The sequence below is a fragment of the Caloenas nicobarica genome, chromosome 11, assembly GCF_036013445.1.
Source record: "Caloenas nicobarica isolate bCalNic1 chromosome 11, bCalNic1.hap1, whole genome shotgun sequence".
In the NCBI taxonomy this organism is placed as follows: Eukaryota; Metazoa; Chordata; class Aves; order Columbiformes; family Columbidae; genus Caloenas; species Caloenas nicobarica.
This window is the reverse complement of record NC_088255.1, coordinates 14,552,881-14,696,486: the sequence shown is the minus strand read 5'-3', so window position 1 is coordinate 14,696,486 and position 143,606 is coordinate 14,552,881. Positions and strand designations below refer to the sequence as shown.

At 44.1% G+C, this 143,606-nt stretch overlaps 2 protein-coding genes across 4 annotated transcripts; both read left to right on the top strand.

The window, feature by feature from the left end:
• Positions 1–56,900: 56,900 nt before the first annotated feature.
• KBTBD8 (kelch repeat and BTB domain containing 8) lies at positions 56,901–91,721 on the top strand. Of its 2 annotated transcripts, none has more exons than XM_065642546.1 (4): positions 56,901–56,938; positions 83,349–83,559; positions 84,210–85,324; positions 88,068–91,721. In XM_065642546.1, exons 2-4 carry the CDS (start codon positions 83,411–83,413, stop codon positions 88,529–88,531), a joined length of 1,728 nt encoding a protein of 575 aa, XP_065498618.1. In that variant the 5' UTR covers positions 56,901–56,938; positions 83,349–83,410; the 3' UTR covers positions 88,532–91,721. The 2 variants fall into 2 exon arrangements, with proteins under 2 accessions (XP_065498618.1, XP_065498616.1); XM_065642544.1 differs by lacking the exon at positions 56,901–56,938 and adding an exon at positions 80,920–81,014.
• Positions 91,722–101,488: 9,767 nt separating this feature from the next.
• Positions 101,489–137,122, top strand: LOC135993103 (monocarboxylate transporter 2-like). 2 transcript variants are annotated; one of them, XM_065642719.1, is made up of 4 exons: positions 101,489–101,705; positions 128,378–128,521; positions 133,291–134,166; positions 136,809–137,122. In XM_065642719.1, the coding sequence occupies exons 1-4, from the start codon at positions 101,489–101,491 to the stop codon at positions 137,099–137,101; spliced, it is 1,530 nt and encodes a 509-aa protein (XP_065498791.1). In that variant the 3' UTR covers positions 137,102–137,122. The 2 variants fall into 2 exon arrangements, with proteins under 2 accessions (XP_065498791.1, XP_065498792.1); XM_065642720.1 differs by lacking the exon at positions 101,489–101,705 and adding an exon at positions 111,689–111,905.
• The last annotated feature ends 6,484 nt before the right edge of the window (positions 137,123–143,606 follow it).

Sequence of the window (143,606 nt, the reverse complement as noted above, 5' to 3'; positions counted from 1 at the left end):
GGAATTTGGATTCAAATGTGAAAATTCTCTGCCACACAATAAAAGTGGCATTTCCATGCCCTTTAGCACATCAGTCTTTTCTTGTGAATAGAACCCTGAGTTCTTTGGCTTTTGCCATATGGAACAATTGATCCCTTCAGTTCACTTGCCAACAGTAATCAGTTTCTTCTAGCCATAAATTTTAAACGTCCTTTTTTTTTTTTTTTTTCTTTTCCCTTTTTTGGGGGGACATGGAGGGGAATAATAATAAAAAGAGACAGCCATAAAGTAGGCAGCTGTTACTAGTCAGATCTTGGTCTGGGAAAGAAGCAAAGCAAACATCAGCCTGACTTTTACCTGTTGCTGCCTGCTGATATTTAGCTATCGGGACAGGTTGCTCTATGATGGGTCCTGCTGACAGTGTTCCTGCTTTCTCCATAATGACTGGCTGAGTAGTGTCTTGCTGTATTTAAGCTAAATGGATAAGGAATTTAAAGTACCCGTTGGCTTTAGTAGTTGATGGATGAGGTCAGGTAATATAGTCCAAGTGGTCAAAGCCATAGAGAGGCAATAGTCTTGTTGCGATGGGGTTTTCGGATCCTTCACTTTTCTATTTGGTGGCATTATTTGTTTACCTGTTCTTTTCCTTGCATTGACAGACTGTTTGCTCATTTTACCCAGACTTTCCTCTTCTGCGTGTTGCAGTATCTATTTCTAAAGAAGGACCTCATTGCTCCTTGCTCTGGTCGATTGCAGTGAGCTGCTGGTTTTGTGTTGAGTGGCACTGGGGATGGTCTCCAGAGCACTGCAGCATCCTAACGTCAACCCCAGCCTGTAAACTCTCTTTTCCTCTCCCCACTGCCGTCCTGAGGACCACATGTGTGTTTTGCTTTTCTCCTGTCAGCAGCTGAGGCAAAAGTGGGTGGGAAATGCCAAGGAAAACAATTCCCCCTTCTCTTCCAAAGACTAATGCCACAGAGCTTACTTTATAGGACCTGCTTTCTCCTAAACCTAGAATGTGTCTCAAGGATGGATTTATTTGAAATGTATTTGTCCTGGAGGGAGATTTTCTATCCATATGGCCCAGTACAGTAAGAGTTGTTTCACACTTCTCTTGTGGTTTACAGTAAACTGTGAACACATGCCTCTTCTGCACTTGGAAAGGGTAGGGAGGCTTTGAAATTGCTGATAAAATTCTTCTGCAAGGGAACTAGATCTTTCTCTGTTTCCTTCCTCCACCTGCTCATCGCTCCACACTGCTGGTATCAGAGGAGGTGAGTGGGGGCCTTGGTCGTGAGCTGATTAGAGGAAACAGCAGATTTAGGGTCTGATCCCTTAGAATTACAAAAGAAAATCTCCTGCCACCACGGGAGGGAGGAACATCCTACCTGGGGCTGACCTGCACCTCTGCAGCTGCTGCTGCTGCTCTGGTGACAACCAGGAGGCATTACATGGGTGTCTGATGGGGCCTGGGTGTGCTGGGTGACTTGTAGAGCAACCAGAAAACCATCCTGCAGAAAAAGTTTCTCCTTCTCCTACAGTTGCAGATCTGCAGACATTCACGTTCTCTCCAGCAGGATTTTGATTCCTACAAAGTTCTTCCAAAACTGATGTCATCTGGGCAGAGACCTGCCAGATTTTCTGACCTTTTTGACACACTCCCAATATCCACATCCCCTGGGGACTCTATGAGATGACGTGTGCTGTGAACAAAAGCCGCGGGGCTGCTGGCCCTTGAGCAGGGCGCTCGGCTCACAGGCTGCTCCGGGGACTCAGCCCCAAAATCTGCACTCCAGCTCCCCCCAGCCTGGCTAGATCCCTCCCACTGAAAGCACTTCATTTTCCTAATAACACTCTACAATTCCCTTTTGATTTTTGGGAGGGCTTAGGTCCCTTTCCACCATCCCCACCGACTATTGGAAAGAAACAGGTGTATTTTAAACACCCTAGATTTGGCAGAGTCAGCCTTTTCCAGTGGTGTCCCTGCCCATTGGATTTGTACATCACATGCCAACATCCAACTGCAGCACAGCTTCAGTACCACCTTGTTTCCATCAGTTAAGCATGGGACATTAAACTTTTTTTTTTTTAATGTTAGATAAACCAGGACCACCAAAGAGGGCTCTAGTCATGACACATCAAATGTTTTCTCTTGAGGGAATATCCATTTCAGTGCCTTGTGTACCCATGAGTCTTGTCTTCCACTTTAAATACTGTGCTGGTGGTGTTTGTAGTAATGTTACATGTCCCCCAAAGTCCCTCTTGGAGGACAACATGCATCACCAGCCGCACTTCGAAGAGGTGGATGGTTCATGAAAACAAGTGTGAAGCAGCTGGACCAGCTAGTATGAGGGGAGAGTCTGAAAAGCATTACTGAAGGCTCAACGCACCTTTGAGGCATTGCAGTTGTCAAAAACAGTTTGGTATTTGTGTGGTAATTTCATGCACAAAAGCAGAATCTGAAACCCTGATTCAGAATTGTTTTTCAGATCTTGGCATGTTGCAGCCACTCTGAGCAATGGCTTTCCACCTTCAGATGCACAAAAAGCATGTTTTTGACATGAGATGGGCTTTTATTTTTGTCCACACCAGGCATCTGCCTGTGTGTGAGGCTGCGGGGGCTGCCTTGTGACCACGTCTGTGCAGGGTCTGGTTTGAGAAGAAACCCCCTCAGATGGATCTCCAAAACATTGCTGACACCCAGAGAAGATTAACAAACTCCAGGGAAAGCCAGAAATAATATATACAGCCCCCATTCACATTCTTGTTATGATCAGTTATAAAAAATAAATACACATAACTGTCAGTCTACTGCAACTGAACACAGTTGTATTATCTGCTCCACTTTCTGATTTATTTGTTAAAGTATAGCAGAGCACTTACGCTCTATACAGCTAATAGCTGCTCTTTCACAAGCAGCAGAAATGCTTACGCATTCCAGTAGTTAAATGGTGCAATATCCAGGTGGATATTTAATGGCCCATGACAAATCTGGAATGACACAGCAGACACCATAAATATCTTCACTTGGACAGATAGAACAAAACCTTTTTATGAAAGCTGTTCCCAATTTTTTTTCCACGTGCTGGCCGTATTTTTAAAATACCCTTTAAAAACAGCCCAGGGAATCGTCCCTGTCCTCCCTGCAGCCCAGTCCTTTCAATGCTCTTCAAGATGTGGACCCCGTGGTACTGCAAACAACAGAGCTCTTTCTTATCAGATACTTCTTGGCATTTCTTTAATGTTCACAGAAAAATTTGCAGAAGTTCATTCATGCAAATATGCCCAATTTGTTGAGTGAAACTCTACAGGCCCATGCACATTTATGGGCTTTCTTGCATAATCCTGGAGGGTTTTTCAAGCACGTGCTTCTGCTTATAGGTAGGTGCTGTCTTGGTTAGGGCAAGCTGTTGCAGGATGTCAAGGCTGGCAGTCACTTGTGGCACCATGGTGGGTGCTCCCATGCCACCAGTGTCCTTCAGCAAGTAGGTGTTGCCCTGCAGACACAAAGCAGACCTGAGCAGTGCCCACGTGGGTGTGCCTGAGCATCTTCTTTGAATCTTGTCATCATCGAAGCTGGTGAGGGGCCTGGAGCCCAAGTCTTATGAGGAGCTGCTGAAGAAACTGGGTCTGTTCAGCCTGGAGAAAAGGAGGCTGAGGGGAGACCTTATCACTGTCTGCAACTACCTGAAAGGAGGTTGTAGCATGAAGGGTGTTGGTCTCTTCTCCCAAGTAACAAGTGATAGAACAAGAAAAAATGGCCTCAAGTTGTGCCAGGGGAGGTTTAGATTGGATATTAGGAAAAAATTATTCATGGAAAGGGTTGTCAGGCATTGGAACAGGCTGCCCAGGGAAGTGGTGGAGTCACCGTCCCTGGAGGGGTTTGAAAGACATTTAGACGAGGTTCTTAGGGACATGGTTTAGTACTAGAGTTAGGTTATGGTTGGACTCAATGATCCTGAGGGTCTCTTCCAACTGAAATGATTCTATGATGCTATGATCATGTTACATATAATATGCTGCAAAGGGGCAGGTGAATCATTGAAGAGGAGGACACATTTATTTTTAAAATAAGGTTTCAGAAGCTCTTGTGTATGGAGACTGAAGTTGGTGGTTCTTTAATTTTTCTACTAAAGCTTTTTAAAAATCCTCATTCTTCACTTTGTTACCCTTCAGATTTGAGTGTATTTTAGGTCAGCATTGAAAGGAAATTTCAAAAACAAAAAAAGTTTTTAAAAAAGGAGTCTAAGTAACCCAAAAGTGAAGTAGACTATTTTATTTTGAATAAAGAAAAATCACATTCTGTGTTGAAGACTTTATCTGAAGTTTTTCAAAGGGCAGGGAGGAGAGGAGAGTGTTTTCCTGAAAAATGCCTTTTGGTTTAAGACTAATACGAATTTTAAAGTTATTTTATTTAGTTACTCATTGACTTAAAAACTCTTAATTTTCTTGACTCCATTGCTAAAACAGTGGTGTAGCATCCTCAATTTGATATTTAGCTTCTGGAGATGTTATTTCTAAGCGCACAGTAACCCCCCAACACTGGTACAAATAGACAACAGTTGTGTCATTATCATACTCCATCGTTCTGAAAATTCTGATCTTAAAAAGGCAGAAAAATGAGTGAAGGGCAGCTCAGGGTGGGGGGCTGGAATTGGCAGATGCTGCTGGCCACGGTCACCAGGGCAGTGCTGTTATGGTCCCAGGGACCCTGCTAAAGGGGCAGAGGTTTGTCCCTTGAATGCATCTTGAGTTCTGGGCTCCCAAGGGACAAATGAAGGTTTTGACGTTGCTTCACATAGGATTTGATCCCTTGTGGAGTGCATCGCAGACCCCATATGGAACTGTTCCCAGACAAGCTATAAAGATTCAGAAGAATGTATCTAATGCTACTGTCTTTGTTTATAGGCCTTTTCTTGTGTACTTTTTTCCAAAACATTTAGAAAGCAGTAGGATTTCATTACTGATACGTGTGTGCATTGGAGGCAGCTACTGAGTCTAGTGGAAACATCATCATCTCTTAAAGAGTGCTTTGGACAATAAGGTATTAACTAATCCATTGGGTTTAACAACACAGGCTGGTACGAGGTACCTCAGAGACATTTTTTAAGATAGGCAAGTCTAAAATGCAGCACGCTCAGCTTAATGGACTATACACAACTATACTCCTGCCCACACATCAGCTCTCTAAAAATGCTCTTTATTCTTTTAAATACATCCTTTATTCATAAACAGTGAACTTGTCGATTTGTCATGGTCTCTAAATCTCCTTCTCATTCCTCCAGTTAAATCTTTATCATAGGGTAACAAAACTGACTTTTATCTGTTCTTAACCACTTAAACTTTCTGGTATTTTGCAGTCATTTTTACTGATGCTTCTGTGTTTATTTCTGTTTAATCTCCAGTGTCAAAGCACTAGAAATCTCTCTTCGTCTTGAGTTATGGGATACTTGTCTCTACCACAAATTAATAAATGATGTAATCACAGCTGCGTCTTGAACTAGCCTGCATGACAATACCTTTGCAGCACTCTCCCGACATGACTGCATTGCAATTGCCCTGTGAAAAAGCCCATGGTCAGGCCAAGCATCAACAAGAGTGTCGCAGATGCACATGTGGACATGTCCGATTGCTCCACCCAGCAAGGGTCTAGTGATTGCTCCAAGGGGGACGTGCTCTGAGTTCCCAGTGGGGTGCTGGGTTTGTCCTGGACGTGAGTCTGTCTGATGGCAGATCTCTGTTTGGAGTGATGGGGAAAATGTCCCGGCCACCACTCAGCCTCCTCAGCAGCAATGCTTTCCTTCTTATGGCTTTGAACTTGCAAACTTCTCTCTCCTCTGGCAAACTTTAATGTTTCACTCTATTGCATGGGAATGTTAATGTTTCTTTGTGAAACAGTAAGGATTCTTTTTTTTTTTTCCTCAGTGTAGACAAAACAACCCTGTTTTCCATGAGCTCATTCCACGAAACACGAGACATATTTCAAGAGATGTTTTCCCCCAAAATCTAGACTGAAGCAGATGCTCACTTGGAAAAATTAAGCCCCAATAGTTGAATTTTGGCAACAGCGACTGAAAAGTCAGTGTCTTGTCATGGAAAGCATCTGACAACTACAACCATTGAAAAGCACTATGTAAAATAAACCTGGAGAAATCATTTCGCATGCAGAGGAGGCTGTGCAAACGGATGAATGGGGAAGGATATCTTCAGGCATGTGGTTTTCACCCTGCTTTTGGACTGTACATAGTCTCCCACCAGCCAACAGGGCCGGGGGCCACCGGGGCAGCCCGGCTGCAATGGATCCACACTCTCATTATCTGGGGAAGCGTTAGAGGAGATGACAATGACACACAGCCGCGGCCTTGGCTTGGCCGGCATCCCGTTTCCTCTATCTCTGCCGTGGTTAGCAGCCGGTCACTTCTCATCTCCCTTACAAACATAATTTCCTGGAAAACCGTCCAGAAGTGCAGATGTGAAGTTGTCCGTACGCGGGGCCTGCTGCACGGGCAGGCCGGGCCCCGGCAGAGGCTGCTCCGGCTGGGACAGCCCCTCTGAAATGTGGTTTGATACCGACCTTCCCTACTTGGGTACGCCCAGGCCCCTCTGGACCAGCGCAAAGGCAACAAGGAGAGTGCTCAGGCCTAATTTAAGAGATTTTTGCTTGTTTGTCTGTTTTGTTCTCCCGCCTTTACTGATGACTTCTTTTGCTCATCTTTCTGTGTTCCTTCTCTCCCCTTTCCCCATATGCAACAGTGAAGCCCCTTCCCAGGGTACGTTTGCCTGGCTGGGAAGACTTGGATTTCCATTACTAATGTCAGTCACGTGTTTGTTACGTCTCATACACAATTTGTATTTCCAAAGTGTTAAATTGCATTTATTATACAGGACATCAAGAGAAAAGTGGCTAAGCAGTTGATGGATAATTGTCATTTCTTATATTTTCCCCTTTTTCCTTATGTAGAAGAGGTTTGTTTGGTGAAAAGACCTCTGCATTTTTATCCAGTTTTCCTCCTGCTGTGACAGAGCTGTGTTCTCATTACTCATTCAATTTTTATCTTTTATGGCAATGAATTGAGGGGGTTTTTGGCCATGAACTCATTTATTCTGCCTTTGCCCTGATTAGCTCACATTCGCTTTTCCTTCACTTCCTGCAAGAACATCTTTTCCTACAAAAACTTCATGCATTTATCTTTAAGGCATTTATTTGTAAACCACCACTATGCCTTTGTACTTAATCCAAAGGCAAAAGCCCCGGTATCTCCAGGAGATGTTTGCAGTCCGACCACAAAATGGAGTCCTGTATGTGGTGGGAGTTTGCATGTAGGTTAGGGCTGTTTCCCTGGGTCAGACCAAAGTTTAGCCCTGCCTTGTTTTTGAGACCGTGGAGTAGATGCCAAGAGAAAAAGTCTAAGGACAAGGCAAGAGCGCTCTGATACCACTTTCAGCATCATTCTGATTCATGGCAATCAATGGCTTGGGGACTTCCCACGCTAGAGGTTGTGTTGCCTCTTGGTTTTTAATGTCTGTGTCTCTAATCCCCGTTTAAATACTGTGTTTAGTAACATTTGTCTATGTGGTGGCTGACAAAGCCTTCTGTAAGTGGCTTTTTTATTTTTGTTAGCAAAATATTTTTGGGTTCCATAAAACGTTTCCCTTAAAAAAACAAACAGAATAAATCTTGGTCATCTATCAAATTTAGCACTGTAAAAATCATAGCAATTCCCAAGCCAAACCCATTGTCTCGGCTTCAGCTCAGACTCTTTGACAGCTTCCCTGAGCAATGGGGCTTTCCTGGGGTGCAGGGATCTCCGGGGGGAATGGTGCATGTCCTGAGACTGTAACTTCTCCATGCAGGAGTGAGTTTACATCTGCAAAACCTACCCAGGAGTGGAATCAGTCCAATGGCATCTTGCTGGAATTTTTCCGAGAGAATGGATTTTTCCTGTACTGAAGGTACTGTCGTTATTTGTCATATTTTTTGTGTTTCTTGGGTGACGGTTGTGTGCACTGCACTGCCTAGGAGCTGATTGCTCCAGGGCTTACCCGCATCCCTGTACAGACCATTGCTGCATCCTGATGCTCGTAGCTCCTCTTTGTGCTGTAGAGAGAAAAGAGCCAGCCTGAGGGGGATGGTGTCTGCCCCTCTAAACCTTTTCTGGTGCATGCATGTCCCAGACTGCTCTTAACAGCAGCTTTTCATGCTGGTGTTTTTTCTGTTGTGTGCTTTTTCTTTTTTTCTTTTTTTTTTTTTCTTCCAGGCTGGGATTAATTTTTGCTTGATGCATCAGGTTGTATTTCTCCCCTAAGCAAAATGTTACCGTCTTGTTTTAAGTCTTGCCTCTGCACCTTTTTTTCTCCCTTGAAGCAATTTTGTTTCCAGGGTGAATTTTTGGAGTGGCTCCTCTGCTGATTTCGCTTCTCTACTATAATAATAACATTGAATAAACCTGACCTTTGCCGCAGCCAAAATCTCCACACACCTCCTCTACCTTTCCTTGTGGCTCTGCATACTTGGCATCGCGTTTCCCATGGTTATAGGCCTGTGGTCTCCTTCTGAGTGACTGGCTGGGCCTGTTCCATAGCTGGAAACCGGGTCCCAGCCCCTAGGGCTGCCCGTGGAGGTCTGCATCCCTTCCTGGCTGGGAAATAGGGTCCAAGAGGGATGCAGCTCTACTCGTCCGGCTGAGCCTGATGAGATTTGGGGCTACTCAGGCATCCTTTGTGTCCGTCCATCTGTCCGCAGCTGGGAAAATGGCTCTGCCAGGGGCTTGGCTGTGTTGGGGAGCCAGAAAAGCTCCACTCCAAGCGCTTGGGCAAGAGCCTGGTTTTAGAAAGTTGCCTGGGTGCCTTGGCAGTGGAGGTTGTTTTCCAACCCGAAGCAAGCCATCAGGGCAACAGATGATGTTTACTTCATGTGACATAATACTCAAGTCAAATATTATTTGATGGTGCTTTCTTTCATGTCCTGACAACTCTGAAAGTGCCTCTGTATGACAAAAAGCTGTCGAACAACTTTTTGCAGCTTTTTCTTGTTTTATGTGCAGAGTGAATATTTGTCTTTTCTTTGGCCAAGTCAGACTGATCCCAGAAGAGCTACATCAGGTCAGACTGAAGCCATTTGCCTTCAGTTTTACCAACGAAAGTTTATCATGTCCCACAAAAGAGATTGAAAAAAAAGGCTCCAGGGGGTTTCGGACTGAATTTAAGGTCAGCTAGAGCACTTGGTGAAGTGGGAGGGATTAATAAAAATGTCAGCAAGGGGTGAGAGGAAAAAAAGCTCAGATTATGACCCAAAAAAGTGTCAGTGCTTCCCAGCTGTGTTTGGGTATTTGGGCTCAGGCCCCTGCTCCTACCGACATCCTTTGCTGGGCATCGCTGCCCTCATGCCTGGTGGGGACTATGTAAATGTGGAGATGAGCACTGCTGACATCTTGTAACTGGGAAGGGTCACTCACTCCTTTGGTGTGCTCACCTTTGTGACAGCTGATGACCAGTGAGGATTTCAGAGACTGCACAAGCCTCTCCTCTCCTATGTCATCCTCAAGCAAATAGGAGTCTGTCCGGTGGGTTGCTGCCAGCCTTTCTGTCTCTGTGAAATAATATGGTAAAGATTTTGTGGATCTGTCTGATCCTCACCAAGCTCCAAATGAGAGATGTGGTAACTATCACTGAGCATTGTCGTTGGGACCAGCCCCAAACAGTGTCCTCACATTCAGGTAGGAGAACATCGAGGTGGTGATGTCCAGAGACACCATCACTTTCTTGCAGCACTGGCTGGTTTATTAACCTCCTGTAAGCCAAATGTCCACAAGGAAATGGCACATTTTTGGGACGTGACCTGGCATCTCGCAGTATCACAAGTTGACCGAATTTTAAGAGCCTTTCCCTGCTAAAGCTTTGTGGATCCAATAAACTAAGTACCCTGACAGTGTAGTAACCATGATGTAATGGACATACCATTTCATTTTTACAGTGTGCTTAGATGTATTTTATCGTCAAGTTCACTGCAGAAAGTAAATTCTATCTATCTTGATGAAAATGTTCCTTTGGAGAAGTTATCTCAGATGACTGAAGCTGACAGAAGGAAATGCGGCTGTTCTTTGCCTACAACAGGCTTTCTCTTTTGTAGTCAATAAGTCTCCTGTGAATAACGTAGAAATATCCAAAGATTTTGTTAAAACTTTTGCTGATGAGAGAAAGCATTACTGGTGGCATGCATTTTAGCAGCACTCAGAGGACCTGGCTGAGCTCAGGCTCTCTGCCCTGCATCAGATGCGTTCCAAACCTTGGCTGGTTTTGGAGAGGTAAAATCTCTGTGAGAAAGGCAGTGCCCCACATGCCATTTGGTCTTTAGCAGAGGAGTCAGCAGATCTGAAATAATTTGGAGAGGTTGGTGTTTGCCCTGTGTTTTGAGACTGCGGGGGTAACACATATCAAGAAAGACTAGAGGGCACACCTTGGACTGATGGTTGTGTTCAGGATGTTTATGGGCTGTGCTAAGTGTTGCAAAGCATTTGGAGCAAAGTTGTGTTGGACATGATTTAGAGGTGAAGAGTTGATAACTCCTGCATGAAGAGTGAAGCTTTTCCCCTTCCCCACAGCTGTCTGCAATACTGGTGGGAGAAGTCAAAAATACTGGTGATGGTTGAATGCTGCAAAAGTGTCATGAATATTCATTGAGATTTTTACATGAATTTGCCTGAATTGTGATCACACACCCTTTGTATCTGCTTTTCACTGGTATTCAGTCGATGAGGTTTTACTGGCAGCAGTATGCAGGCATTGAAGCCAGCATGTCATTGGCATGAGCATTTGTAGAAATCGAACTTTACATTCCCATGTAGGAAAAAAAAAAGGGCAGAAGAAAAACCAAAAAAAAGCTATGGGAAATATTCAGAGCATTGTTTAATAGCAACTGGCGGGAAAATTGGGCTCTTGGAGTTGCAGTTAATTTCATTATGGGCTTGGAAGCTGAGGTGCCAAGTACAAAAAGGTCAATAGCCACCAAGGCCAAGTAATACTCAGTTCAGTCCTTGCAAAGCAGCATCACTTGGCTCGTTAGGGTGGGTTGTCACTATGTTTTAATTACCCTCATAAAAGTTTTCTCTGGACATCCTAAGCACAATCCTCTGAGCAACTTATCAGAATTAAAAATGTCCAGGAGCATTACATGTGTGCAAAGATTAAATCAGTCTTAAAGTTGCAAAGAATTATCTGTGTGCTCTTGAGTCCCATCAAGTCCTCCCTGTTTTCTTCAGTAGTGACTGTGTGTGGTAGTACAGGAAAATAAACTCCAGCCCATTAAAGTAGCCTTTGCTAAGAGTATTGGACCAATAGAGCCTACTTTATCATAATAAAGTCGCACTTACAGCCGATACAGATCCAAAGTCACTAAAGCTGGTGTGTTTGGAAGCAAGATGTTTGGTCTGTTTTATGAGTTTTATTGTTTTAAGATGATTGATGTTGCAAAAGGCTTTATCATGCTGTCAGCAATAAATTGAGAAAGGACACAACACGTCCAGAGTCATGGAGCTGGTGGCTCAGCCTGGGTCTCCTGACTTGCAGCTGCACGGCTCCTCTGCTCGGCCACCCTGTCTTCTCCAAAGTACCGGACTATCGTCAAATGTTCTGCCGTGTCCCAGCTCAGCAGCGAGCCGAATGCCCGCAGGAAGGAGAGGGATGTCAATCAGCAACTCTGGTGGGCTCTGCTTTAAGAGCTTCAAACCTTGTGGGATTTTCAAACTGAGTATTTTCAAACCCAGACAGTATCCCAGGCTCCACTTGGGGCTTCTGCAGACACATTGTAGCCGATTCGACTTAGCGTTTAGATTGGAGACAGACGGAGCAGTTTAATCCAGAAAAGATGGAGACAGAAACTTTTTAAGAAGATAGAAGGTTGGAAATCTCTCACGGCTCCTCCCTTCCATCACTCTCAACAGGGTACAAATCACCTTCCCCGTACAGATGCACAGGAGGAGCTGGTGCCTGGTGAGCCCGTTCTCTGGGAGCTGGGCTTAGCAGAGCCAGGCCTGCTCCACTGGCACAAACCCCAGTGTCCAGCCATCAGTGAGGGGCATCTCTTGCTTTACTTGCTCCCCGCCTGCTTTTATAGGACAGCAGTTTTTTGCCACTTTTGGCTGTGAGACAAGCTTTGTCTGAACAAGCAGGAGGGAGTCTTTTTTGGCAGCTCCCTGTCTCCTCTCGTTTCCCCTGGTGTTTTGGCTCTTTCTCCCCTCTCTGTTTATTCCCTTAGGAGCCCAGACACTCGCAGAGCTGTTGAGACTCCAGTGAGGGTGCAGCAGTTGCAAACATGCAATCACATTTCACTTTGCTGAGAGAGAAAAAGAGCAGATATCGGGTGCAGGGGGGGCTGCCCTGGGGACAGCATTATTGGTACAGATGCAGAGCTGGACCCACGTTGGCACCATGTGGCCTCCAAGTCAGCCAGGACAGGCCAGGTTGGTAGGATGAAGCTCAGCAACAAATTGCAGTTGTCTTTGGAAATCTGCAGGGTTGGCGTTGGAGCAAATCTGCCCTGCAAGGGAGCCAAGGTGAAAACTGCCACCAGGAAAACCAGAAATCATTTATAAAATGCCTTTAATCCCCGTGTTGTCTTTGAGTGCCTTTCTTTTTAGGAAATGGGATTTTCGATGCTCAAAGAACAAGATGGGGTCTGGACGCTAACAGATTTGGCTAATTCTCACCCAGAATAACTAGAAATTGGAGGTGTAGTGGTGTATTACTGCCTCTTCCCTGACATACCAGGAGACAAAGATGTTTGTTTTGCCACTATTCGCCCTCAGCTCTTGAGACAGTTTTTTGGCTGACACAAGCCGTCCCCAGGAGCAAGAGCTGTTTGTTAGCTTACCCCGGTCCAGGAACTGCCTTTCCCACCTTCTTTTGGAGCTTTTGAAATATTTACTTTTCTCCTTAACTGTGATTATCCCTAAACCATTGCAGTGGAACTCTCAAATTTCTCAAGAGCTCTCCCAGCAATAGGGTTCTCGCCACCCCTGACTGATCTTTCCCTGCTCTCAGGACAGGTGTCTGGTGTCTGCAAGACAAGAGAGATGCTGGTGGGCTGAGCCCTGCCTTCGGAAACCTTCCTCTCCTGCAAGCCTGGGATGAATAATGACAGCTAAAAACTTCTGGTTTTGTAAAAGAAGCTTTTTTTGGCTTTTGAAAGAGATTTTATTAGCTCCTTTGTGGTGGTAGGAGACTGGATTCAGACGCCTTTTCCAGTTCTTCATCCTTAAATCCAGAGGTTGTAATTTAAACATTGATTTTATCCAGTGAGGCTGGTGTCCTCTGTTAAAACGAAGCCCAAATTTGGTAACAACAGTAGCCTTTTCTCACCTTGGCATTGCCCGTTTTGGGAACGGGGCTGATGTGGCTGTCCCTGATTTATCCCCACTGTGAGTGCCCACCAGCAGCGCTGCCATGATGAGGCCAGCAGCGTCCACAGAGGATCGCGAGGCTCTCGGTGATGCCCCACCTCTCAGCAGGACAGATCCGAACCCAAAGCCTCCACACCAGGCGCGCAGGAGCCCATTTACAGCTCCAGTGGCTCTGCCATCCATTAATTCATCACAGGGCATGGCTTTTATCCTTGGTTACATCTGTTGGAGCTGCTGACTTGCCTGGCACAGGGACCTCCATGGTCCTTCACAGGGAACGTTTGTTTCGGGGCTGACTCGGCTTGGATGTCTGACCCCACATCTGGCATGACAAGCGATGGCAGGGAGGGCCAGCTCCCCTTCCCCGTGCTTTTCCCAAGTGAGGCAAAAAAAAAGGAAAAAGAGGCTTTCAGCGTGGTCCAGCTCCTTGTGGGATGGCCAGTGGGGAGGTTTGTCTTCTTGAAAAACCACCTACGAGCGTTTCCTATGCGCTGCATGGGTCTGGGCTGGAGACTCCGTGCTTTGAAGAGCAGGACCACACAGAAAGTCCAGCCGTCCGACGAGGGATGCTGCTAATTGTGTGTGTCTGCTCGGGTGTCTGGCTACTGCTTGGCAGGGGTCACCGGCACAGGCTGAGCAAGGTGGGCTGCAAAAACACAGCCCAGGCATCTGCGGGACATGGCAAGGGCAAGCGGGCTGTTTGCGGTGACTCGTGCTGTAAATTGCTGTATAAATAGCCGAGGAATTACCTTTCTGTGTCTCTCAGGAAGATGCGCTTAACTAAACAGCAGCACGGAGGGATTGCTTTGTTTGTTGATACAGTTGGTCTCCATGCAGTACACAGGCTCTGCCAGGTTGGAAACCCTATCAATATTTTGGTGACAGAGTTACTAAGTTACTGTCGAACCTTGACTAGAAAGCGAGCAGATTACCTCCCTGAATGCAGCTGGTTTGCTTAACTTGCAGCTCATCATTTTGGGCCGGTTTTTAGATTTTATGGCAACATTGTGCAACGTTGTTATCTAGTCCTACTTAGCTCTAGAGATGGTTGAAATCAGGGCGCTCTTCCCTTTCTCCTCAAGATGCTGAGCTGATAACGCTCCTCCCTACAATGCCCATGGCAGAAAGTGCAACTGGGATGCTGGAGGAGCTTTTTCTTTAGGAAACCCATCTCTGGTCTGACCCAGCTCCTCATCCTGGCTATGGTCACCCCACTGGGGTGGCTTTGCACAAGGCGGGTGAGCCGGGCTTGGCCAAGGGTTGTTTTGTTTGTTCTCCTCTCTGTGCTTTGACTCGGAGCCTTGGCAATCCCTGCAAAAATGCCTCAGGGCTAGAAAAGTCTGAAAATGTGTTTGTTTCAAATACTTGGCTGTGCTTTTTTTAGGCAAGGTTCCCAGCACAGGTGTGAACTTTTTTAGGTGCTAGTTATAATGCAAACAGTGAAGGAAGCGCTTCCATATTCTGCCTGGATTTCATAATGCTCCAGCTCACTTTGGGTTTTTTTTGACTTGTGGCCCTTGGCAGTGTTAGCTTTATTCGTTATTTATTCACTTATTACTTAAAAAACACTCTCCCTTCACTGCCTCCTTCACAGTCACAAACCACGTTTGGATGCAGACAGGGAGTGAGGAGAAGCCATGGTCCCTTGGTGGCTTTGTCCCCATGTGGGGACGCTCCTTCCCGTGGAGCTCTCTTGCTCCAGACCTATTTGGCCAGGTCCAGCCTTTGCAGGACTCGGGTGACTAATAAAAGAGAGAAAGGTTTGGATTTTTTTTCAGCCCCGCTAAGGAGTGATAATTCACTGAAGTCCCAAACCGGTGTTTTGCCTGAATCAACACTGGGTGCATGGGGTGGATTTTTCTCTTTTAAGGACAGGGCAAAATTGTACCTTGTTTGCTTTATCTTTTTTTCCCTTCCCTCAGTTTGATGGAGCAATTGAAGAGCTTGTTGAAATAGGGCTTTAAAAGTCAGACAAGCATTTTCTTGACATGCAAGGGGTCTGTGGTGTTACTGTCAAAACATGACTCAAGGGACGTGGTGCTCTGAGTTAACTTCATGTTTCTTTAGAAAATAATAGCTTAAAAAAAAGAGTTTTGGCAGCAGAGCAAATGGACATAAACAAGCAGAAAATGTGAAGGTTTGTAATCTTTAAAGGATCAAGTCTGCTGGGGTTGCTGCAGGTGAGGAGACCAAAGAGGATGGGAGGGTTTCAGGGAAGCTTGTGGTGCTTTTGAGAAAGTGCCTGTGTGATATACAGACTGGTGATAAAAGGACATATAAGGTGCTCAGGGGGTAAGGTTCTCTTGCTTCTTGTATCTCATTTATTAATGAGAATATTTTCATAATTAAACAAACAGTCTGGTGAGAGCAGCAGCATGCCGCAGGTTTTTCCCAACCATAATTAGTATTAGAATCTCCTTTGCTCTGTTTTTCCCTTGGTTCACAGTCGTAAAAGCAGCCGAGCGAACACTGTGGCCTGGGGAAATCAGCAGCTGAGTGCAGCTTGCTTTACCCCACAGCTCCAGTTATTCAGGCACCATTTCAGCTAAGCGCTTGGCCTCGTGAGCAGCTTTGCTGCCTGGAGGAAGTTTTTCTGGTTCAATGGGAATATTCCCCCACCTCAAGCCTGGCAGCAGGTCTGAGTGCTCTCCTGATTAGAGGTTCGGTTACACAAGACTGTATTTTTTGCCACGGAAATTAATGAGGTTAAAGCAAACCAGCAAAGACAATCAAGCTACAGCAAAGAATGCCCTTCCGCTATTTTTAAATGTGAGAGCATAAAATCCAAAAGCTCCATGTTAACTCAAAATGCTAATATGTATTTCTCTTTATTTTTGTACCAATGAGGTCTAAGACAAGAGCCTGGTTCTGCTGCTATGAGCAGAACTGTCCCTTTAAAAGGACTGTATGAAAAAGGTCATTTTCTTGGCAGAATTTCCATCCTCATTTTGTCCTGATTCATTTAGTCCAATCTGAAATACGGGGAAAAATCCCCAAACCTTCACTGCTTGCAAAATATCCTGTGTCCACTGAATCCCACATCTCTAGCTGTTTGTTTTGTCTGCTTCACTTGCTTTTCAAAGGAGACCTGGTTTTCTAAGGCACTGCCCAAAGACCCCAGTAGATATTTTGATTTGACAAGAAAAAAAATCTCAAATTTTAATATAATAAATGAAGGTGGGTATTTGGGGATGCTACAGCCCTTGGTGTATCACAGGCTCTGGTGTAATGGGAAAAGAGGATTAAATTAGCGATAGTGCCAGCCCTTGCCCTGCAACCCTCCTACCCTAAAACTCCTCCTAACTGCTCCAGGATTTGCAGATGACAGAGAGTCTCACTGCCCAGTACCATGGGGTGGGAAGGTGAGGAGAGGGATCTGGTAATCTGCTGGAAAGGAGATTTCCTGGAAAATCTCTAATGCAATCACTGTGTCAATACAATGCAAGGCAGGGATTGTGATGGGAACAATGCCCTTTGCTGAATTAGTCAGGGGGAGAAATGCAACACAGTGGCTGCTGTGGCATCCCCCTTTATCCCCTTCATCCTCACCCTGGTGCAGAGCATCTGGTGGGAGGAAAGTATATGGCCAGGGTTTGGTTCAACATGCTACAGGCTCCTTTAAATCCTCAAAGGTGGATCGTACCTTGCTTTCTGCAGCAGTGTGCAGGGTCTGCCGATGCCTTCCACTGTCTTGCTTTGATCCATCCTCAAAGCTGCTGGGAATATTAGCCCATTTTACGGATATAAGAAACTGAGGCAGCAGCAGAAAAATGGCTTAGGTGGGGAAAGTCAGGCCCTGACGTGCAGCCCCCCCAGCTCACTGCCTTCTGCTGATCTTTGGGGATAAGCTATAGGACTTCGTCCTTCTAAAAATATTTGGAGCTCTTATTAAAGGCTCCCTTGAAACAGAACCAATTATAGCTCTTAGCATCATTTCCTTGCTCAAGCGTGACCCAGAAGTTGTAAGTACTCACATTTGCTATCTGTACTTCATTTCAACTTCAATAATAATTCCTGCTTTTAATTTGATGCTGATTGATCATGAAACTGCATATAAGCCATATGGCACCATGTTTACAGTTTTACACCATTCCCATTTTCCAGCAGTGGTATCGAACAATTTACGTAGCTCCAGACATGCTTAAGGGACAGCCAAAACATGGCATTTGTTTTGATTATCTTATTAATGCTTTATTCAATCATGAGAAATCATAGCAAATGCATAGCAGACCAAATGTGTACAAACACAACCACCCAAACTCGCACGAGGGCCAGCAGGCAGATCAGGAGGAGGAGCGTTTGGTAGGGTTTTACACATCTGCTTGCCAAAAAAACAAATGTTATCTTTGTCAACAAGGCCTGAGAAACTCTTACTGAAGGCAAAAGACCTAGTTTGCTTTGACTTGCCCTTTTCTGAGTTTTTCTGAACATGGGCACAGCTGGTAAGCGATGGGTTGTGCAGGTTGGTGTCCTGGTGGGCTGGGGTCCAGCTTGGGGGCATGGGAGGAGCGTGGGGATGGGATGAGCGAGGAGAAGTCCCCAGGTTCTGCCTCTCCAGCCTCCAGCCAGCTGTAGCTCAGGGTCCTCCTGACCCAGAGGCTGTGGCATCGTGTCAAATGGAGGTGCCGGGTGCCACTTGGGCTCTGGCTGCGAGTGGGGACCTGTGTAGCATCCCCCAAGCACAAGGGATGCTGAGCAGGATCACCCTGGGAGCTGCTGCATGGACCAGGCTGTGATTCCTGCTCAGCACAGAGCAGTGCTGCTGGCTGCCCATTGCCTGAGCCCTAATTGCAACGTGTGGTTTGGCAATGTTTTATCCAAACCAGGCTGTAATCTCAAAACAAGGAGGATGTGTTTTGACTGGCTGCACTCAAAATCAGGAATTCCAATTTTCCTCAAAATCTGACAAAGGAGAGAGTCATTTCCCACTGAAGAGATGGAGCACTCCTATAGCTATGGGCTGGATGTGCAACTGGCCACTTTTAAATTGAAGCTTGTCCTTTTTCCTCCCAGTGTGCTTGTAAATGTAGAAGCCACAGGTGCTTAATACGCATGGCCTAAATCATTCAAGTTTGAAACGTAAAATAAAACGGCAAAGAGGTAGACAAATCATGACAAATACCAATATTCCATTGTAATCTCATTCCTGGCAGTGTCTGGAGCCTTTCATGATAGCCATACATCTGAGAAAACCAATTAATATTTAAAAGATTAATTTCTTAAAGGTAAACTTCACATTCAAAATGAAAACCAGGTTAAGGGGAGAAATCTGGGCTGGATGCCTTACTCAGACTGGGGTCGAGGCATATGAATATGGTTTCAGTCTGAAGTTTGCAAAGATGTTTTAGGGATGTTTTAGTTCAGTAAAGCATTTGACACAGTTTCCCACAGCATCCTTGCTGCTAAACTGAGGAAGTGTGGACGGGATGATCGGGTAGTGAGGTGGACTGGGAACTGATTGAAAGAAAGAAGCCAGAGAGTCGTGGTCGATGGGGCGGAGTCTGTTTGGAGGTCTGTATCTAGTGGAGTCCCTCAAGGGTCGGTACTGGGACCAGTATTATTCAATATACTCATTGATGACTTGGATGAGGGAATTGAGTGTACTATCAGCAAGTTTGCTGATGACACCAAGCTGGGAGGAGTGGCTGACACGCCAGAGGGCTGTGCTGCCATCCAGTGAGATCTGGACAGGCTGGAGAGTTGGGCGGGGAAAAATTTAATGAAATATAACAAGGACAAGTGTAGAGTCTTGCATCTGGGTAGGAACAACCGTAGGTTCCAGTATAAGTTGGGGAATGACCTATTAGAGAGCAGTGTAGGGGAAAGGGACCTGGGGGTCCTGGTGGACAGCAGGATGACCATGAGCCAGCACTGGGCCCTTGTGGCCAAGAAGGCCAATGGCATCCTGGGGTGGATTAGAAGGGGGGTGGTCAGTAGGTCGAGACAGGTTCTCCTTCCCCTCTACTCTGCCCTGGTGAGACCTCATCTGGAATATTGTGTCCAGTTCTGGGCCCCTCAGTTCAAGAAGGATAGGGAACTGCTTGAGAGAGTCCAGCCCAGAGCAACGAAGATGACTAAGGGAGTGGAGCATCTCCTGTGCAAGGAAAGGCTGAGGGAGCTGGGTCTCTTTAGCTTGGAGAAGAGGAGACTGAGGGGTGACCTCATCAATGTTTATAAATATATAAAGGGTGGGTGTCATGAGGATGGAGCCAGGCTCTTCTCGGTGACAACCAATGGTAAGACAGGGGGTAACAGATGCAAACTAGAACACAAGCGGTTCCACTTAAACTTGAGAAGAAACTTCTTCTCAGTGAGGGTGACGGAACACTGGAACAGGCTGCCCAGGGAGGTTGTGGATTCTCCTTCTCTGGAGACATTCAAAACCCGCCTGGACGCCTTCCTGTGTAACCTCATCTGGGTGTTCCTGCTCCAGCGGGGGGATTGGACTGGATGAGCTTTTGAGGTCTCTTCCAATCCCTGACATTCTGTGATTCTGTGATTCTGTGATATAGTGCTCAGTTCCTATTCATTTCAAAAGCTGTTGATCATTCACATCCTACACGTGGTGTTTTCCCTTTTGGACAGATGCTGCTTAAGTTAGCTAATGATACAAAGACAATTTTATTTCAAAAAGTGCTCCAGGTAGAAGAAAAGCAGACTATCTTGGATTTTAATAGCTGGAATACCAGTTGTTTATTTAATTAAATATTCAGTCAAAAATCTACTAAACTTTATAGAAAATAAACCCTATCATACTTTTCCCAGTAAAAACCCATACTGCTCTGCCAAGGACAATGATTAACTCAATAGTGAATTTGCACTTACTGGCATAAAGTGGGAGCCAAAAATTACATGAGACTATCACTAGTAAAGGTGAACAAATCTTCTACAAATATTGGAAGTGTCTTCTGCCACACTGGGAGATTAATAGTTATCAATTGTTTTGCCCCGAAGAATGATTTTCTCCCTGATACTGAATTTCTACCTGATGACAAACATAAACCGGAATATATATGAATTAAATATTTCACATTATTGTGTGCACTGTTTCCTTTTAAGGTCTCACAGTTAAAAGACAGAAAGTGAAAATAAAATATTGGTTTTTCCAGAAGTGCCTTTGCGGGATTTCACTCAGGGCAACTTCCAGTTCTGCAGTAGTGGGAAAGATTTGGCCTGTGGGACACAATGAGTTCTAGTCTTTCTGGGAGGTTTCCAAGTCAAGAAAACTCCTGAAAGAGTAAGACCTTCTGCGTTGAATGACCCATGATGCCTGGAGAGGGCGATGCTGTGGGGAGACCTGCAAGTATAGAGCTGAGCATATGGACGACAACTGACAGTTAGGATTTATCTGCAACAAGTAACTGCACTTGTAATAAAGCCCATTCTCCTGGTTGGTCATCTGTCACCACAGTCACATCTAGGTTTTGCTGAAGGTGGCATTTCCCTGTAACTGTTTGCTTCATGCACGGGTAATTATTTGCAATGCCAGGAGTAACTCCTCTCTCTCGCAGCAGTGTGGACAGGAGACCTCTCCCTCCCTGCCCTCTGCTGTTTTCCTTTAAGACAAAGCAAAAGCTCAAGCAGGGAATTCAGAGAATGTTTTTTCTTCCAACTAAGGAAATCTCAGGGGCTTCTTCTAAAACACTGACGAGTGCCCCAGGCCTGGCCGCAATGTGCAGCATTTCGCACCGGCTCAGCTCCGTCACTGGAAAATGCACCATAACCTCTTGGGCAGCAGCTGGGGAGCAGCTGGGTGTGGGGTCAGCACCCACAACCCTCTGTGCTGGAGCGAGAGGCAAAGCCAAAGCAGAAAGCAAAGGAGGGTTTCTGTATAGGTGGTTTGGGGTTTTTTTGGATGCACATAGAAGGTGAATTTTATTCTTGCATGTCCTTTTTCCTGCAAGGATGCTTACAGGCAGAGGTGTTGCTCCTCTGCCCTGTATCCATGAACAAAATGTGTTTGGGCAGATACGTGGCCACATGGTCGCTGTTGCAATGAGGTAAGGTGTTGCTTTGCTTGGGGGCAATGGTTTGGCATGTGATGGAGGACAGGCCTTGGCACTGGGCTGTTGGGCTGATGCTCTTTCCCATCCCCTTATCACTCAGCCTGGTCCTTGGAGGCAAGTGTGATATTTTCTGCTGGATTTTACCCAAACGTTGCCTGCCTTTTGCACCAACGCGCAGCTCTGAGTTGCGTGTTATTTTGGTTTTTCTGTACAGTGACCAGGAATGAGTGTGGTGTCTCCTGACTGTCACCACATCTGTGGGTCTCTCCCTGGGTGGCCCTGCAGCTCCTGCTGCAGCTTCGTTCCTGGGGCAGCCTGGAGAAATACAGACAGTAGGAGGAAAAACGGTTCAGGGGCTGGTTCAGAACCCCTGACCCTGTCTGTTTAATTTACTTATGGAAAAATAAATTTCTTCTCTTTCTGCAAGAAAATCTAGTGTTTCTATATGAACTTTGAATTGATTTCATGAGTACCAAAGCTGAAGTCCCCCAACATGTAGTGGATTCTTAGTGCAGTGTAAATCTGCTCTTGACTTAAGCCACCTGAAAGCCAGAAGAATTTAGCTTCTATATAGACTTTTTTTTTTCTGCCGTATTTGAGAAGTACAGAAATCAATTTTACTTATTTTTAAAGGATAAATGGTTAAAATCAGAATTGATTGACGTATTTGCTTTCTGGTAGGTGCAAGGAGTCTTTTGAGGTCTCTTAGGCAAACTTCAAAAACACCTAAAAGTTGCATGATCGAAGCTTTGTTTTCAATTATTCATTTGTTTTCAATATCTGAAGGTCATACAACAGGCTGGGGTGGGGAATGCAGCTGTCATTAAAAATTTACTTACTTTTTGTACTTCAATTAAACTTACAGATAATAGCAGATAAAAACAACCATGCAATTCCTTTCTTGATGAAGGTACTGATTTATTGACGCTGAACTTTGATTCAGTGTACTTACACCAGGGATGAGTTTGTCTGCATAGGTTTGCTTCCATTTTAGGAAGAAAAAAATTGACAGCTGTAAAAACAGCAGGATGTGATACTGTCCTTGATGAGGATTTTTCTTGGCAGCATGGTACACACGTCTTGCAAGACTGCGATGTGCTCCATGCCCTCCAAAGACATGGTCAGCTAATGCAGATATGTTGAATTAGGGATGCAGTCCCCTCCACTCACTCTACAGTCAATGAAAAAGGGAGGAGAGCTGGATTTGGGATAAGGATGGAAGAGCTGGACCTTTCCCACATTTCACAGCATCTGTGAATTTTGCTACATTAAAAGCAAGGTCTTTCTGGAGAAATCACCTCCCACTTAGTTTGCTGGACCTGCAGGTTGGTGTTTCAACAGTTCATTGGGGTGTCAGTAGGAACAAAGTTATCCAAAGGGTAAGTGCTTTTGGAAACCCAGCCATGTATTATAACTTTGGCATTTGAACAATACTTCTTCTTATAAGGAAGAGGAGATGCTGCAGTGAATCAATAAATCCTGCACACATCTTGGACAGATTGACTTATGGTACCTAGAACAACTGCAGAAGTAATTGGAATATGCAGCAATGATGCAACATTTTGCTATATGTGATCTAAAAAAGAAATGGGACCAAGCCTCATACACCAGCTTCTCCTGTCTAGATTTATAATGTATGTACTCAGCTATAGCTGCTTCATACATTCTTTGACAGAGAAAATTGGGTGGCTACACCAAAGCAAACTCTGTAGCAATGACTCATCCATAATCATTGGCTATTAAACCTGAATTATACTCAATATATTTACAAAGGTCTGTGGACATACTAAAACTCTTTCTAATGTGGACAAATAGAAAAAAAAACCACAAAAAACCCCAACAACAACAAAAACTCAAACCAAACCAAACCAAACCCCAACAAACCACACACTAAAAAAACCCCCCAAAACGAAACACTAAAGATTGCATTTGGAAGCTACTATAAACGAAGAAGATGGCATGGTTTATGAAGAAGGATCGAGAGGAGAAAACAGTGTATAGAAATGAAAGAAGGAATTCATTTTTATATTGATGTCTCAAGGGTCAGGATTTCCCAGAAAAACCCAGCAATTTTAGATGGAAATGAATCAGACTAAAGATAGTTGCACTCTTATCCCTAAGGCTCTCTTCTCCTATGTGGTTCTCCATCTCTTGATGTGGATTGCTTGTTTTGTCTCTCTCAAAACTACACCTAAGCTTATTAGTAATATTAAGGATTGATCTTGAACATTGGATCCAAGGGATCATTTTACTGTGAGATTTCTTGCTAGTGAGCTTAGCTTCTGCACAGCAGTTACCTCCCAACTACAGCCTCTGGTCTGAGAGGGAATTCATCACCCATGAGAGGTAAAAAAATCAGAAACACTTGATAATTTGGTAAGTGATTCCCTGCAAAGTGGGTGTCTATTTTGGTTAAGAATGCAAGAACTGATGCAAAATCTGCTTGGGAATGGTCACAGGACATGCTTAATTTTTACCCTTTATTTTTGCTATGAAGAGAACTGCCTCTAATATCCCACAGGCTTTGATGGGAATTTTAGTAAAACCATTAGTATCAGTATAGATAAGAGTATGCCATTACGTTTGCTTTTTTGGAGAGCAGTTTGCTGACACTATAGCAAAATATCCTGTGCAACATGTTACCGTTGGAGGCCTGAAGACAGACAGGTTATGGTAGAAACTATGCAGATAACAAGGTCCCGTGAGTTCGGTGGGTTATGTCATTTTTACTGGATTAAAACTTCATCCCCTTTTTTAATGCTACTCCAATGCGCTCTTTAGAAGCTTTGAATTTCATGAAACATCAAAGAAGTTATCTTCACGGTGCTTTCAGAAAGACTGATGGTACAGGCTTGCTGTCATCACATTGTCATCTTGTCCAAAGTGGCTGAATTGCAATAAATTAAAGCTCTGGTTTGACCAAGGAAAGGCTTGTATGTACGCTTCTAAGGACAAACTCCTGCTATAAGCCTGTAAAATGACTAAGATGGATGAGGAGGGCTTAGGTTTGAACCAATCTTTAGGTCTTCCTCACGCCTTTAAGTCTGACTGATATGACTACGTGCAATGAATAGGAACTTTGGGTCTAAATTATGAAAACAGCTGCAGCAGAGGATGGCTCTTAAATCTCCTCTGGATGTCTGCATGTACGTGTGTGTGTATCAATCAGCTTTGTCTTCCTGCTCAGCATCCAGCTGGTTGTCCTTCTAGGCCAACCTTAAAGAATTGTTTTTGGCAAGTTTGAGTGGAATTTGATTAGTAGCTTCAGCCAAGGTATTGTATAAGGTCAATTTTGTAAAGATTTAAAGTGTTTGCTAATAAGTTTTTAACCAAAAATTTCACTATATTATTTGTTATTTTTCAAAATTTCCTTCATTTAAATATATTTCATATATGATAGTGCTCAAACTAAATATGCTCATCCCAAACTGTCATGTAAAGAATACCAGAGTGAGTGTTATTATAGCCATAGTGAAAACCTTAAACTGGCAAGAACAAGGGTTTAAGAAACATGAACACTGATCAAAGAAGAGATCCAAACCACAGCTGAGATGAAGCCTGGGAGGAGCCAGTTTTGGGATCACTCCTTAGCAGGACACCTGAACGTCCTTATTGAGTTGAACAATGTCTGGGAAAGACTGCTGGGATTGCTATTTGGTTTCCAATGGAGTTTTTCTGTACCCAGCGTTTTCCTTGCATATCATGGCCTCACAAGCTCATAAGGTCCATACAACACACTACACTAAAGGACATTGGTCAAAGAGTTGTAGCCGAGCGGAGAATAATGCAGCTTCATGCAATATTTGATGAGGAAAGAGAAAAGATGCTCAACTCAGTTATTAATATTGACATAAGCAAAAGAAGTTTAAGGATTCTCCCTGTGCAGTTAGAATTTTTCCATGGGTTTACTGAAACTAGAATAACTTCTGGACTGTACTATTTCTTTTCTTTCTGATGACAAGCATTGTAAAACAGGGAATATTTTGGTTTCCACAGAATGTTTAATTTACCATTTAGACAGGATGTTAAGAACAGCATTCTTTCTTGAATATTCATAGAAGCAGTCTGACATCTACATGCTTACCAGTTTAGATAAAAAGAAGAGCAATTTTGGTTTTCCTCCACTAGATTTTAGTGAGGTGAAAAGTTAAAAACTGCCTTTAAGGAGAGGACAATTATAGGAGAGGGCAGCCTAGAAACATAAGTGCTAGCAGTTAATTGAAAGGATACAATTACATTTTTAAAAACCTTTTATCTTATTGCAATGTTAATATTAGTGTAATTTTTTTTCCTCTTTCTGGGAGGCAATGTCACACTAAGCTGATATCGTTATGATTAGATAAATGTTACTCTTGCATGTATACCGCCTCAGTGGCTTGTGTGTGTACATTTTTAATGATTGAGTTCTCGTTCCTATTAGAAAATATCCTTTTACGCTTCAGCTGATGTAATAGGATGCAGTAAAAAAATATCCTATGCTTGGGAAATACAATTAGAAGTATTTGGAAAGCTGGAAATTATCAGAATGAGCAGATCTAAATGGGTAATGTGGCTGGTGCAAGGGAAGACCCTTTCCCATAGAAAAATGGAAAAAAATTCTGATGGAAAAACATTCAGACACACATCTTTTTTCCAATTAGTGAACTGTAAATTTCCCAGAATTTCTGAGTGGTATCAGATCTAAACTGTTGGCCCTGATGGTACAAGATAGCACTAGGAGGGGATCATTAGCAAACCAAGCAGCAAAATCTCTTCTCCCAGTCCTTCCCCACCTATTCCCTGCCCATGCATTCAAAATAACTCCGTTCTCATGTGAAAGAGAGCAGGAATCTGGGCAGCTGATACTGAGTTTCGTAGTCTTTTTTTGCTGCTATTGTGGTTGTCTAGTTACTGTTTCAACAGGAAGGTGTTTAATCAAGGCAAGGCAAAAGGCAGCGAAACAAGCTGGTGATTTCCAGAAGGAGAAAATGTCAGGCTGATTAGAGTGTTTCTTTCTCAGGATGGAGTAGACAATACAAAGCATGTGATAACACGCTCAAGATACGCCTCAGATCCCCACCAGCAGCCCTGTGAATGAATGGCACATTTCCTATCGCGGCTTTTGCAGTCCGAGGCTGATAAGAAACGTCTAGTGCAGCAAAGCGTGTTTGTGCGAGATCCTTGAATATACCTTTGGAAAACCTCAATCTTCTCTCAGGCAAGAAAAACATAAGAAGTTCAACGAGAGGAAGCAGCTCCCTCTGAATTTTTAGCTTGTAAATTTGCTGGTTGATTTAATTTTATTTTTCATATTAAATAGTTATATTCTCCAGTTCACATGACAGCGGGAGGACAGGAAGAAAGAGGATCTTTCCCTTAAGTTCTGATCTGGACAAGTGAAATGTTTACTCTCCAAGTGGATACAGTGTCTTTTTTGTGCTTTAAAATTTGATTGACGCTGGCAAAAGGGACATATTATGCACATAGCACATGTAGCCCTTCATATCCTGCTTGATGTGTGAGCTGAAGTCGTTAATCTCACCCATTTCCTATGCTTAGCACTGTGTGCCAAGATGTTCAGAAATAGCTACGGATTTGGGATGCCTTAGCTATTGGGTGTCCAGCTAGAGAAACTTCTAAAGGTCTTGGTTTTCAGAAAGCTTTGAATAGCCGTCCTCTGAAAATTTGGCTTGTAGAACATCTGTTGGCAAGAGATTGGACTCAGTCTTTGGAGGTCTTCATGGAGTAGATACTTCAGAGTTGCAGGTTGGGCTTGGTCAAGCATCACTGGCAACCTAAGATAGTCTTTCAGAGTCATGCTGCCATGAAGGCAGCAGGGCTGGACTGCAGCTGTCACCTGCTGTGTTGTGCTGCTTTAGTTTTCCTCAGACTTGCATTTGGCTGGCAAGAGCAAAGTGCAGATTTTCACCTTGGCATAAAACTTGTGGCCTTTAAACATAAAACAAGAAAAAAGAAGTACCTCCCTGAGGTATCCCAATATTATTTTCAGTAGAATTCAAAACAGATATGCCAAAGGTGTGATTGATCTTCATTCTGTAAGTTTTAGAGACAGAGGAGTGGAGCCTCTGCTGTGTATTAAATTTGCAAACATCAAGTTTAATAGAAATGTCAAATTCATCTTTCTCTAACTGGTGTCCCCCAACACCAGTTCTGTTCCTATCCTATCCTGTCCTACCCTATCCTGTCCTGTCCTGTCCTGTCCCGTCCCGTCCTGTCCTGTCCCATCCTGTCGCTGTTCTCATCTCTACAGCCTCACAGCAGCTTCTAGAAGTGCTGGTTGGACACATTTCATAGATGAACTCTAAGGTCAAAACACCAGAGAATAAATAATACAGGGAACAGAACCAACATGTACCAGCCTGTCTTAGTGGTACAAAGCTGAATAATACCTGGGTAAAGAGGGCAAAACTAGGTATTTACAAATCGGCCACTCAAGAACCCAGCGACCTCTGAAATGCTGGAGTCCTGCCAAAGTCCAGCAATGGCAAAGAACATGATGAACCACGTATGTTTGAGAGTGAAGACGTGGAGAGAGATATAAATTACAACCCGGATGTTGCAATGTCCTAGAGCTAACACCTCTGTTATCTGCAGTGGTGTGTATATAGCATACAGCTACACACACTTAATCTGAGGAATAAATATGTCAAGGGCAAGCCAGTTTTCATCTCTCTGCTTCCAAATCTTCTTTCATTCTTTTAAAAATAATATAATACAAAATAATAAAATCTGCTCTTCAGGACGTCTGCAGCCAGTTTGGCAGGTTCAAAAGATAATCCTTCACACCTTTTGGTTTTAAATAAATCACCTTTTGTGTAGAGAAGAAAAGCAGCCTAGACTCTTTTTTCTTCCTTTGAGGAACCAAGCCTGTGCAATACCTCCCAGCTATGTAAATGCTGTGATCATCAAGCAAACACATTTTTCAGTTGGGCAGGTGTCTAACATATTTTCTTCAGTCTCGGGGACAACAGGAATAGGGTCTGTCCATTCTGTATGATTTGAAATAGCCTGTCTATTAATCCTTTGCAAACTCTTTGTGAAGACAGAGAAAGGATGCTTGCTCATGCAAATAGCACTGTTGGTTTTGCTTGCAGTGGTATGCAGTCACCCCAATGATCTCACATAACATGAAGGCCTTGAATTTTCCCTTTCCGTATTCTGTTTCCAGACTTTCCACTGCCCTCCTCCTCCTGAAAGCTGTCTCACAGGTAGGGTTACTCATGAAAGTGAGGGGTGCTTGTTACCTCTGGTCTTCGCAGGGCTCACAGGCTGGAGACGCGCTGTCGGTAGCAACTGCTCCTGTGAATATTGAACGCCTGCAACATGAGCCAGGTCCTGAGCCCGCCTGGAGAGCCTGGAGTCCTCTCCTTCCAATGGTGATGGATGAGGGGAGCAATCTGAAATGTCAGAAGATGCAGGGGTCTTACATGCATTTCTCAGGAAATAATATCTGGGTTTGTTTGTTGTGGTTTTGTTTGTTTGTTTAATCTCCATCCCTGTCTTCAGTGGGAAAAAGCAAGATGCTTCTATATTCAGAACTGGGAAGATGCATGGCATGATGCTGGTAATAGTTACGAATAAGGTTCTTGGTAGGAAGAACTATGAAATCGGGAGGAGGCTCTGCCTTGGTCCGGCTGAGGATTCTGAAAGATGATTTCATGACCTCCCCTGTGCCAAGACCAGCCGAAAGAACAAGTCATGATTACGCTTTATGCAGACCATATGCCACCGATTTTTTTCTCTGAAACACAGCCAAAATCTTTCACTGAAGATGAAGGTGTTTGGATAACACTTTTTTCCAATACTGATACTTAATGTCTAGAGCAAAAAAATGGATACTTTTTAAAGCAACTTCTCCAAAGTTTTATTAAACACCTGCTCTTACTCCCTGCTTGATCTTTGGCTCACCTCTGCATCGAATAACCATGTATTCTGCTTTTAAATGCAATATTGGATATTTCTTTAAAATGTAGTTGTGCACCAAATGAAAAAAGTCTCTTCCTCTTAAAAAATGGGATATTTATTCCTCTGCTCTTGTGTGAACACGTGGCTGCTTCTTTCACTGTCTCACTTCTGGCCAGCTGCAGTTCACTTTCTCTGCTGAAATGGAGTGGACAAGTGGCTTTTTAGTGAGACTTTTTAAACGGTGGTTTGCAAGCCCACTGCTAAAAGCTCATCTTGCTCCCACTGCCGCGTGTGTCCTGTGGAGCCCTGTGTCCTCTTTCACGGTTTAGCTGCGGCTGTATGGCTGCTAATCTCATCTTCTCGCCCGCCTAGGGGGCTAAACCATTTGACCCATGACATTCAGCTGATCTGAAACCTTCATCAATCCTTCTGAAAAGCTTTACTGGAATCAGGGCTTCTAAGTGACCCTTTGCATAGTTCCTAAAAGGAAAAAAAAATCCACAGAAAAACCCCAACAACCTACTCAAAAAACCTCCAGCCCTGTGCTGTTTTCTGTTGTTTTAGCAGAAACCAAACATAACTCATAAAAACACAGGCAAGAAAAATAGAGCACACGGGTTGCCAGAAAAACAAATCGTAACAGAACATAGTGGGGCCTCTTGCAGGGAGGAGGCAAGGAAGAAACACCTGTGATTTCCATCGAAAATCCCCTGATATCTACATTCCCCTGTTCTGCTCCAGTAAAAGCTCTCATGTGCTCTATCTCTGACCCCTGGGCAAGGTCTCAATTTGATGAAGTCCCTCCTTGTTGGGCCGCTTGGACGCAGCCCCACGCACCGGACCAGTGAATCACAGCGCACAGCTGAGGAGCACAGAGCGTGCCTGCCAATTGTCCTCATGTCATTGCTATGGTTATCTTAAAAGTGCTCTGCAGATGTTTGCCTGCTTAAAAAACAAAAGAAATGAAAAAAGAAGCAAAGAGAGAGGAAGATAAAAACAAAGCTTTAAATTTCTCCCTCCCCTTCTCGCCCCCCGATTGTTATACCACAACTGCTAAAAAACCTTGGATGGAGGCAGAGCTGCTGTTGCTGATTGGGTTTTGGACCGTGATGGTCCCTAGAGGCTCTGATGGAGACACGATGCCCAGATGGCCCTGCTGTGCCCGCAGGGACATGCCAAGCACAGTCAGTGACAAGTGATCGGGGAGCAGGGGTGGTGGCCGGGACATGTGCACAGCCCTTAGACGGGCTTGTTTCTGCTTGGGCCCTTCCCAGAGCAGAGGAACATCCACAGGAGTTCTGTTCAGCCCTGTGACATCCCCACCACACTACCTGATAAATGTTTTTGCATAGAATTTTCCTAAAACTAATTTTATTACTGTGCGAACTTAGGGCATTGAAATCAGGCAACTGAAATAGGTACCTCTGCACTCCATCATGGGCACAAACCCTCCTGAAAGCTCTTCAAAAATCAGACTTCAGGGTTAGGAAGTGTAACTGCACCAGAACAGCTCCTCGCTGGACAAATAGCTAACACAGCTGCATGGCTTCCAGGACCCCTCTTAGGACTGTTGTGTGTTACAGACATGCCTGTTGCAGTAATCACAGCACTGAGCTATAGGACACAACTGAAATATCCAGTTTTCAGCACTGAGTCACGTAACCCCACCTGCAGGTTCTTTTGCAAACGCCGTCTCTTAGTTGTCTGGTAATGTCCCATGTTCATGGCGATCCTTCCCCAAGCACTCTTTGACCAAAACGCACGGGAAGAGTGGAACTTGGAGAAGAGACCTGAGACTTGACGTGGACATGAAAGTGGAGCTTGAGCATTTGTTGTGGTTGTTTTACTATTTTTTCAGACTTGGCATTTATAGGAGGCAGGAAGATAAATGTTGGGAGAGATAAATCCTGTGGATGTATTTTAATTTGGATGAACGGGCGAATGTATCAAACAGGCCCTTAAGGAACTGCTTTGCATTACAACTACTGCAGCACTTGCACAGGTACGTCCAAGTGCTGTGCAGGGACATTACAAGAGTGTCTGACTTTCCTGGAATGAACAGGAAATTTTTTTCTACCATCTTACATGAGCCCTAAATCACACTAGGAAGGAGTGTGCATGTCCTCAGCAGCAGCACCAGCCCACCAGGCTTGGGGGTGTTACAGCAGGACATGATTCACTGCAGGGTGAAGAGCCTCTCCCTAAACCACACAGAAAGAGACACGTCCTGGGGAGAACGCTCTCTTTGTTATTTCAAGGGTGGTAGGTTCAAGTGCACAGTGTTTTCAAGAACATTTTGTAAAGCTGGGGTGGCTAAATGTAGTTTCAAAATAATAGAATTTCCTTCGCAAAATGGGGTGAAAAATCCTTATTAGGAAAGCAGAGTCCAACTCAGAGTTGATTAGAAAATAGTCTTGCTATAAAAGGCATCATTGCCTCTGTCTGGAACATGAGCCCATGCACATAAAGAGCTCAATTCAGCAATACACATGATGCTTCACTGACCTGGGGTCTCCAAATTGTTTGTCCTGCTGTAGGACAGGAAGAAAAGCACGGCTTGAAAATATTTGACAAGCGCTTTCTTTGGATCTGCCTGACTTACCTTCTGAAGGGCAAAAGAGGGAGCTCATGCTACAACAAGAAGAAAACCTATGCAATAGATAAAGACTCTTCTCAGGACAAGGAAGATCCCAAGTGCTCTTGCACTTGAAACTTCTCTGGCCTGGTCAGAGCTACCTGAGCATGGCCACACCTGGGGGCAGGGGGTTCCATTGAAACAAATTTCTGTCAGCAAAAAAAGGCTATGTGAAAAATTGCTAATTTTATTACAAGTTCTCGATTTGGAGTAGTCTTTGAAGTTTATAAACTCACTGAAGATGCTCACTGGTATTTTTATTTCCTCCTTTCATTCTCTTATCCTTCTACCCCTATGTGAAAAACACCAACAAACACCATGGATGGAAAGAAATGGACTTCAGGCAAGAGGAGAAATCAGGAAACATTTTGGAAAGTGCTTCAGTAAACATTGGCTAAAGCACTGAGGAAGTGGGTTTCTTTGTGTCTTGGAGTGGAGGAAGTCTCTCTGCTACACTCTATTAAATTATTTCGCATTTTTTGCACATGCCATGTCTTTCTCCCATTTTAATTGGAGATGTGGCTTTGCAAAAAGGTGCCAGGCAGGTGCTGAGCTGATCTTTTGGCCTGACGTTTGAATGTGCAGTGCCTGGCCATGCTCCATGCCAGGCATCACACAGCCTCAGCTCTGGCATGGTGATGTGCTGGGGAACCTCTTCTGGGTGGCATTGCAACCGTGGTACTTGGCCCATTTCCAGACCCACTCCTGATTTATTTTTGGGGTTTTGCTCAGTGTTGCAGGGTGTGACATCTTCAGGCTGTGTTCAAGACAGACCATATTAAAAATGAGCCTGTGCAGATTTAAGAATTCGAAAAAAGACTTGAATCAACACCAAAAAATGCATATCCTGGTTGTATTCTCGGTAAATGATGTCTGTAAGAGGGCTGGCTCTGTGGCCAGTGCAATACTTGTGCTGCCTTGGAGTCAGACACCGCAGCCTGTCTTGGAACCTTACAGAGACGTGGTGCTGCCAGAGCTCCCCAGCTTGTGCTTCTGCATTCAAGCTAATGTTACCACTAGCTAGTTATTTTGGTTTGGTTCTCCATCTGAGGAGATCACCGTCCAAAGCGGTATAAAGGGTTCCTTTCTTCTGGGTAACATCTGAAATCACAGCCTGGGCTTTGGTAACAGGATACTGGTGGCTTCAGTTCTTCCGATAAGGGGGAATGCTTCTTTTCCTTGTTGCTATTAATCCTGGGAGTGGAGATCAGTTGCAGTGCAGGTGTCTGATTTTCATTAAAATTGCAAATCGTACTGGATACTTCATCAGATAACAAAGACATCATTGAAACCATGTGTCTTCCTTCAGCAGCAGAACAGGGACAAGACAAAGAATTTCCCAGTGTGTGTCCACTTGTGCATATTTACTGCAGAGAGTGAGTCTTAATACTTTGGTCATGGCTGAATAAATAGCTTCTAAGAAATGCCAACCCTATCAAACTTGCTGCAGCTTTAGAACAGCTTTTGAGTTGAATAGAAGAACTACAACATTAGCCCTTTGGGCAAAATACAGGCTGTTCTCAAAGGAAATTAATTAACTGTAGCATCTCTTTCGTCCCGATTCAGTAGATCTTCTCTTTTTATCAAAGCACTTAAGTGTTTTCTTAGCTTTAAGCATGAGCTTAAGTGCTTTGATGAACACAGATGGACTTTCACACATGCTGCTGTCCTCTCCATGGGAAAGAGAATGAGTTAGAGAGAGGTCCAACCAGTCATTCTGTTTGGAAAGCATATGCAAAAAGCTCATCTGGAGTAGGAAAAAGTGAGGGCTGACGTCATATACATGATGCTTGGAAAGGAAGTTTCTCCTAGAACGTCCTCTTGGTAGCTAAACAAAGTGATTTTGAAGCAAAGAAATACACAGACATTGCCTTTTCCTCAGTCAACATCTTCTAACAGACGTTACCGTGATTATATGTTTCAATTACATCTTGTACAAAATCTAGGATTAAGAATGTATGTAGGATATGTTCACCTTAATCCTTTAAATATTCCAGAAACCATGATCAATGAGAAAGGTGCTGAGCTGTGCCTACTCATAGATGTACATTTCTGTCTAAACTCTGAGACAGGGCGTTTTCAGATGTGATCTGTGTGGCTGGTGTTTGCAGAGCTTTTGAAGATGATGCATTTAAAATGCCACATGTTAAATGGGCACTGAGCATAAGAGGAAGCCTGAATGATCTGATCTTGGCAATTGGTAGGGTTAGACGCAACCACAACATAATGCTTACCAATTGGGGGTGAAACAAACTCTGTTCCTGGTGCAGGGGAGCACGGATTGCCCATGTTAAAAATGTCTTATTTGGAGGTTCTTTACCAACTCTGCTCTGCTCCACAGTAAATGTTGCAGGAGGAAATTCTCAGGGAGTTTAGACAGGTCATAGCTTGGGAAGGAAAATCTTGACTTTTACAATGAGACAGTAATGACAAGCTCATCGTGCTTTGCACAGACAGTGAGCAACTCAACTTTTGAAGTATAATTTGTTGTCCTGGTGTCCTTGAGTAAAACCTGCTCAGCCTTAGCTGTCTCCAACACAAGTCCCATCTCATCTGTGAGGCAACTTGCTTTGCTGTGAGTGAAGGACACGATACGGATGGTGTTTGCCCCTGTGGCTCTGGCCATGGGGACGAAGTCATTTGGGGGTACTCAGCTGTGATATGCCGAGTCAGCTGTGCCTCGGGATGCCCTGGGTGCGCACTCTGAATGCTGGGAAAATGGGCAAATTCAGATAAACTGTGCAACTCTGAGAAAGAGCTGAACTTCTTACCCCCAAAATGCTGTGAAAAGCCTATGAAAGACTGAAACATTTTGTTTTCCAAGGAGTAGGCATTATTTAAATATTACAGAAATATGCAAGGAATTTATCGGGACTCAGGCACACAACATAGATGTACAAACTGATTACTCTGACAGCTTCCCGTGCAATAAGCACTTCACAATTACTGTTCACTTTCATGCCTTGCTAAATGGGAGGTAATTTGAAGATATTTTCATTCCTCTCAGAGCATCACTTGGGATATCTGTAGAATCACTCAGCGTCACGATTCTGAGAAATCTGCCAGGATTATGTTCTGAAGTTTGCTTTGGATAATAAAGGACTCAAAAGGTCATAGATTATCCCAGGACATATCAAAACATGCATTAAAAATTTCCATGTTCTTGAACTTGCAGTAAACGTCAGCCACATTCACTCAGTTTTGTTCAAGTTTAAACTCGAGGGACCTTATCTCTGCTTGTCAGTGTGTCAGTGCCTTGAGAAGGGAGGTGGAAACTTCTCACTGGACTCTGCCTGTGTCCAGTTGGAGGGGAAATGGATGTCAGAACAGGCGTGGGGAGCCTTTAGACTACAAAGAAAGGGAAATCACTGGCCCAAAATAGGACTTCGTAGAGTTACAGTGCTAATTACTGCAGAGGAGCAGCTATTTGGGCATCATTTACAACCTGCTCTTGTGGCAGTGGAGATCAGGCAGGAAATTGCTTCATGTGTGGATAAGTCAGATGTGAGATGAGCCCCAGTACAGGAAAGCAGGTGGATTTCAAGGACGGCAGCCATCCAAAAGCTGAGCTTTGGGAAGCAGCTGCTCTCATCACTGTACGTGAATCATGGTTTGATCCAGCTCTGCTTTGCCTATTGCCTAAAGGGATGAATGTTGCAGTGGGGCCATCACCATCCTCACCTTTTGCTTTAACAGAAAAGGATTTCCAGCCTCTTCAGCACGCAGCAGATCACTGAAGGACATTGCTGGTTTCCTTGCTGCCACCTCCTCTTATGAGCTCTTATATTGACAATAGCCTCTTTTCACCAGTAAGGTGAGGGTGATGCACGGTGACATGCTGCAGTGTGAAGGCACTCCTGTTGTACCTACTAAGTGTGCGTCAGAGGATGCTGGCATAGAAACAGATGTTGCAGCACGTTGTGTGCTGACCACTCATTTAATTGCATCTGTACACCCTGCCCACCCCTCCAGTTCAGACATGTTGTCAGACAATCATTTCTAATCACAGAAGAATGGTGTAGAGAGGATGACGAAATCATCGCCGGGCAGGAGGTTACAACAGCGACGAGATCAGTCAAAGTCCCTTGGCCAAAAATATCTAATAAAGAGAAGTGGGCCAGAACACCAACACCGGTGACCCTGAGGTTGCTTTGTTTTTATATCAGCTTAAATAATCTTATCTGGCAACTCCACTCTAAACAAAAGCAGGGTTTTCATGGCCATCTTCAATGCTTTTGCCTGCACTACAGTGGCAAGCCATGTTTCAGAGGGTCAGTAATGGAAAACAGATGTTTTAATGTGTACAACAAGAAGCAAAAAAGCAAATACAGCAAGCACGAAGTCTGACATGAAAAGGGGGATATCTCTGAATTGTTGTAATAAAAGACCCACATTCATGAAACACAGGATTAGATAAACTGCTCTTTTTTAATTGTTGTGCACAGCTGGTTTTATGGCTATAAAATCTCAGTCCTTGTAACATATCTGAATCAGAACTTTATTTTAGCATAGCCTGCTCCTAGTTCATACAGGGATAAACTACTGCACAAGTAGTGTTGCAGGAAAGTGCTATGCTGCCAAAAAAACAATACAAGATTAATTATTTGCCCAGTACACTGCTGCCAGGCTATGAAAAAAGCTTCTATGTATTCTTTTAATTAAGAAGAATAACATGCACTGAGGAACGAAGAGACCTACTTTGAAATCGGAGAGATTCCAATATTTCAAAATCAGTTTTCATTCCAGGTTGGATTTCTAAAACATATCTATTCAGAAAGCTTTTTTAGCAGTGTCAAAATACTATACAATTGATAATATGTATTTTCTGCAATAGAAATTATTACCATGAAAAAGAATCCAAGTGAATAATGTTTCTTTTCCTTTAAACATCAGTACATCCTCCTGAAGCGCATTATGTTGGACATGCTTCATTTTTGAAAAGAAATCCAATTTTTGTTTTGTTTTTACACCAGCGGTAGCAATATATAGATGAGTTTCAGATTTATTTCTCATCAAAGGCATGTGATATGAAACACAAAAATAAGTGATTTCCTAAAATTGTTTTTTCATGGGATGCGTATAAACATGGAGAACTACAGCCAGGCGGTTAAAAGAAATATTGGAATCGCTCTATTTGAAATGATAAAGATCATCTTGTTCTTTTTCAGCCTGTCTCCCTGCTATTCTTGGACAAAGAATAAACGGTCTCAAAGTAAATGTTGCATTGAAATCCATTGAGAAAAAATTAAACTTTTATATTATTTACTGGGAAAAATTATGATTCTGTGAGCTGCCGTTAAGAGACAGATTTTCAACATTATTCACCCATTGAAAATAGCTCCTATTGTTCCCAAGTTCAAAAGCCTCTCTGGTTATTGCAACTTTGTCCTAAATATGTAGCTGAACAGTTGGGCTCAGACTCTTAAAACGCAGTTGCAAAAACATGTGACTTGCCCATGCAGTTACCGCGTGGTGCATGCAGGGATGCTGCTCACACCCTCCAGTGATGCTGAAGATGCTGGATTTGTACTTGCATTTAACAGGACCATGGTTTGGGCTGCAGCAAGAGCCCAGAGAGGTTATATGAACCTTCGTCACCAAAAACTGGACCTTGGCGTATTACCATACTTCTGATGAGTGTGTCAAAAGAAATGTAGCTGCTTTGTCAGATCAGCCAGTAGTAGATATAGTTTTTGCTTCGAGGCTAACCAGGAGACTAAAGGTCTCCTTTAGGTTGAATGAGGCTCTGTAGCTTGGCCACTGGGTCTTTCTTCTAGGTCTTGTTGGAGGGGTCCTTCCCCCAGACCACATTTATCTCCATGCTCTGCATTGCTGTAGGTCAGGCAACAGGGTTTTGTCATGGGGAAGCTGCTGTGGGATTGCAGCCTTTGTTGAGACAGCACAGGCTGTGATTGCCCAAGAGGCTGTGTCACCAAACAGGGCTGGGGTGCTGGAAGAGCCCCCAATCCATGTTGAAGGACACCTGGGAGGCAGCGAGTGCTACAGATGTGGCCAGACCCCAGTAAAATTTCACACATGATTTCTCTGAGAAACTGAAGCAAGATAAACAAGATTTGGTATGAATTTAAACATAACACTGGTTATATTATTTGGGAACAAAACAGTTGCATAATCCTGTGCAAAACAGCACAGCTGTTCATGCTGGACAGGCGTGCCAAGGGCTGAGTCCTTCCCCGCCAGAGGTACGCTCCCGCAATTAGGTTCCTTTTCCTCTGTCCTGCACAGCGACACTGGCTCCCTGTCCTGGGGGTCCCAGGCAAACCTGTGAGCCCCCTCCTCTTTGTTTTCAGAAGTCATCTACAAATAGATGCTTTAAAGACATGAAATAGATCCGCTCTGCTGCAGAGTCCCTTCTCGTTGAACTGAACCAGAGAGACCGGGTCTGTGCTGTCTCTTGCCTCCCTTCTCGCTCGCAGCCTGCGATAAATGCGCACAGCATGAAAATCCGATTTGCTGTGAGATTAGGAAAGCATAATCTCATTAACAATGACAAGCTCCACTGGCCCGTTCTGCTGCCCACTACATATCCCTGCACAGCAAGTGGGGGCCTTGATTAACAGCTTGCTGCAAAGATAATGATCCTGCCAGCTCTGCTGGTGTTGCAGGGAGATGCACCCTGGCTGGAGCCTCAGGAGCTGGACATCAGCACAATCCCACAGGGAGCAATGGGAGCAGATCATGCTGGATCCAGACCAGTGAGTTCCTATCAATGGCAGATGTCTCTGAAGGACCCATCACTGGTTGACCCCCATCCTGGGAGATGCTTATGATTTCCTCCGAATGGACCTGAGTTCACATTCTCCAAAGCTGCTCTGCGATGTGAGAGCCTGCATGGGAGAGAAGGGTGATTGAGGACCAACCCAATCCAGCTTCTCCAGCTCACTTGTCTCAAAGTGGTCTTTCTGCTGCTAATGCTAGCTGGAACATCTCTGTGTGCAGAACTTTACAAAACATCCCATAGTATTTTCCTATTATTTTCTCCTCCTTTTATTTTTATGTGTTAAAATTAAATTCTGGAAGGCAAATAGCTCTGATTTGCATATGCAAAAGGAAAATTAACACGCTAATGATTATGTGCAAATGGTGCAGGCACTGATCTTACAGGAAAATGCTTGGGAAGGAAAGTCAGGACCCAAACTGTGCGGCAGGTATTACAGGCAAAGAGCTCTCTCAGTGACAACAAAACCAGAAAGCTAATCCTGCAGGTTTTTTGGGAGTTCAGTTTTATTCACATGCCTTCCTTGGGCATTAGATGGAAATCCTTCTTTAATTAAAAACTGCTTACAGTCCCCCAGTGCAGCAGGTGCTGAGCTGGGCTGTGCTGTGCATCTGTGCAGCACCCTGCATCTTGCTGTGTGCTGCCATGCCCACCCTCCTATTTCCATGAGTCCCACTGATCTTGCCTCGGGCGCCAGCCTCGTGCAGACATTTCAGAACAGATCATGGATGTCCCCACATAAATGAAAAAAAGGCAAACAGGACAGTTTCCAAGGTGAATGCGCGATCCCCGAGCTGCCGAAGGTGCCTCTGTGTGCTGCAGGCAGCCGCAGGGTCTGTGGTTTGATGCTCTGCGTTATTTCTTCTCCAAAAAGTTGCTCAAATACTTCCCTGAAATGCAAAATATTTTGGAAGCTAAAGATAGTGTAGACAGAAAGGCAGACATCTAACTGACACTAAGTAAATAAATACAAGTTATGAAGAATTCTTAGTGAAAATAAAACCCTGGAGGACTGGAGCTCATTACTGAAAACAAGGCGGGAGGCTGGGATGATGGCAGGCTGCACTGATAACTGTTGGCTTCATCCACAGGATCCCCTTTGGGGCTGGAGAGCATCCACAGTTTCTGTTAATGCCACTAAAACATGCTTCAGGTGAAGGAAATTGCAATACTGTCATATGTTGCAATGTACCTGGTCTTGGTGTAACTCGTGAGCATCGCTGGTGGCTTCCACCAAGCAGCGTGCATGGCCTGTGGTCTGCGGTAGCACTCTGAACTGGATGAACTGGAGTTTTGCCTTCGATTCCCTCCCAGCTGCAGATGGAGCTCAAGTTTTTTTCACAGCCAAGACAAGCTGTAGGGCAAATCTTCCCAGGACATCCTTGGGGTCACTATTTGGTCAGGTTTCTCCTAAAGCTTGGCCCAGCCCTGAGGAACGCCACGGCTGTTAAACACACTTGTGCTGTTGCTTTTCCTGACAGAACCAGCCTTGAGCCACTGGCTTTGGGCATCAGAATTCCTGGGCTTCGAGGGAGAAAGCAGGGGGTATAAAAGGTACTTTACTCACGGAAGGCATTTCTTCAGTGTCTTTCCTGGCTTGCTCTGTCCTCTAGATTTTGCTGACTGCAAGCACTAAAACCAGGGAACTGCTGTCCTTTCTTTAAGTTTTATTGCTATTGAGTGAGGATGTAACAGAATCAGGTGGAATTTCAGGAAAAAAAATACTGTTTGAAGAAATCACCTTTCTTTTAAACATACAAGCTTGTGTGTGTGTGTGCACACCATTACCTTTATCTACTTCTAATAAAGACTTCATTGGATTGCTGCTGTTGTCATCTGTCGATGGTGGTAGCATGTTGCTAAGCAGAAATTATTGCTAGAAATATTTTTATTAGATTTTATATGTTTAAGAAAACTTTCCTTAGTCAGAATGATTTTCAAGAGATACAAAGCAGAAACTTCAGAAGAGGCACTACAGTGTCAGCTGAATCACCTTTGACATCTTCACATCCCAGGAAAGTGTCAGGTCTTGCTGGTGTTTGACATGAAGAGTGTAGTTGGGTATGTAAATACCCTATCAGATGAAGAGACCAGAAGAGGACTGAGAAAAGATGCTGAAGGCCCAGGAGTGGTTTTGCAGAGCAGGCATCCTCTCATCTGACATTTCAGTTGTGGGGCAGTTTGGTCTCGTGGGTTGAAGACTCATTCTTTCACAAGATCACTGTTCGGTTTCCCACTGTGAGGCTGATTTCCTTGGCTCAAGAGAGTCAAAAGCACTGGCTGTTGCTTCCAGCAATATATTTATGGTATATTCACAGTGCAGTCAAAGCGGTTTCCCATTACGTGATGCTGGGGCACTGCCCTGAGACCAGAGTGAATGGCTGCTCCCCTTGGATGAAGAGGCTGCCCCAGCACACGCAGCCTCTGTCCTAGGGAAGAAAGAAGGGCTCCTTTTTACAAAGAACTGATGCAATGATGCAAAAGACTGGCACAACCAGATGAGAAAAATTCTAAACTACTTAGCAGTGCTGATAGCTGTCGTTATTTTTACTTCCTGGGGCTGAACCAGGGCTATTTTGCAGAAAGTGGGAGTAAATCCCATATTGAAATACTACAATGAATATCAGCTATTAGAAATGCCTTAATAGAAACACTAGATACAGCCACAGTAATCAAGAGGAATATGCCAGAGATTATTTCACTGCTCCATAAGATAATGAGCTTGTTAGAGGAAGACACTATTATTAGCTCCTGCAGATACTTGCAGCCTGCATTGCTTAATAAACTCTTGCTCATGGGACTTGTTTTCCAGCATGGTTTATTGCAGAGCACAGCGTCCACATTATTTCTGTCCCATGACACCATCCGGCAAAGACCAGGCCAGTGTCCTGAGGGAAGTCAGCTGTGATGCGAGCCGTGCTGCAGGCTTTTGGACACCTTCATGCATCCACCTTGTCTACTCTGGCTTCATCTTTCTAGATCTTTCACCTGGCACTATAGGGACTGGGGGTTATGTTCAGCTACCACCATGGGAAGATGTTGAGAAAAACCTACTGCAGTGGTTTAATTCCTCAGGCAACCCTGGGCAGCTGCTTAACAGGACTGTGGCCCCAGCTGTTAATCCAGCCTTTGCAGACCCCATAGCTGCCTCGCTTTATATTGTGGTGAGTAATAAGTGAGTCTTACGGTTGTGCTGGACTCATGTCGATGATTTGCAGGCTGGGGAAGTCCATATGGGTGAGCAGCAACGTACAAGGGACAAGCTCACCCGGCAGGCACCTTCTGCAATATTTGACCACGTTTGATTTCAGGGGGGGTTGTACATAATGGCTCAGCTCAGCTTGAAAGCCCCTGGATGTGAGATCATTAGCCTTCTCATTTGGACAAGGTAGGTTCGTTTTTCTTCATGCAGCCAAGGTTGCTGGGTAGGGCAGCCAAGGAAATGAGATCAAAGTTCACCCAATGTCTTTCAAAGCCAAGTGGCATATCTTCTGATTGGGCTCTTAAATAAAAGCTGCACAGCCACCCTTTGAAAGCGCACGGACCTGAGCGTAAATGGTGCATTATGCATGGGAAACACTGAGAGCAAATGCTTTTATCTGTGAGAGCGATCAGGGCTGGCTATTAGCTTAACACGGCACTAAGAGGACAAAAATTGGGCCTGTTGATGCAGTTGAGAGAGGTATAGGTGTAATGAGTCTTGCTCTTGGAGGGGCAGGACCAGAGTGGGAATACGGGCAGCCCCCTCCATGGGTAGCAGCGGCAAAAGGGGATCTGCAAACAGGGTTGGGACACACAACCCAGCCCATGTGGCTCAGTTATCCCTGGCACCATCAGGGCACGCACATCCTAAGTGCTGCTGCTGTGTTTCCGCAAGCAGCTTCAAAGGCAAATATGTGGTGCTCACACCAGTCTGGCAAGAGTCTCACTCTTTGCCTTGATACAGCCAATACAGCAAAGTCTGAGCCCCTCTGTATGTAACAGAGGATGCTTCCAGCCTTTCGCAGGTCAAATAGTTTGTGTGAAACCATTTGGTAGCAAAGGGAGCTGCAGCAGCTCTTGAGGCAGTGGGAACCAGGAGAGAAGGCTGACATGTTGGGGTGAAATTGTGGACCTCTGGAGGCTCTTCTTGGCCCTGCTACAGACTTTCCGCCTGACATTAGCTCTACTTTTTTCATAGAATCATAGAATAGTTTGCGTTGGAAGAGACCTTCAAAGATCATCTAGTCCAATCCCCCCTCAATGAGCTGAAGCAATGATTTTCATTGCTGAAGATGAGGCCCTTCATCTTTCCTGGTCTGGGATCTCTCTTGGCAGATGGAAAATGCTTCCTTTTCTCTAAGGGGCTTTCAGGATGTACGTCTCTTCTCACCACTGAGGTACTCGCAGACCTAGGTGATGAGAAACCTATAAAAACACATCCAGCTCTCTCAGAACTGAAGAAAATGAAATGAGAAACAAATGTTCGCCCCAGATGAGAATAAGCGCAGAGGGATCACTCGCTCTGTCAAAAAAAAAAAAAAAAAAAAAAAGAGTAATTCTGCACATTTTGGTCTCCATTTGGTGTCAAACTCCGCAGCTGTGAGTACTCCAGGGTGAAATGACAACCCATCCCCGAGGTCGCTCTTACGAATACTGCGCCTTCAGAAAGACGACGGTTTTAAACAATTTGTTCCTAATTGAAAGAGGTCACATGAGACTGACTTTACAAAGTTTACATAACAAAGAGTAATTCTGTTAAGTAAAATGATTAATTCCTGTCATTGCACATCAAACGGCGCAGTTACAAAACAGTATTGTCTATGCTCACATTGCATTGAAAGCCAGTTTTTCTCCAGTTTCCCTTCCCATAACGCAACCTTTTGATGGAGCCTTAACTCTTTGGTGTTATTCAGCGGAGGAATTTGTGAATGGGAAGCGAGTAGGCTGCCATGGACGTGTGAGATATGTCACGCTGGTGTGGTGGCAGGCAAAAGACAACAGCTCTTTAGAGTGGACCCAGCTTAGCCAGGGACCCTGCACGATGAGAAATGCTTGCCAGTACAATGCCTTGGTTGTCACCCTTCTCCTGCACAATGAGGCATTGAGGGAGAACCACAACCCTAAAATGGCAGATTTTTCCTTTGAAATGCTTTTGCGGTGTGTTGTGCAGACGTATCAAGGACTCAGAACAGCAAATGGCTTAATAATTTGGTGCTTGGATAGCCTGGGAGAACACAGGTGTCTTCGTGTCCATCACACTGTTTGCTTACAAGTCTGTGGGGTAGCGTGCTGGCTCCTCAGAGAGACTGGAAAACCTGAGGAGTCCCTCTGTGATATGTGCAGATCTGACAGAAGGAAAACCTTTGGTTTTGGAGCAGTTCACCGTTACTGCTATAGGGTTGGATCCAGCTTTGGAGGGGAGGCTGTATATTCCAACCGCAGGGAGACCACATGCACTACTCTGTGCATGGGGATAGAGGTCCCTTGTTGTCCTCGGGACAAACCCACGTCTTTGCATGCTGGAAGACACCTTCTTGACCTGCTAAACAAAGGGGTGGTCCTTGACCCCACTGCTGATGAAGAGCATAGGCAGACTGGGGAATGTTTGGGACACACTGGGGTGCACAGATTTGCTGGAGAATTGTGCTTGCAGCTTAGGCCGGCATTAAAGCCCACTGCTGGATTTTAATATGATGTCTCCTGCACATCATGAAGTTTTGTGACACTCCTTTTCTTGCCTGCTTGTCCCTCTGCTCACCTTTTTATCCTTAAGACAGGCTCTTCCTTGCTTGGTAAGAAGCCACAGGAGCCATGGAGAAAGGAGGTGCTGAGACTGATGAGGATATAGGGGACAGGGACTACAAATTTGCGCTTAATCAGGCTATAGTTCTGCAACTCCTGAAATTCATTGTTCAAATGGTTTGGGATTTGCTTGTTTGTAAATCCACTTTTCCTCAGTCTGTGGCGTTTAAGTGACTTTCCTGTAAGAACTATTTCTTGCTTGCTTATTCAATGTAGAGCGCTTATTTGCTCCCTTCACATTCTTTCTCATTACAGTCCCTTTCCTTTCTCCAGCCTTCCCTTGGGTCTCTCCTTCCTTGCCTGCATTTAAATTCAAAGCCCTGTTGGAGTTTTCCATTCTCTTCTAGGGCTGAGTCACTGACTTTTGTCAGCCTCCTACCATGGATGGCAAAGGGGAGGGGGGAAAAGAAAGAAGAAACAGACAGAAATTGCTTTAACACCAGCCAAAAGCTGCATAAAAAGGCCCAAATGTTATGGCATCTGAAACAAAATCGAGCACAAGAAAGCCCTGCCAAATCTCCCTTGAAACACTGGAAATCTGGAAGTGTTCAGCGCAGTTAAAGAGCAGCTTTCTAGCCTAAATGTCAGTGGAAGGGTCGGGGCACATGTCCTGCTTTGCAGGTGGGACATCCATCTTCTCGGTCCTTTCCAGGCACAGCCAAGCGCTGCATTCCTTCCCTATTTTGAGGGCATTTGCTCTGCAGAGATGATGCTGTGACTCTTGCTGCAGTCTGGTGGCCGGATAGCCAACACATGGTAGAGCTTGAGATAATCTCCGAATGAGCACACAGTGGAGCAGCGCAAAGGACAGCTGCTGGAGCCAAGGGCGAGAAAGAGCTGGGTCTGCTGCCACATCCTAGTGTCATCTTCAGCCTCGATCATGCAAAGACTGAGCTTTGGACTCTGGCTTTCACAGGGTCCTCCCAACCTGTGCTCACGCTGCCAGGCATGCAATACAAATATATTCCCTATATAAATCATCCAATACCTCTTTTTTTTCCCCACATTTTCATGGCAACAGATCTCATTTCCAGTTACTGAGAAATCTGCCAAGTCTAATTAATCTGTCTGGGATGACGGCAAGTTTCCCCATGTTGAAATCAGACTCCTTTTCCAGTAGAAAGCTCTGGGCTCAGCATGGCACCCAGAGTCCCAGAGCCTTTCTGCTGGCTGTGGGCAGCTCTGCTCGGAGCATCTCAGTCATGGGTGCAAGGAGTGCTCAGACTTTGAAATCCCCATCTGCAGCCTCGCAGCACATCCGAAACTCCTGCAGCCGGGCCATTGCTTTGCCTGTTCAGGTAAAAATGATGGACCAAACATTTTCTCCTAGCTGGAGTGTCTGCATTGAGAAGACCTATCTCTCCTGGTCTTTGCTTGGAGAGAGAAGGGTCGAGAGTTGCTCCACAAGGACATTTGAGCTAGATTTTTTCCCTGCCTTTTATTGTCTTCTGGAAGAGCCTGTTTTTCTTCATGGACTATATGAGTACTAATCTTCTCATCATCACACCTCCTTCATTAAACACCAACCTCTTCTGCACCCACAACCTTGCAATGTCTTTCCAAGGCCCTGTGACAGACCTTGCAAGGTTTTCTGTCACGGCACTCGGCTCTGAAATCTTGCGGAGAGTAGGTGAAGGTTCGTTTTGATATATACCCACTAAAATTTACTTTTGCCATAAAAGGCTATCACTGACAAGTCCCAGGCATTTTCTACACCTCTTGCTATAAATCTAAGCAGTTTAAACTGTATTTACTTATTTATTTGTGCCACCAGCTAATCTGTTCTGTTGGGAAAGCAGATTTTGTATTGTTTGTCATTTCAGAGACATTTTTCCATCTCTTTCATGTGCTAAATCACAAGCTCTCTAATGTTGCAATCCATTTTTCTCCATAAAAGTGTTTAATAATGATAGATTAGATTGTCCCTTCTGACAGATTAGATAGGTTTTTAGTTTTGGCCTTTGATGAAATTACAAGGGAGAGCACGAGGCAAGTAGTAAAAAATGTCCTCATAGTGAAAGGTTTGACTTCTTATCTTCATAGATTAGCACCCTGCCTCTGCAAACAGCTTCAAGAAAGCTTAATGAGTCTGTGGGGACTGGCTGTTATCAAGAATAGTTGCTCTCTGGGGACTTGAAGGGTAAGGAGCAGCCACTTTGATTTAATGAGTAAAAATATACTGTGCTGCCCACTGCAAGGGCCATTAAACAAAGGAGGCTATGGGCTTTCTTACTGCTGCACATACATTGCCTTCTCTCTCTGTCTCTCGTGTATACTTATTTTAAAACATTTTGAGAAATCCCCAAACAGCCACTGTAATCAAGACGGGTAAAAGCTGGTGGTTTAAGCAGTCGGTTCTCGTCGACGGCAAGTTGAACATGAGCCAACAGTGTCCCTGGCAGACAAGAGGGCCAACCGTGTCCTGGGTGCATCCAGCCCCGCATCGTCAGCGGGGCAGGGAGGGGATTGTCCCGCTCTGCTCCGCGCTGGTGCGGCCTCACCTGGAGCACTGTGTGCAGTTCTGTGCGCCACAGGATAAAAAAGATATTAAGCTACTAGAGAGTGTCCAGAAGAGGGCTATAAAGTTGGTGAAGGGTTTGGAGAGGAAGCTGTATGAGGAGAGGCTAAAGTCACTTGGTTTGTTCAGCCTGGAGAAGAGGAGACTAAGAGGAGACCTCAGGGTGGCTACAGCTTCCTCACAAGGGGAGGAGGACGGGCAGGCACTGAACTCTTCTCTTTAGTGACCAATGACAGAACCCAAGGGAATGGCAGGGAGATGTGCCAGGGGAGGTTTAGGTTGGACATTAGGAAAAGGTTTTTCACCCAGAGGGTGGTGGACACTGGGACAGGCTCCCCAGGGAGGTGTCCCGGCCCCAACCTGACAATGTTCAAGAAGAGACTGGACAACACCCTCAGACACACAGTGTGAACTGTGGGGTTGTCCTGTGCAGGGACAGGAGTTGGACTCGGTGATCCTTGTGGGTCCCTTCCAACTCAGGACATTCTACGATTCTATGCTTCTATGAATGCTGCATGACAGCATGGCGATGGGGAGTCTGTCAGAGAAGAAGTTAAACCAGCTTGTTTAGTCTGGCAAAGATGAAGGGTGAGAGGGTGGTCTCTGTAAATATACATTTGAAAAGCAAGGCCCCATATTTATTTATTTTTCATTAGATTGGCTTTAAAAATGGGAGACCTGAAAATAAATGCAGTAGAGTTCACAGCCATTTCCTCATCTCAGAATCCTGAAATGGCTCTGTTTGACAGAAAATTTCAAGTGTTCCCACTTCACTGTTATTTCATTTTCCAGAGGGCCAAGTTCACAGGTAGCAGGAGGTGGTGGACGGACTGGAGAAGTGAGTCCTGCCAAGGAGGACCTGTACCTACAGAGTGGTGTGGGAAGACATGCAGTCTCCAGGTGCAGGTTCCATATCTCACACTTCATGGTTGTGTTTGCTCTTGGTAGCCATGTGGCCCAATGAGCCCATCTCCCCAAGGCCAAAATCCCTGAGGCAGCCTCAGCCCAGCAGACAGGGGCCTGGAGGTTTGGTCGCTCGTGGGAATCTGGCTGTTCCCAGGCCAAAGAACCGAATCACAGAATTGTTTCGGTTGGAAAAGACCTTTAAGATCATAGAGTCCAACCATTAACTTAACACTGCTGAGTCCACATCTAAACCATGTGCTGAAGAACCTCATCTATGAGTCTTTTAAATACCTCCAGGCATGGTGACTCAACCACTTCCCCGGGCAGTCCTGTGTGGACTTTTTTGATCCTCAAATCTGCCCATTGCTTCCTCCGGCAGCAAAAGCATTGCAGCGAATATCCTACGGCAATTCCACCACAAACTACTGCTTTTATTTTTAATTAACTCAGAATGTTCTCTTTTCAATGAAGCTAAAAGGACGTCCTGGGCCTTTGCATTGTCGCTCAGTGCCTTGAGGAACAGCCCTGTCTTGGGGAGGCTGCAGAACTCCCTTCCCTATAGAGCCGGGGTCTGGTTATTCATCTGGCTGTGTGGCACAGTAGCCTATAGAAGTGCCATAGCTCCAGGGACCTTATATAGGGTAGAGCTGGGCACAGAGCTGCAAACCCCTGTGGGCACCTTTATAGGGGAGCGCTGGGATGTCAAAAAGACTCTCACAAAGCACAGTAGGTGACTTCGCTGAGCGAGGACATCACCTCTGTGCAATGCCGCTCTTTGTTTTTCTTTCTGGCCAAAAGAAAGAAAAGATCAGTGTGAAGCAAGTGCAGATTCCTGAAGCCATTCTCACCCTGCAGCTCCCACCCATGGAAATGCTGAGAGGGTGTTACGGCAGCATAGTTTCCCTGCAAAGGGAATGAAAATATGCCCCACTGCAGCAGAGCCCCTGTACCTCCCCCAAAAAGGCAGATTCAGCTGTATCTCTACAGAAGTACTTTTTTTTTTTTTTTTGGAGGCAGCTGCTGTGCTGTGTCCCTGATCCCAATTCCAGTAAAATGACTAGCTGGTTGATAACCTGGTTGGTGAAAAAAGTAGCTCAGCACCACCACCAAGTCCTTGTCCTCTGAAACAAGTCAGCCTCTGGATTGCAGGCTCAGTTTCACGCCCTGGAGCAGCCCCCGCGGTGTGCGAGCACTTCAAGAAACTGGGTTGCGAAGCAGGATCTGTGCCTTTCCCTTGCACTCCTGGATTAATTAGAAAAGGCTTCAAGCTTTCCAAACACAATGATTTCCCTGCAATTTTTTCAAGTAAGCAATTTGTTTTAGAAATAACACTTCAGCCTCAGGGAACTGTTATCTATGCAACTGTTTTTTATTAACTGCAGAGCAGGAATCTTAGGGGGTGAGAACAAGAGCTTTTGGAAGATTGTAATACACTGCTAATTTGTATTTATTTTACAAAAGGCATGAAAATTGAAAGGCGACCCAAGGATTATTTTAATCTCCTTGCCATACTCTGGGTATTGCTTGTATTCTGGGGAAATCACTTGAAATTTCAGCACCGTCTTCTCATACAAAGGATATGTTATTAACATGCATATTCTTTGGCAGAGGTTCCACATGTTTTTTGAACGAGGAAGGCATTTTTTATCTTGCTTGCATTTGAAAGGTGGAAAAGCTGTTTTTCCATTAGGGCAGATCATCAAGGGAAATACTTCAAGCTGGAAGAAATCAGTCATGGGAGTGTCAATTCAGCTGCACAGGGCCCCATAGGAAAGCTCGGAGGAGCTTGGCTCTGTCTGGACTTTGTCTAACACAGCACACTGTTCAGGCTCAATGGCTTTTTGGTGTGTGGGGTGATATACAGGGAGTCTGTGAGGTTCTGTGGTACCTGGTACAAGGTGAGGCTGGTGCAATCAGGCTTGGCACAGCGAAACACAGAATAAAGTGACAGCTGTACTGCTGAGGACTTTAAACTCATGACATGTGCTGGCCGAGCCTGGCACCTCCTGGGCTGTGTGAGATGCTTTTGGAAAAGGAACGGGATAAATTCCCCTATCACCTGTAGCCCAGGCTGATATGAGCTCCCTGTAACCCGGGCCAACCCCCCAGAGGTCTTCTCCGCTTGAAGAGTTTAGCACACGCAGTTTGGGTTAATGTGAATTAATTCAGCTGCTTTCTCCACACGAGTCCATGAGCTTTTCTGCTGCAGCAGGAGGACAAGCGAGGGTGGAGGAGCTGTTTTCACCAGCACAGCTGGATCCAGAAGGGAATTTCTGTCCACAGGACGGGTTTGGAGCAGAGATGTAGCAGTGAGGTCCCCCCAGCGTGGCTGGGCACAGCTCCTCGGCACCCCAGGGGAGGGCTCTGGCAGGGCTCTGCCTCCCCTGCGCTGCTGGACACCCCCCAGCATGATTTCATCTTTTGGCCTAAAAATCAGTGAAGTTGTTTCACTGTTTGCTTTGTGCCTGTAACAAACGTGCCTGATAATGCCTCACTTCAGTTTTACCAAAAACATTTGCTGGGAGTGATCTTGAACATCATCTTGTACTGCCAACCTCATTTGCAGCCAACAAAATTGATGGCCCCGCTGGCTCCATTTCTTTCTCTATGGAAAGGGCACAGGTGAGAATGTGCCAGCGAGCCGCCAAAACTGGGTGTCCCAGCAGACCCACAGAGACGCATCCCCCTGTTCTAACGGCGTGCAGGCACTGCCCTCTAGTGCTGCTGCCCTTGGACATCGATGGAAATATTAACATTAAGGAGAAAAATTGTGAGAGTAAAGCTCCGGTCCGAGACGGTCCCCAGTGTGGTAGCTGGTATCCCTGCGAACTCATGGCATATTCATTTTGAGAAGCTCCCATACGAACCGTCACACTCTGCTGCTGCTACATCAGCACTTTTCAACCAAGAGGTGATGACTGACACACACAGACAAACTCCTGACGAAACAAATGCCATTGGCATAAATGGGGAGAAAATTCAAATCTGTTTTGAATTAAGAAAACAGCAACGTTAATTTAGATTAGGGGCTTCTTCTGGATCTGTCTTCCTTTTTTTCTCTAAGAAATGTTTTTTATTGTCTTGCAAGTGCTAAACATTTTATTGCTATATTTTAATTCCTTGATCACACTTCATTTGCTGTTGGCTGCCAGTTTGAATCAACTCTGCTTTTCAGAAGGGAAAATTTTTTTTTTTTTTTAATTCTGGATGCATGTACATTTAATGAAAAAATAAAAGGCCAAAAAGCCCCATCCTACCTCTGGTTTGAAGGAAATTTTCATCAGTACCCTTGGGAGCAGGCGAAAAGCTTTTCTATTAAAACACAATAAGAGAGGAAATTTGATCCATATGATTCACCACACAGTATCTTCCTTCTTATTTCTGGCAGCATCCTCAGAGGATGTCTTTTATCTTCATCTCATCTCGGCTGACACTAGCCACAATCCATGCACCACTCTCAACGTACTTGAGCTCAATCTTGTTGCTGAAAACGCCTCTCTTTTCTCAGCAAGGAAGATGCCATTTATTACCTCTACCTTATTAGTCTTTGGGGACTGAGCAGAGAGCAGGTTTCTTTTGTGTTAGTTGCTGTAAATATACACAATTAAAAAATTGCCCACTAATTCTTACAGATGGAGACAAATGGGAATGGGCCTTCCCTTGGCAGCTGTCCCTTAGGGCAGAATCGGGGCCAGACGAGGTGCTAGCAGAAGAGCCGTGCCATGGAGAAACCACATCTCCTCTGAGGTGTTCTTCTTCAAAGCAGGGCAATGAAGCTGATGAGGGTCTGGAGCACAAGGCCTCTGAGAAGCGGCTGAGGGACCTAGGGCTGTTTAGCCTGGAGAAAAAGAGACCGAGGGGAGACCTTATTGCTCTCTATAACTATCTGAAAGGAGGTTGTAGCGAGGAGGGTGTTGGTTTCTTTTCCCAAGTAACGAGTAATAGGATGAGAATAAATGGCCTCAAGTGGTGCTAGAGGAGGTTTAGATTGGATATTAGGAAAAATTTCTTCCCGGAAAGGGTTGTCAGGCATTGGAACAGGCTGCCCAGGGAAGTGGTGGAGTCACCATCCCTGGAAGTGTTTAAAAGATGCATAGATGAGGTTCTTAGGGACATGGTTTAGAGGTGGACTTGGTAGTGATAGGTTAATCATTGGACTCAATGATCTTATAGGTCTTTTCGAACCCATATCATTCTATGATTCTTGGAAAAGTCAGGTTCTGAGGAGCACTTTAATTCTTCTGAATTAAAGCAATCTCAATAGTCAAGTTTTTTGTCTTCACCAAATTCCAGCGGACTAAATTGCCTCCACCAAGACAGCCTTTTTTGAAACCAAGAGGACTAGACAACTCTTTGGCTGATACATAAATATCCTGGTCTGATATTGGAAGAACAAGAATCAGAGTATCTCTCCCTGGGACACGGTGAAAATCCGCAGGTTAGTGCTTTGTGAATTCCTGCTGCAATTGATACTCTGATACTTGATCCCCAGCATAGATGGTGCCTCATTAACAGAAGAGTCTTAAGAGTGCTACATCCCCATGCCAGCATCTTCCTTACACAGCCAGAAAGTAATTCTCCTTCCTTTTACTCATCTAAAGTTCTTAGTTAAGACTCAATTTCCCTAAATGATATTTCACTGCTACAGTAAATGATCAATTTCTGCTCCTTGTCGCCAAGGTCAGGTGTGAGAGAATAATGGTCTCCTCCTCTAGCCTTGCACACTGGGTAGAAATGATTTATTGCATTTCTAAAAGAGGATGCTTGACATTTTGAAAATGCAATGTAGTCCAACAGTAATTAAGCAAAGAGTAGACTGCTGAACAATTGATTGCCACTGTCAGCAAAGCCTGATTAACTCAGATGCTTGAAGAACTATTTCTGCCACCTATGAATTAAAGGTTAGTAATTAAATTTATGGGCCATGGCCACTGTCTCTGGATGGTACTTCACTTATAAGGATCCCAATGAAGAATAATCAGATAGAAAAAATGCAGGCTGTTAACTCAAAGGCTTTTTATTGAGAGACAGAGCAAAAAGCTCCTGAGGATTGTGCCAGTCCACACACAGCATGGCGCAGTGGTATCAGCCATTGGGCATCTTGACCGAGGTGGCCCACAAAGGCACATCTGGCAGGACTGATGTCCCAGTGGGGTGAAGGAGCCATATACAAAGTGAGAAGCAGGAGCTTGGCTTGAACAGGAATTTTAATTTGAAGGGATGAGCATTAGTAACTTCTTTCCTGCTTGGAGCCTTCAAGGTCTGGTTCCTGATCCACCAGCCCAACTTCACAACATTAAGCTCAATGCAGAAGTCACTGTTCGAGTTCTCCCAGTGATGAGACAGGCCAGAGGGTGATCGCAAGAGCCCTTCTGCAACACAAGCCGGTTATAATCACAGCTGGTATCAGGGAGTTTATTTTTGGGTCCACCTGGCCAATGTGCAAAATAGATGACAGATGGCAGCTGCCATGAAAAATTGCTGAATACAAAGACAAGGGCCATCTCAATGTTATCAAGGCCCCATGTTTCAGGTCCTCCCTTGTGCAGGCTGAGCAACATGAAGAGTTCATGGGAATTTTCCACTCTTTCAAAGACCCAAATTTAGGGCTGAGGTGTTTAGGGTTTCAGGCCATGCTTTGGGCTGGGGCTGCCTCATCTGGGACCCACTGACCCCAGGGGAGCCAAAAAGCAGAGTGTGTACCCAGCCACTGGAGTTACTGGTAACTGACAAACATTTCTGTGAAATGACACTTTGGGGGTTGGTGAAACCATCAGTTTTGTACTAAATTCGTGAAAGCCATGCCTCCTCCACGCAGGTTTATTGCGCATCTGTTGCGGTTAAGCCTTCCTATTTGGATAAAGATGAAACAGCTGTTGTTGTCAAATACTGACTCTTATGCACCTTTGGGTTCTCTCCACTTCTCACTGCTGGAGCCTGGAGTTCTTTTGTGGTGCAATGCACTGTGAGCTGGTCACTAAAACAGGGAGTTTGTGAACAATTCAGTGAAGTGAAAATAAAAAACCCCTTATTTACTTGTGGATGCCACCAGGATGAGCTTGATTATGTAAAGAGGTTTTGGGAGAAGCCTGAAGTTTTGTTCCTGAGCAGAAGTTAATGTCTGTTCTTTCATTGCTTTTACAGTCTTGAACATTGTTTTTGCAGCTTTTTTCTCTCTTCTGGGCTGCCATTCTTCATGAAAGCAACTTGAATTTAATTGCAGGGCTACATCAGACTCCTGCAGAAGTACTTTTTAGTCTCATTTTGATGTTATGATAAAATAATAACAAAAAAAATCAATGCATGATAATTTCTGCAATCTGCCATCCTCTTTGGTTAAACCCCCCCACAACAAACTAAATAACAATAAAAACCCACTGCTTCTATGAAGACCCAACTCTGCTTGTTGCACATTTAAGATTTCCGCAGCTTTCCTCCTTTTCCTGCCAGCCTTGACAGGTACATTTAAAATCCTTGCACTTCACTGAGAGGGAATGATGCCCAGTTTCAGCAGCTGGAAGAGCACAGTGGGATCAAGGTCATGCTGCACCCTTACTATTATTTTCCCTTGTGAACACAGACCTGCAAACCCTTCTGTTCATTCAAATGGTGTTTTCACCACACATGGAGTGTTTCTCAGTGTGATAAAGGGGAGCCAAATGTGCCTGTTGTCACCAGGTTTGCTCTAGTACCAGTCACCTCTCCTGCTCCCTGCATCTCTGTAGCTACCAGGGCTGTTTCTCAGCACGGTTGACAGGAGCTGAGATATGAAGCATTTATGCTGTTTGCAGGGCTTGGGTTGTGTTTGCCTGGTGGTACTGGAAATACCTGTTGTTTGTGAAGGAGCTGATCCCATTCTCATGTAAGCAGGTCTTCGCTGACATGCTCGTATCTTGTTGGAAATCCAGAGTGGCCAGAACTGGAACCCAGAACTGATTTTTTAATTGAATTTCAAAGGGAACAGGAGCATTAAAAATCCTGTCCAGAACCCAAAGTACTTCTTCCTATATATCTAAACAGCAGACTTGCTTAACAGGATTTTCTTGGATTCAAAATGGCAGAAATCTCATGGAATTTTTCATAATCTGTATTTAAATTTATTAGGGTGTTTGGTAATCCCATACTGCTGGCTTTTGGACTTTATCTTTGGGCTCTTCCTAACTGAAACCTGCACTAAACTCATCTTCATTCTGCTTCTAAGCAAGAGGCTGAACCAGTCTGCATTTAAAAAATGATGCTTTGTTGAAAAGTACAGAAAAGAGACAAGATTTCCCACCATTAACTGAATGTGTGATAACTGGCAGCACCCTAGTAAGTCTAAGGGATAGGGATAGTTATTACACAAGCAGTTAGCATAGTAAACATCTCTTAAAGTTTATTCCTTTTAAAAATATATCTGAGCATTGAGTCCCAGGAAAGTGAAGGGCCATGTCCTGGATTCGGAGGTTCTTAGCTGTGGTCCACAGGCTGGTTGTGGTCCATCTTATGTGACTTCTGTGACTGCTCTGCTCGGTGGTGTTGCTGGTGGAGCTTGATGATAAACACAAGATATCACTTATCTCAAACCACAGGAACATGAAAGTGTCCCCACGGGGCAGACTGGGGTGACCGGGGACACGTGGTTGGGGCAGCAACATTCACTCACGCAGCCCGAATGGGATAAACAGGCAGCAATTCGTATTTCCATGGGTTCACACACATTCACATAGCCATACTGAAAGGAGAAGAAAGAGTTATTTATGATGTGTTTGGAATTATAAATTATATCAAAGTCAAAGCTCAGGGTAATTGCTACTGAAGTAGATCCAAAGGTTGGCATTATGATTAAATAGCACTGCTGCCTTTTAGGGGAAATCTAGTTACAGACAAACAACATGGAGGTCAGCAACAAAATATAATTCAATTCTTTGCTATGAATTAATGAATGCGTTTTAGATTAATTGAAATCCACAAAGAGACTTTGTGTTGCAGAAATATTCATTAGGAAGTTTACCAGATTATTCCTCTGGCAGGGGTTCAGCTTTCTGCGCTCCTCCAGGTGAACCTGCTTCTCGCAAAGCACAAGGAACGTGCCAGCTTTCCTTAGAAAATGCATCTGTTTTGGTTCTCTGATGCTTTCCCTCCTTTCCAGCTGACCTGTGCGATACCTGTGGCTGCCCTGGCCACGCTCGGAATGGGACTTTTGCGGTGTACAACAGCAGGATGAGAGACTGAGGGTTGTTTGAGCTCAGTTCAATTCAATATCAATGAAATAATGGAAAAATGGAACAAAAAAAAAAATACCATCCATGGACTAGGAGATATCTCTGCACATTCTGCTCTGGGAACGTGGCCTCTCTGCAGGTGAGCACAAGCTTCAATGGGGCTTAAGTGTGTCCTTGAATGTTTTCTGGAATAATGAAGCTTTTCTCAACAGGTGCTTATGGGTCTGTGTGCTGGAAATCTTTTATTTTTGAGGTCATTTGGAACCTCTTCTATGTGATGATAGTCTCTGGCCGCCTTCCTAATAGCGCAAGGAAAAGAGCTGATGCAGCCAAGGACCATCCACGGGAGGAAAATAAAATGCTTTCAGTGGTTGCAAGAGGGGATGAATTGGGGACAAGTCCCACCAGTAGGTATACAGCCCTGCCAAGGGGTGCTGAGCCCCAGTACTGTCTCCAGGAATGGTGCCGGAGTGGGAAGGGCCCCTTGACCCACCACCTCTTCCCCAGAGGGAGATGGGGCCATGGGGACTGTGCTGGCAGGACATGAAAGCAGCTGTGACACTGCCTTGGCTTCACTGTCCCTGTCATGGTGGTGGAGGAGGGAAGGATGGCCGGGCCAGAAGGCCACCTGCTTCCTTCCACCTCCTGTGAACTTCATTTGTCTCTTGTCAGTGCTGGAAGGATTCCTGATGTGCCTCTACGGGGGCAGAAGGCTGCACTTCAAATAAGATGGACACATCCCTCTGTTCTCACTCAGAGCTTCTATGGCTTTGGATTGCAAACCAAACCACAAATAGTACATAGGGCATGGGAGAAGAGCAGATGGCACCTCCCTAGAGTGAAATATTTGGATATTAAGAGCTAGGTAAGCTCGCCCCCAAAAATAAACTGCTCTGAGCTTGCTGTCACCAGCTACAGAGCTGCTGGTCATGGAGACTGGCCCCCTGCACCCAGCCCACAGAACCTGCTTGTGGTGTGCATGAGGGATTTTGGGAAAGGCTCTAGGGGTTTGGTTGACTGGAGGGAGCTGCAGTTTCTTCCTCCACCCAGACCTGCCTGGAGATGCTGAAAGAGGAGGTATGGGGGTCTGTCTGTCCTGGACTCCCCAGGACCCTGCACACTGAATGCACTGCCACTCTCCTGGGAGAGCAAGGGAGGTAGCGTGGGCCTGCGGGTTCATCTCCCACAGCTTGTTTGGGGTGGATGAGAGAGGATGGATTGAGAAGAGCTCACAGGTAACTGCAGGGCCAGCCCAGCTCCTGGAGATGCAGGCACAGCAGGGTGGGCTCCTGCCTGGCCAGTCCCAGCCTCTGCATAGTGGGGAACACTGTCCCTCAGACCCGAGGGACTTCTTCACATCAACCTCTGAGAGCTCGAATTCTCCTCCTTGCTCTTTTCACTCCTCTGATAGAAGCGGTACAAGAGGTGAAATTGCTCTGACACCTTCCCTCACAGCTCCTTTTTCCACAGCACAAGAACAGCAGATTTAATTTCCTCCAGTCCCCAAATAAGTGAGAGTCATTGTCAACTTAAGACGCTTTTGACAAATCTAAAGCTAGAAATCCTCCTCTGGATATTTCTCACTCTGGGGAAATGGCATTCGCCTTTTGCTTTGCTTCCCCATCAGATTCTTCCACTGCATGTGCAGCAATGACGGCCTGTTTCCCCCAGCTGTAGTCTGGTCTTGGAGCTTCTTAACTCAAGTACAAGTTGTCTGGACAATTTTCTCTTTGATTTCAGATCAGCTGCTCTTGACAGAAGTGCTTTGCTTTTGCTGTGCTCCTCGGTTTGTAAAATGTTCGTGGCTGAGGCTATGCGTATGTGTATTATTTGAACATCTGGATTTTTATGACTTGGCATCCTGCTTTCTAATTAACAGCGATGTATTATAGCCTGTGCGGGAACCTCCAACAAGGGTGACTACTGGCCACAATGGCCACCACCTGCTCTTGCTTGTGATTTCTTGTTGCCCCCAAAGCACTGGAGGCAAAGCCTGCTTCCACCTCCACCTGCCTACTAAGATGAAACACTTTGCTCCATGTCTTAAACATAGCTTGGTCGACTGCTTCTTCTTGTTTGTTTGTCTTTTCAGCAGAACTTCCTTCTTTTCCTGTGGCTTTATACAGTTTGTTTCAGAAAGGTGCCCTAACCCTGGGTAGCTTTACCCTTCCCAGCCTTCTGCTCCAGCTGGTTTTGCTTTCCTGCAACAGCAAGATCTTTGGTTGCTGGGGTCAGCAAATAATTCATAAGTTGGTTTTGGTTTCTTTTAGCTCACAGTCAGGAACCAGGGTGGAAGTGCATTTATTATGGACAGGTTTTAGCCATTAAACTTGGACTTTGCCTTCCAAGCACCGCAGTAATTTCTCACCCCTAAGTTTCTCTCTTTGCTTACAGTAGGGAATCATCTGCAGCAGTTTAGGATGCTCAGGATGTGGCTTCCTTCGCCCTTGTGCCTGCCCAGGCCGCTGGGAGCAAGTGGAGACTCTTCCAGACTCATAAAAGAAGACTTCCAGTGATAACCAACTCAGTCCTGGGGTTTCTGGAAGGCTCTCACTTGCCTGAATATGGGGTTTTTTCCAAGCACCATTTACACCATCCCTGAGGTCCCTGTACAGAGGTCACAGGATGAAACCCCTGTCCTGGGGTAAAGAAGCAGGTGGACTAGGGCTTGTGTTTCTTTCTTGTATGGCAGCTCCGATAGCTGGAGTTTGAGAACAAGATTTGTTGCTGGCATGAAATGGTATCGCTCAAATGAATCCAGATAATATCTGCTTGAAATGAGACACTACTAGTTTCCAAGTAGCAGGAAAAGCAGCTGAAGTTGCTCAGCTGAAGTTGTTCTGCTGAGCACTAAGGAAGCAGCAGAAAGAGGACGGGGAAGGCAAGTCTGCTTGTGCTGCTTGTGGGGATCAGAGCCCTGATCCTCCCCTCTAAGATTTAATTAAGGTTTAATTCAGTCACAGGTCCCATCCTCACTCTGTCTGGGTGCTGGAAATTATTTTTCTGTAAGCTTCTTACCAGAAGATTTCCTTTCTAACCTAAATGCCACGATAGCATTTGAGCTGTGCACCTGCTCCCAGCAGAAGCATTTCACACCACTTCCTAAACGATAATTTAATATTCTGGCAGTCCCCAGGACAGGGGTGTGTGTCTTCCTGGTATAAGCATGTGTCTACTATCTATTACCTAAATATGTTAAAGGCTCAACATTATATTTGTAACCCATCCTATAAAGGGCCCCACACTGGAAGAAAGAGCCTGTGTTGATTGTGTTGCACTGATGACCAAGCTAGATGCTTGATTCAAACTGAAGTTTATTAAAGAAAAAACTTGTAACTAGAGCTCAAACCACAGTGAGAGGAAAACATCAAGACCGTGAATATTTGAAAGAAGCAGCACACCATAATAGATTCAGGAAACAGATGTTTTGGGCTCATGGAGAGTCCTCAAAACCCATAATCTTAATTGAACCAGGAATGATGCTACTGACTGCAAGGACGCGATGCAGCGGAGATACCTTGGCTACTTAGCTGTCACTATAAAACTCCAGCCCAGTTTCTCTCACGCTCCCACCCCTCTGGAGGGATTCTTCTGTTGTGACTGAGTCCCCCCTGCTGCATGGAGGCCACTGTTACTGTCACTGAGCATCGGATGTTGGTGCCCTGGCAAGTCAACTAACTGGGAGGTAGAGAGGGAGGCGGAAAGACTGTCCAATAGAAATTGTGTCAGTTGGAGATGTCTCACCTGCAACTAAAAGTATTCCCAAAGTGTTCAGTGCTTTTCTCCCCAAGGGCACTTGGCACATGGAGACCCTGGGTGAGATTTTCACTGTCACTGCTGGCAGCCCTGGCAGGACCTCATACTTAAATTGTATATTGTATAGCCTCGTTCCTGAGATTTTTGTCTTAGAGGATAACCAGTTGAGCAAATGGGAAAGGCTGAAGCAGCTGCTGGTCCAGGGAGCACATCTGGAGGACTTGCTAAGCTCTGATCAGCTGCCAGCTCCTGCTGATTCAGGCCATGTTGATGCCTTGGTGCACCCCTCAAAGGGCATCTTGCACTGACTCTGGTACCAGCCTCAGCTACCAGGGGACGATGCTTCCTATTTCTGGAGCCTGAAACTGCCAAATGCTTATTTTCATTAAATACAACAGTTTTATTGCCAAATTTGGAGATTGTGGGCTCTGTGTGTGTGTGTTCACTGACCTCTCCTGGCCAGACCCAGGATGCTCGGCTGGGCTGCACAAGGCATCTCTCACAGCCAGCTGGAAAGCATTCCCAGTGGGCAAGCAGCGATAGGTGTTAACTTCTAGTTAAAAGGAAAAAAAAAAGGCATAGAGGGCCCTTTGGGGAAATGCAGGAGATCTTCAGTGATACCTTTAATTAACAAACTAAATACGTCTGTGATTGCAAATAGACCATGGCATGTAAGTGGTTATTACTGCAGTATAAACCACACTACAGGACCCCTGATGAGGGAGACATGGAAGCATCCAAAAATCCATCCCAGTCCTGCAGTCCTTACTGGGGAAATATGAGGACTGAAACTAAGGGCTGCAAAATCCAGACTGTGAGGAAACTGGGCAGCCTTGGAAATATTAAAGAAAGAAGTAAGGAAAAGTGAAGAAGTGTAAGGAAAAAAGGACACAATCCAACAAATTATTATATGTATGAGGGAGGGCATAATCTGCTAAAGGAACCTGGTAAATCTCTCAGCTGCACAGTGTAGGACCTTTTGTGAAAACCTGTATAAAAATGAGTGTTATTGTGCCATTTGTAGTGATAGCTCAAATAAACAGCAGTGATTTTCCTGACAAGATAAAAAAAAAAAATCTCTTTTCTTGCGGTTTTCCACAAATTCCTCTAGTTCTTTTCGTAACCACGTCAAAACATCCTGTTCAATTGGTATTTCTTGGCCGAACGTTTCAATACCTGCCACCTTACAGACAGAGTACCACTGCTGCGAGCTCCCATTTGCTCTTAGGAAGGGGCCGATGATGAAGAAACAGACCCAGACCTCCCTCTCAGCCTGCTTTTCTTTTGTTCTTTTCCTCCTGGAAAACAAGGAAGATCAGCTAAGCCTATAGCTTAAATATTATAATTAATTGGTGCTTTTTGATTTTTTTCTATGCCTTCTGCTGCTATGCTAAAAGTGGGTTTTCTTTGTGTGAGAAAGCCTTTGTTTGCTTGAAAAAGGTTTTTCCCGCCCCTGCATAAATACTGCTTTGAAAAGTCACATCGCAAATCCCACAGCATTGGGCTTTCAGAAAGCAAGCCTGAATGGCTGGAAACTTCACATAGCCCTGCAGCGAGGAGAGCGCGGCTTTCATCTGACAGGCTGTTTAAGGATGGTTTGACCTCTCTCTTCCTTTACATGCTGGGAGTTAACTTCTCCTGTAAGTGTCCAGCATAAATTCTTTTAATGCAAATTTCCTTGTCAAAACTACAAACAGACATTTGATCAAAGGTCAGCTCTCCTTTGTGTTCCTGTTTGATATAGAAATTTCTATTTCATCTTTGACTGTCATGGTCAGTTAAGGGAACTGTAGCCTGATGGGAAATTACTGATGCATTTCATGTCCTTTCTATAACAAGGCTTTTTTGCCTCCCTTTCACATCTTATGGGTGTTTTCATTTGAATATGTTTTCATTTTTTAATGGAATAGTTAAATTAGCTTTGAAAATGCAGTGGTATGACACTGAAAACTGTCTGCTTTTTAGCTGAAGCTCAGTTTACTGCTATTTGATACCCTGGGAGCTGCTCAAATTATTATTATTCCCTTACTGCTGGCTTTATTTCATGCTTAACTTGTGGATCTTTTTTCATGGGGCAGTGACTGAAGAACAAGAACTGCAGCAAGTGGAAGGTTTGGGAAAATTTTATATTTACTTCTTGAGGTTCCATGGCTCTGCCAGATTCAGAGAGCATGGGCACCCCTGTGACTGTGGCACTGGATCCTGCCTGGACCCTTTTGCTGGGGGTGCTGCAGGGAACTGGCCACTCTGAGATTTAGGATGATGCAGAGAGTAGCTGAGAATTGAATGCAAACCCTCATTTCTATCCACACTTACTCTCCCAGGAGATACATTTTTAATTTTCTAGAAGCAGCTCCATGGTTTAACTAGTCTGCATCTGCATCGGGTTGTCCAGACTATTTGGTTTTCCAGTCCCCTCTAAGACCATCCGCCTCTTGAATTACGTTCCCTCATGCCCCACGTTCCCTCTCACCCCATTAGTTTTGCACCTGAATCCCATTATGAAATTTAACATTTAACTTCCATGAGACTTCAAGGCACTGGACCTACGTGATTTGCTCAAAAAAACAAAGGAGGTTTTTGCCAAAGCAAGGAACTGAACACAGCTCTTCCCATACCCCTGGCCAACATCCTAATCCCCATTTATCATCCTCCCACATTTTTTTGAAACTCTTCACCACATGTAAAATCAAGCCCGTGTCTAAGTCCTTGTAGGGTTAAACCACGGCTACTATATCCCTTAATTTATGCGTATGCAAGTGCACAGATATGTCTGTGTGGCTATGTGGCTGACAAAACCCCAAGGACAAGTGAGATTTGAGGACCAAACCCCAGATTATCATTACCATACAGCTATCCAAACCTAGAGACAATCTGGGGAGTGCCTGCCTGTTGATGAGGTCTGAAACTCAGCCCCTTTGGAGTTTTTGCTGACAGGCACCATGACTGCTACTTAAAAAAGGAACTTGAGCCATTACCATGTCTAATGAGTGGAGTGGCATAATTAGGTATCACTGTGCCTCTGGGAAAAGTGTCCTTAAAGCAGATCTCTGCTGCAGAGGCTGAGATGGACAACAGCCCCAACAACTGGGACTTTCTCCTGTGAAGCTGCCTGGACCAGCTACGGGGCTGTGCAAAGGCTGTAACGCAGGTGCACATCGCTGCTGAGCAGACTGAAGGCCTGGGAATGGGCAGGAAAAGTGAGCGTCCAGGACAATAACATTTAGGAAATAGCCTTAAAATCAGCTTTATCACTACCCCTCAGGAGAGATCCTGAAGCATCTCTCCTGTTGCAAATCTGTGCCCCGGATCTGTAATTGCTGGTGAATTGATTCAGCTGCTTTTAGTGCTGTGCAGTTCAGCAAGAAACTGCGGCTTTCCAACCTGTAGACAGCAAAAGGGATTGTGATGAGTGAGTCTTTCTATTGCTGTCACTTAAAAAATTGATATCTAGGCTTGTTGGCTTGATGCCCTACTGAGTATAATTGTCTCCTGAGGGAATAGGAGGCCACGGGTCCCCTCTCTCGGGATGTCACCTGGGTCTTGCAGCATCCAGGAGCAGTGTCTGTTCAATAACTAGCTCACGCCAAGAGAGATTGTCCTTCACGGTGACAAGAGGCACAAACATCTCCTTTGTCACTGATCCCTTTGAAATAAATCACTCCTTCATGTATCAGAAACACTTCTTACAAATCAGAAACACACCACCCCTGCTTGCCTGGCTCTTGCCAAGGTTTATCTCTCAGGAGCACCCAAGGCCAGCTGGCCCCAGGGACACAGAGGGGGGTCCCTGGTGCTCCCTGGGGCCTGATCCTTCCCCAAGGCCCATGTTGGTGCACAAGGGGTAACTCCCATGGAGAAATGCACAGGAACCTCCAGGATGCAGCTCTGCAAGTTCTCATGCTAATGGCAAATGCAAAGAAGCTTTTTTGCAGATCACCACTATTTATTTTGTTTGCCTGGGAGTTAAGTTGATGAAAAGAAGCACAGCGATGCAGCATGGTTAGGAGAAATTGCATGAGACATCTTGAGATGGTCACCTAATTAATGACACTAATGTCCCCTGGCTGGCTCCAAAATGACCCAGTGTTGCGAGCAGTTGTGTGTGTGCTTGCAGGGAGCAGGGTACCATGGTGGCATCCAGTGCTGTGTCTGGGCTCCCGCAGCTGGGGTGGCCCTCTGTGCCTGCTGTCCCCAGCAGCCAAGCACCCTGCTCAGCCCCAAATGCTGTCTCCAGTTCAGGTTTCTGCAGCCCCATATGACAAATGCAGCCTGGAGGAAAGTGGGTTTGAAATTTAAACTTGTCACCACAGAGAGCACGTTCTGCCACAGTGGTCAGCACTCTGGGATGAAGCGGGGAGCAGGACTTGCCCCTAGGGTCGTAAAAGTGGAAGGGATGTTCGTATGAATGCAGTCTTTTAGTGAAGGAGATGCCGTGGTACAAGGCCAGGGCTTGTAGAGCATCTGGGTGTTGGCAAACACACAAAAGATAGATCAGGAAAATGCTGAACAACAACAAACAGCTGTGAAAGCAACACTCACTCTTCTAAATGGTCCCTTTCCCCCGTTTGGATATATATTAGCCTTAAGGGAATGTTGCCTTCATACAAAAAATTACTTAAGACCAAGGTCTGGAGGACCTAATCATGCCTGAGCCGCTGCCTCCTCCTTCCCACGTGGCTCCAGGTTGAGCTCCCAGAGACCTGAACTTCCCGCTCCGCTCCACAGCTCTGCAAATCTCCCCCTTCCACCAGTGTTTCCCCAGGCTCTGCTGCAGCAGGATAACCACAGCCGCTGATCTGTAACTCACACTGCTAGATCGCGCCTCTTCTCACCAAAAAGCCTTCTAAGCAATTTCTCTTCTCCTTTCTTACATCTCCTTCTGTTATCTCCAATCACACAAGCTGGTTCCTTTTAGACAGAGATGGAAAGCTCGGATGTGCAGAGCCGTCCTTTGCCAGCAAAGACTTTGTCCTTCCTCAATGTCTGGGACCAAGTCACCTCTCATTTGTCCAGCTGGAGTGAACACAACTCCAGCCTGCAACATCTCAGCTCTCCTCCGTCGGGTGACAGTGACACCAGATGGCAGCAGCGGCCTTCAGATCCCAGCAGCACTGCCAGCTCCGAGCGAAGAAGTGGGCAAGGGTTTCGCTGCATACCAGATATTTCGAGGACACTTTTCCTCTGCGCAGTCCTTTGCTGGGGCTCGCTCAGCGTCCATATGGGCTGTCAAAATATCATTGCACCGAGTATCTATATGCTGTAGTTGTTTGGTGTGTCAAAACGACACACAGACTCCAACTTAAAAAGTCAAGAAAGAAAATTGCTATCTTCAGTCGTGCTTTAATTAATCATTTTGTCATGGCTTGATGGCTTTGCTGCTGCATTGACAGGTGCAAGCAAAGATTAGGATTTTTGAAGGCCATGGGGATTTTTGGGAGCCTGGTCAGAGTGACTGCTAACTCTAATAATCTGTTTTCTGAGGGGCTCCCAGTTGATCACTCAGGACTTGTGGCATCCTGCATCTTTGACCCTTGGTCTCAAAAGGCTTTGGAGGAAGTTGGACAGTGCTGGCTGCATCATTGCAGAGGCTCCTGCCCGCTGTGCCACAGCACGACTCCTGTCACTGCCCCTCCTGCCTGAACCTGCCTGCAAAGTCTTCAGCAGGGTTAGCAGTAGAACCCTGGCAGAGGGAGACCAAAGGCTGGACCAGGAGGCCACAGGCTGTGTCAAGAAGTGGGTTTTTGGAGACACTTAGCAAAACTCCTTTGCAGGTGGGGAATATGGGGCCCTGTGCAGCTCCCCAGGCAGAAATCGCCTGGTCACTGCAGGGCAGGTGGGAGACGGGGTGCAGGCTGCGTGTCCTGTGGTGGAGCCATTACAGGGCAGCAAAGTGGAGGGAAGATCCTCACAGGTCAGATGAAGATGTCTTGATTTGGCTGGCTGCATTTCAGAAGACTTTCAGGACATGTGATGAACCACACCAACGTGCAGCAGTACAAAATATTGCTTACTCCACATTTTTCCTTGAAATAAATCAATTGAAAAAAGTTACATTAATTCTCTGGGCACCAGTTTGTTCTCTCACTTTGAATTACCATGTTGAAGTGCTTTAATTTCCTGAATGAGTTTTGTTTATAATGATGCCCAAATATTTATTTGTTTGGTTTGTTGTTGTTATTTGTTGTTTGGTTTTTTTTTTTTTAACTGATTTAAGGGCTATCAATTTACCTGTTAGCCACTGGGTCACTCCAGGAATTATTAATGTACTAACCGTGAACAGAAAAAGAAAAAAAAACCCAACAGCATGGATGTTTGATTGTTCTGTGTGTTTGGGCAAAGAGAAAGAGCAGAGCTAAAGCCCCTTGGCAGGGGGAGGATCTGTTCCTGATGGACAAAAATGGAGAAAGCCAAGGGAGTCCTGCCGGCTCCTGTCTGCACTGGCCAGGCTGCCTGGCCACGCTCGTTCTGTTTGTGAATGGTACTGATGCCCAGTTAAAATGGCACTAATGAACTCATATTGGCACGCTTTAAAACAGCGAGCATTTTAAGCAGCCTGGCAGTGACAGTAATTTTGTTCAACAGTGGAGATGGGCTTTTTAGGTTAAACAGGCCAGGATTCCTGCTGAAACGTTTTTTTTCTCTTAGACACTAGTAACAGCATTTTAATCTCTCTGCTACTCACACTGCCCTGATTTGCAAACAGAAACAAACCATTTCATCTTAATGCAGGGCAGTGACCCTGCAAGTAGCAGGACAGGAGATCTGGGTTCAGCTTTCCCTACCTGTGCCCAGGAGCTTGGGAAAACTCAAATTTTAAGCAAATCTTGTGGAGTCAGGAAAATCTCAAAAATACCAGTAGTTGTGGATCACAGACTTAGTTTCTTTATCTGCAGCCACTACCCCTGAGCAAACCGCTGGACTGGCCTCCAGGTGTGCCCATTGCAGATGGGGTGAGCCTGGGGGGCCAGGAGGGGCTGGGATGGATAGCCCTCAAAAATGTTATTTATACTAAAGGCTGGAACTTGAAGCCCCTTCAGAAAGGACTGGCAGTGTCTCCTGCACACTAATATAATGAAAACCTGATTAACCTCACTAGATACCTCTGCCATAGAAATAAGTTACCATCTAGAGCACAGACCCCATTACAGCAGCCAGGTAGAGTGGGCTGGACCCTGCTCTTGAGTTAACGGCACTTACAATTGGCTGCATAACCTGAAAACAACAGGCAGCACGTGATTGAAATTGTGGGTGTTCACAATCGTAAGAGAAGTTTGCCTTTGCGTAGCAAGAGCATTTAGGCTCTGCAACTTGGGATGCTAAGAAGGTGCTGCAGCATATTGCCTTGTAATAACATGAAGCAAAAGCTCAGCAGAAAGTCTGTGAACCAGATAAGATTGATTAAACAATTTCTAACCAACGGGGTTGCACATAAAAATTTTATTAAAACCTCAAGTGCTAAATTTATTTCCTGGGTCTGTCACCACTATTTTTTTTTTATTCAGTAGTGATAATTACTACATTAGAAATTAAATGAACCTCATATACTACATGTTTCAGACCTCCTAGGAGAGTTGTGAAAGTGATTTAGGGAAGTGAATTTGCTATTGTGCCTAATCAAGTTACAGTAATTGTCACCTATAATTTTAGCTCAGCTGCTATGTGTTCAATTGGAAGCTTTACCTCTGATTTTTCATAACTGAGCTTCTGTGTGACTGTTTTTATACTTTCTATCCCCTCCCAAAACCTACTGACAGAAAACAAATCATTGCATACAACTGTGCAGTTAACAGCATTGCTGTTTGCTACCACATTGGCTTCTTCATCAACCTGATGTGTTGCAGCATCAGGTGATTCTCTTCGTGAGACCAGCACCAGGTTATGTCTCTTGAGATTACAGTCACAGCTATGTAGGTACCAGTGACAATAAAGGGGCTTTCTGGCCCTAGAAGATCCTTAACAGGGCAGCAAGTATTGCAGCACTCTGACAATCACAGAGTTATGCTAAGTGCCAGGAGTGTCTTATGTGTGTTGGGGTAAAAGTCAGTCCTCTGCAAAGCTACTAATATGTATGAAAGCCTCTGTGGCTGTTTCTGAGGGTGCTGACTTTCAGCAACTTGGACCCAGGCTGATATGGCTCTGTGTGGTCCCTGGTTCTGTAGATGCTTGCTCGGAGATGCTTTCAGAGGCTTGCTGCCCTGTGCTCTACCTTGCACTTCAGAGGTGCTGGGTCATATGCAAACTTCTTAGAAAAGCTTATTAATGAGTTTCTTACCTGGGTTCCCCCAATCATGCCACAGCTTGCTTCCTTAATGAGCTCTACAGGGCAGCAAACTGCATAGCAAGCCAGAGTTCACAGAATGGCAGCAGGGGACCTGTGGGTGGCAAAGTAAGATACAGCAGAGCCAAAGGCATCCCAGTGCCTCTCAGCAAGACCCTGAGGTACCTGGGCTGGAAACTGGGTCAAGGGTAGGCTTGTAGAGGCTGACAGTGCCTCCCACATGTAGTGAGTTTAACACACAGGTTCCTTTCCACAGTCTGAGATGTAGGCAATCGCTCTGGTCACTCAGCTCTGAAATAGCCCTGCTTGTTCCTCCTTCCCCTTTCTTGCTAGAGAAATGTGTCCACGGCTGTATACATGACTTCAGCCTGCAAGGTTCCCTCTGGATTTAGGGAAGATGGTGATCATTATGAGCATGGAAATTCTAAATGGGTTCGTCTGGTTATTGATCTTCAACCCTCCTGGATGTTTGCCCAACACTGGATTGAAGAATAGGGCTGCTTCTGACTGTTCGTATTCAACATAAGTAATACTTGTCCCACTGGAGTTGTACAGTATGTAAAACCTGTTCAGTTTAGACTGGGATCAGATCATGCATTTTTAGAGTGTCTCTTATGGATCCTTAAAGATCCAGAAAGGCTATATTATGTTGATGTGATTAATGGAGGTTATTCGAATCTATTTTATCACTGTAACATGCACAGAAATTATTGTGCTTGTGTGGTTTTGTGCTCACATTCTGGAGTGATGTGTGTAGAATAGCAGTAACCTTCTTCTTGAATAATTCATGTGGTTTGTTAGCCACTTTTTAAGCCTTCCTGCTTAACCACAGAAGATTAGCATTTTTGTTGCTTTTTTAATCAAAGGTTTGGGGTGGGAGGAAGGGAGAGTGTCAGTTCTCTTTTTAGCTTACTTTAAACAGTTCTGCAGGCTTTCAGTATGCAACTTAGCTATTCAAATTGGGATATTTTGGCCTGAGAAGCATTTTAGCTAGCTCTCAGGTCTGCTACATTATACGACTTTCTAGTAAATCATGAATAAGTTGAAAGGCTATAGAGCTTTTTTCCTAATTTCTCAAGGGTCCATTTACTACCTAATTTGTTTTCATCCCATGTTATTTATTAACTCTAATCAACTCTTCTGGTATTGTTCCAGTCTGCAAGTGTGGGAAGGTTTGGCAGGTAATGAGTGGCAGCACAGGGAGTTTGAAAGATCCTGGCCTTAAAATGAATAGTTGTTTGGAAATTGGACTGGATTCATTACATCCTGGAGTTCTCCTGAGCTTTGCCTTCAGGAAAGGATGTTCCACCGCTGTAAAGCAGCAAAGCTCTGTTAGGGCTCTGGAGTTGCACAGCTGCAGTTCAGAAATATTGAGGTTCAAAATCAATAGGATGGAGGTAAAAGCTAAAGGTCTGGCTCAGAGCAGAGTGACAAGGCAATGCGAGCCTTGCCAAATACAGGCTAGGGGTGTATATTCTCTGCTTCTATCTTGGGGTGATGCAAAGCAGCCTTTGTTGGGTGTTTCTTTTTTCTCGTTGTTCAGTCTTTTGTTGGTTTTGCTTCAGTTCAGTGGCTTGGTTTTTGTCTTGTTTTGTTGTTGGTTGGTTGGGTTTTTGTGGGTTGGTTGTTTGGTTGTTTGGTTTTGGTTTTGGGGGGTTTGTTTGGGTTTTTTTTGGTGGTGTGGGTTGTGCTTGTTTGTTTGTTTGTGCATGTGTGGGTGTTTTTTTGTTTAAGGCTACAGGTGGCCTGAAGATTGCTCAAGAAGCTGATCGGCATGCAGGGCCCTAGCTGGCCATACCGTGCCTGCAGTCACATCTGTAGGCTTGCTTTCTGCCTGATGAGCAAGTTCAGTTTTGAAGGCACATTCACACTGAAGAAAAGTGAAGATGTGTCCTCTTGCAGTGACGGATCCTCCAGGGCGAGTGCTTTGCTGCTCTGCAGTGTGGCCATCTCGTATTTCTTATAGGAACTATATGTTCTTTCTCCTCTTTTTCGGGTGTGTGTGTATTTTGTTGTTGTGGTGGTTTGGTTTGGTTTGTTTTCCCCATAATTTAAAAGTGAAAAGTTGAATTAGTGATCCCACTAAGCATCCATCCTGTATGTCCCAGGAAAGAGGAAAACAGAAATAAGAGAAGGGGGTTGCAATACCACTAGTTGATGAGATGACAAGAGGCAGCCCCCTGAAACCAGCCTGGCACCTTGGCTGGGAGCTCCTGCTGCCCAAGAGGCCACTCAATCCTTTGTCCATCTGTGTCTCCACACCAGCCCTTTGTGTCTGAGCAAACTAAAATTGCTGGCATTCAACTGCAGACAAGTCCTGTTGGTAAGAGCATATCACTGAAGGGGAGTATGTTTGGGTTGTCGTGCTGAGAGATTTAACAGAAATGTTGATGTGTGCAGAGAGCTCTGTGGACATATTTAGTGAAGGAAAGGTTGGAGCGAGATCACTGCTTTAGAAAACAGATTCCGTCTCTGCTCTCCACTGTTTTGTGCTTTCCGTTGATTCTCCATGCTCTTTCTTTCACTCTGAGCCTTCCTCTGGACATACCAGGTGAGGTCTGGCAGGGGATGAGGTGACAGAAGTCAGTGCATGGCCACCGCTGTTTGAGTTTGGAGCACTGTGGTGTGACTTTCACAGTTGCCTCTTGCACTTAGAGTTGGTTTATCTCCTTTTTGCCATTGCTATCCCTCTTCCTCCCTATGCTGTAACATTTAAGAAACAAAACAAGCATACTCTTGGAAAAAAACATGAACTTTGGAAGAGACTGCTGTGTTAAATCCTGAACTTTGCAATGCAAACTTTCCAATCGAGCTGATTTTCCAAAATGCTGGCACTGAGTTTCTTGTCCTTCCCTTACTAATACTGTTCAAGCCTCTTCTCCTGGAACTGCAGCTGATTCCATCATGTGTGGCTGCCAAGAGCCAGTCCACAGCTCCCGTATTGACATGCGGTTGCAATGACAGCTCCAGCTTTCACACGCTGGTGCACTGTAGTCACTGGGGAGTTTCTCTGTTCCTGTTCCACTATTAGGTTTCAAACCTCCCTGCTGAGTAGCTGTCCCGAAGTCACATCAGGTAAGCTTAGCTATGCGTTGAATTCAGAGAGTAGAACTAATCCCACATTTCAGCTTTAGACAGAGGAGAACAATGAGATGGGGAGCTAAGCCTGGCCTCTGCCTCAAACATAAGGTTTTTACTATATTAAAAGAAACAGATGCCCTATGCTTAGTGTGTTGTATTTAATTCCAGGTCTCCCTCTGTTTAGCTGCAAGCCAGGCCTATATGTTTGAGGAAAAATATATACAATACATACTGTACTACATATAAGTCTAAATTATGTATATTATGTTTAATGTGTATATGTTTTAGTTCATTACTTTTGACAGGAAAGCTGTTAATACCAGGATCAATAGTCCATATATAAATTCAGGAAGCCATAGAAAACTACTACCCTTAGCAGACAGGAGCCAGCCTCAACAAATACACAGTTTTGTTTTCCTAACTGTTGATCTGTCTGTCACTGAAAGAATTAAGTTCTGCACCCACATGTCATCTCCGCTACTCAGTGGAGAAATGACTCGCTCAAAGTGAATTTTCTCCCAGCATTCCCTTTGCCTCAAAGGGACATTTGTATTGACTATGATAGAACTGGATTTAAACTTTTTTAATGATAAAAGATGACTCTTTATTCAGATCTGAATTTATAAAATCCTTATTTATAAAGATGTAAATCTTTTAGCTGAAATGAGCAGATATGCTAGCTGCTAAAAATGGTACCTAATTGTCTTACCAGGTCCCCAAAGCACACTTGCTATTTTCTTTGGCAAATGGAGGAAAATTTTAATTTCCCCTCATTTGAAGTTTAAAAAGAAAGAATGGTGAATAAGAGTGACTACCCTGAGATCTTGTCTGCACAGTACATGCAAGAAATTAGAAGTCTCTACAAGAAGAAAGTGACGTTACACTTTCCCTTCTAGCATTTATATTATTGCTATGATTAGTAAAACAACTGAGCTCTGCGCGTTTTTCATGCCTATGACAAGAAAGCGTGCGGGATCTGAAAATGTCTGAACTCATTCATCCTGCCCTTCAATTCCCATGCTCCTTGTGCTGCTGACAAGCTTTGCCTTCCACTTTGTTTGGGGCACAAAGACCACTTCCCAGGAGGTGGAGGAACGCTGCTGAGGAGTTGGTAGAGACGGCCTGAAGATCACCCAAGGAGCTGATGGGCATTCAGGGCCGAGCTGGCCACACCATACCTGCAGGCATGTCTGAAGGCTTGCTTTCTGGCTGATTGGCAAGTTCAGTTTTGAAGGCACATTCACACTTAAGAGGACACATCTGCACTTTTTCTTGCAGTGATGGATCCTCCAGGGTGAGTGCTTTGCTGATCTCCACTGTGGCCATCTCAGGTCTCCTATGGGAACTGTATGTCCTTCTAGGCTCACCTGGCATGTAACCCAGGCCGATGCCACTTGTTTTATGGTGAGTGCATTCAAAGGTTGGAAAAAAATAGTGAATCAGGCCCTAGGTCAGGCTGTGTTTTACCTGTGCATGTGCTGAATGCCCTGTTCAGGGATGAGGCAGGGAAACTGTACTGTATGGAACATCTGTCCATTGTTGGGCACGTGCGATGCAAAGAAGTACTTTATGTAATAACAATTATCCATAGAACAAAACGACAGGCATCAGAATCCCAGTTAAAGGGGTTAGATTGCTTCATTTGGTTATCTGACCTAGCACCAATGTGCTACTTAAAAAATAGTAAGTGTAGTCATTTGAGATGTGGCCTTAAAAGCAGAAGTTCCCCCATACGCCAGATCATTGTCTTGGCTCACGGGCTGTGCAGTCTCTTGGCAGACCTTGCAGTTCCCTTCTTTACTCAGTTAATGGATTTTGCAAATGTCTTTTACCATGTGATGCCCCAGTAAGTGACACTGGTCACAATTTCTCTAAGATACAGCTAATTCCAGATGGCTGACCTCTCATTTGTTTCTGACTTTCCTCCTACAGAGGTCAGACTGTGAAAACTCACATGGTTGAAACAGAAACGGTTGTGTGAGGCTCAGATGGGTGCTGAATAGAGAATAAAAGGTTGAGGGGCACAACAGCCAGCAATTTCTGCATTTCAGCACAGCACGGTCCTATCTTGAGCCTGACAAATAAGAATCCTGGGTGTTGACTCCAATATGGTCTCTGGTAGTTGTTCTTAAATTTGTGTGACAGATCGAAAGAATTAAGTTTAAATGTGAATGGATGTTACGGCAGGATAATACAATTATTTTTGTATGAACTTCTACTTTTATTTGTATGTCAATTTACAATCTATTTATCCAACAAGCCTAGGAAAGTTCAGTAGTCAATATACAGTGATACTCAGTGTAATTCTTAGCCGAATTTAAGAAATCTGAATTCTTGAAAACCCTTCCACTTTGCCCCCGATAGCTAAAAAGTGAATGCCCCACCAGTTCCAAATATCATATGAACCATTTTATCTTAACTATTTTTGCTTGGAAAGTTGTTCTTTGTTCTACTAGGTTAAAGAGCAGGCATGTTGTCTCAACACAGTTAAATCCCACAGCTTATTACCACGAAATATGTGAGCTTTGAGGATATGAAAGTGTTCCATCCAAGAGGATAGGAAAGTGGTCTGCCCAGAGAGAGTTCAAGGCCTCTTGTATAAGGAACATTGTTCCAGGCTTTAAAGCTGTAACATGTGTCGGGATTTTCAAAAAGGCAGTTCTCGAAATGGCCCTTTAAACTAGCAATTATTTTCCATATATCATCAAGACAGACTTTTAGAGGAGAAATGAAGATGCTAAAAAGAATTTGGTTTGGAACGGTTCCTCCGCTTCAGAGGTGCGTGCAGCTAAAATTTGACCAGCCCAGGGACCCAAGAGCAGCTTAATCATGGAAGGTTTTGGAGCCTAAATGGGTGGCTGGTCTGTATTACAGCTGGCATCACTGCAGCTTTACTGCTGCCAGAATCTCCTTGGGCCAGATTAAAGCTGAGTGGCTGCAGTTAGACATAGTCTTACTTGGCAAAAGAATTAGTGAACAAAACCCGTATGACTTTATTTCGGGGAGGGTGGGGGTCAAATGGGGGAAAACCCTGTTGTCCTTCTTACTGCTTCAGATTCCAGAATGAGTCATCTTCCCTCTTGCATATTCTAATATAGTATTTGCAAATAATTTCTAGGAATCCACCCGTTGTCTGGCTTCCATTTATCTGATTTATTCTGTTGCACAGAGGTTTTAGAGGAAATAACCTTTCATTCTTTTTAATACATAACCATTAAATACACTTTTACAGTCAATAACAGACTAGGCATTTTCCCTGGACCTCAGCTCAGTGTCCCTCCATTCAGTAATAAAGCTATTGACTGCAAGGAGAAAAGGCTCTAAAACCACAAACACAAAATAAAAATTGCCAGTGCCCAAAAATAGGTAAACAGTCAAACATTATTTAATCCATAAATAGTCAAATATTCCAAATTGAATCCATGGAATACAAATCATGCAGTTGAATTTGGGTGGGTCAAGTAGATAAGGGCAGGTGACGAGACATCTGTCTTGCAGCCCATTACTTAAATTTAAGACATGATATTAGGTTTTTATTTCCTTATGAAGGCTGACACATTGGGCTTGCCTCATTTAAAAAAAGGCAAATACAAGGGCATTTATAAAAATATTCACACTATCAATTACCCTTTCAAGGATAACATTTGTTTATGGTTGTTACGTTTCTGCACTCAGTGAATGGGTCTGTAACATCACGCTGCCCCATCCTGTTGTTAGATAGTATTGACTCACAAATGGCCATTCAAAGTTGGATGTCTGAGACACCTTTTTTTTTTTTTAAGCAGCAGGCCTTCTGAGTTATGAAAATAACTCCAGTGTATTAAACTTCCAGTGTTTTCCAGACTGAAATATGAAGGGAAGAGATTGTTGCAGCTTCAGGGATTGTCTTTTCCATATCCAAGTTCTTTCAAACACACACACACACAAAAGTTACTGAAGAGAGAAAGAACTGAAAAACACAGCAGCTCTGAGTGATGACTTCGGAATAGCCCAGGGATGTAGGATGGTGTTGAATGATTCAAGTTTATCATCCTCTCCCTAAAAAGAAACACATTTGGTTGCAGCTATGCAAGCTTCCCCAATTAAGAAAGAAAACTACTTTGCTTTTAATTTTCTTGGTTTGTTCCAGGCAGAAGAGGTTGCTTTATATCTGCTGTCTCTAGCCACCTGCACTCTTTGGGAAGTGTCAGCACCTTTCCCTGTGGTGGAATCCCATTCTGACTAGCAGCTGGATCAGTTTATGTCTACATCAGTGCATTGAAGTTCCAGGTCTTAATTGTTGGAGCTGGCCAGGTCATCAATGACCTATTTCTTTGGAGGTCTGTATGGGTTTTTCTATTCAGGCTGCTGAGTTTTAATAATGCACACACACAGGTAAGTGGAAGCAAAAATGAATGGAGAAGGAGCAGTGAGAAGTCATTTTTCTTCTCTGTTGTCACCTTTTGCACCATTGCAGGGATCTGTTTGGTTGGGGCCCTCTGGAAGTAGAGAAGAGGTAGCCAAAAGGGGTTGAAGATGAAATTAAACTACTTGCCAAAATGCAGTCCTAGGGACAAGATCAGAACTGCATCTCTTTCTGCTCTGGAAGGGGCGTATTCCCCCTTTCTGTGTGGTTTGTTTTACAGAGTGGCCAAGAAGCCTGGGGGATATGGGTCATGTTTGCTGGCAAGACATATTTTGGAGACTCTGGGTTTGATATGTAATGTTTGCTCCAAATCGCTGGGAAGCCAGTTATTTTTTTAAGCGGTGCTTTCAAACATGGCTTTTAGGAATAAGAAATTAAACATGCACAGATGTGCACGAAATACTGACATAAAGTTTCCCTGCAAAGAGGCGAGAGTTAACTCAGTGCCAGTGAATGCTCTGGTAGTGCCATGATTTCTGTGGGCAGCTGGGGCTCTGATGCACACCTTGAACACAGCCACGAGGAGCTCAAGGGTCCTGGTGTGTTACGGAGGGGTCTTCATAAAAATACGATTAGCGACCTGAGAAATTAGAACTCTGAGTCTGCTGTGAGTCAGGCAGGACCATTTCTTTTGCTATTGCTGTTTCGTTGTGTCTGCTGAAAAATGGGGATTCTCTGGGACCAAACTTACTGAATCTTCTCTTTCTGTCCTCTGTGCAGCGCAGACCCAGCAGAGCACGGATTTCTCACCTCTGTGCAGGCACCCCAGCCTTTTCTGTCAGGCTCCTAGTAATTGCCAACTGTTCTTGTGAAACTTTATGTTGACAGTGGGTGAATGGGTATTTTGTTCTAAAGTGACTGCTGCAGAATACATCACTGTCACGTCACCTAAACAACGCCAGTCACCTAGATTTTCGGGACTTGCTTGAAAACAGTAGAGCCTGTCATTCTGAGATTAAGGAAGGATTAGCTGTGTGATTTCAGTCAGCCTCAAGAGAAAGGTTAAACGCTTTGGGAGGAAGAACTATGTCCGTGTGTGTGCACATGTCCTCCAAAACAACAGCTGCTTTCAATGAAGTTGTTCCTGCTGCTCAGAAGTGGCACTTCTTGACATTAGCAGAGCCATATCTCATCAGGGTTCTTGTTTCTACCATCCTGTCTCAGCAAGGCCAAATCCACTGTGCGGTATGGGGTAATCAGAAAAGGCACTTTGATATCTGCCCCATTAATTGCCCCCTGCCAGTCTTCCCTCTATTCCGCTGTAAAGCCCGCTGTGCGCGGTATGGCAGGATTGATTGGCTTTGAAGGGCAACTTCCCCTAATGATCCGCAATTCCCCCTACTTAAACTGCAGCGAGAAGTGTCTTTTGAAAGATTCTGCAAGAAATGCATGATTTCTGGGAGACACTAACCAAAAAACCTCCGCCTCAATCAATGTATCGATGTATTATTGTGCGACTAAATTAATGTGCCCCTTGGTGACAGAATTGCAGAAAATGAGCGGAGTTTTATGCATTAAAGGCAAGGTTAGGTTGCTCCACAGTGAATATCAAGATGTTTCCAATTAAAATATGAGGGGTTTTCAGAGTGCAGTTTTATCAGCTGTGTTACTTCTCACAGATTCACAGTGCAAATTAACACTAATAACTAAAGACCAGTAAACATTAGTAATTGAGACATATTTGGTAGATGGCAAGTAATATTAAGATTTTCTTTAATAGTATTTAAATTTCATAGTTAAACAATTTTGATGGAAATCAAAGTTGTGAGGGTTTTTTTATTTTTTTAAACCCAAGAGATTAATGGAAAAAAGTGACCATTCAAAAAAGTTGATGTGAAAAACTTAAAAGTCTTGTCAAGCTTCTATAAACTGTACTTTCCTTTGTTTGGACCATGTGGAGTGTGTGTGTGGGGAGTAGGTTGGCCCTTCATTTCATGACGCCCTGCACTTCTCAAAAATTTTTCCCTTTCAAAGCTGCTTGAGCCAACCCTTATTTATATTTTTCTGTAAATTCTGGTCCGGTTGCATTTAGTATCTTCATTTTGTTGTCACAAGTAAACATGAAAAGTCTTGCCCAATGCTGTGTAGCAAGAGCTGGATCCTCCAGAAGAGCTCTGTGCATCATCTCTTGTGTAGCAAGAGCACTGGGGATGGTTTGGGCAGTTCCCTACCACATGACCCAAACTGACAATTTGCCGAAAATATGATGCTTTCTTGATCCCTATATTTGAAGGTAGATGAACCACAGTTTCCTAATTAACTTGTTATCTAGTTCTAATGAAGAAGGGAAACATTTTCAATACCTTGTTTGTTCAAACTTTTTTTTTTTCCTGGTGTTTTCTAAGTTCTCAAATCTGAAAAAGTGTGTAATTTGCTCAGTTTCTCCTGAAACTTTTTCTTCCCTTCTTTTCTTGTTCGGGCCCATGACAAAGACGTTCTTTATTTTGAAGGCAAGAATCCCAGAACAAGCAGTGCCAGCTCTGAGTTCATGAGTGGGGCAATGTTTCTAATCACTTACAAAAGACAGACGTGGACTCTGTGTTCCTTCTCGGTCAACATTATTTCATTTTTGGTTTTGAACGTTTGGAATATCCAATGGGCAAAACCCCTTTCTCCATCAACTGTTTTCAGCCATATGTTTTCAAACTGTATCTGCAGGAGTGCTAAAGTAGGTGTGAAATTAAAGCCTAAGTGAGAGCATCCCAGGCCCTCAGTAACCAGGACATTTTGGATTCTCGCAAAATCTTAAAGTGGTATCATCACTTTCAGTGCATTGCTGGCCAGAAGAATAAAAAACAAAACAAAACCCCACAAGCAAACCCAAAACAAAAACAACAAACACAAAATAGCACCTGAAAACAAACATCGGCCCCCCCCACCACCCCCAACCAAACAAAAAAAACCACGCTACCAAAAAAATACTCTAATATTGATGAGGATTTTACATCAATATATCTCTAACAGCTTCACAGCTCCTCATTGTCTCCTGGGAGGGCAAAATCCATGAAATCAAATTATTTGATTGACAGCATGCAGTAAATTAGTGTAAGCACCAAGCCAAGAACTCAATTTTGTGACTTGTCGTTCTACATTCAAATACTGGGCCTGCATCGCTTCTGAGGCAAAACAATGACAGAAGAAAAGGGTGCAGCAGAAGGAAAGGGAGCTGGAATTCACTAAGCATCCTGTAATTTCGGAAAGAACTGATTCGGCTGTCTGTGTGCAATGCAGATTCCAGAGCAACTTGCACAGGCAACATGCTTTTCGTTTAGCACCTGAGAGGTCCAGCAAATAATATGCAGAGCTGGGTGAAAAAGCCTGATTCCTGGACTTCCACAGGAGCACGATGCTGTGCTAAATCTTGAGTGCTGGGGAGTGCTAATGAAGGTTTCCAGAGAGGTGAGTGGATGATGGCAGTTTACACTTGAGAAAGACTTCAGGCTAAGGAAAAGTGCTGATATCAATGCCTCTTAAAAAATATTTAAACGTGTTTGTATGGCAATTTATCTGCTTCACCAAAAACCTTACAAAGGTAAGATATTTCAAGAAAAGCTTGTGCTCCCAAGTACCGCTTCAATGCATTATCTATACTAAAAAACATTCTCCATTTCGCTTCTGCATTTTGAACGCTAATCCCGCCTGGTCTAAGTGTCCACACTGAAGGAAATGAACTGTATCAGGCAATGTCATTTGCTAAAAGGTAAGAATGGAGGTATTTTCCTTCCCTTCATTTTATATTTCTGGGGACAATTTCACAGGCCGTGCCATTGCTGAATGGGGAAATTGGAAAACTGCAGAATCGATTTGCAGACGTGAAGTTCTATTTTCTTTTACACCTCCTTCATCAGGGTCCCTATTGCTCCTGTGTTGTGCAGCGTTATTATCGACAGCAGCCTGGACACCACTGATAATTGCCAAAGCAGGGACAAGCTCTGCTTCACAAGTGAAAGCAAAACCACAGCAGGAGCAGTCAGGTGGCACTGAGTGGTATTATTCTCACCTTTAAATTCATCTGCTTTACCGCATTGGTAATGTACCCATGCTACTTTATTTCTGAGAGTTTAACACAAATATATTTTAAAAATCTTATTTAAATTCATTTTTGTCTGCATTTTTTTTTTAAGAAAACAAACTTCACGGCTAAAAGCTGTATTAACTGCATGTTGATTAAAACCAGAAAAATATACCGGACTTCTGAATGCTTCCAGTATTTAATCCTTTCATTAACTGCATTTTGCAAAGAAGGAAAAAAAAAAAAAGGTCTTCCACAGCAAACTTCTGATAATGACTCAGTTACCAGGAATGAAACCAGTGGCCAGTTGCCGCAGAAAACTGGAAAAGCCGGTGACTATCAGCCACTTGATCTCCGGGATGGAGAAAAACGTGCTTTGTGATAGTAAAGGTCATTGGCAACAAAATGGTTGCTTGTCTGCAGGAGTCATTCAGCTGCTCTCTGTGTCGGGTTGGCACGGCTGGGCTGGCTGGCCACACTGTGCTGGGGGTGCAGACACAGGAAAAATAAAAAGACTCCTGGCATGATGAGCCTTCAGACTAAGTAGCTTATTATATGTTTTTCATAAAAAGTCAATTCAGCCTTGCAAAACTCTGGATTTCACATCCAGATACTGCCCTGCCCCTGACCATGTGCTTACGGCATTAGGATGACAGCAGGCCTTTTTTTTTTCCCCTTGTCTGCCTGTTTTCCAGCTATGGCCGTGGTGGCTGCAGGACAGCATTAGGATGACAGCAGGCTTTTTTTTTCCCCTTGTCTGCCTGTTTTCCAGCTATGGCCGTGGTGGCTGCTCTGCCCATCCTGCTGGGCAGCCGGCTCCTGGGTGACCCCCTGATGCCCTTCGGGAGGTTTGCCCCAGGAGGTGCAGGCTAGTGAGGACCGGAGGGAGGCAGCGCAAGGCCTGAGAAAGCAGAAATCGGAGCAGATTTATTTATATGGAGAGGCTGTTTCTGCTGGGTGCCCCTCGAAAGGGGAGCAGCGTGCGGCAAGGTGCTGAGCGCCGCTCAGCAGCCCCTGCCTGAGGGCCCCAAAATGGCCGCTCCGCCCTGAGGCGCCCGCCTCCTCGTTGCTAGGCAACGGGCAGAGCCGGCCGGCCCTGCCGCCCCCTGGAAACTACAACTCCCAGGCGGCCCGCCCGGGGCGAACTACAGCTCCCAGCATGCCCTGCGCGCCAGGGGCGGGGCGCCAGCGGGCTCCTGCACTACATTTCCCGGCAGGCCGCGGGGGCGGCGGCCAATCGGTGTGCCCCAGGTTGGGGGGTGCGCGGAGCGGGGTTGGCTTCCGCGGGAGTAAGCGCGGAGCGGAGAGGAAGCGGCGCAGGGGAAGCGGCGCCGGTGACATTTCCTTTCGGGCCGCCCCCCTCTCCCGCTGCCGGAGCGGGGCCCCGAGAATGGCAGCGTTAGGAGGTCGGTGCGGCCGGGCCAGCGAGGCGGGGGAATGGGCTGAACGGGGGAGCGGCCTGTGGGGTGGGGCGCCCGGGAGAAGGCGCTGCTGAGGGGTGTCGGGGCCTGTGCGCTGAGGGGTGTCTCCGGGAGGGGGATGTAGAGGGGGGTGTGGGGGCTTCTCTGCTGAGGGGTGTCGGGGAGAGTGCCCCGCGGGGAGTGTCCGTGGGGAGCGCCATGTGAGGGGGGGGTGCTCGGTGCCCCTGGGCTGAGGGGTGACTGTGGTGGGCCCTGGGGTGGGTGGATGGGCCCTTGGAGGCCCGGTGGGACAGGGCTGCTTGGATGAGGGGCCTGCGGTGTGGGTTGTCGTTTCTAGATGGGGAAGACGACAGCAGAGAAGAGTGTCTGGGGCGGGGGGGTCAGGGGTGTGAGATAAAAGGACGCCTGGGTGAGGGACTGTAATGGGGAGAGAGCAATACCGTGCAGTGGTACTGTGCTTTGTGAGGGTGGAAGGAGGGTTTCCTTGCGAGGGACACCCCCGTACTGTGGTCTGTTTGAAGGAGGGGCAGCATTGTCCATGATGAAAGGCTCCTGTGAAGCTGGATATGTGGGGAGTGGTGAGGAGAGGGGTGTCTGAGAAATTAACGTGGAGAGAACTTTGGGTGATGTCTGGGAGGAACAGAGTTCAAATTGAGAGGTGCAAGTGAGAGTAATATTAATAGAGGAAAAAGATGCTTAGTGTAGGAGTGAGAAAATGAAGCTGATGAAAGTGACTGGGAAGGCTTTATGGGGTGAGAGCTGTAATGGGCATAGTGTCAAGGCTCAAATAGAAAAACTGGAATACAGGGATGAGTATCTATTCTAGCATTGAAAGCTGCCTTGATTACACGTGCTCATTGCGCAAGTGACTGATATGGTCGGAAAACAACTATTTTGCATCTTTTTCACTGTTGGAAAGTAAATGAAACTTTTCTGCATCCGTAGCTACATCAAAGCTTTGCTAGGTAGGATGCTTTGGAGCCAATCTAGCAGAGTATTATTTACTTTAAATTTGCTCACTAGTGATTAATGTTGTTTCTGAACAAGTACAAGTACAAATTCTCCCTTTCCCTAATGATTGGTTAGTTTTGATTGTCGGAGTTCAATTACTGTGGTAAAGTCCCCTGTTGTAGATCTTACCTTTCAGTAGTTACTATTGTATTTGAAAAAACAAAACAACAACAACAACCCAAAAACAAAACAACCACCCTGTTTTGAAGATGTTTCCTAGCAGTACTTTGAAGAGACACAGACAATATTTAGCCCAAAGCCTGCCATGGGAAATGTGTGTCCAACAGCAGATCCCTCCTGGTTTAATTGTGGCTGTGCTCAAAGCTGTGTCTGAATTCTGAGTAAGAGAAACTGTAACTACTGTATATCACTGAGAGTTAGAATTTAAATCTCCTGTTCGTCATCAGCATTGTTGTTTGCTATCCTCTTTGCCCCTTTTTGTTGACCAAAATTTGTTGGAAGCGTTCTCTGTTGGAGTCAGCAGCTTTACCTGATTTGCAGCTCTTACCGCCTAATGTTTTTCTTTTGAGCTCTCCTTTGTGGTTGTTGCGTAAAAAATTTGTTGCTATTACGAAACATATTGCTCAATTTTCACTTTGGGATTTACTTCATTAGGCATATCACATTCCTTGGAAGCATATGCTCCACTTCATATGTTTTCACAGTGGTATGCGAGCTCCTTCGTACCTGAGTAATTTTAAACGGTATTTGTATTTTATTTGTAAATAAAAACATGTAACTGTATGTACAAGCTTATGTGAATTTAAGTTTGTTGCTCAACATGTTTACTGTATGCCTGTTTTTTCATGAGTCTATGCTATGAACCATCACTTGTGTAAGTCAGTAACCAGTTCCTCTTTCAGTGTAAAGTTAAGTACGTACATAGGGACTTGCGTAATGGTGATGTGGGTTGGGGGCTTATTTTATTCTTCTGCATTCTTTGTTTTTCCCATTTTATAAGTCAGTAAGCTTTGTGATTCTTCACTTAATTTCTCCTCTCCCATGGAATATGTAAAAAATGTGAACTATTGATATTATTTTTTTCTGTAATATTAATGGATATAATTTTACAGGTTAATAGTAACCTACATGTACATTGGGAAAAGGAAAAAAATATGGTATCTTTGTGTCTTTATATCTTTACTCACCCTTAAAAATGTTAGATTTGCTGTTGGTGGATGGTGACAGTGAGGAAGGATGGAATATTCATTTGTGCTAGTTCTGTATGCACGTGGGTTTGGGGGCGGGGGGGTTCAGGAGTGAGTTGTTTATTGCTTTTTGTTAAACAGTTCCAATTTTGCTTTGTAGAACCAAGTAAGTTTTCACAAACACTGAACGGAATTCCTTCTTCAAACACAGTCAGCAGTGGAATGGACCCCTTCCATGCCTGTAGTATTCTTCAACAGCTTAAAACCATGTACGATGAAGGACAACTGACAGACATCGTAGTGGAAGTGGATCATGGGAAAACATTCTCCTGCCATAGGAATGTTCTTGCTGCAATCAGTCCTTATTTCAGGTACAACAGTCCGTTGTTCTAGTGGTGATCAAAAGCAGAATTATAAGTTATTTTCATTAAAATAAATTTTTAAAAAAAATCACACCTATACTAATAATCCTTGTAATTATCGATAGTATAGTGCACCTAGTAAGTAAAGATTATTGTTTTCTTAAGATCTACGCGTTAAGCAGTGTCTGTTTATCAAATGAGAGTTTAATTGGAGAAAATGAGACATTATTTAAAAAGAAACAAACAAAAATGTCTCCAGTATGAGGGTATCTTGGATACAGTAACAGCAGTGTTAAATTACTTGTTTCCTTTTAAAGTTATATATTCTAGCATGCTAGAATATGCACATGAAATAACATGTTGAAAGTTGAGTGCAAAGACTTGGATATGTCAAGAGCTTTGTGTGTAAACTGAGTGAATTTTAATATGGGGTTAATGAGATAATTAAGCAAGAAATTCCAGCTTGCCACTTTTGTTTCAGTAAGTCTAGAACTGGTCTTAAATTTAGGTACCCAAACAGGGCAGTGTAACATCAATGAGAAATGTATTTGTGCTGATACAAGGGCAAACACATTTGGATTAGTTGTACAACATAATTTTATTATACCTGTTGTTAGAAGGTAATTACAAATAAACTGCTAAATATTTTTCTTTTGTAGATCTATGTTCACTAGCGGCCTTACAGAGAGTACCCAGAAAGAAGTCCGAATCGTTGGTGTTGAAGCAGAGTCAATGCATTTAGTATTGAACTATGCATATACCTCCAGAGTAATGCTGACAGAGGCCAACGTTCAAGCTTTGTTCACTGCAGCTAGTATCTTCCAGATCCCTTCCATACAAGACCAGTGTGCTAAATATATGATCAGTCATTTGGACCCACAGAACTCCATTGGGGTGTTTATCTTTGCTGATCACTATGGTCATCAAGAACTCAAAGACAGATCACAAGACTACATTCGTAAAAAGTTTCTGAGTGTCACCAAAGAGCAAGAGTTTCTTCAGTTGAGAAAAGACCAACTGATAAGTATACTCGACAGTGATGATTTAAATGTAGACAAAGAAGAACATGTTTATGACAGCATTATAAGGTGGTTTGAGCATGAACAAAATAAGAGAGAAGTGCACCTTCCGGAAATATTTGCCAAATGCATCCGTATGCCTCTGTTGGAAGAGACATTTTTAGAGAAAATCCCTCCCATGTTTGCACAGGCTATGGCCAAAAGCTGTGTACAAAAGGGACAACATAGTGCCAATGGCTATACACAACGGCTTGGAATGACCGCTTCTGAAATGATCATATGCTTTGATGCTGCCCACAAACACTCAGGAAAGAAGCAAACAGTGCCTTGTTTAGATTCGGTCACAGGGAGAGTGTTTAAACTATGCAAGCCACCAAATGACTTGAGAGAGGTTGGAATTCTTGTATCTCCTGATAATGATATTTATATTGCGGGTGGTTACAGACCAAGCAGCAGCGAGGTCTCCATTGACCACAGAGCAGAGAGTGATTTTTGGATGTATGATCACTCTGGCAATAGGTGGATTCCGAAAGCTCCTTTGTTGCGAGCCAGAATAGGCTGCAAATTGGTTCATTGCTGTGGTAAACTGTATGCAATAGGTGGTCGCGTTTATGAAGGAGACGGGCGAAACTCACTCAAGTCTGTGGAGTGTTATGACAGCCGAGAGAACTGTTGGACAGCTGTCTGTCCGATGCCAGTAGCAATGGAGTTTCATAGTGCTGTGGAATATAAGGATAACATCTATGTTTTACAGGGTAAGGTGGTTTGACTGACTACATGGTGTTTTCCTGGAAGTGGGGGTTGTTCAATCTGACTGCCTATGCTCTCTTAAGCGCCTTAGGAAACCTGAGTTTCCTGGACATTTAAGGAGCGCCCTGGGGCAACAGGTGGGAGGAAAGCTAGGGAGAGTGGTGGGTGAGGAAGAGTGAGGTTTCTGCTTCAATTAAAATCATAGAATCATTTCAGTTGGAAGAGACCTTCAGGATCATCGAGTCCAAACATAACCTACCTCTCAAAGTAAACCATGTCCCTAAGAACCTCATCTAAATGCCTTTTAAACCCCTCCAATGATGGTGACTCCACCACTTCCCTGGGCAGCCTATTCCAGTGCCTGACAACCCCTTCTGTGAAGAATTTTTTTCCTAATATCCAGTCTAAACCTCCCTTGGTGCAACTTGAGTTCTCCTGCCCTGGGAATGTGTCACTAAGTTGTAGTATTGAGTTACTGTACAAATGGCAGTTTTGGTGTTCTAAATCAACAACATAGTATTAAATTTTACTATGGAAATTCTTTATTTAATCTTTCTCATCTGGGTGAAATGTACTGATGTTGAAGAAATTGTCCTTTGAAAAAAGCACTTTGCATTTTATTTAGCTAAACCTGTGAAGATTCCTGGTGTCTGTATTCTTGGTGACTTGTAAATTAACCATTCAAGGTCTTCGTTCCCTGCCCTAACCTGCTTTTTGAAGTTGTCCTGGTAACTAAGAAAGATGGTTTATTGCTTTCTAGTTAACTTTGTTTCTTTGGTCAGTAACTATAGTACTGCCTTTACATCCTTTCTTCCAGTAAATGATCAGACTGATTGGTGTATTAGATATTGATTCTTAAATGAATAAAAAGGATCGTTATGGGAATGGGTCAAATAATTTATTCTTCCTTTTATTTTATTTATGGAGATCTTATATAAAATGTATGTCTGCATGAGCCATATAGCAGTCTGCACTTAGAAGTGCTGAGACTGGTCTGTGAGGCTGTAGTAGGAGTCACAAGAAGTGTAAAGAAAGGAGGAGGGTGTGTCTCGGTTATGTTTTGCTAAGGGCCACCTCTGTAAACACCTGCAGAAGTTGGGGTCTTAGATCCATACCAGCTCCCTCTTTGGGTCGTTCTCTATACAAAGCTGGATCACAGGACAAACAGGACAGAGAATACTGTAAGGTCGTTGTTATTTACTGAAGAAATCAACCTGATTTTGTGACTTCATGTTCCTTCTACTTGGTAAGGTTGGTGCGCTTCTGCGTGATTTGCAGAGTTTTTTTTCTTTCATTGTTTCAGTGTCAGGTTTGGCTCTGGTTGTGGCTTTAAATAATTCTGTTATGTTGGCACGTTTTCGCAATCTTTCTCTTCTATTGGGTCAGTTATCTGCTTTAGATGGTTAAAAAGGAATATTAACTTAGTAGAGTATTTGCTCATGCTTTAAATTCTGCTTAGAACTGCTAAAAAGTGGATATTATAACCTATAGAATAAGAGTGCGTCCTGTTTACAAATTTTACCTGCACTAATTCGGTGCTTCATTGTTTTAAATGACAACTCTATGCTCGCCTAAATAAGCAAGCAAATTATAAAGAGTTGTGTTATTTGGAATTAAGGCAACTTTTCTATTTGAGTGTGTTAGGTAAAACCTTGATTGAGTTGCACTGAAGTAGTACAAAAAAGATAACTTTCAATAATTGTTCTAGAGAAAGCTCATAAATTTGAAGTAGTCAATAAGGATTAATGAGAGTGTTAAAATGCCAATGAAATGCAAGTGTCAGTCACAGGAGATTACACTGTGGAACAAAAGTGAATGATCAAAAGATGTATTATCTGCAAGAGTTAATCTCTTAGGCTATGTTCCACTCAATTTACTGTATTATTTCTGTATTCTTTGTTATACTTGAGGTGTTCAGTTACACAGCAGCTTGGTCAAAATCTTTAAAAAGCTGTGTGAAATTATACATTATTTGAATTATGCTAATATTTGGCAAATGTTAGGCCTTTCTTGTTTTGGCTTTACAAAAGACAAGGTGGTCTTTTCCGTGTCCTTTTTTTCCAGTTTGCAAAGCGTGAGCTTTCAGTCATCTGAGCTTCCGTTACCTAAAGTCTGTAGATACTACACTGTGCAGTCCACAGAAGAGGTGTTTTATAACCTAATCACAAAACTAACGATGAATCAGTGGCAAGTATTCACCTGGCTTCCTTTTAAGCAAATCATCCTAAATATGTAACCCAGCCACCTGATACAAATAGCTTCAAAATTGGTGTGTAGTACAAGACACAATTATTTGCTCAGATCCAACAACTTTCAAGTACTGAATTCTGAGACTCCACAGTCTGCAGATGACATGTTGTGAGGATGTTAAAGAACAAAACAAATACTTCAGATATTTCAAAGTTGTAGTCTTGAAATGTTTGGTCCCAGATTTTGAAGCATGGTCTAGAAGTAGTAAAGGATAGCTAGGAAATATGTAAAGCATTGTATTTCAGATATGTTTCAAGTTCCCTCTACTTCAGCTGGAATAGAAACTTGTAGTTTTTAATCATGCTATCAATGTTTTCGTGATACACTTGGAAGAAAGCAGGCGACAGTGATAGGTTTTTTGCTTTGGGATCAAGGCTTTTAAAAATTGTTAGACCGTTTCTGTCCATGGAAGAACATACCTGAAAGCTTAGTTGCTGCAGAATTGTTGGTTTGGAAATGAAGCATAAGTTATGTTTTATTTTTCCTCTCTCTTTTCAGGGGAATTTTTTCTCTGCTATGATCCTCAGAAGGATTACTGGGGATTTTTGACCCCAATGACTGTGCCTAGAATCCAAGGCTTGGCAACTGTATACAATGACTCCATCTACTACATAGCTGGAACCTGTGGAAACCATCAACGTATGTTTACCGTAGAGGCCTATGACATTGAACAAAATAAGTGGACTCGAAAAAAAGACTTTCCATGTGATCAGTCCATTAATCCGTATATAAAACTCGTACTCCTCAAAAATAAACTCCATCTGTTTGTCAGAGCTACTCAAGTCACTGTTGAAGAACATGTTTTCAGAACCAGCAGGAAAAATTCGCTCTACCAGTATGATGAGGTTACTGACCAGTGGCAAAAAGTATATGAGACTCCAGATAGGCTCTGGGATTTGGGCCGGCATTTTGAATGTGTTGTTGCTAAATTGTATCCACAGTGTCTTCAGAAAGTTATTTAATTTTTGGTTTTTTTCAGTAACAGGCCTTAGTGATTTCAGTGGTAATCTGATGCTAGAGAAAACATGTCTTAAAAGAAAACAAAGAAATTCTGTCAGTATTTATTGTAAGCTGAAACAGACAGTTTTTTGTATATGAGGATGGGTGCTCTTTAAAGGTTGCAGTCTGGGGAGGGAATTACTGGTTCAGTTTCATATTTACTGATATTTTCCTGGGAAATGAGAAGGAGGTTACAAAGTGCAATTATCAGCATTTTTTTTTTCTGGTAACACTTAATCATGTCATACTAGAGGGGTGTTTTTGTGGTAAGAGCAAATTAGGTGGAAGAGCCAGGATAACTATGCACTACAGTGAAAGAAAATCTAGCGTTAATAGCTAAGGATGTCAAAGATGTTTTGAAGTGACTTTTGGTTTTTTTATTTTTTCTCTTTTTTTTTTTAATACGGGTAAAATTTGAGGCAATATCACTAAGTTGTGGGGGTTTTCGTTTGCTTGTTTTAATTTTAGATTGAAAGTACATAGAGGAATGGTAGATCCTGATTCATAATGATCTTTTTCTGTACTGTTTTTGAAGTCTGCTAAGATGTTTGTGATGTTGTTTGTGCACTACAATTTGGGAGGAAAAACTCAAGCTGGAATTGGAACATGGAATACCTTTGCCCTGGACAGAGGCTTGTTCAGATTACTGTACCATGTCCTGTCTGTGGATTTTTGTTAAATTTGAGATTAATGATAGTGGGGGGGAAAACCCCAACACCTGTTTTCTGCCACTTAGATGTAGTGCTGTAAATTTTTTTTTTTTTTTAACACTGCTTAAAACCTTTTTTCCATCCCATAAAGGGCTTTAACCCAAAAGTTGATGGTGCTAGTACACTTTCAATACTTGTTTGTCTGCTATGGGCTGGTCTTATGCTACTGTTTAAGACAGCCTGTTATTTTTCATGGCGTGTGTGTCTGTTTTCAGGCCCTGTCCTGTCATCATATTGTCTTTTTTAACATAACATTTTTACTGCAGTGGTGTTCTTGCACAGAATGGTGACAGGATTTGGCCTCAATAAAATAGTTGTGGGGTTTTTTGTGGTGGTGGTGGTTTTTGGTTTTTTTTTGTGTAGGGTCTTCATTCTGTTTCTGCTAAAATACAGTGCTATGTGCAGAGTTGGCATATGCTCCAGTAATTTGGAAAAGTGTGGCTTAACTTTACAAGTTGTTCTTCTTTTCTCCCCGCAATCAAACTCTCAAATACCTTCTACTTCATTCTGATCTATAATGTGAAAATTTGCACTACTGAGCTGTCTTCATTATCCAGTGTATTAAAGCAAAATTAACAATAAGTGTCCATGGATTAAATAATCTTAAATGCAAATACAGAATAGGGATCCAATATATTGCAAGACTTTTCTCTATGTATTTAACATTTAGCTTATTTTTAAGAAGTAAATAAGTTCAAAGTTCAGCCTCTACTTCAGTAGTGAAAACTGGATTGAAAAGGGAAAAGGTGAATCCTAAAATGTGTATCAGCTGTAATTTGACAGGTTTAATTTCTTACAGCTCTATTTTTTGCAGAGCTGTGAGTGTGTTATCTTACTCTTCCCTATTTTCTCAAATTGACCGAAGTAAACCAGTTAACTTGAAACAGCAGTGGCCATTGCTGGCTGTAAGTGCTTACTTACCATTATCTGGCTTAACAGCTGATATTTCAGTGAGCCAAATATTTAGCTCATTGTTTATCCCCCTGGCATGGCTGAGGATTTGGATAATGTTTGTTTACTATGTAGTCTTACTGTTCCCAGATGGAATCTTTCTAATACACAAAAACACTTGCCTGGTTCTATTTCTTAATTCTTGCACAAAATGTTTAAAAGGCAAAAACAAACAAAAAACTGTGAAATGAAAAGGAAAAAAAAAAGCCTCTTTGCATTACATACCTCATCTTCCAGAGACTCACCAAACCGCTTCTTTCAAATACGAGCGCCTGATTTTTTTTTTTTCTGAATTTTTTTTTTAAGTTGAAGTTGACAATTCTTGGTAAGACTGCATTTTCCAGCAGTGTTGAGGTTTGTTGTTTGTTTGTTTTTAGTTTTCTTCTGGATACTGTTTTATATATATCCATAGCCAAGAGTAAGAGAGTTTTTTCAAGTACAGCTAATTTCATTTTTAAAACTATCCTTAGTCCTTGGCTAGCTCTCTTTGCGCTGTTGTAGGCCTCTAGCTGCAAGCTTTCTGAAGCACCCTCCCTAACAGTGTTGCATTTGTGTGTAAAACAATTTATTTTTTTTTGCAAAGTGTTATGTAACTTTCCTTTTTTTTTTTTTTAGCTTGGTTGAATATTTACAAGATTACTTGCTGCTTTTTGACAATCTATATTTATTTAGTAGAACAAATTTCAATATATTACTTGAAACTATGAAATAGAATTGAGTTAGCAATTGACTGGTCATGTGATGTATAGAAGTACAATACGCTGTGGTTAATTCTGCAGTAGGTTTGTTAATTTTGTTTATCTGCACTAAAGTACGAAGATCTCCATTCTGTTTAACCATTCAAACTGAGGGTGTGATCCAAGTCTGTAATGTGTTTAAAAGCTAAATCCTGGAACTTGCTGTGGGAGTAGAATATACTAAATCTTGTGCATGAGGAGTTTGTCGAGACAGTAATGTAGCTGTGACAATTGCCAATTCTAAAATGCTTCTGCATTATGCTGAAAGTCAGATTCCTGGTAAAGTTTTGCTTTAGAGTCAGGCTTAAGTAAACTTGCACAGCACAAAAAGAAAAAATAAATAATTGCACCAAAGGTACGGATAATATTTAAACAGTAATCTGTACATTTTTCCCACTTGGTATTTTTTCTGCGTTTGTTTATTTCCCTTTATTAAATGAATTTCTAGCATCATAAGGACTTACGTGAGTGTAAATCTCTTTTCCAAAATATTAGTTACTTTAGAAGGAAATATTTTGTAATTTCCACTTGATTCCATCAGTAAAACTTAGAATAACTAAAAGCAGTTTTGGTGCACCAGACATGCAGTGTGTGTATGTTCTACAAGAAATGGAAGAGCTCCCTGTTCGTGAGGCTGTTTAGAAGTGGCATCCAACATTCAGTGCTCAGGTATGTTAGTAAGAAGTACTGTAGTCCTATGAGGGCAAATGTGTGGATTTTTAAACATTTTGCCATAATTGCACAATTTTGCATTTTTACTTAATGTCATGTTATGTTTCTTAAAATAAACCTATTGTTGAAATACAACGGAGTTCAACTGGTTTTGTGATAAATCTCTTGTGTGCATTTTAGTGGAGTAAATTTCTGAAAATTAACCCAATGATATAACTTTTCGGTGCTTGTTCAGTTCTGTTTCTGCTTGTGCATCCCAGCTGTATGCAATGAACATGGGGTTTTTTAAGGCAGCACTAAGCTGTTGAGTGAGGTGGAAGGTGCTTTTTTCTGCTTTTTTGTCTTATTCTTTGTGGCTATTCGGGTCTAACTTCTCGTTTGCTTACACACAGGTGACACCATCTTTCTCTTCCCTTCCTCCTAGCTTTTGGCTGGAGCTGAGATCCCAGCAGGAATGTCAAGTAGGGCTTTCCAGTCTGATAATGCCGTATATTGAAAAAACCTGAAACACTTTGTAGTGAATGTCCCAGCACCCTTATTCAATAGGGAAGTTACTTCCCAGGTGGTAAAAGGGATGGAGAGAGCACAGTGATGTTGGTTGCCAAGGAGTCTGCTGCAGAGCTGAGAAGGAGAGGCCTCATCTTCTCCAGCTTTTTAAGCAAAACTCCAGCATTATTTGTGGCTTCTGATCTAGTGATAGTGCTTGGCACATCCGCTTGTAAATTCTGCTTTTTGAGAGCCTTAGCTCCCTTTCAGAGACTAACGACTTCAGTGGTGATGCTGAAGTCATTGCAGCCCAAGAAAACAAGGAGTAGTTCTCTTGTTTGTGAAGGTCCTCCTCATGTTCTTGCAGGTGTTTTTTCCACCTGCCCACTCCCCCACCCTCCCCTCACCCCCGACCTATCAACTTGTCCAGGTGTGATTTGAAGACTGTTCACTTGGTTAGTTTGGTCACAGCAGAAGCAATTGGGGAGTCTGGGCTAGTGGCGGGTGTGGTGTGGTTGTGTGTGCTCGGATTAACGCTGCCACGTGTGGTCAGTAAGTTGGGCTGAGTTGGCTGCCCATGCCCTCCCTGCAGCAGGCTGATGTCGCAGGCTGCTTGTAAGCTATGCCATGTGGTACCAGCTTTCTGGAGACTGCTGCATGACAATCCTAACCTTGGGTGAGTTTGTCCTGACAGATGCGGGTTCCTGGTCACCAGTTCAGAATGTTACATGCCCTCCAGTCAGACCGAATAGCAGGCAGCAGCTCTCCAGTTCCAGCATCCAAGGGTCCCAGTCGCTGTGTACAATCACTGGCTTATTTTGTGTGATTGTGGCATTGCTCCTCATAGAGTTGAGTTCCCTTTCTCCAACCTACAACAACATGTACCAGACAATCCTGATATCTTTTCTGTTTGCAGCCTCCCATTGCTGGGAAGACTTCTCCAGAGAAATTAGTCAGCAGAGCAAAGGCGCTGCTTGTGTCCCTGTGTCTCTGTCCAGATCTGCAGTTGTTAAAAATCAGCAATGCATCCCCTTGAAGACATAGCAGAAAAAGTGATGAAGCCAGCACAGAGGAGGTAGGCTTGCCGTTTAACTTATTATAGTGGGCTGAATAATTCAACAACACACACTAAACTATATGTGTTCTCTACTCGCTTCCACATCCAAGGGCTCCGCTGGGGCCATGAAATACTGATGGCTGCTGTTAGGCTGGCAGGTCTCGCTAGATTTGGCTGTACTTTCATGCTGTCTCTGGAGTTTGCTAATAAATTAACGACTAAGAGTCCAAGCTGTCCATCCCCAGCATGGAGTTTGCAGTTGTAGTTAGCAAATACCTGCATGGTAAAAGCATCCTAACCTAAGTCTGCCTGTCTGCTGTCTCCTTTGGAGCACCTTTGCTCTATTCAAAACTCTAAGAACTTATAAGGGAAAATCCTCTAGTGCCATGTTATGGTTTTGCAATATGCTAGTATGTAATGAACTGTTAGGATTTAAAGAAATCAAGAAAGAGCTGAAGCTGACAAGAACAAAAAGAGACCTCCCTCTGTGATCCCCAAGGGAAAAAGTTATATCAAAGCAAAGTAACAAGAGACTGCAAAAGAAAAAAAAGACAACCAAATTGCATCAGGGTCCTGGAGACAAGTCGAATTAACTTGGGGTCCACAGTTTGGACAAAACTAAGTTTCAGAAGCTAACTGGAATTATCTCCTTATAAGGGTTTTTTTAACTGGAGGGGGAAAGAAACTAAATGGAGCATATATAGCAGAAGCCTCAGTGAGCACCTCACTCTTCAGATACATCTGAATGGTTCTTGTGCTTTGCTGCACTGCTTATGGCTCCTTCAAAAAGATGTCAGGGTACCTATAAGTTTAGTAGCTGTTGTCTGGTTTATAAAAGATGTTTATGGACATGTCTGCAAACTTTCAGCTAAGTCATCAAAGTCATATCTGGAAGACACTCAGGGTTTGTAATGGCCAGGGAGAGGGACTGGAGCCAAAGCTGGGACAGGAGTAATTTGGCTATGTTCTTTGATTCTCTAATTTCTCTTTTGTTCTCATGGCAAAACCAGATAAATTAATTGACCTCCCGTGCCTCGAATTTCCTAGTGGCTCTTGTGAAATCCTCTTAACTCTTGGCATGCATTATAATGTGAAATAATGCACAGCAACAGATGAGAGAGCTTTGCATGCTCAAATTAACCTATTGAGGTACGAGGAGCATTAACAGCTACGGGAGCAGTTTTGCCACAGTTTTGCAAATGATTATACTCTATAAGCATCAAAGAGGATTTTCCTTCTTTAGACACCAAAGTGAATTCTGGTGTATTTTGCTGAAGAGATAAATAGAGGGGCACTTGAGAGACTGTTTCTGTCCTGGGGCTGGCAGTGGGGGGGTGGAATTATTTTCTGGCCATCTTGATTTTAATTTCAGCCATCCTTTGGGAAGCAAGGCATGTTATTTTGGCAGCATTTGATGGAGGAATCGAACACACCAAAACAAAGTAGCACTATGTAAATGAAATAATTCACCAGGTTTGTTCCATGGCAGTCCACTTCCTTGAATCCCTACTCTGGTTCTTCACAGTCCCAAAGCTGTGAAGAAATACACTTGTGCATACTGTGTGTAGGGTAGTATCTCGCAGTTGGGTGCTCATGTGCAGTCACTAGATGGAGAAATAACCACCCAGGCACTGCTTTCTCCTTACCTCATTGCAACATGTACTCCCCTCTTTGCCTCTCAAAGGGGGAAGAATTAGATCAACAAAGCTAGAACCTGTCCCCTTTCTTAACATCTAGTTAAGGCCCCATGTGCCTCACTGCTGATTTACCTGTTTCTGTACTTTATACAAATTATAATGCAAATACACACTGTAAGAGGCAGGTATTGATTAGCTAAGTTTGCATGATCAAGCTACAGTTTAACGGGTTATTTCATGAGCAGCAAAACTAACTGTTATTAATGTGTCTCTCTATAGTGGATTTTCTGAAGCACAACAAAGGTTGTACAAGTATGTCAGCTTTCCCTTACAGGAGGTAGCAGTGGGATCTCTCTTCTTTTTAGCCACCTAATTGTACACAAAATCTGTACAGATTCTTAAATCTTCAAAAGCTTTGGCCCTGTGCAAAATGTAATTTAAACCAGACACTATCTCAGAAGTTGAGTTGTGTGTGGTAGCAGATAGTGACGGTGATTGAGCACATATACAAAACCCTAAATACTGTGTTTCCTCATGGAAAAATGCTACAATTCCCCACTTAGTCAAACCCAGCCAAATGTTCTTTGTTTTTTGGAGGGCTGGGCAGCTTCCTGCATGTCATAAGATTTGAGTAAAGAAGGTGTAGATCTAATGGAAGAGGAATTGCTGGGTGAAATTCTATAAAAATGGGTCACAGGCTTCTCCTGTGTGCTGCTGCTCCATACGACTGTGGACCAGGACACAGCCTGGCCCCATGACAGGTTAATGGGAGAGGAAGCCCCGTGCCCTGATAGCCACAGTTACTGTTCTTAAAGAGTGGAATCTGACCTGTTAAAAGACAGTCTGTGCTTATTTATATTTAAAGTGTCACTGAGTACCAGCGATGATAACACACCAGTAAAACATCAACTGAAATAGTATCAAATATATGCATTTAAATGAATGCTCTCTGTTCCTGTGTCTCCATAGAGCTGGATGTGACCTCTGTTCTGCAGCTCTTACTTTCGCAGAAAAGTGGTGGCATCCAGTCCAAATTTAAGAAGAATGAACTGTATGCTTGGTTTATGCCAACATTTTATTATCTTTTAATGATACATATATAGCTGTTGCTTATCTGTAAGCTCAATTCTAGATTTCATTAGATTAATTAGTTTGAAGTCAAGATGGTGTGTGATGCATCAGCTGCAGAAAAATATTTGCAGATAAATTTTGAATTACTTTATTACCTTCAAGTTTGATTCTGTTCATATTCCTTCAGTAACAGATTTCTTCAAACATTCTGAAAAATAAGTACAGGGGCAGGAATATTTGGTGAACATCAAATTAGTCTTCTCCCACAGCCAACAAATGAAGTGAAGCGCTTAAACTGTATTTACTCTTCACATTTGCATTTTGCTTTTATTTAAACAAAAGATCTAAAAGATATACCACATTTTACAGTGTATAGAGAGCAAGTCTTAAGAAGAAAGAGCCACCTGATTAGTCATTCAAACTTTTTTTTTTCCATAGGCCAATGGAATAGTGAATGAGAGTTCCTGCTGCTCTTGTCCGTCTCAACCACCAATGGAAGTGCCCAAGGTTTTCCAAAGTGATTTTTGAAAAGCAGTTTCAATAGTTTGAATTGCTATTGCATCTGAAGTGCATACCAATGGTCACAGCCCAATAATTATCAGCAGAAAACCTTTGTAATTTAGGCAATTGCTATTAACACAGAGGTGAAGGAAGGACAATATAATTTAACAAAGTCTAAAATGGCTCAGAGCCAAGGGAAATATGAAGGGTCTGCAAGAAAAGGAGAAAGTGCGTTTTTGGAAGAAAAAGCCCAGCAGTGTAGAAGCTACTTAATTTTAGAAGTCTAAAGAAATTTCAGCTTTTGCAATGCCATTAAATTTTTAAAATAAAATTATTCCTAAAGGTGTAGTGTTGAAAGAGAAGACTCCTGTGAACCGAAGGTCTGGTGTGATTGCAGTGTCTTCAGTAGGCAGCTTCTGATGACCTCCTACGGGACAGAGCACAGGGGACCACATGCCTCTCGAATGATCTGTAATGAATTCTCATAACAGCATTTAAAAACTTATTTCTTTTAGAAGACATAAAAATTCCAGATATGCCTGTTTTATTTCTGGTTGTAAAACATTTTTAGAAATAATAACTGGTAGAAGCCATAACTGGTGAGGTAGAAAGAGCTGGAACATAAGATTGATCAGACCAAGGTATGTCCGATTGGTATTCTCCTCCTGACAGTGAATTAATGGTGGATACCTGGGGAGGCAAGAAAGGAGTGAGCTGTCAATATTCCCCAGTTGTCAGCAATTTGCAATCTGCAATGCCAGAGGTGGCATCTTTGTACTTAATAGCCCTCGATGGATTTTTCCCAAGAATTTATCTTGCTGCCTTTTGACCATTGGAGACTTTAGCATGCTGTTACTATTGGCTGGTGGAAAACCCTTTCAAGTGGGAAGTGTGCGCTTTGTGTCCTGTGTTTGTGAGAAGAACATCTGAGCTGGCTGTGGTAGCACTGGTAACAACCTTTCTTATTAATGCGAACTGGGAGCTAGTGCATGGCTTTATGCATTTGTTGTGTCCTTGCAAGGAAGATATTTTTGCTGGGACGACACAAAATAGCGCGGGTGGCTGCAAGGCAGGAAATTTGGGCTACGGTAGGTGCTGACTTGCAAAGTTAGCTTGAATGAATTACTTTTCTCTTTGTTTACCTTTCTGCTGAGTTTTCTACCCGGATTGGACAAGAACATTACCCTGGCCTGCCTATAGTCAGCTTTTTTTCCGTTTTTTCTTGTACTTAAATAGTGTGTTGCAGCATCTGGATTATAAACAAGGCAGAGGAATGTTTTAAATCCCCTGAATGGGGATTTGCAATGTAAGTCTTGTGGAAACATTCCTACTGAAATTGGGTTATAGAAACCTTTTAAAGCATGGATTCATGTTGTGGACATGGCTCGCTCACCAGTCCAAGTCAACCGCTCGGTTACTGGCAAGAAATTCAGAAACTTTCTGTACCCCCTCCCCTCTCTCTAGGGTGAAGTTTACCCCTTGCTAAGTATTGCCATGGCCTGTGAATCCCTTCCTTTGTTCTCAAGTGATCAAAATAAGTCTGACGCAGGATTTTAGGTGACCCAGAGGTCATGCAAGAGAATTGCAGCCAGAAGGTTTAAATTGCTATAAAAGAATGGGCAAAGATGGGGCTTCTCCATATGCAAATTTCCCTGGAGGAGAGCTGGAGCAGAGCCTGCAGAAATGTGTCATGAGAAACAATAAGTTAATATGTACAGGGAAGAGAAGAAGGAAGGAAAAAGGAGATCTGACAAATAATTTATTAACATCCACAGAGATCTGAGAGAGGCCACAACTCAAAGCCCTGCAAATGAGGAGTTCACCCTGAATTTGTTCCTGGTGGGCGACTGGCCGTCCCTGTCCACGAAGGCTTGGTTACTGGGGGATGTGGTTGCCTTTGGATGGAACTTGAGGGGTCGAGTGGCAGGGGGTGTTGCAAGTTACAGAAAGGTCTTATGTCTGAGGATACAGCCTCTGATCTCAACCTTTGATCTCAACTGCATCTAGGGTGGGGGAAGAGTTCAGCAGATGACTTAAAAAGCTGAGCAGGTTGCTGCCAGGGGAGCTGGCAACCAGAGTGACCGAGGGAGGGGAGTCCGAGTGGTGCCACCTCTGCCGAGGAGAGAGCGGTCCCACTGAACGGTCAGTGAGTTTGCATGTCTGGTGCATGGTGGCTTGCTTGGGTCGAGGGAAACTTGGCACCAGGGAGTCCCAGGATCAACAGGTGAAGCTGCATTAGGCTTGGTTTGGATTTGCCATGGTGTTCTCACTTAACAACAAAAAAACCTCCCAACCAAATAAAATAAATGTTGTAGAAAATGTCGTATAGTCTAAGAATAGTCCTCGGTTGATTTGGCTTATGGAATGGAGGACTGTGATGGTATGTGTTTGTTCTAAAAGACAAAAGTTCAATAAATTAAGGAAAGAAGATGTTGATATCAACTGGATTGAGATGTAAGGGCTTTGATTGTGCCATAGAACTGGAATTTCTTTATTTTGAAGTTGTTGATAGCAAGCTCAGCCAAGAAGAGGGTAGAATAGGGGATAAAGAAGATCCAGATGTGACCACTGAATAATTAACTATAAAAAAGTAATGGGAATAAACCAGGAAGCCTATAGGGAATGGTGGATGTAGAAATGGGAAATCCAGACATATATAACTTCATAAAAACAAAATGGGGTTAAAACAGGAAAGCCTGCAAGTGAATTTGAGTCAGACCATGGCTATAAAAAGGCAACTCTCACAATTTCCTCTGCTACAGTAAAAGGTGAATAAAGAGATGGGGGTTTCAATGCTCTCCGAGTAAAGCCAAGATAAAACCTGTCAAGGATGGGGTGAGATGGGACGATCACAAAGAGGTGACAAATGAAACTCCACACACAATGGAACTGGAGACCAAAAACTGAAATGTAATGATAGAATCATAGAATAGTTTGAGTTTGAAGGGACCTTCAAAGGGCATCTAGTCCAACCTTCCTGCCATGAGCTGGTGCAGGGCAACTTTAAGGTGACAAAGCTATGGCTAAGAGGGTGGTAATGAAAGGGTGATGCCCCATGAGAAAAAGGTCCTGGGCCCCCTTTAGGGCTGATGTCCCCACAAACCATAGAGATGCCACAGGAGAAATGAGGAGAGAATGTGAATGTGACACCTTCCTGTCTGTTCATTGACCAGGCTATTAAACTCTGTTAAAATAATGCCTAAAGTTCGGTTCCTCCAAGTCAGCCTCTGGAAGCCTTGCTTTGCGGTCAGGGAAGTAAGAGTCAACTGACGTGATTTTTAATTTTTAGCGTACACTACATTTTCATTTAACTTCAGTTCCTCTCTCTGGTTTTCTGTATTATGCCAGAATTTGCCTTGATATAGAAAAGCTAGACAATGAATTTGATACCATAATCTGATTTTATGCTAATGTCTTCTCAATAAATCTCCCATTAAACAGAAAATGAAATTAAAGGAACAAATATATTCATAATGTGAGACTTTTAAAAGTGGTGTACAATTAGGCACAGTTTTACAAGCATAATGAATTGGTGGTAATAAAAAATAACCTTTTTTGTTAATACCTGAAAATATATTTAATGTTCAAGCTCAACCTTTTTAAAGGACTACTGAAAAATATTTGAATTTGAAGGACCTGAGAATTTTTGCATATCCTAAACTTTGGTGGATTGTGAATACCAAACATAACATTAAATAAGGAAACATGTCCTCACTATGCTCTCCCCTTAATCAATTTTATTTTGTGTAATTTCAGAACCACTAGGATATGTCAATATTTCTGTGAGCTTGCTGTTCTCCATAATGCTGGAATGGCCTAAACTGGGTAGAATAACTAGAGTTTTTTCTCTACTGTTCCAGTAGTGTCCTCATACTTACAGTTTGAATCCAAACTTGATGCACTCTCAAATAGATGCAAATTACATTATACTTTTCCTAAGGTGTTTTGGTTCTGTTTTTGTTTTCCTTTTTTTTCTGCAAGAAAAGCAAAGGTCCTCCTCTCCCCGGTTAGCTGAACTACTTCTGATGTTCAGCAAAATGTGTCCAGCTGATACCTGGGCCTGCTCCTTCCCATTAGCTCTGATGCCCTTTCATATCAGCTTCACTTGCTTCTGAGTTTGTAATATATAAAAGGCAATAAACCACCTTTTATCCACAAAGATGCAGGTGCACCTACCTGGCATTGTTTGCTGTGGAACCTACTCCTCTCCCCTCTGGTTTAATGTCTTGACCTTGAGAGGAGATTTGTGCATTAACTCGGGAGAAGCACACGGGTTTTACTTTTCTTTTTACTCTTTTTATGTTAATGGCCAGGGAAAATGGGAAGAATGCGAGTGAGTGAATGCCCTCTTTGATCTGCGTTGCTCCTGAGCATAATCTGCTAACCTGGCAGGCACAAGAGGAATTGCTGCCCCTAAGTAGGGAGAAACTTCAGCCACTTTGCAAGCAGTTGCTTGCAGTTTACTCGTTGGTTTGGGGGCAGCGAGTGGCTGAGAGAGCCTTGTCCCCCTGCAGAACGGGGCAGCTGGGCACGGTGTGGGGCCGACCACTTGCTGCTCACGTAAAAGGAATTATTCTTTTAAGCCCAGATAACCTGAAATTGTAAGGTTTTCTACCCGTATCTGAAAAATACACAATGAAGCGTTTACCCTAAAAACAGTACAACTGTGGCATCTGGCTCTCTACAGAGGGACTGCGACAGGAGCAGCCTCCAGAAGCCATCTCCTGAGGTGAGACACTGAGCTACCAGCTGGAGCTGGGAGAGAAAATGGGGACGTTAACGTCACTTGTGAATAAGGACTGTCCCAAACACGGATGCTGTGGGAGTATTTTGAGAGGGCGTATTTAAAATACAGTTGAAAGGGCTGGACAGCGTTATTGGAGAGGGAAGGGTGATTTTGGTTTTGTTCAAATTGAACAATAAAACTGTTAACAGCCAGCAAAAGTTCAAGAGTGGGTGATAGTCTGTACCTCTGATTTATTTGACTACACTTTAAAATGATGCCTGACTGTACGATACGTGTATTCTGTAAAACGCACATACGCTTTGCTCTGCAGGACACCAGGAGGTGGTTTTTGCTCTGAAATCTGGATTGACCATGTCTCCTCCGGTCCCTTCAGACCTGGGCTACGTACCCCCCGATGGCGGATGGGGCTGGGCAGTGGTGTTTGGAGCTTCCATCTCAGTTGGGTTTGCATATACCTTTCCCAAAGCTTTCACAATCTACTTTAAAGAGCTTCAGGCTGTTTACAGCATCTCCTACAGCCAGATTGCCTGGATAACGTCCATCATGTGTGCTACCACCTACGGAGGAGGTAAGTGAAGCAAGACTGTATTTTTCTTTAGAAAAGAGGAGGTCAGATCTCTAGACCAAAAGGGGATGGGCAAATATATTTATTTAAGAAAGGTCTTGGAAAGCTCTAACTACAAGTTTGGCTTTCTGTTTTCTGATGATGTGCATTGGCAAAACATAGAAAACCAGTACCGCTGAGTATTTTACTGACAACAGATATGATGTCACTAATTCTTGTTATTTCACCAGAATCTTGCGATATGTGGGTGGAGGCTTGGCTATGGTGGAATTACTTGAGTCTTGGACAGTTATTTCATGCATATTTAGTATTATGTCTTTTATTCTTTTAATGTTTTTGGCTTTCGTTTTGAAACAAAAAATGTTTTACTTGCACTCATGATTGATTGTAGAGAAGATGCTGGAAACTTGAAACCTGAAGTTTTTGCTGATGAACAGGCACAGCATACATGCGTGTAAATCTTAAGGTAGTTTGTAAATATGTTTTTCCCTAATTCTGTTGCTAAAATGTTGCTGAAAATAATTTGTTACGAGGTGATGTTTTAGACTTGTCCCTGCAGAATCTTTCTGAAAGGACAAATGTGTCCACCAGTTAATTCAAGTTAAAATGTTCCCTGAGTACTCACACCTTGGCTGCAAAAGTTGCCATTGTGCAGAGGTCGTGGGAAGGTATGGCTTGTCCTCGTAATGAAATCACCATGGGGATGTTCTCAGAGGGACGTTTGCCTCAGATACTGATGCCAGGTATCAGTGTGCCACTTTGATCTGAGCAGCTGGTGTGTACCTTGCTGTTAATGGTTAGGAGAGGACCATCTTGCTTTTAGGTTGCTGATGCCTGTGAGGTGCAGCTGCTGGAGGTGGTTGCTGGGCTCTCAGCAGAACCTTGGTCAGTCTTAGCTTGTTTTGCAAGGGTGAAATGTAAAAGGATTAACACTTAAGAACACAATAGCCACAGTGACTCACATCTACCTAAGCCTGTATTTTTCCTCAAAAAAAGGTCAGTGACAAACACTTTGGGAAACACTATTACAAACAAGTCGTAGATGGAAGGGTCCTCTCCATCCCCTGTCGCCTTCAGGATGGTTCTGTTTGGAGGTTTCCTGGGTCAGACACCACAAACTTCAGGGTTCACCATGTGTACAGAGGCCGTGCACGCTCATCTCGTGTACTTTAGGAACTGGTTTTATACGGCAATAAAGAAAGAGCTGTTTTGTCATCCAATATGAGATGGATGAAGGTGAAAGGAGAAAATTTCTGTAAGGCTCAGCTGGCACTCGGGACAAGGATACACGTCGCTCTGTCAGTGCCCCGAGTGATGCCTATGACTGTGGACAACCCGTCTTTTTACTCTATGACAGCTCATGCCTCATGTTTTTGAGCATGCGATTCCCAAGATGACTGCGTGCCTTGGAAAGCTGGCATTGGAGAAAGCAACGTTTTACTTACTGATTCAAATCCAGCCCTTGTCAAGGGAGACTGAGGGCTCCTGCTGCCACCGAGGCAGCAGATGGTCTCAGCCCGTTCCCAGCGGGCAGGTGCCAATGTCGCTAACCCGCCACCACAACTGGGGCTGGCTGGCACGCTCGGGGTTCGGGATGTACATGACCTGAAGGGTGTGAGGGACGAGTTGTTTCCCTGTTTGCAGAAAGAGCCTTTTCAGGTCTGTCTGGAGTTGATCAGGACAGCGAGGAGGCTTCATTGGGCTCTGCGCTCTGCTGCAGATGGACAGAAAAGCTCACGTCCAGGGTTATTAGATCAACAGCTCTACTGAGCACCTACTTCACCTTGAAATGATGAATGTGTATCCTGTGGCCGCTGTTTGGCTGTGGTGGTTCAATGTCAGGAGCTGGGAAGGTCTAACGGAGCCTGAGGGAGAGACTTCAGCAATTCAGGTTGTGTGGGGCTGCTAGAGGGCTCGATTCCTCGGGGTGGCTGTTCAGGGACCTCTGAAAATTGGACATCTGAAATGAAGCACTGAACATTAGACATGTCTCAGACCAGCATTTTGTTTTCCATGTTCCCTGAGCTAGGGCCTTTGACACCTGGACAAAGATACAGAGGAGATGTCCCTGCTTATTGCAGGAGGTTGGACTACATGACCTTTGAAGGTCCCTTCCAACCCAAACTTTTCTATGATTCTATATGGCACGGGAATTGCTGCCAGTGATCTAGATGGGGGAAGAAGCCATTACAGTATACAACTTGTGGTTTTCATCATTGATCTTCCCGTCTTTAAATACAGATTTTTTAAATGAAATCTTATTGCTGCCAAGCTATCATTATAAGCTAGAGCTGAGTGTGCAAGTGCCTGACTTTCTCCGATATCACATGCAACAATAGGAGGTGTCTGCGTAAGCAGGAAAATACAAGATGTGTGAAGCAAGATGACTTTTTCTTTACATAGACCTTGGGCTAAGAACTCAGTCCTGGCAGGGGCTCCTGCCTGTTCCACCTTTCTGGTGTTTTCACAAACACTGTTTATTGCTGCATGAGCACCTTTCCTCTCTGGGGGTCTGTCCCATAGTGTGGTAGCTCTGTTGCTATTCACTTCACTCAGTTCCTAAATCACTGTAGCATCTGGGTTTAAAAAAATAAAACAAAACAAAACCAACAACAACAAAAAAACCACCCCTCAAAACCAAACCAAACAAATCTTGAAAAAAAAGACTTAGGAAGAATCCTTGCGTAATGATTGTAGAGTGTTCTAGAATTAGGGGAGATCAATTATCTCCTCTATTCTTGTGAATGATTAATAATTCTAAACATTTGCCTGTCATGTTCTCATCTTTCAGTTGTTTCCAGTAAACGATGTTGACGACTCCAGAGATCTGAAAGCAGCAGCATGCTAATAGTAACAGGAGAGGGAATGGCAGTAATAACAGATTTAGGAGTTTCATCTTAGTGAATGAATATCTTTGAGTTCATAAGTAATTGAATATTCAGTTTGATTTTTCCTTTCAGCTACAGCAGCATAAATCTAGAGCAATTCTGTAGCATTCAGTGAAGCCGCACGTTGTGTTTGAGGGAGGAGGAAAGCACCAGCAAAGCTTGCCTGGGTGGCTGAGGGCATGTGGGGGATCCTTTCAGGGAGAATTATGCCTTTAGATCTTAACTTTAGTTTTACAATATTCAGAAATGCTACAGCTAGCTGTATACAAAATAGTCTTTTAGGATGGTGTGTGTGTTTCATTGCACTAATTAAAAAAGAAGTTTTAACAAACACTAACATTAAATATAATTTCTGGGTGAACCTTTGGCTGCACTGAAGTCAGCAGGCACCTTGCCATCACCTTTAGTGGAACCAAGATTTAATCTTTCAGCTGCAAAGCTTGATCTGCTGATCTGTAGCGGTAGAAGCCTGGCAAATTGCAGCCCCAAGTATGGTGTTCGGGAAAGGTGGCTGAGAACGGAATGAAATTTTAGAAATTAACTCTGTGCCTGTAAACACTCAGTTTCACAAAGGTCTCCAGGAACGTGAAGTGATGGAGTGCTCTATAAACACGACCTAGATAATGGGTGCATCTTTGAAGCCTGTCTTATGAGGAGTCATTTTTGCGGCACTTAGTGGGCTCTTGGGAAGGCCAGTCTGTAAACCCAGGATTACAGCAAGCTTGAGTAAATACTACACTTGGACTGAAAGTCTGCTCTTTTTGATCTTGTTGGGGTAACATGGATGTACAGTGTCAAAAGTTCAACAGGCTCCTACAGAACAATCTGTGTAAGACCTTGAAAGTTAATACTAAAGCATCGTGCCTGATCTGCTGGACAACGGTCAGCCAGAAGGGCAAAGCAACACAGAAAATGCAGGCACAGGAGCCAGGACAAGTTTACCTACAGTAATATTGTGTATTGCATCACCCTGTGTTAAGGGCACAGAGGGCTGATCCGCCTCGAGCGATGTTACACACAGCCACCCACACCATGCCGTGCATTGATGCGTGAGCTGATCTCTTCCCATGTTCGATTCTGTTTCTTGTTTCTGTTTCCCAGCATTTAACTGAATTCGAATGAAGGAGTTTGCTGGGTTTTCTCCACCCCACGAAGAAGAGCTGGTTAGGTGCAGACCCGATCCTGCAGTCCTGCTTCCCACCTGCTCCCTTGCAGTGCCCGGCAGCCTCACTGGTGATGGGAGCTGTGGGGTATCAGCCAAGACTGGCTTCTGCTCGGTGCATCCTTGTCCTTGAAGCAAATCAAAGGTGCCTGCACACATGCAGCAAACAGCAGCACCTGCTCCCACAGTGCCACAGTCCTAGAGGAAGATTTCTTGGGGGAACTTGCGGCAAGATTGGATTTAGATTAGATATTAGGAAAAAATTCTTCACGGAAAGGGTTGTCAGGCATTGGAGCAGACTGCCCAGGGAAGTCATGGAGTCACCATCCCTGGAGGGGTTTAAAAGGCATTTAGATGAGGTTCTTAGGGATATGGTTTAGTGCTAGAGTTAGGTTAGGTTATGATTGGACTTGATGATCCTGAGGGTCTCTTCCAACTGAAATGATTCTATGGTTCTATGATTTTAAGAGCAGAAGCCCTCATGGAGTTACAATTACTTGTCACAACAGTTTTTATTTGATGAGGCAAAAAAAAAGTCCCAGCTGCCTCTTTATGATAGTTTTCTGCAGCTTTAATTGACTATCCCTCTAATACCTTAAAACTTGGGCAAGGCGGGGTTATGTTTTTGGGAAAATACTTGCATTATTTAATGGCTCAAAGTACTATGATCTGCAAACCACCATGTCCCAGAGACTACTTGCAAACCTGTGTGATGTTCCCCTGTTCCCAAGCCACTAACCCGCAATTCAGGCTCAGCCATCAGCTCCAGCTTTTTGCTGTTCGAGGGCGGGAATTCCTCTGGGAACGGCCCTGTAACGTCTCTCTTCTCTTGAACATCGGGACAGTTTAATGAGAGATAAAGCTCTCCACCTTGTTGAAGGCACCTTGTTGATTCAGGCAGCCCTGAGGAAGGTAATCTTTTTTTCTGTCCTGTTGACAACTACTTGAGAGTTTTTTTTGTGGCAGGACATCCTTGGAAATGGGCTGGACACAGCAGTGCCACCGCTGCTTAGAGCCATGCCAGGGTGCTTGTGGAGGGGCTGAATGTGTTTGGACCCTGCAGTCACAATTCATTTGACAGTGTAAGCTGCAGATCTTTGCTAACCTGGTTCAATTTCACTGAAATGAGTAAGGAAACTCTCACAAGAATATTTCCATGAGAAGCCACAGGAGACCGGTGGCTTCAATGGAAGTGAGCCCAAGTCCACACACCTTGGCTGTAGTATATGGGGGGTAAATCCACCACTCGGAAACTCTCTCCAGGTTTGCAAAAGGTGACTTTATGGGGATCAGTTAAATTAATTCAGGGTGAAAAATGTAGTAAAGCAGCATCACCAGCAAACAAGCCTATGAGACCTGGCAAGCATCGTGTGAAATATGTGTTGGGGTAACTCAAGGCAGGGGCGAACACTGTATCATCATTTCACATCTTCCTAAGTGAAGGGAGGAATGGGATCACAGGAGAATAATTATTTTAAGTAAAACTGGGATTATGTAGCGACTCTAAAGTTGGCTGAAAGTGGTAGAAGAAGCTCTGGGGTGGCAGAACTGCTGCCTCCATTGCTGGTGTGATCAGGTAGCCCTGGTGGGACCAGCTACTCCGTGTCAGTGTTGGGGATCTGCAGGGGGTACCTGTGTGACACAGTTTACCAGGACTTCCCATCCTTAACAGAGCAGAAATGCAAGTGCTTTATTTTTTGTGTGCCTTTTGCTTCAAAATAAGAACAGGAGGGCAAAGTAGGGAAGGCAAACTGGAATAAGATGGGAAATTAGTACTAATTTTACTTTGACAACACTAAAGTGCCTTTCTTCACTACATGTTTACCTTAAGCAAAAATGCATGAACTCATTATCCTGGGGTAAAACCTCACAGCAAGGAAAACAAGGCTGGATGTGGGAGTGGAGAACCACAGGGTGGGAAGGCAGAGGTTTCCTTCTGCATTCAGTGTTCTCTGGTAAGGAGTCCCCTTAACTTTCGGTACAAATGAAAGAGTGACCTGCTCTGCTCTGGCTAATGTGTAATTACACCTTCAACACAACCTTCTGCCCCAGCTGTTTGTTTCCCCGTGTTTGTGTGCACAATCTGAAATGCCACCAGCCTCTGCATTCAGCAGTGTTTGGAAAAAAAAACCCAACACTATCTGTCCTTATTTTCAATCATTCAGGGCCTGGCATAGCCAGACTTCTGCCATAAAAGTTAATAGATAAATTCTTGATGCATCTTTGAGTAATTTAACCATATTGTTTTTCCCTTTCTATACAGTCATTTTCCAAATATAACAGAGGAAGATTCTACTGGGATTAAAATGTAAATGAGATGAAGAGGCAATAGCAAAGGAATAATTTGTTTTAATTCCCCGGTGAACACATTCCAGTTATTAGATTTAGATTAACTGTAGCCATCTTTTTACCAACACAATTGTTTTGGTTTGGGCTGCTGATTAAACTCCTGCAACATGGGAAAAAACAGAAGAAGTGATGTCACTGCTCAGTTTATTTCATCTCCAGGAAACCAGCACATCCACTAGTGATGCTTCATGCACCTGGCTGGTACCATCTGAGAGGTTTGCTGGCTCTGGGAAGATTTATTTCACATCGCATGAATCCCTCTGCCTGCCTGGCCGCTGCACTATTGGTACTGGGTCTTAGCAAAAAGCAGGTTTGCCATTTCATAACTTTCTGTTTTGACCTCTCCTTGATCCCCTTGTAAAACAGTACTCAGTGGAAAGCAGAGCCACGATGCTCTGCCAGCATCCTGGACGGTTTCCAGCAGCACCAGCACTAATGTCCTTTGGCTCCATGAGGTGTCACCTCGCTACCAGGTGCTGGGACGCATGGGGCTGCTGGGTCTGCCTGTATCAGAGCGTCTCGCAGCCATAGTGAGGCTGCGTGGAAATTAAAAGACCCCCAAAATAGCCATAGGGATGTCAAGGGATGCAATGACCGCACTTGGCCCATGTGCCCCATTCAAAGCACATGTGCGTGCCATGTTGGTTGGGGTGCTGGCTGCATCCCTCCTGCTGCACCCCAGGAACTGCTGGCCAGAGTTAGGTTCCCTTTAATTAAAGCCTTGAGCATGAAAATATTAGTGGCAAATCCCTGAATGCTGGAGGCCTTGTGACTAAACACTGAGGAATGTGTTGTATCAGCCTGGTCATGCTCAGCGGTGAGGAGAGCGCGGGGGATAAGGGTAATTTGGGGAATTATTGATCTGTCCCCAGGCTTGTGTGCTGTGATTGCATCTGGTTGGGGTCCAGAGTCAAGAATTTTGCTGAATTCAAAACTTTTCCCAAGTAATAATCTATATTCATATGAACTGATCCCTTGGAAATAGTACAGGATAATATTAGGAACATAAAAGTGTTGGCCCGTTTTTGGAGGACAGGGATATCTTTCTCCTAAGACAGGAGGAAAGTAATAGTGTCGCATCTTGGGCCATGGGGTCCAGCCCTTCAGTTTTGCAGACAATTGCTGCTTATAATCTCATTCATAAATTCAGAAGCTCCATTTTAACTGTGGTTATGGATTGGATTTCACTGCTGGTGCATTTTATGAGCAAATGGCAATGGTACAGTTTCAAGAAACACAGGTATGCCATGGAAGTGAGAATCACGGACGCGTTAAGGAACTGCAGAGTTGCCTCTTTAGGTGCTTACTTACTCACTGCTGTTTTGATGCAGCAGAGCTAGGAATGTTGGGGTTTTTTTCTTTAATGTGGAAGCAATCTCTAAAACCTTTAATTGACTTTCAAAAACTCAATGAAGGAAAAACACTGTCTGGGTTGTAGAGTACTAGCTCCTACCTTTGGCTGCAATAAAATGCCTTGTGTAAAAGGTTTAGAAAAATTCTTTCTAAATACCAAATTGGTCCACTGGGAATAAATAGAAATGCTTTCCATTCTCAGGGGAGCCCTTTTTTTTTTTTTTTTTTTCAGGAAAAGAAAAACAGTCAAATGATCAACGCTAGTCACTTCTTTTTTGTGACCTTATATTTTAAATAGTTTATTAAAACTTGAGCTTCAATAAGTGAAGGAAATTAGTTGATTTGATTTAAAAATTGCGACTTAATAGATGTATGGGCACTGTCACGGAAAGCTTTGCGAAGATTGGAAAATGAGCCCTTTTGGGGAGAGTGGAAGAGTTTCAGCTTCTGCCTTGCTCCCAGCCCTTTTGTCCCCTTTGCCCCTCTCACTTCAGCAGCTCTGGAGTGGAGCCCTGGGAATACGATAGCAGTCACTTATTTACGTGGAGGACTGCGATAGGGAAAGGAGTCATTTGAAAAGGTGTTTTGCAATTTTAATCAATTTCGTTGCTGCTTGCCAACAAATTAAAAAACCTGCCCTCCAGGAAGCGTCTGCTGTCTGTGGATGAGTAAACGAAGCCTGGCTCCGGTGGGGCCGCGCTTCTGAAATGGAGGGGGAGCACTAGGCAGCTGCTGTGAAATGAGCCCAAGTCTCCCCAAACTGCTAGGAAGTCCTTTTTGACCTCGTGAGCCCCGGATTTCTGCTGTCAGTGCCCCCCTCCATCCTCAGGCTGTCATGCCTTGCTTGTGAGCTTCTCTCCAGCGCAGTGACATGACAGCAAAGACTGATGGATTTCAGACATCTTTAGAAATAATTTGTTTCCCCCAAGTATCTCCTGCTGCAACCGGTTTCCCACTTCAGTTTTGAGTTTGCCACAAGTTTGCGTGAACATTCACCCAGAAGGTGTCATCCCAGTGTTTGCTACAGAGAAGATTCTTCAACATTGTACCAAATTTAGCATTTCTGCAGAAGGAAACTGTCCCATCTTCCAGCCAAGGTCATGGCTGGAGTTGTAGCTGCTGCTTCATCCCTCTGCTCCTAGGGGTTTCCATCTGCCATCCCCACCCTCCGCTCTGATGCTAAGGATCTGCCTAAATTCAGTCTCAGGTATGCTTATTTAGATTTTGTCCAACTTTCCAACTGCATTTCCCCAAAATTGGGGCTAGGAGGGCACATGCTTAAATTCTTCCAAGACCTATGGGGCTGTTACTTAAGTCTGGGGAAGGCAAGGTTGAGCAGGATATGATGTGTCTGGCAGCAAAACTGCAACTTTCTAGCAAGGGCACACACTGCTAACGTTTCCCCAAATGGACTTTAATGTGAAAACCGGAATATACAGCGAACTGGTGAACATAAACCGTGAGTGGACAACTGCACAAGTCGGTGACCATGTAGTGGTTGTGGGGACAGTAGAGCAGCTTTGTGAGGAGACAAAAAGAGCCGGGGCGCTGGTGAAAACGCAGGAAAAACAATTTTAATTTGAATAACTGAGGATGGTTTAATTAACCCCCGCGGGGTAGCTGGGTGCTGGTGCTGCTTCCCGCAGTGCCTCGGCTTGGGGAGAGGGTTAAAAAAAAAAAAAAGGGGGGGGGGGGAAGGGAAAAGCAGAAGGGATGTGAAACCCCGAGGAGCTTCGGTGTGTCCCCGGCTGCCGGGGCGGGGAGGGAGCGGGGCCGGGGCCGGTCCCGCCTGGGGCGGTGCGGGCGCCTCCCCCGCCCCGGCGGCCGCGCTCCCGCGGGTGGGTGCTGCCGCGGGGGGTGCGGGGTCCCACGCGTGTCCGGGGGCTCCCCCCGGGGAGGGTGCCCGGGCGGGGGGGCTGGTGCAGCGGGTCGGTGCCGCCGTTTCTAACCGGCCACCTCCACAGGGCATTTCTGGCACCGTCCCGCTCCCTCCCAGCCCGGGTGCCGGGAAGCAGCATATAGCTGATATTCTTTGCATTACATGGCATCGCAAACCGGCAGGGGTGGGGCGCGACGTTAGCAATAAATAACTAGCTGGAAGCTGCGTTGGTTGGAGTGACGCTGTCGCTGCAGATGGGGGGGGTCTGGTGGAGCAACATCTGACTCTGCGCCTCTGAACTTTGTTTTTCAGGGTTCCCCAAAGAGCACAGGGCGGCTGCTCGCACAGCCCGGCCATGCCGTCCCCCCCTAACCCGGGGCGAGCCCCCGGCCCGCCGGACGGCGGCTGGGGTTGGGTGGTGGTCTTCGGTGCTTTCATTTCTATCGGCTTCGCGTACGCCTTCCCCAAAGGCATAGCCATCTTCTTCAAAGAAATCCAGGATTTCTTTGGCACGTCCTATAGTGAGATCGCGTGGGTCTCCTCCATCATGTTGGCCACGACGTACGGTGCAGGTGAGTAAACCTGCACCAGCCGCTCGGTGCAATGTGTTGTAAAAGCAGAAATAAGCCAGAAATCTCCACTCCGGGCCGGTGTGCAGTGGAAGCAGCAGTGTCCATCTGCGTGGGTAGTAGCAACAGGTTTATTTTCTGATCGTGTTTCTAATGTCGTTTAGGGAAACGTGTCTGTATGCGGAGCCTAAAGGGCAGGTTTTTTGGACATAAATTGGTATTGGCGGGGATTTCTGAACAGACCTGGTGCTTCTGAAGAGTGTCACTGTGTACAGTGGGGTGCAGGCGTCTTTTGACCCCTCTGGGTGCCTTTTGGGCTTGTTGTAGACTCCAAATGCCTTTGCAAATGTCGTTTGTGACCACTTTGTTGCTGACATCTGCTTTATTTTCAGCTGGGGTTCCAGCGTCTTTGTTGTTTTTCATGATTAGACTTATTTCACTAATCTGTCTGCAGGGAAATGCAGAAGGCTTTATGAAGGAGTGCAATATCATCTGCACACCAGAGGCTGAGCTGCATGGCATGTCCCATTGCTGCATCCCCTTCCCCAGCCACGCTGCTTGCCGCGGGCTGTGTTGGGGGATTTCTCTGACACCACAAACAAAATATGACCTTGGCCTCGTCACACAGCACCTCCAACCCCCAAACACTGGCAGCACCAGGCCTGGTCCTTGTCCGAGTGGCGAGGGGCTGGGCGAGCTGTTTCGAGAGATGCTGGCATCCTCCTGCCTTGCTTTAACGCAAGTTGGGAACTTTGCACCCGAGAGGCTGCGAAGTAGTGGTGAGACCCAGACCTGGTGTGTTGCTGAGGGTAGCAGTGGGGATCCTCTACCAGAAAACAGAAGATAACCTAGGAGAGCTTTCTGTGGGCATCAGTGGAAAAGCCCCGAGAACAGGCCCGTGTCAAATAGCTGGGTGGTCTGGGTTTCAGCCAAAGGTAAGCGCAGAGTAGAGCAATAAACAAAGCAGCTACTTGTTTGTTGTGACCGATTATAATTACAGCAATGAGATAGCCAGAGTCAGTCATTCTTAGCAGTTATAAAGCAGTGCATAGAACTCTTTCTTTTTTTTTTTTAAATGATTTTGATACCACTTTCATGACTCAATGAAAAACTTGTGCTGCCTTTGATTAAATCTGCAATGGGACGTAAACAGGAATCACACTCTGTAATTGCAGGAAACTTCATCAATATTTATCCTGGCTATTAAAGCAATTCCGAAAATATTCTTTGTTTTCAAAAATTTTTTTTTTTTTGTGTTCCTTAATAATGCACTGTAGTGCTTTTTAGAAAGCAGTTGGTAGTGAAAGATGCTTTCTAAAGGTTTGTAAAGTGCCAGCAATGCTTGAATCAGAGCCCATTGTAATCCACCCTGTTGTGACCCACTGCAAACATTTGGCCCCACTGAGAGTAGCTCTGCAAGGGCTGAGTTCCTATTTGAGAACCCACAAGTGGAGCACTTCGAGGGTGAAACATAAGCCTTGATTTTAGAAAAAGCGATCCTCTGCTCGAGCCAGTGCTGTTGTCCCAGGGCACCCCACCTGGACTCCCTGATGGGATGCTGAGCCCAAACCCTGGGGAGCACTGTGGCTTTGGGATAGATTTCCACTGGGACTTATTATTAAACACAGAGAAAAGCACTTGTTCCCTCAGCCCCAGCAATCTAAATAAGCAGTGAAAAGGAAACAGCTGGGCTCTATAGACTCAACAGGAGCAAGAGGGTTGCAGTGGGGGAGGGAAACACTGTGGTGGAGGGGGAGGCAGAAGGACCACTTGTCATTTAGATGCTACTTAAATGCCATTTTAAAGGGTTGAGGTAAATTATGTGGAATGTCTCTGAAGCAGTCAGGTGGGAAAAAAAAGAAAAAGCGGGTGGCCCATGGTTTGGGTGTGTTTGGTTGTATTTGGTTGCCTACAAACAAGTGTCTAGGAAGCTGCATGTTTTAGAAGTCAAAAGACAGATGGCTAATGTTTGGTACCACAAGTGCACGGATGAGTAGAGGTTGCTGTAAATTTCATGGTGTGGTAGTAAAATTAGGACATCGCTTGTTGGGAAGGCTGTGGTTGAGGTTTTAGTGTAGGTGAGTGTGCCAAATATGTCCCATGGAGAACAGGGACTGCTGCTCTCCCTGATGACTGGTGACAGAACATTTCACTGGGTCTTCTCAGTAGCTCAGGGCATCGTGCAGTGTAAGCCTCCTTCCCAGGGAAATGCTGTTTCTTCTGTTGCACTCATCTTGGGTAGGTGTTGGCTGGGGCTCAAGGCACTGTGACGATGGTCTCATGATTTCAACCAGTCTGCAGAAGCCATGTTTTGGTTTGGACACCATTATCCACAGTGAAGCCGTGGGAAGCCCTGTTCTGCCATAGGGATGGGGGAGACCTTGATGGAGCTGCTTCAAATATCATGTCCATTCTGCACACTGCCACATGCTGAAGCGATATCCCATCGCCTATCCAGTAATGCTGCAATAAAAGCACCAAGGTAGTTACCTGTATGTTGGGGACTCCCTGGCTGCCTCCATGTGGTGTTGTCAGCTCTGCTTTGGCTTCCAACAAAAACATATCTCCCCACCATCTGCTATGGCACAGATGCTTCGTGCCTGACTACAACTGAGTGAGGAACGTGCTTGGCAGGTTAACCCTGGTCCTGTCAGTGCTCCAAGTCACTCACAGGGGTGTAGCTGGGGGGCTTGAGCCTCTTGGGGTGCAGGTCACGGTCGAGGAGCTGGTGCTGGAGCAGGTGAAATGCTGCTGTGGTCGTCTCTGCCTTCTCCCATCTGCAGGCTTTCCAACTCACTTTCTTCTCTTTCTCTCTAGTGTTCAAGCCAGTGCTGTGTGCTCTGCACCTGGGATGTTGTGGTGCACTTTTATCCCAATTAGCTGAGTGTCTCCTGCCTTTTTGCAAGGAGCTTTAATTTCACCCTCCCTTATGCTATTATACAGTAATATGTGGGATGATACATCTGGGCACTGTTAGACTTAATTGCAGGTGATTGTACCTTTGTACCTTCCCACTTGCTTCTCAGTTGCTCAGAGTTATGTCCATTTAACAGTCGTCCCCTCCTCTTCTCTGCTCTTCAATAAGATTTATGCTTGTTTGATTATCCCTCTCTCTGCAACAACCCAGGCTGACATGCCGAGTTGCCCTGTGGCTGCAGACAGGGCCCTGGTGGGAGTTTGCAGAACATGGAACAAATGAAACACACGTGCCCAGGAGTATATTTAACACATCTAATTTGATTGACTGGACATTTAACACCAGAGTGGGTTTGACTTATGAATTACTTCAGTGATTTGGAAATTCTCATTAAAGGAACGGGGCGCCAGTTCCTGTGAGCTACCAAAGTCTTGCTCTGCTGCTGTGCCTGTTAGAGCTGTTAGGATGCCCGTGCAGCAAAGCTTGATTTACTTTTGTGAAAAACTAGGTAGTCGTTTAACGCCGGATTTTTGCTAATCTTTTCTGAAAGAAATTCTAAAAATGCCAAAATAAGCTTTCAGTGTAATCTTGAGTAACAAGTGGAGTTTCTAAATGAGGTAATTATTGCCATGGCTTCTTTATTCCCTCCCTTCCCAAACCGGTGGTGAGGCAGAAGCGTCACAGCCTACATGGAGGTGCAGGGGTGCGTGGGCTACAGCCCGTCAGGAACCACGCCGGGTGTCCTGAGCATCTCCCATGTGAGGTGTCAGCCCCTGAGTCCAGGGGAGCTGGAGAGGCTGAGTGGTGCATTTGCTGGTGTGAGATGTGGGCATCACCACCACAAAAGGAAAGCCCCAAACTTGCCTAATCCCCCCCTTCCCTCTGCTCCAGCAGCAGTGAATAGCCGTGATTTAGAAGGTGCCCACCTCAATCAAAGGCTTTCCTCCGAAGTGAGTGGACTCTGCTGTTCGCTCAGTTGGGTTCGGGGAAAGGTAGCGTTGCTGTCCCCTCCCTGGTGTTTGGACACGTCTCTGGGCTGTTGGTGGCTGTTGAAGCCAGGACTCAGAGCAGCGAGGCTGGCATCTTAGCACGGGATGTCCCACACGAGGACTGACCCAGCTGGTGGCCCCAGCTCCCTCCGTCTCCCTTTGCTCGGGGCCGCTGAGCTGCCAGCACCTTGGCAAGGGTGCAGAGGGTCTGATGCCCTCACTGACAACAGCTTTTGTTTGCAAACATCCTCAGGAAACAGTCCCTCATTTCCTTGGCATGCTTGTTGGTGTGGGAACTTGTTTTTAGGCTGTGCTGCTTACTGTGTAACAGAGCTTATGTTTGCATTTCATAAATAATGCAAATGAAGTGTATTTTCTGAAAGTACACGAACTAACCAAAATCTCCACTGGAGTAGCTCTGTTGACTTTGACAGCATGGGTGCAGATTTACGGTGAGCACCTGAGGCTTTGGTTTGTAGCACCAGAGCAGTGCCATGTTTTCAGACTAAGGCTGAAAAATCAGCAGCTGAGACTGTTTCTGCCCTTCACTTAATTCCCCTAGGAAGCTGTTTTACACCAGGCAAGGCTCTGGCAATATATATTGCAGAAGTTTTAATGTGTCTTATCCCCCAGTTTCTTAATCTGAACTAGGTTGCAGAAAACAATTCTGTCACTATAATACAAGTAGTAAAACAGATTAGTGTGCAGTAAAGTGGATAGTCTGGACTTTATGATAGGGTACTTGTAGTTCTTGCCACTGTTCATGTTCAGCAGTTCCACTTTTTCAGTTGCAGAGGACAAACTGGGAAGTTGATGAGTGAGGAGCACAAGGAAATATTGCTTTTCTATGGTCAAATCCTTGTCAATCTGATAGAGAAGGATTTCTGTTTTGCAGTGTTGCTACTTTTTTTTTTTTTTTTTTTCTGGTCACGGGCAAAGAGCTCATTCCTTACCCCAGATGAGAAAAGTATTACGGCGCAGAGTCTGCCGGTTGTAAAGACAAGGAACCAGGATCTGTCCATAAGGGACCAGGGGCGATGCCGCTATCATCCCCCCAAGGTCCTTTCAGCTGCACCTCTCCGGGTATCAGGCTCTGGGGGTGATGAGGACGCGCCAACATTGTCAAAATGTGGAGCATCGCAGGGCACCCATCATGCTGCTGCGTGCCCTTGGCAGGGTTTCCTTTTGCAAACTGCCTCCTTGGACTTGTGCTATGCCAACACAAGGCCCACGCTCCCAAGGTCTTGCCTCCTGCAGGGATGACTGTTGTTCAAGGAGACAATCTTACATAATATAATTGGAAAACGGAAAACTTTTGGTCTTCACGTCTCCTGACTTGGGCTGTGTGCCCTCGTCATGTTTGGGATATCAAACTGAGCTGCCCTTTTCCCATTTTTAAGGGTAACTCATTTCAAGCCAGGCTACAGATGAGTCCCTGGAGATAAACATTACCCTGGGAAGGCAGGAAGCAGTTGAGCTCCCAGGAAAGAAAACACAAGCAATATTAATTTGCTAGTAATTTAGTTGCCCTATTCAGCACCGAGGGAAGCAGCCAAACATTCTAAAAATAAGAAATACCGATGCCACTAATTTAATAGCAGTAACGTTCTTGTAGGTGTTATGGTCTCCTATAGGGCTACAAGAGAGGTAAAGATCGTGGGGAAAAGTAATGTCTTTTATTATGGCCAACTGTTAGAGTTTGAACAATGAGTGGGCTTTCTGGCACATGTGCCACAATAGAGAGAATAATTTAATACCTAGGACAGTATCTGCATTTTCAGATGTTTTTTATGGTGACTGTGTGGTCAAAATGCTTGTTTCATCATTGTAATGAAATACTAGAAGTCATGTGAGTGACACTCAGAGACCAGATCCTGACAGTTATTTCAGCTGAAAAGCTTGAAAAGCTGAGGCTAGAGCAGGAGATATCTGACCTTTTTTTTTCTTTCTTTCTTTCCTCATTTTGAAGAATCTCACTCTTGCGATTTCTGTGCAGCTGAGCATTGTGCATGTTTGCATACAGATTGTAGATGTAAATATGTGCTGCTTCTGTTGCGCCTTAATGCATAAAAAGCTAAGTTGCATCAGGACTGTGCATTATTTTTAGTCAGTATGTACTGCAGCAGAGTCTTGGTTTCAGTCTCACTATACGGTCCTGTAATACACCCTCCAAAATCTCCAGGGTGCTGTTCTTACACATCCAAGTTTCTATTAAAATTAGGGAATCACCTTCTGTCTCTTTCGCCAAGACAGGAGCAGAGAGCCACCTTTTGTGAACACAAGAAAAATGAGAGCCTTTCTGAAGTAAAAGCCTTGTCCTGAAGCCAGCCAGTGTTTATTACTCGCGTTATTTATTATTTATTGTTTTGTAGTTGGATGAAATGTCTGAAGATTTAATTCTGGATATGCTCTACAATTGAGTCTTTTCTCCAAAGAAACTTTCTCCCAGAGCATGTAACTGCGAAATAGAGCATCTGCTAAAGCAGCAAGGAAGAGACTGGGAAGTTGAAAGTCAACCATTGACCTTGAGCATTTAATCCAAAATTTTATAGCTGTATTTTATTACACTGCTAGCATGATAAATTGCAGTGACAGGTTTAGAAAGCACCTTACAGCATGCAGTGGCATGAAGTTATATTAATAATGAGTTTGATTCTGCGGTTTTTAACTTAATCAAAGCTGCCAATGTTCTCTTCTGGTCTGGTCCAAACTTCATCAAAACCTTCTCTGCCTCCAGAAGAACCTCACCCAGGGCTCTCCACCCATCCCAAGTACTTGCAAATAGTTGTGAAGTACCACAGTGCTAAAAGGGGAAACGGAGGCACAGGAAAGGAGATGTAGGTTTTTTTCAAGGCCAAGCAGCAAGTGGGTAATGGAACCCAGGCCAGGCCTCGGGAGGTGCACGATCTCTGCCAGCCAGTTTTGGCTCAGGCATTGCCTGGGCAGGATGTGCCCTGATGAGTGGAGGTTTTACCTGCTAGAAGGTTTGTGACAGGGGAGGGGTGCCTGGCAAAATTGTGCATTGCCTACCGTTTAGCAGTGGGGTTTCTGTGCGTGGAGTCCCAAACCCTGGGCATCCCCCTCGCTGCTGGGGAGATTGCTGCTTGCATGAGAGCAGGTTGGCCGTGGGGAACATCCTACGGGGCTGTCATCCCGTTTAAGCAATAATCTCTGCAAGGTACGTGTCCTTTTGCAGATACTGTGCTTACATGCTGTTACTACTGTTTTCATCCCCTGCTGCTGAGAAAGGAGATACTGGAGGGTGTGCTGGGGCTTTTTCTTGTTCTTTAAGAAACCCAGAGCCCCAGGCTTGTGAGTTCCCACACAAGTGGCTTCACTCTCAAAAATCAAAGAGGTTATCCTTGTGTGTTTCGTGTGGGTGGTTGCGCACGGGCTTCCCATCATTTTCTACAACATAAACTAAGCAGAGAAATAAAAAGGTCAGTACCTGGTCATGGTTTGCACTCAGAGATGCTCAGCCCATAGAGATGCAGTGCGGATCTGTGGCGTGCAACCAGCTGCTCACCGGTCTTTCCAGGAAATCCAGCACCTGTGTCCGCTGGGTCCTGCGCTGTGTCTGGCCACCCTGTGGGATACCTCAGTTACCCGAGGGTGTCTGAAATGACGTGAGCATCTCCTTCATCAGCCCTTAGTGCTGGATGAGGGTTACAAGAGAGGAGAGGATGAGGAGGGGAGGACAGGCGATATTTGCAGTAGTGGATCATGTGTCAGCTCTCTCTGCTTACGTCCTTACAGCATTGGTTCAACAAAAATTCTCAAGTAGGGCTTTTGCCAGGATTACCATGGGCATATGCGTTTCCACCTGGAAATTTTGTGTAGGCTGAAACAAAAGGAATATCTCTGTTTATCCACAGTGGATCCTGCCATCATGGCCCAAGCCCGGGCAGGTGCTCCCTGCGTACATGCGGCTCAGCTGCCTGGTGCTGGACTTCATCCTTTTGCTTATTGTCATCACCTCTTGGAGTCCCACCGAGGGTCAGTCAGCCTCCCTGTGTCACTCAAACAAGATGTCTTCCCACACTGGGGCAATCCCTGGGGTAGCAGCACCATTATGATCGTGGATTTTGTTAAGAGAGCTGTGTGAGGAATGATTTGATTTCTGTAATGGATAGTGCTGCAGATTCATATACTTCTCCTGACTCTCAGAGAGAACTCAAACCCTGCAAGGTCACCACATACGTGCTTATATTTTTTATTTTTTTAAATAGCCCTGTTCTACTTAAGAGCGATAATAGCACTATAGGTTCAGGTGAAATATTTCTGTGTTCGTGGACCTGGTCACAAAGCTTTATCATTTTGCCCTTTGTTGGAGCTAGCAAGGTCACCAGGCAGCAGTAACAGAGATGTGATAGACTTAATAAAAACTGAGATTAATAAGAACTAGGAAAAAGAAAGCGAAGAGTTTTGGCTGGGGGGTTGTTAATGCTTGACAGGCAGGTGTTAAGCCCAGGAGTAAGTTGCAATCCACTCTTCCAAATGAAGTTCAAACACCTGAAAGCTTCTTCCCTGGGTCAGTACACGATGCGTTTTATGTGTTGCCGTAGGAAGGACTGTGAGAGCGTCGATGCCAACTGTCCCGCAGCGTTGCAGCGTTTCTGCCCCTGGATGGCTGTCCAGTGCAACTGGTCTCTTGGTCAAATTATGTAGGGCTTCCAGGAGGTGGGCAAAGCCCTTTGGAGAGCATGTCCAGGTAGGGGCTGATTTGTGTGTGTTAAGACCACTAGCGAAGCGCTGCTGATACCCGGGAACAGGTGTTTCAGCCATGTAGGGACCCCATGTTCTGCAGTTGGGCTTTAAATAATGGAAGGGATAAAAGTCTGCCATCCTGCCAAAGCAAAAGGTTAGTTAAAAAAATCATGGGAAAGAAATGAAAAAAACCCCATGAAGTTGTGATCTTCTTAAGGTCAGTGGCTGTGATCTACTGTGTGGGTGAGATCCAAACTCGCAGCCCGGGGGAACCACGGAGCACAGGCAGCTGTGTGCTCAGCACCTGCAATGCCACCCCCTTGCTAGAATGGTTATTTGATTGCCTAAATACAAAGTGACACGAAGGACCTTGGCTCCAGCCCCAGTTTTGGAGCTGTTGGCCTGTGGCTCCTCTGCACGCTGCAGGAGCAGTGTGTGTCAGCTGTATAATCTGGAAATTGAAATGCTGAAGCCCTGATCAGATAAGATTGCTGGATAAGGAAGAGGACGCTTTGTCTTTCTGAAGCTTGGGCCTCATCCTCATCTACTTTTTCTTTTTTTTTTTTTTTTTTTTAACACCAGGATGATGCTGTGGCAAATGCACCTATTTCTGATGGGAGGTCAGGGTCCTTGGCTTCCCGAGGTTGTGCTGGGGGGAGCAGGGGAGGGAAGGCTGTTGCAGCTTGGTTTCTGCACCGGGTCATCATCCCCACTGCCATCTCAGCTGGCTGGGGTGCCAGTCCTGTGCAGGAGACCCAGTACCACACGACCTGTCTCGACCAGTATGACCAAGTAATACGAGTCCAGGCAGTCTCTCTCAAACTTGGCTTATGCGTCTCACAGGGTCTGTGCTGAAACTGCAGCATTTGCCTCAGCTCTAAGACCTGTTAAGGTACAGATCATTTTCCCCACCTGTGAGGAAGAAAGAGTGGCAGCTTCTGGTGACTGGTTGGCTGTTGGAGCTGCTATTGTATATGCTGGACTTCAGTTTCCTTATTTAAAAAGTATTATTTGGAGTGCCAAGTAATACTAACACAAGACATCAGGGCTGTTTAGGGGTAGACAGCTCTTTGGAAGCTGCCCTTTGGGGAGTGGCGGAGGTGTATGTGATACCTTGGCTGTCACCTGGGGTGTTTGCTCACTGTTGCTTGTCCTCCAGCACCACCATGCATGGCCATGTTGTCCCCAGCAGCCCTGTCAGAGGAAGAACTGGTTGTGTGGGGGCTCCTCAGCCATTGCAGGTGCAAAACAAACCATCTGACAAGCAGTTAAGGCTAATAATACACTGTATTATTGCCAGGTACCACCAATGCTCTGGTGATCTGGAGCAGGCATGTGGAGGGCTCATTTAATACGGGTCAGCTGGAGAGTAGCAGTTCTCCAAGCCCTGGTGACAAACAAGAGCTTGAACCCTCCAGCTCCTGAACCTTGGACTTCTAGCAAGGCAAACAACATGAAAGGCTGCAGGTTTTGCCATCCCTTTCCCCCTGCCTGTGCAATTGTTCCCCATGTTTTCCCAGTCCCTCCCTTTTGGGCTGTGCGTCGTTACCGGGTGCTGATTGCTGATGCTGATCCCCTCCTCCTCAGGAGGTTGGTGGATTCTGGCAGCGTGTTAATAATGTGGGGGCACTTGCTTTCATTTGCGGGGTAATGAGGAGGTTGCTCTGTTACAATGGGCTGGTACCCTGGTGGATAAATTACGAGGCCAAAGGCAGTGTTGTTATTCCACCAAGGGAATGAGATTATTACTGAGGAAATTGCAGGCCTGCTCCTGTCATTGTTTTACTACTAGTGTAATAATAGACTTTGTTTTATTAGTATAAATGATTTTCCCCCTTTCCTCCCAGCTGAGTAAGCTCCATTCCTTCTTACATCCGTAGTGACTCCACATAGTCAACGCCAGTCATGTCATGCTGAGTTCCTTAGTATTATGTGTTTTCAGAGCAGTTTAGAAAATATTAACTGTCTGGGCAGTTCTTTTGGTGCTGACCAATGTCCCTGTGTAGTAACATCTCTTTAGAGCTCCTTGTCATCGTGGAAGAGAAGGAAAGGCTGAGCTTCACGTTGCAGTCCCAGCAATGGGAGCACCCCGGTCCCAAATCTGCCAGCACTGGGGACCATGCAGTGGCCTATTTTAAATTAATGTTCTTTTATCTTCTGCATGGCCATCACGTGGTCTTACCAGCAGAGGTATGATGTTTGCAATGGCTCAGTGCCACTTTACACTGTCAGAAGGTCAGTCTTGTGAAATCTGGAAAATAACCCACATTGCATGGAGGCCTCTGCATTACGGGGTCTGTCTTTCAGGGTCTCAGCACTTAGATGCTTCTCTGAGAGCCCTGCACAGAAATAATTCAGCAGAAATTCATCCAAGCCAGATGCCAATGAAAAGGGAGAAAGCTGTTCCTGTTAGTATTAAATAAGAAAAAAATGACGAACCAAACTTTACAAATAAGGGAGAGAGCGAGAGATATATATACATATATATCTATATCTGTATCTATATCTATATGGTCAGAGGTATGGGAGAGAAGAATGTTTCAGTCCTTGTTAAAAGTACATTGTGTTTTGCGTCAACACTGGAAGTTTTGCAGCTCATAAAAAATTCATAAAGCTTATTGAGGAAAGCGGAAAGGCAATTCAGTTGTCTATTTTTTGAGCACTGTCATACTTGCAAGAGTTTAAGCCAGTCTGGATTGATATTCCTTGTTAAATGCCAACTCTGCGTTATGATCCTCTCTGGATCATAGTTCAGCAGCTCAAAAAGAATAAATGACAAGATGGCCTGGCTTTGTGGAGGAGAAGAAAGGAGAGTCCAGGGTATTTTGCATTTTTTTTATGGTGTTCCAGTCTCCTCTTCAGGGTCCTTTTCACTTCTGCAAACACCAGACTCAAGGTGAAAAGTAATTGGACAAGGTAACAAATGAGTTAGAGCTTGTTGTATTTCCCACCGGCGAGTTACTGTGTTTTACTTGTGACCAAGATCAGCTTCTTTGACATGGCCTTTCATGTACCAGCTAACAGCGAATGGAAATCTGCCACAGGTATGAGAAAAGAGGGGCTTTATACAGGGCAGGCACTAAACCAGCATGATTTATATGGGCTGAGGATAGCGCTTTACATCACATCAGTCTTCCAGGAGTGCCCTGATCCCAGCAGCATCTTTCGGGGCTATCTGGTGTGAACTGTAGCTCTGCAGACTGCAGAGCTTTTCTGCAGGCAGCACCGCCTTTGTGCGCACCCTGCTCTGCAAGGGCTTGGCGTGTAAAGCGAGGCATTTCTGAGCGGGCTGTCCTTGCTCCATTGGTGAGCTTCGCCCAGCAGTGTCCTGTGAATCCAGCAGCAGGACGACGCTCAGCATCCCCCTGTGCCCTCTGCTGTCTCATGTCATCTCCTTGCAATGGACGATAAATTATCACTGTGGCTGGAAATTAGTCGGGAGGAAGGAAGGCGCTTGCCGGGCCATGGAAGGGGCTGCCTTGTTCCCTAAGGTTGGGTGGGTGGAAATGCCATCCCTTCCCACAGCGAAGCACTGTCCCCATGTCGACAGCCTTGTCCTTGTAATGTATTGGGATGCAAGGGAGTGATTAAATTTTACTTCTATCTCCTCATTAGAAGTTGCGATGCTGCCATGGTGTGGGGTTGTGGGGACAGCGCTGGCTGGGCGACGCTATCCCTGGCTGCTCTGGTCTCTGAGAACCCATGCACTGGGGACATGCTCAGCAGCTGAGGTGGCTTTTGCTCCTTGCCGTGGCTTTTCAAGGACTCTGACACCATTCGTGTCGCTGCTTCTGCAATGTCAAGCCAGGTAAATGGCAGCTTTCTGAGAGCTTTGCCAGCTGTTTCTTTTGCCCTGTCCTCACCTGACTGTAAATTAGGAGGCAAAAATCACCCCGAGTCCTGATAGCTTCTCCCGCCCTTGGCTTGAAGGAAGGAAGGATAATTTAGTTTGGATGCTAGGACAGGGAGCTTGTGGTTCCTGCATGTTTGACCAGGCAGGTATTAGCAAGTAGAGGTGCCTTGGGATCTAAGCTGCACACGTTGTTACAGTAATTGGTTTCTGTGTGGTAATATACTGCATCTTTATTCTTTTCATGCAGGCTGAATAACTGGTAAATGACAGGTCCCACTTTTCAATTCCACCACATTTCCAGAGGCAGTCACACTTTTAATTTTTGCAATAGCTGCAAGCAAAGCAGTAACGGTGTTTCCTATTTCCCACAACTGTGGCGCTGGCTTTGTTGTTCCTTCTTAATTCCTCTGCTTTGACTTGAGCTATTTGATGTTTCCAAAGCTCCCCAGAACACTGTAGTTAAAGTTATCCAACGCTTGGTGGCTAATCAGCCCCCCTTGAGAGACGCGCTATGGGTGGCACGTGGCAGAGCAGGGCAGGAGCATTTAGCTCTGTTGGGTGTGATGCTGATCACTGAAGACATCTGGGCAGGGTGCAGGTGTACGGCTGTGCTTTGTATGCCTGCCCAAATTGGCAGGGTTTTGCGTGCTGAAGTGTGCAAAGCTATGTGACGTATTGCGTGCGCTGGTTTCTGCTAAAAGATGGGACAGCTTTTGAAAGGCTGCTCTGTTAAAGCCTATGGACATTTCTTTAGGTCCAAATGACTTAAGTGGAAGTAATTTTGGGGATGTGATTTTGCATTTGCTTCAGTGCATTTGAAAGGTCTGCTCAGGACTATTAAAAAACCTTCGCCCTATGAGCAGCAGCTCAGGGAAGTTTGGTTTCCCAACTGTTTGAGGCCTTGGGTTGGATTCTCCCGTGTCTCATAAAGTGTAGGTCTAGCCGATGCTTTCCCTGGAGGCTGAGTGCTCATCGTGGCCTTCGCTGTGGATTCTCCAGCGGCTGGAAAGGTTTAGCTCAGATGCTCTGTTGCTGTTTTCTCCTCTAACTGGCTGCACTTAGTTAATTAGAGGTCTCCAGCCCTCAGTCCTGCGTGGGTGAGGCTGGTTAGGGAGATCAAATGCTGTCACTCACAGGAGTGTGCTGTGATCCTGGACATGGTGCTTCTTTAGCAAAGCAGGCTTGCAGGGCCTGGACTTCAGGTTTCAGGCTGCGAAGGAGAAAGGCTTATGCTGCTGTGATGGTTTTGACAGGTATTGAGTTAATTTTCTTCATAGTAACCACAACAGTTTCTTCCGAAGTTAAACACAGTTCCCTGTGAGCTGGGCTCAGCCCAGGCAGGTAACACCTTTGAGAACACAGCTCTCCCACCTAGACTGGCAAACAAGTGGGACTGATTATCCCCCTGTAAAACTGGTAATGCTGCCAACAGCAGATGAAGGCTGTTTGCTAAAGGTCACACAGACATGCTGTAAAGCATTGCTGAGAGATCACACAAGAAAAGAACAGGGAGAAATCGTGGTCTCGTGGCTTGATAAGTGATCGCGGGGAATTTGGGATGTGGTTGAGGACACTGCACGCTCATGGAGGGTACCCCAGGGGCACAGGAAGGGTGCTCTTATTTGTAAAGCCACTAGTTGGGATATGAGCTTTTGCTTTCATACACTCCCTCTACCCATAGCCAGGAAGCAGAGCAGAGTGTGTCCCACCCCCTGCCCCTTCCAGCTCATCATCTGCTGTCATGGTCCAAACCCATCCTTACTGATGGCTGAAGCCAATACGACAGCTTATGGACTGGAGTGAGAGGGACGTGGATTCATATTCCCCCTCTCCTGAGGTGGGTGTTGCAAGAGTGGGACATAAGTGAGCATTTTGTTTTCCTTCTCATAGCAGAGGCTTCTTTCCCTGGGAGCTGCTCCAAATCAGAGCAGGAGGGGGGCCTTAGAAGAAATCTTATGGGCTTTAAATCTTATAGAAGAAATCTTATGGGCCCCTCTTAAGGGCTCTGCTCCTTAGCATGATACACTGTAGTTTTAGGGCTAATGTGAAAGCCTCCTTCCAGGAGGAGAAGGTAATTGAAACCATATTTTCTTAGCTGAGTAATTAGATTGATTCTGGAGAAATGTGGACATGTGGAAAATTGAAAAATATAAGAGTTGTATGCCCTTAGGCTGCAGATGAATGTGTTGGTGCCTTTCCGAGGAACACTGGCTCGATCTGTTGAATTATAGGACATGCTGAGAGCAGCTCAAGCATGATGCAAGTCCAGGCCCTGACCAGGGGAGGCTCAGTGAGAAAAGGGTCCCTTTCCTGCTGTGCTGATCTGATCTATGTATCTGTTTCCCCGGAACTTCTTACTGAACGCTGTAGCGCTCTGTGCAGAAAAACGATGCATTCATGTGGATGTAGTTACAGGATTAGGAGAAAAAACTCTCCACATAATTATACACTTGCAGAAGTTTTAATTGAATGGCACATTTGATGGGACCAACTTACAGGCCACTCAGTTACAAGGATGGTGCTAAGACTGTGCTGATGTGTATTTCATTTATGAGTGTTTTTACATCTAGTGGAAAGTATTTTACACGTTACAGATGTAACAATGGGCTTTATTCCCTAGATTAAACTGGTCGTACCTACTGGTTTTTATTCTTGAACATTCTAACAGCTGAGAACTTGTTCGGATGCTGTGAGCCATGCTGAGGGGACATTGCATCTAGCTCCTGTGCTCAAGTGTGCTGTAGTTTGCAGGGTCTGGAAAGAGCTCTGGCACTATTTCTGGATGAGATTATTTAAGCAAAGGTAAATATACTTCCAAATGGTTCTGTGGTGAGGTCGATTCCACAGTCAAACTCTTCAGAGTTGCCTGTAAGTTTAAAATACCCGTTTCTAGTAATCGGTATGTGGACAGTGTGGCCTGCTCTTAATGGCAGGAATGAAGGCAAACAAGCACACTGGGCTCTGGAACACCATTGCCGTGTGCTGAGTAGCACCAGAAATAGTCAGATAAGATACTAAATGCTGCCTATATTCCCCTGCTTCATTTCCATTATAATTTTTGCAGCTTTTTCCTTCAGGGTTTTTGACTAATATAGAATCCTTTTCTTACATCTCATCGCTTGACTTCTGGACCACTCTTTCCTGCTCAGTTTGCTTTCTCTCGTTCTGACTTCTCAGCCTGATTTAACTTCGAAGTTGTCTCTGCTTCAAGCAGGAGGTTGGTCCTGCGACCTTTAAAGTCCCTCCAACATTTATTATTCTGTGATTCTGATTTTTACTGGTCCTCCAGGTAGTCGAGACTACTATACACAAGATCTCCCTTCTTTCCTCCTCTGCCCAAAGCTGCTGGCATGTTATATTTCCCCAAATTTCAATGCTTCCTTTCATTGTGGACGGTCTTTTTAAAGCCATTTCCCTCTTTTGTAATTTTGCACTTGCCTGAACCACCTCTTTACATAAATGCAAGACCAAACTGGTTCTTTTGAGCTCTGGCTAATCCATCATCTCAAACTGTTTCTACCTACGTAGACTGCCATTAAGATTTAATTAACAACTGTTCTGCCGAAGCTTCAGTCCTGGTCAGCAGTATTGGAATTGCATTAAATAGTCATTAAAAATGCAACAGTATTCATGATACCAGCCTCGTAATATGAACCACTGCTTTGTGCATATGGTTTAGTATCATAATAAATCAAGAAGCTCTTAAGTTGGAGTCATGTGTTCACCTGGTTTGTAATTGCTGTTTGCCTTCTCTGATGACATGTTAAAGTCCTGGTGGCAGGAGCTGTCACTGACTACACAGCCCCTGTGTGGCATGGGACATGCTGCCGTCTCCACACAGTGCAGATCATCTTTCTCTCTTTTTCCATTCTCTTCCTGAAGTCACCCTAGAAGCTGTCAGCAGCACCTCAGGGACACTGATATTGCAGAGTTTTACCTGCTTTCTGTCAAACGTGCCCTTCTGCCAGAAGATACCTGCCTCAAGGACCGTTTTGCACTCTTTCCGCAGGTCCCATTAGCAGTATTCTAGTAAACCGCTATGGCAGCCGACCTGTGGTTATATTCGGAGGCCTGCTCTGTGGTGTCGGGATGGTCTCAGCCGCCTTCTGCACCAGCATCCTGCAGCTCTACATCTGCGTGGGATTCATTACAGGTAAGAACAAAGCGTCTCTTTTCCACCCTCACTTGAGGTTCACTTCTGGTGGCTTGGGCACCCTCCCTTGGGGCACCTCAGCCAAACGCAATGGGAACCTGGTGGGACAGGGGCCCCGGCTTGTCAGCTGTTCCAGATGAGCTTTAGCAAAGAACATATCCCCTGCTAAGCGCCGTGTTCCTGGCCGGACATCGCGTGCGGGATCCTAGCAGGTCTTTGCAGCTGAGTGCTCTCCACCAGAGGCAATGGTGAGGATGGACATCAGTGCCCTGAGCTCCCGCTGAAGCAAATGCAGGTTGACTGCGCTCTGCCCTGGGTAAGGCCAGCCCTTCGAGATACAAGTGCAACTATAAAGCAAGCACAAGTGTTCCAGTATAACTGCGTGTTATATTCCCTCTATGAGATATATGAAATGAGATTTCGGGAGTTTGCTTTGGTTTACTTGCCCTTTGCTTACTTGCGAGGTTAGGAGGTCCTTTATCTGAAAATAATAACCATTAGAGTTGATTGAAAATGTGCAATATTCTCCATATTGAGAAAATAATAAATCTACATTTCCTTATTGAAGTTATAATTTGAGTTTTCCATATTGAAATATGAATTTCCATATTGGAAACTCAAGCAGGAGAAGGCATAGGCTCAGTCCAGCATCTTTACAGCCTGCAGGTGCTGGGCTATTGTTTTTAAAGGTAGATGGATTAGAGTTCTTCTCCTGTGTAAGTATAGATGCTTAATTGTAAGCATTTTTGTTTGATTATTTTGGCTAAGGGGCAGCCAATGTTTCTTCCAGTGCAGCTAGGACATCTACTTGAAATCATGACACAATGAGTTCAAAACTGGCTTTTGAGGTTCAAAGTGTATGTTTTAATGAATGTTCCCTATCTCTCTGCAGTCGCATTAAGTGTTGCTGCTTTCTGAACATGAAAAGTGTAAGCTCAATATTTAAAATCAATACAACCAGCCACTAGCAAAGTAAATTGGTATAGAAAGTTTGTCATCCTGTTCTCCTACACCAATATTGCTTTATTAAATCTTTACGGTAGTGAATAAATCCCCATGTAGGATTCCCTCTCTTAAACCTTACTCTTTTGAAGAAGAGTCACAGTAATTAGATGAAACTGTGGTATTACTGAATGCATAAATCTTGCAGATTCCTTGAAAGAGATTCCAGAAACAAAGTGGTGAGAAATAAAAATAACCAATGTCTCCCATAGATTAATTCCATATTTATCAATGCATGAGCTTGAATTATTCCCTTCTAAACAAATGTCATCTAGCAAGTTGACTAATGGTGTATTAGCACAAGGAAACCATAAATCCTTTGCTAAAAATACATGCATTCTGGAGAACAGAAGGGCTCAGACAAGGAGCAGTGCTGTAAGGAGGCACCAACTCCTATTTTCAAAGGTACTTGTGTAAAAATGTGCCAGGAGGGAACTTCGTGCCTAACCCCAATGGACCTAGGGTTTATGAAGACCTTGCTCTTTTTTGGTCCAAATCTGGTCCACTGCCCATCCCAGAGAGTTGATAGTGCCAACAACAGGATACAGGGGCAAAGCTGCCCTCATGTCTCCCTCGTCTTTAATGCCGTGATGTTTCCTCAGAGCAAAGCACATTTTTTGTCGTGTATGTCTCTCTCTCCTGCTTGGTGAATGAGGACAGCTGTATGGATCAGGTCTTAGCTAACAAACCATCATTTCCAGGCACGGTGTGTGTGTGCTAGTGAGGGAATATTAATTTGACAGAGAGAGGAAGACGCTTGTAATCCTGCTAACATGCTTGATGCCTCTAATTACGCCTGAAGTGCTTTTGCTGGTCAGGCCTAACATGGAAGCATTCAAGGGCAATTATGGAGCTGCCTGCTCGTCATGCGGCCGAGACAGCATTACTGTATGAAGAGAGAGACTTCTGTGAAGGAGATTAGCAATGACTGTGAAGCAACCTGTAAATATCTTGCTCTTTCTAGCCTCCGTCCTACTATCCTGAAAAGGAAACAGACTGACATAAATGACCATGTTCATGTAATTCACAGACATTAAGATAAAAATAATGTAGTTGGTACTAGGAGGTCTCTGCTACAGTCCTGTGCCTTTGGCATATTAATAGAAATCTCTGCAGAGGAGCAGAGCAGGATATATCTGTTTGTGGTGGAGGGATTAGACACGGCGATCTCAATCACTTTCTCGATTTTGTCTTTTTCCATTTGCCTGCGGAGCAGGGGCCGGGCTCTGCTGCTGGAGGCAGCCCTGTCCTTGATGGCATCGAGCTGGGGGGGTCACGAGGCACTTTGCCTACACTGTAAACCCCATGTTCTCTTCCTCACTTGTTTCCCTATAGCACTTAGAAAAAGAAATGGGGTTTGTAAGCTGTTGACCTGGATAGGTGTCAGCCTAGATGCATAAAATAGGTGTTTAGGCATGCAACCTCTTCTTCAAGTCTGAGGTAGTAGCAGCAAATTTCAAAGCTAAATACAAGACAGTAACCACTGGTCAGAGTTTAGTTCAATTAGACCATCACAAAATAAAATGGCATCCAGGGTGTAAGACATTGACTAATGAGATGGGAGTCTTTACCTCAGCTGTTAATGTTGACCATTGAAATACATGGTAGAATCTTCCATTGCTAATAAAGTAAGAACAAAATCAACAGCTACACAGCTCATTCCTGAACCACCAATTTCCTTCTAATATGAGGGAGATGTATTTAATCTAGGGAAGGATGCTCCTTCTGGCACAAGCTTGCTTCTGTTCATGCAACACCACCAATAGGCCTCTCTGTCGTATCCCCAGGGAGAAAATGTGGTTGTATGAGTAATGATTTCAGCCATGAAAAACCTGCTGTAGTTTCTGAAAACTGGAATAAAATGGATATAAATATTTCCAACTAATGTCAGCCAAAAGCTTAAAGTAAATTGAAATTCCAGTCAGTCCATTTGAAACTCTCCAAATTTAATTAATGGGAAGAGCATGAGGTAATGTTAAATTAGATTTGTCTGACTGGCAAATTAATGTTCACATAATAAAATATTTGAGTTGATTATTGTTTAAGTGAGTAGCTGGCATCCAGTCTGATTTTCCTTCTTCGCACGACATGTGGTAGGTCCCTACCAGAAATGATTCTATGGAAATGATGGTTCAGTTTCTGCCCCTACCTGCCAGCCTGGGAAATACGGAGTTAAAGCAAACTCTGATCCCCTGTGTTGCATCTTCTCAGGTGAAAGAAGATGCATTGCTCTGTCTGAGCACCATCAAGGGCGTTCTCTAACCAAGGCTGTGTTTTGCCTCCATAGTTCTCGGGTCAGTCCTCTCACAGGGAATAATTTGGCCCTTTAGGCATTATGAGCAGCCTGCACTTCCCAAAGGCATGCCCTACCAAATATATGGACTATCTAGAAAAGTTCATGCTGAGAATGTCTTTCATAGCAAGACTCATTTTAATCTGTTGCCATTTCAATTTATTTTTAATGCTGTAAATTTCCAATTATTTTTTTTTTAAAAGAATCTTAGACTTGGCAAAAATCATAATTTTGTAAAACAATTCAAACTGAAGCTATCCAACATCGGTTGAATTGGGCTGCATCAGTTGGGTTCTACTCTATCAGTGACTAATGATAGTGTTCCTTAATTAATTTTGAGGACCTTGACCTTTCTAAATTCTCTTCTGTAAAGCAATATGCCTAATTATGTACTGCACAGTTAAACAAACTAATTATATAGACTAATGAACAAGAAAAAATCTGCATGACCCTGTTTTCAGGTTTCATGTTCTCTGGTATAATCACTTCAAGGATTACATTTATGCTTTGTTCTAATGTGGCTCATTCTTTCCTGGATGATAGGGTGGAAAATATGTGGCATGATTTTAAAATGTCATTTTTATGGAGTTCTGAAAATTTAACTTTTTAAGGAAATACTGAACATCATAGAAATGTTTGAAAAGCAGAGATTATTATATGCTAGTTCTCTCAAACAGAACCACTGATAGTTGAGACCATCACAGCATTTGCTATCTCTGCCTTCAGATTTCACCTGTGGAAGAGAAGCTGGCTAACTGAATTAGCAATGCAGATTTATAGTACCATTTAAATATCTAAATGCAATAAAAATACATTTTAATTAAAAGAAACACTCTAGGGTCCTGTTTAATTAGCATCCTCAGTAGCTCTTTTGCTGTGTACTTGCAGACCTCTTAATCTTTTGCATCAGACCTGAATTGCTCACACCACCACATGAGTAGCGGCTGAGAAGGGTGACGTTATTTTCTGTGCAGGTCTGTCAGCCTGGCCGCAGTGTTGGGTACCCACCACTCGTGGAAGGGGTTGCCAGCCCCAGCCATGTGTGAGAAGGATGCACTTGGTTGGTTAGCACTGTCCAAGCCAGAACAACCTTCTTCAAATTGGGAGTTGTGATTTTTTTTTTTTTAAATAGATATATCCTTTCCTCCGACAAGGCTGCTGTGTCTGGACAAAACCAGCCAGCATTCATTGAGGATATCGTTTCAATTTATTCTGAAGCAAACTCTTTGTGCTAGGTTTGCCACCCTAGAGATCTGCAGTGCAAAAGGAAGGGTGTTTTCTGACCAAAAGTGTCTTTCTGGGGTCTGGTTACCCAAATGCAGCAGCAAGAAGCTTAGGGATATCTTGAGCAAAGTTTGTATCCAGACTATCATGTTGAAGAGCCACCAGTGGACCAGTTGTCCATGAATGTGCCTGAGGATAAATGGGTCTCAAATCTTCCTTTGTGTATCTCAGCTATTGTTCTCTGTTCCAGGATTTGGCCTTGCCCTCAACCTTCAGCCATCAGTGATAATGATAGGGAAATACTTTCTGAAGAGAAGACCCATTGCAAACGGCCTTGCTATGGCAGGCAGCCCTGTGATGCTTTGCACCCTGGCTCCTCTCAACCAGTTCCTTTTTGACAATTTTGGCTGGAGGGGCAGCTTTTTAATTCTTGGGGCAATTTTATTAAACTGCTGTGTGGCAGGAGCTCTCTTCCGACCCATCAGGGCAGCCACAGCGTCAGTCAAAATCCACACAACTGAGGAAGGGAAGGGCACTCTGAAAGAACAGGTCACTAAGGATGCCATGGAAATGAGTGGCCCCACGAACGTCCCCACGGAGACCAAAACAGAAGAGGAAGGAGGAAAGGACTGTTGTGAAAAAATCAATCAGTACCTTGATTTCTCCCTCTTTAAGCACAGAGGGTTCTTGATTTACCTGATCGGAAATGTACTCATGTTCCTGGGTTTTTTTGCCCCCATCGTTTTTCTGGCACCCTATGCAAAACACATCGGCATTGACGAATATTCAGCTGCTTTCCTCCTTTCGATTCTTGCTATCGTGGATATGATTGCCCGACCTACCACTGGCATCATTGCAAACAGCAAGTGGGTGAGGCCACGAATTCAATACTTTTTCAGCTTCGCCATTACTTTCAACGGCACCTGCCACCTTCTGTGCCCGCTGGCTTCTGGCTACACGGGGCTCGTTGTTTACTCCATCTTTTTTGGCTTGGCCTTCGGCATGGTTTGTGCCATGCTTTTTGAAACGCTCATGGACCTCGTGGGAGCTGCCCGCTTCACAAGCGCTGTTGGCCTGGTCACCATTGCGGAATGCTGCACGATATTGCTGGGACCGCCTATCGGAGGTGAGTGTAATTTCTTCCTTTGCTTCCACTGAATTGTCACTTATATTTAACCTCTTGCAAGCACAGTTTGTAAGTGATATTATATGTGTTTTCTCTGCTTCCCACCCACAGTTTTTCCACTAGTAATTGGACTGAGAAGGCAGGTCCTAGGTGTCTCCTGCAGCATTTCTTCTTTACTCTTTTCTGTATAGTCCGACAGTTGAAGTCAAGAGTTTCCAGAGTGATATTTTAGTCCCTTATCCCTTCAAATACTTAAACTGAACTTGCAGAGTGGGACTTGTGCAACACCAAGAACCTCTCCTCCTGGAGAGCCTGTTGCAAAAGGCTGGAGTCGACTGCAATTTAATCACAGTAAAACACAACAGTTCTATGAAATCCTCTTGTCAACTCAGACCTAGTATTTGCTATTTGTCTCTAAGGCTCTGAGTAGTTCCACTTAGGGATTTCAGTCATCTCAGAATATCTGATAGATTTATGGCTGTTCCAAAAATTTTTAAAAAAGGTTTATTTTGGATGACATGGTTTGAAATATCAAAAGACAGAGACCCTCAAATGTCCATGCTGACGATATTGAACTTCCAGCTGACTATGAATTAAATGACTTTATAGGTGACATCCACTCAGTGTATAGATACCATCCTATCTATATGTCCTGTCCTGCAATCAGCATTTCACTTGTGTGCAAGCTAGAATAACTGGCATGGTAGCTGATTACCTTTAAATATGCTAAAATGTTTAATTAAGTTGTGTTTGCTTTCTGTATTTGGATATATACAAGTTAAACTCTGCTAATTCTTTTGGTATGGCAGTATCATAATAAATTTAAGAAAGACCAGAAAGAAGGTAGTTTTAACCCATTTCCTGGATCCACAACTGAGATCTGGCTACTACTCTCTATGACACATTTTACAGAACCATTTAGTTCTTCATATTACTATAGAGCTCATACAGCGTGACAGAAGCAGCTGTATCCTCTTGCTGTCATAGAGATTCATTATTTAATTAATGACAAACAAAATACAATTTAAAACCGACCATTTTCTGAATTATATAATTTTCTGTGTGGAAGATTAAGATAATGACCAGAGGCTGCTAATGAGACTAAAGTAGTTCTATGTGATAATCAGTAATATTAGTTTTGTAGGGTTTTCCCCACCATTTTAAGAAGCAGCAAATTTATTGGTTCTTTGGCATTTTAATAACCTACTGCAGGGTTCTGCTTTAATGAACTAAGTAAATTGTTCCCAGTGTGTTTTATGACTTTATCTTATTCTCAAAGGAAAAGAGGCAAGACTATCCTACTGTTGAATTTTGCAATACTCTACTCATTAAAACTCTCATTGAAACCTATTTAGGAGACCTCTAGGTCATCCTGATTAGCAGAAAAGGAAAAAATTGTTGCAATTAGCATTTGGTTGATGTTTCACCAGTAACATGAAAAATATAGTGCATTGAAAATGGTGTTCCACAACATCTAGGAATGATTCAGGAAGAAATGTTGACCCAAACCAGTTAAAAAATATTATTTTTGTGATTCTGTGAAATCTGTTTGGTGGCCATAAAATCCCTTGTTAGTGTAATGCAGTGGGATAATTAATCATCAGCTTTTCAACATTAGGGGTCAGTCAGGAAGTAATTAAAGATCCCTCTTTTTAAGGAGGAGAACATATTCCAAAAAGTCAGAGAGCTGATGGATGATGAGCCAGTTTCAAGGAGGACTGTCTGTACTGTGAAGGCCAGGTTAGGAGTGGGTCTTACTTTAATTAGTATTTGGGGTATTAAGAATGGTCTATGTTGCGCCAGTAAATGGGAATTAATGTTCAGGATCATAATCCCAATAAGATTTGCATTACATTTTGACATAATGGAGAACACTGACATTTCAATTAAGCCGTCTCCCTTCAATTACTCTGTAACTCCGTAGCAGAGGCATTAACCTTTGAGAGGAACCTGTCACGTTTGTCTTGGCATTGAAATTATCTGACATTGACAGCATCATCTTTGCTTTCCCTGGAACTAATGTTTTCCACTTCCACACAGTGCCCTTTCATCTTCAGCTCACAAGTATAAATGCAGCAAGGGCAGCTGTGACCAAAAGCTGAGTCCCCTATAATGCTGGTGAATGACCCGTGGTGGAATAAATTGGTGGGTCTTTATCAAGAGTCTGAGATGAGACCCAGTGGCCAGGTGTCATCTCATGAAGGTCTTCCCGAAAGCTGCTGCTTTTGCTGGCAGCCTGAGGACACCAGGTTGAATGGATGTTCTTGTAGATGATCACTGGACTCAACTGGAAGACCATCTTGGAGACGCTGTGACCAGAGGATTTAGTTTCTGCATGGAAAAAATAGGTGTGCCTGAGAAGTACAGACTTTTCAATGTAGGTTCTTTGTCCCCTTCTACTTAACTGTACAAAGTATTGGTAGTATTACCTATATCAGTGTTAACTACCCACAGGCTATATAGTGGAACACTTGAAAAGTATTTGCAGGATCAGAGTATTTCTGGGAGAGATCAGGAATACAGAGGATGTCTTATCCTAAAGCCACAGATGTGTCCCTTTGTATTTAGGATCTGAAAACACAATAGTATTGCCTTCATCTCTAAGTTTCTTTTCCTTTTGTTTTTAAATAAATGTTTTACAGGAACTCTTATCGATACCTTTGGGGACTATAAATATATGTTCATTAAATGTGGGGTTGTGATGGTCCTGGCAGGAACCTTCCTGTTCATCATGAATTATTATAATTATCGTATGCTTGCCAAGGAGGAGAAGGAAAGAAAGGCAAAAGAAGAGGACCCTAAACCTGTAAGGACAGAAAATGAAGGCAGAAATAACTGGAACAAAGAAACCACACAGGATGGGCCTGAGCTGGAACCTTTAAGAGAGGAACAAGAAGGACTAAAGAAGGAAGTGAACGGTGCAAATGAAGTTTAAACCTGTTCTTGTGGGCTGAATGGGAAATTACTTCTGGGTTACTTTCCCCAGCTGTGAAATCTCAGTATGTTTTTAAATTTTGGCCTATGCTGTGCCATGTGCATCCTCTTTGGTGTAGGAGAAGACAGAAGAGAACAAGTCGAATTTCTTATACAGTGCTGGGACACACAGTGCAGTATCCGTTTGTATACCAAAGGTCCTGCAACATTTTTCTTCAGATATTTCACATTTCCCAGAGGGGCTGAGTAAGGGTGTAACTGATACCCTACTTTTATTCCCTGTACTACAGCTCTACTCAGGCCAGTGGCCATCGGAGTCAATGCAGGGCCCTTCCAGCAGCCTGAACAGGCTTTGCATTGAGTACTGTGGTGGCTGGATCTTCTCATCATGGGGTCAAAATTCTTTGACTGTTTTTGACTGCAGTGTCAGAATTGTCCCAGGGATTTGGTGCTGCCTTCCACTGGCAGCTGCACTGTGACTTGCACCCCTGGGTCATGGAAATGTAAAACAGACCTTACACTCATCTTAAATCCACCACGAGAGAGCTGACTGAAGAGAAGAAGGGCAGTACAGATATGTGTGGGAAGTGGCAGCAAGGCAGCCGGTCCTTCTGGATGGCGCATGCTAGGAAAGAACTAGGAAGTAGGTGGTTCATCATTGCTTGACCAGGGAATTTTTTCAGGGACTTCTGCATTTACAAAATGCCTTGAGAAAGGTGACGTTTTGCAGAGGGCCAGCACAAGGCCAACACGCTATAGGAATCCTTCTTCCAGGTCCTTTGTCTGCGCAGGGCAGAAATTTAGTTTTAATGGGCTTAAACTTTGATCTACATTCAAACAGTGAAATTCTTTAAAATGTTCCCTAGGAGGTTACAAAGTCCTTATTATCCAATATCTGAGTGCCTTACTGGTTTTAGCATGCTTTTTCTTTTACAACACTCTGGTGAGGCAGTAAGTGGTGTTACTATTAATTAATTTTGCAAATGAAGAACTGAAGCACAGAGGAGCTATGGGCATTACTGCATCAGGAATAAAGCTTAGGCATGCCAGACCTGAAATGGGATCCACTGCCCTGAGTTGGGCCCCTCAGCCACCTACTTGAAGCAAAACACTGGCAGCTGAGGGGGGTGGGGGCTGAAATCCCACCTGCTGAGCACAGGTGTCCTGCTAGAAAATAGGAAAAGCCATGGATAGTCATGCATTAAACCACAGCCCTCTCTGCAGCGCAGCCTGCTTACCTTGTGCTTCGTACTACTCAGGATTAATGATTTTAAACACTGTTTTAGAGCTGCGACCTCATGTTGTGTTTTTTTTAACCTGACTGAGTTGCATCCATCCTGGAGGAAATCCAAATACAGCTGCCCCCCACCTTGGCTATGTTAGGCACCTCCCTGGTGCTAGCACTGCAATACCTGGTGGCTTCATGCCATCCAGTTTCAGGAAATAAAGTTTCCCCAGGTTACTGATGCAGAGCTGGAGCTGAGGAGCCTCTCATCCAGTGGTGATAATTGTGAGCTGGGGTTTTCTGGACTTTGACAGTGAGCACTGATATATTTTATAATCAGCAGCTGTTGCTGAAGAGCCCTGGATGCTGAACATGGCATCATGTAAATGAATCATTGGCCTTTTGTGAATTTAGCTCCAAGTGGCTGGATTAAAAACAAGGACTTCTGAGGCAAATCGCCCAAATCTGAAGCTAACACCAGGCTGCAGACTAGGTCTCCTCTTTCTTTGATTCAATGGCACCCTTATGTGACCAGATAAAGTTTTTTTACATGACTTTGTCATCGAAGAACTGTATTTAGTCATCACTTGTATAAACACTGTGAAGAATGGCTTGTAAAAATGCTTTCATAAGTACTATATGCTTACATTTAGATCACTTTCATCTTCTTGCACAAAACTTTTTCTGTGAAACCTTTTGTTCCACTAAAGAATAATGGTCTTTGGCCATTGACTTCAGTAGGAATTAAATTTTATCCTTATGTAGTATCTTCCATTTTCTTTGAAAAATAAAATCTATACAATATACTTAGGCTTTTGTTGTTGCGTTTTTAATATTCTCTATTTCTGTCAAATATATCTATGGTATTTCAGTTAAAAAGGCATTGATAGAAGGTCCTGAACATTTTCCAATATGCCTTCTGGAAGCTTTAATATTCTTAATAAAACTCTTATAAAAAATGAAATGAGTTTACATTTGCCTGTTGTGATCTGTAGGGTAATTCTGCCTTTCTATTCAGTAAGGAATTTATCCTCATAGGGTTTCTAGTCCTGGCTCCATGTACATGGTAATACAACTCTAGGTCAGCCTCTGATTCCAGGACGACCACTGGGAGCTCCTAGCCACACAGTTTCTTTGACATTTTCAGTGATCTGGGCCAGCCTGACTCAGACCTTCAGTTGTGTGGGCCCATGATGAGACTGAAAGTAGCTGAGAATGACCTGGCAAGGGTCTGACAAGATAATTTTCATACCTTCCCACCAGGTCACATCAGTTAATTCTGGGAACAGTGACCCAGCAGGAGCTGATGCTAAGGCTATTTGCCTAGCAGAAACCCAAAGCAAGCTTTTTAGATCTTAAAACTGTGTTAATACAGATAACATTTTCAATAAAAAGGCTTTCTGTCCAGTTATCTATGAAAATCCTCTGGAAAAAGAGACACCCTTGTTAACATTGAGTAAGTAGTTCTTTATGGCTTCAGAAGTCTTCTAACATTAAGTAGCTACTTCATTTAACCTACTCAAGCCTCCTGTGATAGAAACAGATACCATATTTAAGATTATGGCACTATTTCTATGATGTGGGAAGTCAGACTATTTTAATACAGTTTTGGAGATGACGGCTGGTTGTCGGCGGTTGGGTGGGCTGCCTCTTCCCGGTTACCCTGCCTCCTGCCCCCACTGTGGGGTCAGACTTTTGATCACAACATCTCAGTGATCAATGCTCCAAAGCGATCCCAAATAACTGTACTTTAAACCCCTAGAAATGCTTTGCTGAATCAAATCCCATGAACGCAACACCTTTCAGGCTCAAGCTGTAATCCAGGCTTGGAAAACTCTCAGATTTTCCTAAGAACATTTTCAGTTATTAAAAATGACTGCTGCAGTATGAAATATCCATTAGAAAAAGCTCTTGTGAAGGAGTACAAGCTTCCTGTGCATCTAATTTAGCGATTTGTGTGGCAAATTGAACACAGTATTCATATTTACATGCATGCTTGTGGCTAGAAAGCACCTGTGTAGAAAAGTTGAGAGGTGTGAGGTTGTACCATAAATACATGTATTAGGCACATGGGGCATGTTTCGGATATCAGACATGCAAGAATGATTGCTAACACTTCCATTGTAGTGCAATTATGAGATGTCTTTTGTATTTCAATAGCTTGTGACCTTATTAGATGCAATTGCCCATTGTTTCCAGGGTTGCTTGAACTTCTACAAGAGCCTGATTGGGATGCTGAACCATCATTCCCAACAACAACAAAAGAAGCATTTCCCTCATACTGCAGGGCTTGGCATTCCCTTCCTGGACAGATAAGATGCTTAAGTAGTTTTTAATCAGTACATAATCAGCCCTGGCCATTAGTTATGCCATCTGAACACAAAACACAACTCCAGAGAGACATCCTTAGGATATCTAGGAGGATCCATGCATTATTAACTGAAACAACCACAGACTCTGCCTATCACCTGTTAATACTATGTATAATAAGTGCTTGTTGAGCAAACTTGCCAAGTCCAATTATTCTTCCAGCAGACTAAGGAGTTTTTTCTGGCACTTCTGCAAGTCTAATGGAAACCACAGCAGGCCTACTTCTGCAGAGGCAGCATGGAGAAGGAAATCTCTCCAATGTGCTTCAGACATCCGAGACGGTCCCTACCTTGTGCGCACATTCTTGTACCCATGTCCCAGCCTCGCTCCAACGGATCAGAGAGAAAATCCACAAGCTAAAAGCCTTGCACGCAGGGGCTACATTCCCAAGTGATGTAAGGACTGACATGTTAAAAGACAGTTACCTACTCAAATCTGGTGGTAAGAGGGATCCTCAAAGCATCTTTGGTGGTGCTGAGTGGGTCCTGGTCAGGTGCCAGTCGCGATGTGAAGGGAGAGAGGAGCTCCTTCTGCACCGACTCCTGAGCCCAGACCAGAGCCAGCGACTGAGGAGGCAGCACGACTTGCTTCTCACGGCTGTGATCTCCCTTCTGCTCTTCCAGCCAGGACAATCCATGTAATAAAGGTTGTTCCCAGGTCATGACCTGGGACATAATGTATGATGATTCTTATTTCTTTGGACTCTCTTATTTTTGAGATCTCTTAGTGTTACTCCCCAAAAGTCAACTTAACCCTCAGATTGTGGGTACTTATGTGGAAAGATTTTTTGAGAACACATACTCCTTCATAAGATGTAGTGTTCTCCAGAAATTCTGTCAAGAGTGTCAGACAACAGTGTTAGGAGGTTGATATGGGGAAGATAAATGAGTCTTCACATGTCATCCAAGAAGTTAGTAAAGATGACTGTGCTGATTTATTAAGACCAGAAGCAAAACCTCCCTGCTGCTCAAAAAGTGGGCTACAGCCATGTGGGGCTTCTCCTGTACGGAGTGCTAACATGTCGTGTGTTTTACGATACTTAAAGAGAGGTCTACAAGGAGGAAATAGCACCTCTCCAGAGATAAGCCTCCATTTGGAGACTTCCATCAGTGCATTGGCTTAGAAAATCCCAAACATCCAGAAGGCTGGTGTCCTTCTCACTAAGCTCAACATTTTGGAAAACAGCCCAACTGTTTGCTTTCTCTTTCTCTTTTTCTGTTTGTTAGCAAACTATTGCCAAACTTTTTATTTACCGCCCCGCCCCCTGCCTTTTTACCTTCTCTTTTAACAAAAGAGATTGTGAGTGCAGTGGCTAGAAATATATTGAATTAACTTACCCAGAAGGTATTTGTCCTCTGACTTACCTGTTACAGATATCCTGCAAAATACAGTATTGTATGGTATATTCCAGTAAGAAACATGAAGGACAGACAATTATACCATGATTTCAGCTTTCAGCTAGAGAAAATCATAATCACAAACCATATAAATAGAAATTCAGTGAAGCAGCTTTGTAATTACAGTGTAACTATTTACTTGTATTCTGAAGAGTGTCTGAAGTCAGTAATTAGGGGCAGTGCATGATGAAACACTAGCAATATACTTACCTTCACAGAGTTTATTATTTTTCACTTGGATCTATCATGAACGTAGATATTTTCCAGGAATTAATGATAGGCTGTGAAAAGTTGATAGCCTGAAGTTCAGCAGAGAGCCATTAAACTGGCCTGGTCATTAATCCCTAGAAAATACCCCGTACCAAGGTTGTTATAAGGTGAATATGGAAAATAACTTTCCACACCTCGACTTTTGTCTTGGCTGTTACATATTTGACAGTGTGTAGAAACAACACCCCAAATGCAAGTGACTCCCTCACCCTTGTATTTGGATGTGCTTAATGTTAAAAAGGATGAATCCTGCCTAAGTTCACCTTTGTACATTACTGAGAAACGGCACTAGAAGACCCTGAATAGACAGCCTGTATTCTAGCCGCAGTCGTCTGGTAGTGTTTGGAGGTTAGTTTTAGACTGAACCTCCATTTTCTGAAATGTGTAATTCCAGCTTCTCTGAACTGAGAAACAACACTGGCGGCCAAGTAAAAATATCCATTAGCAGGGGAATATGTAAAAACACAGTTTCATCAGTCATCCTGCTCACACGATTCCCTCCCAGAACTGGGGGTGGTAATGAAAGTAATTTAACATACATCTATAATTAATTTACTACAGTCTTCCTGCTGATGGCAATCATCTTACCTGGGAAAGCTCATGAAATTGATCTTAGTGCATAAAAATAGAGATGGAAAAGCATTAAAGGCAGCTAAATGTGGTTTACTTCTAAGCATGTAAGCAGTTAAGCACTGTTAGGAGAAATGTTTTGGGGCTCATTTAGCAGGAGCCATTACCTGTGAGAAATGACGGCGGTCGCAGGCGCTGAGCAGGGCTTTCCCCTCGACACATGCAGTTTGCAAGCACTGATGACAGCAGAAGGTTCTTTGCTCCTCGAAATGCTCCTGTTTTAAACAAAATGAACAGAAATGTGAGTGAAGGCTCAAAGAGTCTTTGCAGAAGGGGTCAAAGCTGCTGGACTGGTAGAGGTAGCACCAGGGACATGAACTGCATCAGATTGTGGCTGTTACTCCAGTGCCGTTTTAAGACATGAAATCAGGCATCTGGTCAAAAGGACAACTCTGGCCAATGTGCAGAACATCCAGATGCGAAGAAAAAAACGCTTGGGATGAGGAGGATGTGATATGCAAAACACTCTTGAATGAACTGCGCTAGATCAGCTTGAAGTATTTTTAATCACATCTTCTTTAATTAAAGAAATGTGATATTTTATCTGGAAAAAAAAAATCTTTTTCAAAGGATAGCAATGGATGAAATAACTTTCTGAATTTTGTAAGCTTTTC

Excerpts from the sequence above, each read along its gene's own strand:
- LOC135993103 (XM_065642719.1), top strand. The coding sequence starts at position 101,489 with ATGTCTCCTCCGGTCCCTTCAGACCTGGGCTACGTACCCCCCGATGGC. Across the intron at positions 101,706-128,377 it reads TGCTACCACCTACGGAGGAG|GTCCCATTAGCAGTATTCTA; the intron begins GTAAGTGAAGCA and ends CTCTTTCCGCAG. Across the intron at positions 128,522-133,290 it reads CTGCGTGGGATTCATTACAG|GATTTGGCCTTGCCCTCAAC; the intron begins GTAAGAACAAAG and ends TCTCTGTTCCAG.
- KBTBD8 (XM_065642544.1), top strand. Across the intron at positions 83,560-84,209 it reads GCAATCAGTCCTTATTTCAG|ATCTATGTTCACTAGCGGCC; the intron begins GTACAACAGTCC and ends TTTCTTTTGTAG. Across the intron at positions 85,325-88,067 it reads TAACATCTATGTTTTACAGG|GGGAATTTTTTCTCTGCTAT; the intron begins GTAAGGTGGTTT and ends CTCTCTTTTCAG.